The sequence below is a fragment of the Sciurus vulgaris genome, assembly GCF_902686455.1.
Source record: "Sciurus vulgaris genome assembly, chromosome: 4".
Lineage (NCBI taxonomy): Eukaryota > Metazoa > Chordata > Mammalia > Rodentia > Sciuridae > Sciurus > Sciurus vulgaris.
In genome coordinates, this window is record NC_136464.1 from 93,846,509 (window position 1) to 93,990,687 (window position 144,179).

Sequence of the window (144,179 nt, forward strand, 5' to 3'; positions counted from 1 at the left end):
AGTGACCTTTACAGGCAATATTCAAAAGACAGAAATGAGCTGAAATTCAGAGTAGTTTATCATGACCCACGTGATATTTACTCAGTTTCCCCAAACTAGGGTGGTGAATCAGATTAGAAATATTAAAGATATGAGAAATTTAAGAAATAAAGACAAAATAAGTGAAAAGTGGGGGCACAATGGGATGATCCAGCTCTGGCGGAGACTGGATCTAACAACAAAATGAAGCCCATGACCAAAGGGATTCAGAGTAAAAAACTTCCTGAGGGAAACAGGAAGAAGATGGCAAAGACAATTTGTTGGGGTTTAGCAGGTTACACCCACCTCCTCTACTTCCAGGCTGCTGTTTGAACCCAGCTGTCTGAGTCAATGGGCACCGTGTCAGCATAATCTGAGCAGTCTCCAGTCAATGGCATTTCACTGAGAGTTCTCAGAAAAGTCACCCTGCTGCCTTGCTCAAACAAACCCATGATTCATTCACAGCCCCCAACAGTAGTTCATGTTTTCCACACAAAACTTGATTCAAATTAGAATACACTTTCTAACAAGCAAACAAAAAATAAGCCCCTCTGCAATTAATTGAGTTGTTGAAAATATATTGGGAAGCATTTCTGTAGTGTCAGGATTAAAAACTGCATGTGACATTAACATATAATTCAAAATTTATTTTATTTTTCTCCCTTTCCTCTAAACACATGCATTACTTCAATTAATTAATCAATGAAGTACTTTTGAGTATATGATTGAAGGGAGACTTGGTCTGGGCTCCCTGAGCAAACACATCAAACCCTGCAGTTTGTCCTTTGACCTTTATAATTTTACTCCTTTGGACCCACAAGTTTTTTTTTTTTTCAAGTTTACTGTATTTTTCCAGATTTTTAAGTGTTTTTGGGAAACACTATGTTTGAACATCCATCATGAGTTATTATATAACTAATAGATGATTAATTGCTAAAGAACTGAAAACTAGACTACCAGGACCATATGCTGGCAGAAAAATGTAAATAGGAAAGATACAACATGTATATTCACATGACTTGAACCAAAATCTTGGCTATACTACTTTGAGCATTATTTTTTTAATCTTTGAGGGGGTGCTTATTATAATGTCAGCCTGATCTACTTCAGAAAAATGTGTAAAGTTTCACCGTAATTAATATATTCTCCCATTTCCTTAGTGAACTTCCCTGGGGGTCAAGAGGCAAGAAGATGAATAAAAAGTAAAGTGGGGGGGGTGGGGAGGAGCAGCAACAGGGAGTTTGGGAGTTTGAGGGGGATGAAACAGTGTTGTATCCTGATTGTGGTTGAATGCTTACATATGTTAAAAGACATAGAACTACACAGCCCCCCAAAAAGTCACAATTACTGTGTATTAATTTTTAAATGAAACTATTTTGAATCAAGTAACACCTACATCTTGTGGATGGAGTAAACATGCGAGCATGGAAGGAATTCTGAATAGGAGGTAGAGCAGTGTACAAAGGTGCTAGGGAAGAGTCTTCTATTCTGTATCGCTATAACAAAATGCCTGAGACTGAGTGATTTATGAAAAACAGAAACTTGTGTCTTTGTGGTTTTGAAGGCTGGGAAATCCAGGAGTGAGGCTGTGGTATCTGTTGAGTACTTTCTTGCTGAGTCATCTCATGGTGGAAGATGAAAGAACAAAAAAGGAAAGAGTGCAAGACTTGGGGAGGAAAAAGTTAAGAGGGAGCAAGGAGAAAGGGACAGAAGAGGGGTGACACTCGCCTCTTATAAGAAACCCACTTCCACAATAATGAACCTATATCCATAATGACAATATGAACCAGTTCATGAAGGCAAAGCCGCCATGACTAATCATCTCTAAAGTTCTCACTTCTTGAAACCCCATCCTGCGACGCCTGCTGGAGGCTTGAAGCTCATTCTCAGGTACCTCTCATACATCAGGCTACTGAACACTGGGAGGTTTCATTACAATATGACTATTATACAGTAGATTTTCTTTTTTCTCCTTTTTAAAAAAAATTTTAAGTTTTTATTACTTTACGTTTCTTGCTTTCTTTGCCTTCTGTTTACCTGTTTCCTCAGAGTCGCTTTCTCCCTTATTTACATGATGTTATTGTCCCCATAGGGGCTATTTGGTCTAGGAGTGCATAGTGTCTGGTTTGGGCACTGCTAATATTGATCTCCCCTTAAAGAATGGGTTTTGGAAACCTATAGGGCCACTATAAGCCTATAGGGGGAAATCTGCAATACTCCAGATCTGCAGTGCTAGAGGGGAAGATACATGAACAACATGAAAAAACAAGGGAAGAAAATGACCCAAACAAATCTAGATTCTATAGTAATAGAATCCAATGACAGTATGTTAGAAGAAATGTCAGAAAAGGACTTCAGATTATACATGATTAAGATGATTCGTGAAGCAAAGGATGAGATAAGAGAGCAAAAACAGGCAATGAATGATAATACCAATAAGCTGAAAGAACACCTGCAGGAAGCAAAAGATCATTTCAACAAAGAGATAGAGATTCTCAAAAAAAAAACAAACAGAAATCCTTGAAATGAAGGAGCCAATAAACCAAATAAAAAACTCAATGGAGAACATCACCAACAGACAAGACCACTTGGAAGACAGAACCTCAGACAATGAAGACAAAATATTTAATCTTGAAAATGAAGTCGCCCAAACAGAGAAGATGGTAAGAAATCATGAACAGAATCTCCAAGAACTATGGGACATCATGAAAAAACCAAATTTAAGAATTATTGGGATTGAAGAAGCACAGAGATACAAACCAAAGGAATGAACAACCTATTCAATGAAATAATATCAGAAAATTTCCCAAACCTGAAGAATAAAATGGAAAATCAAATACAAGAGGCTTACAGAACAACAAATGCACAGAATCGCAACAGATCCACACCAAGGCACATTATAATGAAAATGTTTAACATTCAAAATAAAGATAGGATTTTGAAGGCTGCGAGAGAAAAGCATCAGATTACATATAGGAGGAGACCAATACGGATAGCAGCAGACTTCTCAATCCAGACTCTAAAAGCTAGAAGGGCCTGGAACAACATATTTCAAGCTCTGAAAGAACATGGTTGCCAACCAAGAATCCTATACCCAGCAAAACTAACCTTCAGATTTGAAGATGAAATAAAATCCTTCCATGATAAACAAAAGTTAAAAGAATTTACAAATAGAAAGCCTGCACTACAGAATGTTCTCAACAAAATATTCCATGAGGAGGAAATGAAAAACAACAATGGAGGTCAGCAAAGGGAGGAACTACCTTAGAGAAAAACCACTCAAAGAAGAAACCAAGCCAACTTAAAAACCAAAAATAAGCCAAATGACTGGGAATGCAAATCATTTCTCAATAATAACCCTGAACGTTAATGGCTTAAACTCATCAATCAAAAGACATAGACTAGCAGAATGGATTAAAAAGAAAGACCCAACAATATGCTGCCTGCAAGAGACTCATCTCATAGAAAAGACATCCACAGACTAAAGGAGAAAGGATGGGAAAAAACCTACCACGCACATGGACCCAGTAAAAAAGTGGGGGTTTCCATCCTTAGATCAGATAAAGTGGACTTCAAGCTGAAGTTAGTCAGAAAGGATAAAGAAGGACATTTCATACTTCTTAAGGGAACTATACATCAGGAAGACATAACAATAGTAAATATTTATGCCCCAAACAATGGTGCATCCCTGTACATCAAACAAATCCTTCTCAATTTCAAGAATCACATAGACCACAACACAATAATTCTGGGCGACTTTAATGCACTGCTGTCACCACTTGATAGATCTTCCAAATAAAATCCAACCAAAGAAACCATAGAACTCAATAACACAATCAATAACCTAGACTTAATAGACATATATAGAATATTCCATCCATCAACGAGTGGATACACTTTCTTCTCAGCAGCACATGGAACCTTCTCAAAAATAGACCATATGTTATGCCACAAAGCAGCCCTTAGGAAATGCAAAAAAATAGAGATACTGCCTTGTGTTCTATCAGATCATAATGGACTGACAGTAGAAATCAATGACAAAGTAAAAAACAGAAATTACTCCAACACTTGGAGACTAAATAATATGCTATTGAATGAAACATGGATAACAAAAAACATCAGGGAGGAGATTAAAAAATTCTTAGCAGTCAATGAGAATGATGATACAACATATCAAAATCTCTGGGACACTATGAAAGCGGTACTAAGAGGAAAATTCATTGCATGGAGCACATTCCAGAAAAGAATGAAAAGTCAACAATTAAATGACCTAACATTACAGCTCAAAACCCTAGAAAGAAGAACAGAATAACAGCAAAAGTAGTAGAAGACAGGAAATAATTAAAATCAGAGCTGAAATCAATGAAATTGAAACAAAAGAAACTATTCAAAAAATTGACAAAACAAAAAGTTGGTTCTTTGAGAAAGTAAACAAAATAGATAAATCCTTAGCCACACTAACAAAAAGAAGGAGACAGAAGACTCAAATTACTAAAATACATGATGCAAAAGGAAATATCACAACAGACACCACTGAGATACAGAACATAATGAGAAGCTACTTTGAAAATCTGTATTCCAACAAAATAGAAAGTACCGAAGACATTGACAAATTTCTAGAGACATATGCTCCTCCCAAACTGAACCAGGAGGACATACACAATTTAAACAGATCAATATCAAGCAATAAAATAGAAGAAGCCATTAAAAATCTACCGTCCAAGAAAAGCCAGGACCAGACGGATTCTCAGCCAAGTTCTACAAGACCTTCAAAGAAGAACTCATTCCAATACTTCTCAAAGTATTCCAGGAAATAAAAAGGAGGGTACCCTACCGAACTCATTTTATGAAACTAATATCACCCTCATACCCAAACCAGGAAAAGACACATCAAGGAAAGAAAATTTTAGACCAATATCCTTGATGAATATAGATGCTAAGATCCTTAACAAAATATTGACAAACCGTATCCAAAAACATATTAAGAAAATTGTGCACCACGATCAAGTGGGGTTCATTCCTGGAATGCAAGGATGATTTAACATCCGTAAATCAATAAACGTAATCCATCATGTCAATACACTTAAGGATAAGAATCATATGTTATTTCAATTGATGCAGAAAAAGCATTTGACAATATACAACACCCCTTCATGCTCAAAACACTAGAAAAAATAGGGATAGTAGGAACATACCTGAACATTGTAAAGGCTATTTATGCTAAGCCCATGGCCAACATCATTCATAATGGAGAAAAACTGAAACCATTCCCTTTGAAAACAGGAACAAGACAGGGATGTCCTCTTTCACCATTTCTATTCAACATTGTCCTCGAAACTCTAGCCAGAGCAATTAGGCAAACTAAAGAAATTAAAGGGATACGAATAGGAAAAGAGGAACTTAAGCTGTCACTATTTGCGGATGACATCATTCTATATTTAGAGGATCCAAAAACCTCCTCCAGAAAACTTCTAGACCTCATCAATGAATTCAGCAAAATAGCAGGCTATAAAATCAACATGCATAAATCTACAGCATTTTTATACGCAAGCGATGAAACAGCTGAAAGGGAATTGAGGAAAACAACTCCATTTGCAATAGCCTCAAAAAAAAATAAAATACTTGGGTATCAATCTAACCAAAGAGGTAAAAGATCTCTACAATGAAAACTACAAAACACTGAAGAAAGAAATTAAGGAAGACCTTAGAAGATGGAAAGATCTCCCATGTTCTTGGATAGGCAGAATTAATATTGTCAAAATGGCAATCTTAGGATCAGACTACCAAAAGTGCTATACAGATTCAATGCAATTCCAATTAAAATCTCAATGATGTACCTCACAGAAATAGAGCAAGCAATCATGAAATTCATCTGGAAGAATAAGAAACCCAGAATAGCTAAAGCAATCCTTAGCAGGAAAAATGAAACAGGGGGTATCGCAATACCAGAACTTCAACTATACTACAAAGCAATAGTAACAAAAACGGCATGGTACTGGTACCAAAATAGACAGGTAGATCAATGGTACAGAATAGAGGACACAGACACAAACCCAAATAAATACAATTTTCTCATACTAGACAAAGGGGCCAAAAATATGCAATGGAGAAAAGATAGCCTCTTCAACAAATGGTGCTGGAAAAACTGGAAATCCATATGCAACAGAATGAAACTAAACCCATATCTCACCCTGCACAAAACTCAACTCACAATGGATCAAGGACCTTGAAATCAGACCAGAGACCCTGCATCTTATAGAAGAAAAAGTAGGTCCAAATCTTCAACTTGTTGGCTTAGGATCAGACTTCCTTAACAGGACTCCCATAGCACAAGAAATAAAAGCAAGAATCAATAACTGGGATAGATTCAAACTAAATAGCTTTCTCTCAGCAAAGGAAACTATCAGCAATGCGAAGAGAGAGCCTACAGAGTGGGAGAATATCTTTGCTACTCATACTTCAGAGCACTAATTTCCAGAATATATAAAGAACTCAAAAAACTCTACACCAAGAATACAAATAACCCAATCAACAAATGGGCTAAGGAAATGAACAGACACTTCACAGAAGATGTACAAGCAATCAACAGATATATGAAAAAATGTTCAACATCTTTAGTAATAAGAGAAATGCAAATCAAAACTACACTAAGATTCCATCTCACCCCAATTAGAATGGCGATTATCAAGAACACAAGAAACAATAGGTGTTGGAGAGGATGTGGGGGAAAAGGTACACTCATACATTGCTGGTAGGACTGCAAATTAGTGCAGCCACTCTGGAAAGCAGTGTGGAGATTCTTTAGAAAACTTGGAATGGACCTACCATTTGACCCAGCTATCCCACTCCTCGGCCTATACCCAAAGGACTTAAAATCAGCATACTACAGAGATACAGCCACATCAATGTTCATAGCTTCTCAATTCACAATAGCCAGACTATGGAACCAACCTGGATGCCCTTCAATTGATGACTGGATAAAGAAACTGAGGTATATATATACAATGGAATATTACTCAGCTATAAAGAATAATAAAATTATGGAATTTGCAGGCAAATGGATGAAATTGGAGAATATCATGTTAAGCGAGATAAGCCAATCTCAAAAATCCAAAAGAGGAATGATCTCACTGATAAGCGGATGATGACTCTTAATGGGGGGTGGGAGTGGGACAAGAATGGAGGAAGGAGGGACTGTATAGAGGGCAAAGCGAGGTGAGAGGGTTGGGGGGGAAGGAAAAAAATAATGGAATGAATCACACATCATTACTCTATGTAAATTTATGAATATCCAAATGATATGCTGTTACTCCATGTACAAACAGAAACTACATGTATCCCATTTGTTTACAATAAAAAAAAAATTAAAGTTCTCACTTCTTAATACTGTTTCAAAGGCAATTAAATCTCAACATGAGTTTTGAAAGGGAAAAACATTTTAAACCATAGCAGGAAGTGACAGAGGGAGCCCTCTCTCGTTCCTCACCCCCTCACCAAGGACTCAGTTCCATTCATCCCAACACAACTCTGAGAAGTTGAACACAGTGAGTCCTACCATGTCCCCACAAGCATGCAGATCAGAAGCACAGGAACACTGGGGAACCTGCAGGAGTCACCAACCAAGTCAGCCTGCTCTAATTGCCAGTGCCTCCTGGTTACAGAGCTCCCACAGCGTGCCAGCACTTAACAGCAAGCACGCAGATACCAGCCAAACGTCTCAAGACTACCTCCCCAAGTTTCATTTTTCAGCAACTAAAACATTTGCTAAAGAGAATTGAATCCCAGTGTTGTGAAGTGCTATGTCAAACAGTTTTGGCTCAACATTTTTTAAAGTTTTAAAAGGCTACTCTCAGCAGTGATTCACTTATGTTACTATGGCTTTAAACAAAACAGTGACTTTAAAAGATCATATTTTGATGTACCAGGAAAAATAATTTTGAACCAAAAAATCAGAAATACTGAAAAAAAAAAAAAAAAAAGGAAATTAAGTTCAATTGTAAGAGGGAGCCCTAACATGAAGTCTCAGAAAACTCATAAGCCAAAAAATGAACAAATACAAAGCAAAAGAGAGCAGTGGTCTTGTCAGCAACATGAAACTGTGGAAGAGTTGAACTGTGGAAGTTTTGAACAAATCTCTTCAAAAACATCATTTTACCTCCATTTCTACTCACCATTTCTGCTCTGACTGTTGCTTTAAATCAGAAGAAATCTGAAAAAGTGTGCTTATTGTGGATCTGAATTGTGGATCTGAATTGTAGACGGTCCCATGAGTCAAAATATATGGGTAAGTAGGATATGTTTGTGTAAAAAAGTGGCAGGTGGAGAAGAAGGTGGGCAAAGGGCGGACAGAGGTGTGGAGGACACCCGGGTGGGAATATGGAGCAAAGAAGGAACACGTTGTGGCAGGAAAGCTGGCGGAGGCACAGCTCGGCAGGTGAGGAACATGGCGCACCTGAACATGGCTGGAGAGCAGACAGCATTACAGGGATGGAGAGCATGGCAGATGGGCAACCAGGTGCACAGGGTGGGGGCAGGGGGATGAGGCCCCCAGGCAGGACCATGGCAGCAGGTGGTCACTGGTAGACAGAAACTGTGATAGGCAGAAAAGAGAGCATGGTAGATGGGAGGTACAGCCTGCAGCACCACAGTAACTCTGATGCCGAAGGAAGGCCCCTCTGGCAAAGCTCTCCAGGCCTCCACTGCACCCAGTCGAGCAGACGAACGTGTCATGCCAGCCACCCAAAGTGGACCACTCCACTTAGGTTCCCAGGGTCACTCAGTTGTCCTCTCTCCCTGCGAGCTCCTCCAGAGCAATCACATTTTAATTCCCTCTGCCGGTTCCTCAGGTTTTGCTCTCTCCCTTTGCTTCTGTTTGTTTGTTGCTGGCAAATAAGAAATAAATGAGGAATAAGCAATCTTTTAAGGAAGCCAAGTTGTGGGCTGGGGTTGTGGCTCAGTGGTAGAGCATGTACCTAGCATGTAGAGGCACTGGGTTCAATCCTCAGCACCACATATAAATAAATGAATAAAATGAAGATCCATCAACAACTAAAAAAAAATTTAAAAAGAAAAAAAAGAAGCCAAATTGTGCCTTTTGTTGATGGTCCCCAAGTAAGGTTAAGGAAAGTGTCTGGAAAGATACTATTAAGAATCTTTTCTCTGATATGTAGAAGCTAACCCACATTATGGGGGTGTGGGTGAGGGGAAGAATAGAAGTGCAGTAGATTAGACAATGGGGAATGGAGGGAAGGGAGGAGGATTAGCAAAGGAAAGACAGTGGAATGAATCTGGCATAGTTTTCCCATGTACATATATGAAAACAACACAGTGAATCCCACCACCATGCACATCCATAAGAAAGGGACTGTAGAATTAGAGTCCATGCTTGTATAATACCAAAATGGATTCTGCTGTCATATGTAACTAAAAAGAACCAGTAAATTTTAAAATAAAAAAGAATCTTCACTAGGTTTTTTTAATTCCTAATATACAATGTAGAAATCTGGAGGGAGAGAAGGAAAGATGTGCAAAGAGACAAAGATATTATGCTGACTGGAAGCACAAGCAAAGAAAATGCATTGCCCTATCATTTCAGGCCCAAATAATATCACAGGTCAACACATAAAATAACTCCTTTCAACCGGGCACAGGGGCACATGAATCCCAGTGGCTGGAGAGGTTGAGGCAAGAGGATCACGAGTTCAAAGCCAGTCTCAGCAAAACAAAGCAATAAATAACTCAGTGAGACTCTGTCTCTAAATAAAATACAAAATAGGGCTGGGGATGTTGCTCAGTGGTCAAGTGCCCCTGAGTTCAATCCCTAGTACCCACCCCCAAAATAAAACTCCTTTAGGAATCACAAGGACAAAATAGAATAAATGAGCACCCTTGGCTTTATGTACCCCCATTTTAATATACATTTTTAACAGACTAAGTACATAAAAATGAAGATATAAAAGATCTGAATAATATCAGCCCTCTATTCAGTCTGTCTCAGACTAGTACTCAAGGGGTACAGAAAGCAATTAATCATAAATAAATTATGAAGAAGAAATGAAATGTTAATTTCAAATCTTCCCCCATAAAACTTCCCTCTCTGCTTAGTCTGGAAAAGCCCACACAGGGAGACCATGAAGTGCACAGTTCCTGAGACCAGAGCAACCTAGGACTGCCTGGGTCCCATTGTGTCACTAATGGTGTATCCTGAGCACCTCACCCTACTTAGTGATCATCCTCTTTAAAGCTGGGCAACAGTCATGGCCTCAAAGTGTCACTACAGACATTACAAAATACACATAAAATGCTTAGGAGCCAAGCATCATGGCACACACCCATAATCCAAGTGACTCAGGAGGATGAGGAAGGAGGATCATAAGTTCAAGGCCAGCCTCAGCAACATAGAAATACCCTGTCTCAAAATAAAAAATAAAAAGGACTAGGGGTGTAGTTCAGTGGTAAAGCATCCCTGGGTTTAATCCCCAGTACCAAAATAAAAATTTTAAAAATATATTTTAAAGTTTTAAAAGAATGCTTAGGTGAGTGACCACAACATAGTAAATTTACAGTAAATATTAGCTATTATTATTACTACTATTATTACTAGTATGTAGTCCCAGGGCTTAGAAACAATATTAAAAAAGAAAGACTGTGATGGGTATATCTCAGAGCCAGAGCATGAACTTAACATATGGAAGGCCCTGGGTTCAAAAGAAGAAATAGTTTGAGAGATTTGTAAGTTCAAAGCCATAAGTGAGGGGCACCCGTGGAAAGGAAAGTAGAAGAAATCTTTACTCAGAAAATCATGAAGATTAATTCCCACTTCATACTATTCAGGATCTTTACAGTACATGTAAGAGAAAACCCAGCCCAGCCTGGCTTAAAAACAATGTGAATACTTAGCTGATTCCAAGAGTTAAGACCACTTTGGAAGCAGCTGACCAAGGGGGTCTTCCAATCATGCAGTTCTACATTTCCTTCCTTCTGCAGTGTTAGTTCCATCTCCTCATGACTGAAATTTTGTTTCCTTTTAGAATAGAAGTTCATTAGATTAGACAAAGGGAAGTGAATGAAAGAGGGGGGGATGGAAATAGGAAAGATTGTAGAATGAATGGGACATAACTTTCCTGTATTCATATATGAATACACAACCAGTGTAACTTCACAACATGTACAACCACAGGAATGGGAACTTATACTCCATGGATGTATAATATGTCAAAATACACTCTACTGTCATGTATATCTAAAAAGAACAAATGTTTTTTAAAAAGAATCAGATTTCATGCTTTCTCATTCTCACCCTACAAGAGGTTCCACTATTTCTATACCCCTTCCCAGGAAGACTGTGCTAATCCCAGGAAGCAGATCAGCTTCCACAGCAAAAACTGGGGTAGGTCCTCTGCTTCATCCCAAATAGTAGATGACAGAAAACAGGAGAAATTCAAGAAAATGTAGGTGAGAATAAATGCTAAATAATCAACCACTGGGTCTGCAGTCTCCCTGAGTGGGTTTTCCAGAATGTAATTGCTGCACAGTTAATCCACTCTGTCTGTTACACACATACTTTGAGATAAATTTGCCACATGTGTTCAAATGGGCCAGTTCTGCCCACAGGGTGATCACTGAGCTATTCTGTCAGAACCGTTTGCTGATCTAATTAAAAGTCTGAAGTGAATAACTGGCTTCTCATTTGATGCTTTTCAGCCAAGTGTTTCTGTGCGGGATGCCATGAAAATTCAGGTTAATTGTTCCAGCAGCCTCAAGATGGACATGTGGCCCAGAAGACCATGGACTTGCTGAGACAAAGATTGGGTCAAGAGCCCCAGTGCTGACCCAGGCTGGATCATGCTCCATCCATCCTACTTCCTCAAATCAACAGTCCTGATTTCATAAATTACAAAGCTTACTAAATTCATCCAAAATTCTGACAAAACATTTTTTCTAAGTCTGGTCTATTTCCAAAGGTGAAAAAGTCTAAATTATAAAATATTACAATGTCTCAATGAAAGTAAACAAAGGAGAATTAGGTAAAATATCATGGAAGTTTATAAAAACCCTTCACAGAATAAAGAATTCCCAAGGGCATTTTGTCTGGTTCAAATTAATAACTTATGCTATGATTAAAACACCATTTGTATGAATCCAGCAGTTACTCCACATCATGAGAAAGGTCAAGGCATGACCGCATGTGCTGTATGGTTTGGGGCCCTGCTCACATTCTTCCATTTGGAATGAGAGCTCTCCTAACTTTACCTGAGGCTCCGAGCAATCGGGAGCATGCACATGCCTCTTGGAATCTCAAGACCCTCCACTGCTACCCTGGAGTGAAAAGCTCTATAGACCCCAAACATTTATTTTTTTAAATTTTGTATATATTTTTACCATATATCTACACATACCCTCAAGACAAAAATAAACAAGAAGCTGATAGAGTCAGCTATTTCTCAACTGACTTAGGCACACTCTTTCAGAGAATCAGGACTTAGAGAAGACACTAATTTAAGACGCTAATTTAATCCTGTAAACCTTTACCCTCTTGAGAACAGTGAAGGGCCACTGTCACTTCCGTTTACCTTGCCAAGCACTGCCCTCAATGATGGCCTTGGAGAAGGGTTTTACAATTTCCCAAATGTGTTTCCTGGCATCCATTCAGCTCACTCATTTATTTACATGGTGGATAATGTTAACAGATTTTCTTTTGCTGAACTATCCTTGCATTGCTTGGATAAATGGTCTCTATAAAAATGCATTGCCCTTTAGGGTGTTGCATTTTTTTATTTGCTCACATTTTAACTGAGATCTTTGTATATTTTGTTTTGAGTGGAATTAACCTATATGTTTTTATCCTGATGGAATTTGGTCCAGTGTGGGATCTGGATTATGCAAAACATTAGAAAAATATAATAACTGTTTCTTTTTTATTCTATATTCTGAAACAGTTAAAATGACAGATATTGTCAGTTCCTTAAAAAGTGGTGACATTTTAGTAGTAATTGTGTTAGTCAGCTTTCTATTACTCCAACAAAATGCCTGAGAGAATCAATCTAAAAAGGAAGGAAGGTTTGTTGTTGTTGTTCTTTTTGTTTTTGTTTTTGTTTTTTGAGGGGCAGGGGAGTTTCCTTATTTGTTTTACTTTTCTTTCCACATTTTTTGGTGCATTATAGTTATACATAATGATGGGATTTGTTGTCATATATTTTTACATGTACACAATATAACAATATAATTTGGCCAATATCACTCCCCAGCACTTTCCCTCCTCCTCCCCTCTTCCTACTCCCTAGTTCCTTTCCTCTGCTGATCTCCCTTTCATTCTCATGAGACAGTCACCCACACCTTTCCTTTCCTTGTATATACCAATGGGATTTTTTGTTACATATTTGTACATGCACACAATACACAATATAATGATATAATTTGGCTAATATCACTCCCCAACATCTCCCACCTCCCCCTCTTTGGTCCCTTTCCTCTACTGATCTCCCTTTGATTCTCATGAGATCCCCAACCCCCACCTTTCTTTTTCTTCTTCCTGTCCCCCACATATGAGAGAAACATATGAATCTTGACCTTCTAAGTGGCTTATGCTACTTAACACAATGGTCTCTAGTTCCATTTTCCTGCAAATGACACAATTTCATTTGTCTTTATGACTGAATAAATTCCAATGTGTCTGTGTGTATATATATATGTATATATGTGTGTGTATATATATATATATATATATAGAGAGAGAGAGAGAGAGAGAGAGAGTTTTCTTTATCCATTCATCTGTTGATAAACTCCTTGGCTAGTTCCATAGTTTGGCTACTATGATTTGTTCTGCTGTAAAAATGGGTAGGCATGTATCTCTGTAGTATGATGACTTCAGTTCTTCAGGGTAAATATTAAGAAGTTGTACAGCTGGGTCATAAGGTGGTTCCATGCCTAGTCTTTTAAGGAAACTCCATACTAATTTTCACAGTGGTTGCACTAATTTACACTCATCACCAACATAAAAATGTTCATTTTCTCCACATCCTCTCCAGTATTTCTTTTCTATTATTATTATTTTTAGTTGTAGGTGGACACCATGCCTTTATTTTATTTATTTATTTTTATGTGGTGCTGAGGATGGAACCCAGTGTTTCACATGTGCTAGGCAAGCGCATACCACTGAGCTATAAACCGAGTCCCTCCATCATTTCTTATTATTTGTATTCTTGATAACTGCCATTTAACTGGAGATGAAATCTCAGTGTAGTTTCGATTTGCATTTCCCTAATTGCCAATGATGTTGAATATTTTTTCATATACTTGATGGATATTTGTATTTCCTCTCATGAAAAGGGCCTGTTTAGTTAATTTGCCCATTTATTAATTGGGTTATTTGATTTTTTTGGTGTTAACTTTTTTGAGTTCTTCATATATTCTAGATGTTAATCCTCTGTCAGAAGAGTAGCTAGCAAATATTTCTCCCTTTCTGTAGGTTCTCTCTTCACATTTCTGATTGTTTTCATTTCTATGCAGAAACTTTTAAATTTGATGCCATCCCATTTATAAACTCTTGGCATTATTTCCTGAGTTTTAGGGGTCCTTTTGAGAAAAATTTTTCCTGTAATTATATTTTGCAGTGTTGACCCTATATTTTCTTCTAGGCATTGCATAGTTTCTGGTCAAATTCTTAGGTGTTTGATCCATTTTGAGTTGCTTTTTGTGCAGGCTAAGAAATGTGTCTATTTTCATTCTTCTACATATGGATATCCAGTTTTCCCACTACCATTTGTTTAAAAAACTGTCTTTTTTCTAGTGTATGTTTTTGGCACCTTTGTCAAGAATCAGAAGGCTATAGATGTGTTTGTGTCCTTGTCTTCTATTCTGTACCAGTGGTCTATGTGTCTATTTTTATGCCAGTACCATGCAGTTGTTACTATAGCTCTATAGTATAATTTGATGTCAGGTACTGTGATACCTTCAGCCTTGCTTTTTGGGCTTAGAATTGCTTTGGTTATTCTGGGTCTTTTATTCTTCCAAATTAATTTTGGGACTTTTTTTTTTCTGGTTCTCTAGAATGCCATTGGTATTTTGATGGGGGTTGCGTTGAATCCGTATATTGCTTTTGATGTTATGCCTATTTTAACAATATTAATTCTGCCTATCCATGAACATGGAAGATTAAAGGAGAGCTGTATTTTGACTCACAGCTTCAGAGGTTGCAGTCCACCATTACTTGATGCTATTGCCCTTGGACCCATGGTGGCATAATACATTATGGCAGGAGCACTCATCTCATGACAACCAGGAAGTAAGAGAGGTGGCAGGGGAAGAAGCTATTCTCCCAATACCACCCCATCAAAGACACATGTCCAGTTATCTAAATTCCTTCCACTAGGCCCCACGTCTTAAAGGTTCTACCACCTCCTAATAGCACCACAGACTGGGGACCAAACCTTTATCATGTGGATCTTTGGGGGACATTTCAAATCCAAACCATAGCAATGACTATTGAGAACTCATGAGCTGTGTGTAGCTAGAAGGGCAATTATCATGAAGATGAAATAGACCAGCCCACTCAAGGTGGCTCCCACACTATAAAGAATTGTTCCAGCACGGAATCTTGCTGTTTACCATACACCGTTCTAATCTTGGCTGGGGATTTGGAGGTTCATGATAGTTTAATAACATTGACTTTCTCTCTCTTAAGTCTGAGAAGACTTAAGAGCAGAACCCCAGAGCTCTGAAGATAAGGCATTGCTGCCATAATGTCCCTGACCTTTTGGCCCTGGTGCCCCAAAATATAGTGGTCCCCCATCTCAGAAATCTGGGCTCACACTGAAGCCAAGACTGGAATAAAGCACATGTGAAAGGAAGTAACAGTCTTAAGTATGTTGGTGCCAGATTGTGAATTTCTTTGGCATCGATCCTAAAGGAAATGGGGAACCACTGAAGGTGCAGCAACGGGAGGCAAATTAACATCGGGTTGGCAAAGAGGGACGGCATCTTGGAATTTAATTGAAAAAGACTGAAAAGTTTGCTAGTTTTCCTAAAGTGGATGCCAAATGTGACAATTTAGCCAAATGGGAGACTGCTGCAGACCGCCAGAAAGGCTCTCCTCTGAGACATCTCAATCCTCCCTCTGGTTGCTGAATTTCTAACATCTTTGCCATTTATAAAATCCCTGACCCTGTGATGCCGTGGATGTTTTTTGTTCATCTTTCCACATGTTTCTGGAGAAGAAACATACATTGTCATTAAATCTATTACTTATAAATGATAGACTACTTACTGATTATATCTTAGCTTACAAAATATATACACACTGTGAGTATATTATAAAAACAACCATTCAAATGCACAATAGATGTTTCTGTTTCAATCATCCTAGCTATATATTCATGTGTTCTGTCATATAGAAAATAATATTATTTCCATTTGGTGTGCCAAATTAAATGAAATTTGCCAAAATATTGCACTTGTCTGGTTGTCAGGCTAAACTAAATTCATTGAAATAAAACAACTCAGAGGGGAATGATGGTGCATGTTCCCTAACCCAGTTCTTAAACCCTCCACATCAAGTCACCAAAGTCATTTTCCAGTCTTTCCGTCATAGTCTTTATCATGATTTAATCATGACCACATTCATTACGGGGAGTATGTACAGTGTTGCTGGGTGCTTTCATACATGACTTTCTAACACGACCTTGAGAAGTAGATGCTCATTGCTCTGATAGGAAAACTCAAGTTCAGAGAGCTCTGTCTCTCACTTAAAGAAGTCGACTCATAAATTCCAGCCAGGAGTCCTGTTAAAACAATACCCTTTTTTTTTTCTTATTGTTTTATTTTTGTTGTTGTTGTTCTGATTAGTTATATATGACAATAGAATGCATTTTGACACATCATATATAAATGGAGTATAACTCCTCATTCTTCTGGTTGCACATGATCTAGAGTTACACCAGTTATGTAATCATACATGCACATAGGGTAATAATGTCTGATTCATTCTAATATCAGTCCTACCCCAATACCTCCTCCCTTCCCTTCACTCCCATCTATCTAATTCAAAGTTCCTCTAATCTTCCCTAGCTACCACCCCCCCCACCTTATTGTGAATTAACATCTGCATATCATAGAAAATATTCAGCCTTTGGTTCTTTAGGATTGGCTTATTTCACTTAGCATGATATTCTCTAGTTCCAAACATTTATAGACAAATGCCACAATTTCATTCTTCTTTATGACTGAGTACTGTTCCATTGTGTATATATATATACCACATTTTCTTTATCCATTCATCTGTTGAAGGGCACCTATGTTGTTTCCATAGTTTAGCTATTGTGAACTGAGCTGCTATGAACATTGATGTGGCTACAGCACTGTATATGCTGATTTTAAGTCCTTTGAGTATAAACCAAGGAGTGGGATAACTGGGTCAAATGGTGGTTTCATTCCAGGTTTTCTGAGGAATCTCCATAGTGCTTTCCAGAGTGGTTGCACGAATTTGCAGTCCCACCAGCAATGTATGAATATATCCCACGTCCTCACCAACATTTTAAGTGTTTTTTAGTTGTTGATGAATCTTTATTTTATTTATTTATATGTGGAGCTAAGAATCTAACCCAGTGCCTCACAGATGCTAGGCAAATGTTCCCACTGAGCCACAACCACATTCCTAGCCAACATTTCAACATTTATTGTTGCTTGTATTCTTGGTAATTGCCATTCTGATTGAAGTGAGATGGAATTTCAGTGTAGTTTTAATTTGCATTTCTCTAATGCTAGAGATGGTCAACATTTTTTCATATATTTGGTGATCGATTGTATTTCTTCTGTGAAGTATCTGTTCAGTTCCTTTGTCCATTTTTTTTTTCTTTTTGGTGTTAAGCTTTTTGAGTTCTTTATATATTCTGGAGATTAATGCTCTATCTTAAGTGCATGTGGTAAAAATTTTCTTCCATTCTGTAGGCTCTCTCTTCACATTATTGATTGTTTCCTTTGCTGTGAATAAGTTGTTTTTTGTTTGTTTGTTTGGTTGGTTGGTTGGCTGGTTGGTTGGTTGGTTGGTTGATTTTTGTTTGTTTGTTTTTGTACTGGGGATTGAACCCAGGTGTACTTAACCACTGAGCCACATCCCAAGCCCTTTTTTATATTTCAGTTAGAGACAGGGTCTCGCTGAGTTGCTAAGTGCCTTGCTAAGTTGCTGAGACTGACAGAACTTGCAATCCTCCTGCCTCAGCCTCCCAAGTCACTGGGATTACTGGCACGTACCACTTCGCCCAGCTGTGAAGAAGCTTTTTAGTTTGATTCCATCCTATTTATTGATTCTTGATTTTACTTCTTGTACTTTAGGAGTCTTTTTAAGGAAGTCAGTTCCTAAGCCAAACAATATCCAATCTTCTTGAGCAAATGGGTTAGTAAAAGAAGTGCCTATCTTTCTAACAGAGTCTTTAGTATGTAGTCACATTTATGACTCAAGAATTCATTTCTGGGGCTGGGGATATAGCTCAGTTGGTAAAGTGCTTGCCTTACAAGCACAAGGCCCTGCGTTCAATCCCCAGCACCAAAAACAAAAAAAAAAAAGAATTCATTTCTGCTGAGCATGGAGGTGCACACCTGTAATTCCAGCAACCCAGGAAGCTAAAGCTGGAGGATCAGAAGTTCAAGGCCAGCCTCAGCAATGTAGTAAAGGATAAAACAAATTAGCAAGATCCTTTCTCAAAATAAAAAATAAAATAAAAAGGACTGGGGATGTAGCTCAGTGATTAAGTGCACTTGGATCAATCCCCAGTAGCCAGGAAAAAACAAAAAAATAATTCATTTCTTTCTGTATACATTCAACAGATAAGTACTGAGCACCTGCTATGTTGCAAATTCTAAGCACTTTGGGGCACATCCATGAGCAAAACATGTCTAACCTCCTAGAGCTCACGCTCTAGTAAGGGAAAGCAGTTGACAAGAATTATATGGTAAGTAAGCAAATCAAATCGTATGTCAGAGTAGATAAGTTCTGTAGTGTAAGAAACAGAGCAGCACATGGCAAGTGGGAAAATAGGCTACAATATCAAGAAGGATGGATATAGGCCTCATGAAGAGAATGATATTTGAGCAAAGGATTGAAGGAGAATATCCAGGGAGGAGTGTTCCAGAGAGTGGCAAGCAGCAGGGTGAATGTTTCCAACGTGGTGTGTGCCTGGTGCCCCAGAAGAATAACAAAGGAATGAGGCTGAAATGAGGAGGGGCACAAATTATGAGTTCAGAGAGATAAGAAGGGACTGTATACAAATGGAAGGATTTCAGCCTTAGCTCTCAGTGAAATGGGAGATGTTGCAAGATTTTGAGCAGAGGGGAGTTGCAAGCTTTCTGAAGTATTAGTGGTCACTCACGTTACTCCCTTGAGAGCAGACTGTAGTAGGGTAAAGGCAAAAGCAGGGGAAGCTGTTAAGGAACTTTTGCAATAACCCTCAGCAAAATGATGCAGTGTCTTGAACCAGGTGATGGCGGAGGAGGAGGCAGGTGGTTGGATTCTGGACGTCCTTCCAAAGGAGTCAGACTTCCTGATAAGTGGAGGATATTTTATCAGATATCATAAACAGGTCCTTTTTTACAGAATATAGTGAAGGAAATCAACCATTTTGCTGTGGAAATTACTTTCACTGAGTTGATCTCTTGAGATGCTTGTGTAGAGAACCCAAGACCACTGGACCAGAAGCTGCAAGTTTAGGTTTTATAAGTTTAGTAAGTTCTTGTCTGAGTATATGACCCCATTATATAGAAGGTCATAAAGGATTTCCTTACACACTGTTGGAAATCAGCTGAAATTTTTTCTAAATGAACACAGAAATGTTCTGTATTTATGAGGTCTCATGTGATGTTTCCATACATGTATACACTGTGCAATGTTCAAATCAGTGTAAGCTTAATAAACAAATTTAGTAAAGTAGCAGTTTTACAAAATCAGTATACAAAAGTTGGTGTCTTTCTTATACACCTACTGAGAACGAAATCAGGAAAGTAATCCCACACACAGGACCTCAAAAAAAAAAAAAAACCTAGGAATAAATCTAACCAAAGAGGTAAAAGACCACTACAATGAAAACTATAGAATGATGAAGAAAGAAATTGAAGAAGACACAAGAAAATGAAGAGGACTCCAATGTTCATAAGCATACAAAATTAATATTGTTAAAATGGCCCTACTAGCCAAGCACAGTAGCACATACCTGTATCCCAGTGGCTCTGGAGGCTAAGGCAGGAGGATCGAGAGTTTCAAAGCCAGTCTCAAGAAAAGTGAGGCACTAAGCAACTCAGTAAGACCCTGTCTCTAAATAAAATACAAAATAGGACTGGGAATGTGACTCAGTGGTTGAATGCCCCTGAGTTTAATCCCTGGTACCAAAAAAAAAATAATGGCTATACTACCAAAAGCAATATACAGTCTCAATGAAATCCCCATCAAAATACCAATGACATTCTTCACAGAACTAAAAAACACAGTCCTAAAATTTATTTAGAAGAATAAAAGGCCCAAAATAACCAAAGCAATTCTAAGTCAAAAAAGCAATGCTGGAGGCATCACTGACTTCAAATTATACTACAGAGTTTTAGTACATGGTACTGGGGGGGAAAAGAAAAAACAGGGGCATATACAAGTGGAGCAAAAAGAAGACACAGAGACAAACCCACACAGTTACAGACATCTGATCCTTGAAAAGGCACCAAAAGCATACATTGGAGAAAAGAGCCTTTTTAGGAAATGGTTCTGGGAATAGCTGGATATCCATATGTAAAAATGAAATTACATCCTTTTCTCTCACACTGCACAAAAAGTCAACTCAAAAATATCAAAGACCTAGGAATTCAACCAGAAACTTTGCAACTCCTAGAAAAAAACATAGGCTCAACACTTCAACATATAAGCGTAGGCAACAACTTCTTCAATAGGACCCCTAATGCTCAGGAAATAATACCAGGAATTAATAAATGGTATGGCATCAAATTAAAGTTTTTAAATAGCAAAAGAACACTCAGGAATGTGATGACAGAACCTACAGAATGGGAAAAAAATATTTGCTAGCTATTCTTCTGGCAGAGGATTAATATCTAGAATATATAAAGAATTAAAACACCACCAAAAAACCAAATAACTCAGTTAATAAAAGGGCAAATGAACTAAACAGACAATTTTCAAAAGAAGAAATATGAATGGCCAATAACTGTAAGAACAAGTGTTCAACATCTTTAGTAATTAGGGAAATGCAAATCAAAACTATACTGAGATTTCATCTCACTCAGGGTAGAATGACTCCATCAAGAACACAAATAATAAGAAATGCCAGAGAGGATGTGGAGAAAATGAAACACTTTTACACTGTTGCTGGGATTGTAAATTAGTACAACCACTGTGGAAATCAGTATGGAGTTTCCTCAAAAGACTAGGCATGGAACCAACAAAGAAAAGCCCAGGACCAGATGGATTCTCAACCAAGTTCTACAAGACCTTCAAAGAAGAACTTATACCTTATAAGGAGCATTATACAATGCTCCTCAAATTATTCCATGAAATAGAAAAGGAACAAACCCTTCCAAACTCATTCTATGAGGTTAATATCACCTGATACCAAAACCAGACAAAGACACATCAAGGAAAGACAACTTCAGACCACTACTCCTGAGGAACATAGATGCGAAAATCCTTAATAAAACACTGGCAAATTGCATACAAAAACATAGTCAAAAAACAGTGCACTATGAACTGGAGTTGTGCCTCAGTGGTAGAGCACTTGCCTCACATGTGTGAGGCACTGGGTTCAATTCTCAGCACCACATATAAATAAATGGATAAAATAAAGTCCATCAACAACTAAAAAAAAAAAAAAGATAGTGCACCATGATCATACATACCCATCCTGGGATACAAGGTGGGTTCAACATACAGAAGTCAATAAACATAATTAATCACATCAATAGGCTTAAAGACAAGAATCACATGATTATCTCATTAGATGCAGAAAAAGCATTTGACAAAATTCAGCATCCATTAATTGCTCAAAACACAAGAAAAACTAGGGATAGGAGGAACATACCTCAACATTGTAATTGTTACATATGCTGAACCCAAGGGCAACATCATTCTCCACAGAAAAAAAGTGGAAGCATTCCCTCTAAAAACAGGAACAAGACAGGGATGTTCTCTTTTACCACTTCTATTCAACATAGTCCCTGAAACCCTAGCCAGAGCAATTTGACAAAAGAAATTAAAGGATACAATTAGGAAAACAGGAGCTCAAACTATCCCTATTTGCCCATAACATTATTCTATATTTAGAAGACCAAAGAAACTCCACCACAAAGCTTCTAGAACTAATAAATGAATTCAGCAAAGTAGTAGAATAAAAATTAACACCCATAAATCAATTGCATTCCTAAATGTCAATGACAAGTCAGCTGAAAGAGAAATCAGGAAAGCTATCCCATTCACAATGGTCTCAAAAAAATATTAAATACTTGGGAATCAATCTAACAAAAGAGGTGGAAGACCTCTATGATAAAAACTACACCCTTCATGCTCAAAACACTAGAAAAAATAGGGATAGCGGGAACATTCCTTAACATTGTAAAGGCCATTTATGCTAAGCCCACGGCTAATATCATTCTAAATGGTGAAAAACTGAAAGCATTTCCCCTAAAACTGGAACAAGGCAGGGATGCCCTCTTTCACCACTTCTATTCAACATTGTTCTTGAGATTCTGGTCAGAGCAATTAGACAAACCAAAGAAATTAAAGGGATACGAATTGGAAAAGAAGAACTCAAACTATCCCTGTTCGCTGATGACATGATTATATATTTAGAGGAACCTGGAAATTCCACCAGAAAACTCTTAGAACTCATAAGTGAATTCAGTAAAGTAGCAGGTTACAAGATCAATGCCCATAAATCCAACGCATTTTTATACATAAGTGATGAATCTTCAGAAAGGGAAATTAGGAAAACTACCCCATTCACGATAGCCTCGAAAAAAATAAAATACTTGGGAATCAATCTCACAAAAGAGGTGAAAGACCTCTACAATGAGAACTATACAACACTAAAGAAAGAAATTAAAGAACACCTTAGAAGATGGAAAGATCTTCCATGTTCTTGGATAGGAAGAATTAATATTGTCAAAATGGCCATACTACCTAAAGTGCTATACAAATTCAATGCAATTCCAATTAAAATCCCAATGACGTACCTTACAGAAATAGAGCAGGCAATTATGAAATTCATCTGGAAGAATAAGAAACCCAGAATAGCTAAAGCAATCCTTAGCAGGAAGAGTGAAACAGGGGGTATTGCAATACCAGATCTTCAACTCTACTACAAAGCAATAGTAACAAAAACGGCATGGTATTGGTACCAAAATAGAAAGGTAGATCAATGGTACAGAATAGAGGACACGGACACAAACCCAAATAAATACAATTTTCTCATACTAGACAAAGGGGCCAAAAATATGCAATGGAGAAAAGATAGCCTCTTCAACAAATGGTGCTGGGAGAATTGGAAATCCATATGCAACAGAATGAAACTAAACCCATATCTCTCACCATGCACGAAACTAAACTCAAAATGGATTAAGGACCTCGGAATCAGACCAGAGACCCTGCAGATTATAGAAGAAAAAGTAGGTCCAAATCTTCATCTTGTTGGTCTAGGACCAGACTTCCTTAACAGGACTCCCATAGCACAAGAAATAAAAGCTAGAATCAACCACTGGGATAGATTCAAACTAAAAAGCTTTCTCTCAGCAAAGGAAACTATCAGCAATGCGAAGAAAGAGCCTACAGAGTGGGAGAATATCTTTGCCAATCATACTTCAGATAGAGCACTAATCTCCAGAATCTATAAAGAACTCAAAAAACTCTACTCCAAGAATTCAAACAGTCCAGTCAACAAATGGGCTAAGGAAATGAATAGACACTTCACAGAAGAAGATCTACAAGCAATCAACAAACATATGGAAAAATGTTCAACATCTCTAGTAATAAGAGAAATGCAAATCAAAACCACCCTAAGGTTCCATCTCACCCCAATTAGAATGGCGATTATCAAGAATACGAGCAACAACAGGTGTTGGCGAGGATGTGGGGAGAAAGGTACACTCATACACTGCTGGTGGGGCTGCAAATTAGTGCAGCCGCTATGGAAAGCAGTGTGGAGATTCCTTAGAAAACTTGGAATGGAACCACCATTTGACCCAGCTATCCCACTCCTTGGCCTATACCCAAAGGACTTAAAATCTGCATACTACAGAAATACAGCCACATCAATGTTCATAGCTGCTCAATTCACAATAGCCAGACTGTGGAACCAACCTAGATGCCCTTCAATTGATGAGTGGATAAAGAAACTGTGGTATATATATACTATGGAATATTACTCAGCCATAAAGAATGATAAAATTATGACATTTGCAGGCAAATGGATGAAATTGGAGAATATCATGCTAAGTGAGATAAGCCAATCTCAAAAAGCCAAAGGACGAATGATATCGCTAATAAGTGGAGGTTGACACATAATGGGGGGGAGGGAAGGGTTAGAGTTAGGGTTAGGGAGGGGGGCAAGTATAGAGGAAGGAACTACTGTATAGAGGGTAAAGAGGGGTGGGAGGGGTGGGGGGAAGGGAAAAAAATAACACAATGAATCAAACAACATTGCTCTATGTAAATTTATGATTACACAAATGGTATGCCTTTACGCCATGTACAAACAGAGAAACAACATGTATCCCATTTGTTTACAATAAAAAAAAAAAAAAAAAAAAAAAAAGAATACGAGCAACAACAGGTGTTGGCGAGGATGTGGGGAGAAAGGTACACTCATACATTGCTGGTGGGGCTGCAAATTAGTGCAGCCACTCTGGAAAGCAGTGTGGAGATTCCTTAGAAAACTTGGAATGGACCCTCCATTTGACCCAGCTATCCCACTCCTTGGCCTATACCCAAAGGACTTAAAATCAGCCTACTACAGAGATACAGCCACATCAATGTTCATAGTTGCTCAATTCACAATAGCCAGACTGTGGAACCAACCTAGATGCCCTTCAATTGATGAGTGGATAAAGAAACTATGGTCAAACAACATTACTCTATGTAAATTTATGATTACACAAATGGTATGCCTTTACGCCATGTACAAACAGAGAAACAACATGTATCCCATTTGTTTACAATAAAAAAAATAGAAAAAAAAAAGAAACTATGGTATATATATACAATGGAATATTACTCAGCCATAAAGAATGATAAAATTATGGCATTTGCAGGCAAATGGATGAAATTGGAGAATATCATGCTAAGTGAGATAAGCCAATCTCAAAAAGCCAAAGGACGAATGATATCGCTAATAAGTGGAGGATGACACATAATGGGGGGAGGGAAGGGTTAGTGTTAGGGTTAGAGTTAGGGTTAGGGAGGGAGGCAAGTATGGAGGAAGGAAGTACTGTATAGAGGGTAAAGAGGGGTGGGAGGGGTGGGAGGGGTGGGGGGAAGGGAAAAAATAACAGAATGAATCAAACAACATTACTCTATGTAAGTTTATGATTACACAAATGGTATGCCTTTACGCCATGTACAAACAGAGAAACAACATGTATCCCATTTGTTTACAATAAAAAAAAAAGTACAGCATGTTAAAAAAAAAAAAAAACTACAGAAGACTCAAGTAAGAAATTGAAGACCTTAGAAAATGGAAAGATCTCCCATGTTCTTGGATAGGAAGAATTAATATTGTCAAAATGGCCATACTACCAAAAGTGCTATACAGATTCAATGTAAATCCAATTAAAATCCCAATGACGTACCTCACAGAAATAGAGCAAGCAATCATGAAATTCATCTGGAAGAATAAGAAACCCAGAATAGCTAAAGCAATCCTTAGCAGGAAGAGTGAAGCGAGGGGTATCGCAATACCAGACTTCAACTCTACTACAAAGCAACAGTAACAAAAACGGCATGGTATTGGTACCAAAATAGACAATGGTACAGAATAGAGGACATGGACACAAACCCAAATAAATAAAATTTTCTCATACTAGTCAAAGGTGTCAAAAACATACAATGGAGAAAAGATAACCTCTTCAACAAATGGTGCTGAAAAAACTGGAAATCCATATGCAGCAGAATTAAACTAAACCCCTATCTCTCACCCTGCACAAAACTCAACTCAAAGAGGAGCAAAGTCCTAGGTATTAGACCAGACACTTGTACCCACTAGAAGAAAATACAAGCCCAACTTTCCATCATGTCAACTCAGGAATAAACTAAAGCACAAGAAGTAAATTCAAGAATCAATAAATGGGGGCTGGGATTGTGGCTCAGCAGCAGAGTGCTTGCCTAACATCTGTGAGGCACTGGGTTCGATTCTCAGCACCACATACAGATAAATAAACAAAGATTTATCAACAACTAATAAAAATGCTTTAAAAAATCAATAAATGGGTTGATATCAAACTAAAATCTTCTCAGTAAAGGAAACAATTAAGAATGTGATCAGAGAGCCTACAGAATAGAAGAAAATCTTTGCCACCTACACCTCAGATAGAGCATTAATCTCCAAGAAATACGAAGAACTCAAAAAATTTAACACCAGAAAAACAAATAATCCAATAAATAAATGGTCAAAGGATCTGAACAGATATTTCACAGAAAAACAAATATGATAGGTCAAAAAATATATGAAAAATGTTCAACATCTCTAGCATTAGAGAAATGCAAATTAAAACTACATTGAGATTTCATCTCACTCCAGTCAGAATGGCAATTAACAAGAATACAAGTAACAATAAATGTTGGTGAGGAAGTGGGGGAAAAACTATACTCATATGTCGCTGGTGGAACTGCAAATTCGTGCAACCACTCTGGAAAGCACTATGGAGATTCCTCAGAAAACTTGGAATGGAACCACCATTTGACCCAGTTATCCCACTCCTCAGTGTATACCCAAAGGACTTAAAGTCAGCATACTACAATGATGCAGCCACATCAATGTTTATAGCAGCTCAGTTCACAATAGCTAAACTATGGAACCAACATAAGTGCCCTTCAACAGATGAATGGACAAAGAAAATGTGGTATATAGACACCATAAAGAAGAATGAAATTGTGGCATTTGCCTGTAAATGTATGAAACTGGAGAATATTATGCTAAGTGAAATAAACCAATCCCAAAAAACCAAAAGTCAAATATTCTCCCTGATATGTGGATGCTAAACCACAACAAGGGAGGGTGAGGAGGGGAAAAATAGAAGCTCATTGGACAAAGGGGAATGAAGGGAAGAGAGGGAGAATGGGAACAGGAAAGACAATAGAATGAATTATACATAACTTTCCTTTGCTCATTTATGAATACCCAACCCGTGTAACTCCACATCATGTACAACCACAGGAATGGGATCCTAATTGGAATGGGTTGTACTCCAGGAATGTATAATATGTCAAAGTACCCTAAAAACATGTATATCTAAAAACAACAAATTAACAAAAAAAAAAAAACTAGACATGGAACCACAATGTGATGCAGCTATACCTCTCCTCAGTATTTATCCTAAAGAATTAAAATCAAGAAAATCTATAATGATACATGCATACTCATGTTTATTAATTTAGATGCCAAGGATTGAACCAAGGGTCAGTTTACCACTAAGCCACATCCCCAGCCCTTTATTATATTTTATGTAGAGACAGGGTCTCCCTGAATTGCTTAGGGCCTCAGTAAGTTGCTGAGACTGGTTTTGAAGTTACAATTCTCCTGCCTCGGCCTCCCAAGCCCCTGGGATTACAGGCATGCACCCTGATGTCCAATCTCATATCCATGTTTTTAGCATCACAATTCATAGTAGCCAAATTATAGAACCAGCCTAATGTCTGTCAGTAGATGAATGGATAAAGAAAATGTGGTATATATACACAATGGAGTTTTATTCAGTCACAAATAAGAATTAATTATGTCATGTGCAGGAAATGGATGGAACTTGAGAACATTGTGTTAAGTGAAATAATCCAAATTTAGAAAGTCAAGAAAATAAAAGAAAAGAATGATGGCAGCAGTGGGGTGGGGTCTTATGAGAAGCTAAGGGAGACCAGCAGAGTAGAAGAAAAGGGGAGAGAGGAAGGGAGAGGAGGGAAAGGGAGAAATACTGGGGAACAATATTGATCAAATTATATTGTTACATCTTGCACATGTATGAATATGTAACAACAAATCTCATTATTGAGATGATTAAAATGCACCACTTTTTTCTAAATGTGGGAATAAATCAGGTAAGCTTAGCTTATTTTCTAGACAGTTAATACTTTAATAAATGTTCAAATGGTCAACAAACAAGCTTGAAAAGTTGGAAGTATTCTTTTAGGCCCAGGAGTCAAAATCAGTATGTGGACCTGGGACACTCAGTCAAGCAGGAAATCTAAAGCAAGAATATATCCTTGAAAACCAGCCCTCAATGACTGGAACCAGTCCTGGGGCTGAGAGGAGATAGCTTCTTCCAAGGCATTGCACCCTGTGGATAGGGGCTAAGGCCTTGACCAGGAGGGCCCATCACCACCTTTTCCTAGGACCCACAGTGCAGGCAGACCATGATATTTCCCACCCATCCTGGCCCTATTCACCCTCTACTTATGTATGCACACCCAAAAATATCATGACAGTTTTGAGGTCAGGGAAATCCCTAAGGACTAATCCAGGAGTTGACAACATAATTCTGTCAGGGACCTGAGATAGTTTGGATAAGCATAGGAGGTAGTGTCTACCAAAAAGAAGTTAGGTCAATAGAGGCATGCCCCTTCTCTTCCTCTTGCTTTGCTTCCTGCCTGACATGAGGTAAACAGACATCCTCCACACTCCCACCATGTCGTACTGTGCCACCACAGACCAAAAACAACAGGACCAAATAACTATGAACTGAAAACTCTGAAATCATAAGTCAAAATAAGCCGTTCCTCCTTTTAAGTTGGTTCTCTCAGGTATGTTGTCACAGCGATATAAAACTAACACACACAGTGCCAGATAATAAATACAGTGTCTATCATGACTTCTCAATTCTGCTTTTGTAGGGCAGAAAAAGCCAGAGATGATATGAAAACAAATGAGAGCAGTGTGTTCCAATAAAAATTTATGAACACTGAGTTTTGATTTTCATTTCATTTTCACTCAAAAAAAAACTTTTCAACCATTTTTAAAAAGTAAAAACTATTCTGACTTTGCTAGCCAAACAAAAATCAGGCAATGGCTGTATTTGGTCCTCCTGCTATATAGACTGAGGATTCATGAAATAAACCATGTGTTTTGGGGCTCCAGGGACTGCGATAGAAGGGAGACTCGGGTACCCTATTCCATTGGGTGCAGTCAGGCCAAGCACAGAACTTGTAGGTGGTGTTAAATGCAACCATCTTTATGCTGTGCCCTCAGCTTTATAGTGACTATTGTAAATCAGATATGCCCAGTGAGGGCCCCAGCAAATGAATTGAGATGCTACACAAATCACAAGGCACCTCTGCTTCATGACACTTTACTGCCATCTGCTGGAATGTTCCTATACTAATATTCAGCAATGAATTTTTATCACACCTCTTGGAATTTTGCAAAGCATGGTCTGCTGACTTAAGCTGTGGCCCTGTGTTCAGGAAATACAGGCGAGAAATCACTAATTCATGGAAATTCCAGAAGTCATCAGGCAAATGGCAAAAATATCTCTATTCCATAACTTTCTAGAGTTTAGGGCAGAGGAAACAGAAAGGAAAAGGGAAGAGGAAAGGAAGTCATTTTTTCAAGCTTCTTATCTGGTCTCTGCAGGATTGGACTGGTGCTCTGCAGACATGGGAGGTCATCTGCAAATAAGAAGTCTTTCCCTACTCACTGAAGTTCCAACACACATGCCTCAATCAGATAGATGCTAGAGATGCAGAGAAAGGAAGAGTCCATCCACACCTCCTGCTGGGCATCACTTGGTGACCCTGCTCAGTTCAGTGGTCTGCATGGCACTGGGTTCTGTTAATTCCAACAGAACTCCAAGGAGAACCTGAGAGAGGCTAAGTGTCCCCTCCAACCCTGACCTTGGTCAGCACTTACACTACTCCTGCCTCAGATTTTGTCCCTTAGTGGGAATCATACTACTAGATGATGCCGTCTCATGAGGGTTGTGTGACAACATCATAATTATGATCAACAGTCCTTCACCTGAAAAGCTGGAGATAGAACGGGAGGTGAAAGGAAGAGGACCAGTTAAACTGCAATCGTGAAGGGTAACAGGAAAGCCAAGAAACACTGGGAGATAGTTGGTGACAGAGCCCAGACTTCTGAGAACTTACAACAAATCCCTGAATATCAAAATGAAGAGGGAAAAGGTGAGAGACTGAGACCAAGGGATATTTGTAAAGACTATAAGGCCTGCTGTCTCTGATTTAAGACCAAAGCATTTGCCATTTGCTCTAGGGAACAAGGGAAGACAGAAATGGGTGATTGTTTCTCCCTGCTCTCCCAGGCTTCTGGATGCTTCCAGCACTCATCAGTGAGGAAAGAGGCCAGATCAAGACCCTACAACAAAACAGGTATGCCCAGGGCCCTCAAAGTCTTGGGAAGCCTCTGTATATGCCCTGCCACATGAAGAGCCTCTGTTCAGATGGGGGTGGGGGCAAGGAAGGGCATCATGTGCAAGCAACAGATCCAGATCTGATAACACAAAATTGTCCCAAAGAAGAGCAGGCAGGTCCCAATGTTATGACAGCTGCATAAGGCAATGCAACACTGAAGTCATCTGCATGGGGACAAAGAGTCCTTTGTGGGTAAAAAGCTGATTTGGGGGCGGATAAGATAATACAAAGAGGCAGATTCCTCTTCAGATCTCTGGAGGACCCCCAGGAAGGAATCATTGCATGGGAAGGGCTAAATATTATGGTTCAACAAACACTTTTCTGCCATGGACTGACAAAGTCCTTGTTCAGATTTAAAAGAGAATTTCTATCACCTCATCCACTTATGATCAAATTTCAATGTTGGTGCCTCTTTCTATGAATGTGGGATTTCTACTTGCCCTGGCATGTTGTAGAGACACCCTTCTTAGAGCACGAAGAACAATCTGCATAACATACATGGCAGACAAATCCCAGGCCATTGTCTGATCCCACTCTGACCTGAAAGGAAGGCAGGAGCCTCCAGTGACTCACTGACCAGTGCTCTCTAGAATTATCTTAGGAGGCTTCAGAGCAGGACTCTTGGGCTCTCTTTTTCCCTTCCCTTCCTGCTGCTTTTACTTCCTGCCATGCCTTCACTGCAAGCAGTCCCCCAGGAATCAGGTTCACAGGGACCAGCCACCCTTGGCCACCAGTGCAAGCACAGCTCTGTCTCCAGGACACAGGTACTGTCCCCCACCCCCATGCTAACTGCCAAACTACAGGCATAAAATCCTCCACAGCCCCCAGCAGCCCACCACACCATGGAGCATAGATTGTCACATTTAGTGAGAATTTCCTGAAGACCCAGGAATAAGGCAAGGGAAGTTCAACAGAGAGCAACCTAGAAGTACGCTCTATGTTGAGCCTAGAGTCCCCTAACTGACCAACCACCTGCCTGGCTCAGAACTGCCCCCACATGATCCACCCACAGCACTACTAAGGCCGGACTTTGGCTCCTCCTCCCCTCTTGTAAAATAGTTCTCAACTTGTTCAGAATCTCAACATTTAGGGTACATTTACTGCATCAATTCCAAGTCCTGTCCTGGGATCCACCACTTCCCAGGATAAGTACCGCCACCTCCACTAACTTCAAGAGAAGTCCCTGAGCTCTAGACATGGTCAGAGTGCAGGGCCATCCCTGAGCATTCCCAAGAGACACAGAGGATGGCAATGCAACCTGGACCACCAGTGCTGGCCTGCCTGCTCCCTCCAAGCCCTGAAGCATTCCTTCCAGCCAAAGGACCTTCCCTTCCACAGATAGGGAGACCCGGATTTGCTGATGCCATGTGGAAAGGGAGTCACTGTATAACCAGAACGTAGAGAAGATACATGCCCAGCCTCTCATTCCACAAAGTGCCATCTAGGTCTGAACCTGAAGACTGAAAGGGGATGAAGCAGAGATATTCAGGACTCACTTGTTCATCAGCCACCACCCCCTGTTCTCATTCACAACACGTGCCTACCTGTGACATCAAAAGCTAAGGGCCTGTCTTCTTTGTATTTCTAATTGTGTCGGTCTGTGCTTTGGTCTTGTGTGTGTCTCTATGTGTCTCTCTGTATCTCTGTCTGTCTGTCTGTCTGTCTCTCTCTCTCTCTCTCTATATATATATATACACACACATATATGTATACTCATATATATGTATCATATATTATATGTATTATATATAATATATATACACACATAATCTGTGTGTCTTGTGGGTACCTGTGGGTGTCTCTATGTGTGTCTCCGTCTCTGCATGTCTGTGTGTATCTATGTGTTTCCATTTGTGTCTATGTGTCTCTATTTCTGTATGTATGTCTATGTGTCTCTGTGTGTATATCTGTCTCTGAGTGTGCCCCTTGCAGGGTGAACAGGGGAAGGAAAGGTTGGGAAAGGAAGCCTGAGACACTGAGATCTGCTCTCTCCTCTCCACTCCTTGCTGAGTACTGCAGGCCTGCAGGGTGGACACATTGGACTCCATCATGAAGTCTGAGTGTCTGTCTAGGACTGAGACTGGAAGACACAGCAATAAGCTCCCAAAAAGGATATGCCACCAGGCCTCAAGGGAGGAATGGGGGTATCAGATGACCCCTACCAGTCCCCTCTCCACCCAAAAGGCATAGAAGGGGAGCCCTATATTCTTTAGGCCGAGGGGACTGAGAATTTGGACATCCCAGATAGCTCTACAGTCTTAAAACTAGAATACAGGGAACTACATCAAAGGCATCCCAACAGATGGTTTTCATGAGGCCCAGGTGGGTAAAGATGCTGCCACTGCCTTGGTACATCTCTGTCCCAAGGAGCTCAGGGACCACAGACACCATTCGGGAGCCCTGCCCAGCCCTCGGCAAAGGCTCCAGAGAATGGAAAACACACATGGGAAACAGGTAAGGTCAGCAGAGACCTGGAAAGACCAAGGCCTTAGTAGGGAGCAGGCCACACCAGGGTTCCTCCAGGACTGTTGTGTCAAACTCTGAGCTTTACTAGGATGAGGGGAAGGGCAGCCAGAGAGTTTTAACCTAAAATAGCTGAGTCATCACTAACTTGCCAGAATTAACCAGGAAATGGTTGACGGCTCCTTCGGGCATAAAAAAGAAGCAAGAAAAGAATAATGAAAATAATGGGAGTTACTTTTACTTTTTTTTTTTACCCAAGTTCTCTTGGATCTTTGGACACTGGAAGGGCATTTCTCACACCCTAAGTAACTGACTCCCACTGGGATAGCACCAGGCAGAATCCACATCCTCTTTCCTTTCCCAAATGAACCCATCTGTGGTTAAGTTGTCCTACCAGTGTGACAGATGTCCAAAGCAAAGGGGAGAAATTTCCATCTCCACTCTGTTGTAATCTATGCTCCCAGCTAGAGTCAGAATCAATGAACTTCAGGTCCTGAAACCGATACCAAGCCTCTGCAAGTTTTTCTACAGTTTTGTCCTGTAAGGTATCCTTCAGTGGGACCACATCGCCCTCTGCTGGGCTTCAGAACCGCTAGCCCTGGCCTGCTCTACCACGGCTGCTTTCTCAGGCTCAGCATTATGCTGTCAGTGTTTTCACCCTTCCAGTGCACTTGCTGGGCTCTCTAAGTAGCATGGTTCTCAGCGTTTGGAAATCACCATGTGTCAGACACTGACTTGGGCGTGAGGACAACCAGATACCCAGAGCGCAGACCAGGCACTGAGCCTGGGCCAGCAGACAGCTCAAGTAGGTAACCTGTGTCTCCATGTGGAGACCTAGGGTCTGTTGTCACTGGGTCTCCCAGGCCTGTCTCCACCATCACCAGACACTATCCACTGGCAAGTCAGAAAAGGAGGCAGGGCAGGGCAGGAGGTCTGAGGTGACTTCCTTCTGAGCCGCAGGAAGCTGCTGGGACCAGTTTGGGGAGGGGACCCATAATCTCTAAGAGGGCAGAGATACCTCTGGGGAAGCTTCAGAGGGGAGGGCAGCAGCTCTTTGTGACTACACAAAGAGAAAGAGAGAGTAGTGTAACACTGTCATAATCAGCACCAAAACAGAAGGAGGAGGAGGAGGAGGAGAAGAAGGCAAACTTTATTAAATTGCACATTCAAAGCATCCTAAATGTTCCAACAGCATAGGGATGGATAAATAAAGTTTAATACACATACAGAATTTATACTATTTGCCTCTCAACAATGATGTTTTAGAGTTTGTTATAATTTTGGGAAATTATGTTATAGTTAATAATAAATGAGTTAACCTCATTTAACTGAGGTCAATTTTTTATTTACTAATATGACCACATGTATGTCTTTCAAATGCATTCAAAAGTAAACAGCAATTTTCAAGGTGGTTTTATTTTCTGTTTGATAAAATTTATGACACAATTTTTTCTCTTTTTAGTTTCCTGTATTTCTCATTCTTGTATTAAAAAGAGAAAAGAGGGGCTGGAATTGTAACTCAGTGGTAGAACGCTTGCCTAGCACATGTGAGGCACTGGGTTCAATACTCAGCACCACATAAAAAATAATTAATTAATTAATTAATAAAGGTATTGTGTTCATCTACAACTAAAAAAAAAATTGAAAGAGAGAAAAAAAAATTTGGAAAGGATATAGCAAAAGTACAAATTCCCCAAGAAGACGTGCAGGTTACACTGTACTGTCATGTATATCTAAAAAGAACACAAAAAAGAAAAGAAGGAGGAGGTGAAGAGGAAGGAAGAAGCCAGAAGGAGGAGGAGGAGGAGGAGGAGGAGATGACATGCAGGTTAGAATGTGACCGGTGCAAAAAGCAAATTCCATCTGCTTCTGAAAGAGGCACAGGGCATTCACATGATGCCTGTCTCAGCCAAAGGACCAGATGCAGAAGAGCTCAGGGCTGGTGTCTTACTATTCTCACTTCCTCTCAATCAAGCAGGATGCTGTCTGCAGAGGAAAGGGTGGCAGCATGAGAAGACCACAGATTCTGGGGAGTGGGAGAGGGACCTGAAGAGAGACACATAGGGGCAGGGAGTCAAGTGGTCAGAAGCATGAACACTGGTGCTGGGCCACCTGGACTAGAGGTGCCATCTCCTCGCTTTGAAGCAAAAGACAATCCCTTCCTTATGGCCCCCAGGAGTCCCTGTCCCCTCAAAAGGTACTAATGGCTACCTGCCTCCTAAACCTGTGGAGAGAAGTACACAAATCAACAACCACAGAGCACCTGGCAGGGGCTGGCACAAAGCACCCATGAAGAAAGCTGATTGGCAGATGCAGCTGATGAACTTTGGAACTGGGCAACCACACTGTCCTCTGCTGTCCATTGCTGGTCTAAGGAACTTTCAAGAATGACAAACGTACAGAGACTCCATTTGTGCAAAGTGTGGATCGAAACTGAAAATTCTCCCACTCTCCCTAGATCTCTTGCTCACGGTCTTTCTTCAGGATTTTTCACAATGTTCTGGATTTTTTCCTGCATAAAAACTATCTTAATAGTAAAGAGTATATTTTTAAGTTTAGTTTTTCCCTAATTCACACTACTCTAAAATCACCTTTTACTTTTTCATGTCTACCTCCTATCCTTCCTCATGTTCACATGTATTTTGACGGAGTGCTAGTTACAGCATTAACTCATATTTTTTGTGGAAAGGAGTTTGGGGGTAGGTTGGTAGGAAAGGTCAGATTAAATATATTTGAGGGTTGGTGATATAGCTCAATGGTAGAGCAATTGCTTAGCATGTGCAAGACCCTGGGTTTGATCCCATCATTCAAAAAATAAAAATAATAAAATAATAAATGCAATTAAATGAGGTAGCATCACATTGCTTCTTTGCAGGCACAAATACAAGAACTGAGGGAGGAATCATGGGTTGAGTATTCTTTTTCAGAAATGCTTGGGACCAGAAGTGTATTAGATTTTGAAGATTTTCAGATTCTGGAATATTTGCATAGAACTCTACCAGTTGAGCATCTCTAAAACAAAAATCTATCCAGGTATTTTCACATAGGGATTCACACTAAGAGTGCTCAACCTGTATTCTAAATAGCCAACCTTCAAGAGCAAAATCAAACTCACATAAATCATTTGAGAAAATATTCACCCAAATGCATTTTGTGTGAGTGTGAAAATTTCACAATGGATTTGCACAAATTACCAAATAATGAATGGGAACACAGCCATTCAAACAAAAATAAACAGATAAGGGCTGGGGATATAGCTCAGTTGGTAGAGTGCTTGCCTTGTAAGCACAAGGCCCTGGGTTCAAATCCCCAGCACTGCAAAAAATTTTAAAAAATTAAAAAATTAAAAAATAAACAGATAAAATCAGGTGGACCCTGAAACTACTTACTTGAAGGGATGGGAAATTAAAGAAAATGATTAAACCCCAGTAACAGAGGGTATGTTATTAAAAAATCTAATGGACCAAGAAAAATGAATACAAAGCACAGACACAAACACATTATGAGAGAAGATAGTATCATTTTAACACCACACTTTAGATCACAGAATAAATGATAAAGAATAGGAAAATCTGGGAAAGTGGACTGAGGGAAGCCAGAATCATTAAAGTCTTACCACTCACAGAAAGCACTAATAAAGTTTCATATGCTTATTGCCATTTTTGATACACTTACAATGAGACCAACAGTGTTTTAGGATAACAACCATATGATCAAAAGTGGGTTGATTTTCTGCCCAACCTTAGTAAATGATAGAAGCAAACAGGAATGTGGCTCATTCATCCAAAGGCCATGAAGTAGACAAAGAAGAGAAAAACTTGAGCGTGGTTGCATCCTCTGCTGGAGAAGAGGCTTCCCCACTTCAGTCCCACATTCCAGTCCACACTGTGTCCTTCCAGTTTGTCCCTGGCCATCTGCTGTGTCTGCTACCTGCATTCTTCCCTCTCCAAAACTGCTCTAGTTCATATCACTGTGAGCTTTTCTCTGGATTTCTACAGTAGATTCCTAAGTGTTGATTTGTCTAAAATACACAATTCATTGTGCATGTTAGGCACCAATAAATAGTAAATGCAGTATTTTGATATATTTGATTTGAATATGTTGTTTTTTTATCTATATAAAAATCTGCACATCAGATTTTACTGTCATAGTTTCAAGGGCTTCACTAAAGGAATTAGGAAGGCTTTCATTTTTCTGTCCCTGAGGCTGTTCTACAAATTGTACATGGGATATAAGTTGCCTATTCTTTAAAAACATGAAATAATTTGCCAGGTATTTCTGGTTTATTCTGTTTTCTTAATTTTTTACTCTTGCAACCTGTATTAGTCTGCTCTAACTACCATAACAAAATATCATTAACTGAGTGATAATAACAACAGAAAATTATTTCTCACAGTTCTGGAGGTTAGAAGTCCAAGGTCAAGGTGCCAGCTTATTTGGCTCCTGACAAGGGCTCTTCCTGGTTTATAGATGGATATTTACTCCATATGTCCTCACGTGGCCTTTTCTTTTGAGCATGCACCCCCACTGATATAATTTTAATGTTTTTATTCCCTCCAGAATACATATTAAAACTTAATACCAATGCAACAGTATTAAGAGTCTTTAGGAAGTTAGGCTATGAGTGAATAGGATTAGTAACCTTACAAAAGGGCTAGAAGGAAATTAGCCCTGTTTTGACCTTCTGCCATGTGAGGACATAGCATTCAAGGTACCATCTTGGAAGCAAACCCTGGACCCTCACCAGACTTGCAGTTAACTTGATCTTGGACTTCCCAGTCTCCAGAACTGAGAGAAATAAACTTGTGTTACTTATAAATTAGCCTATTTGTAGAATTTTGTTATAGCAGCACAAATGTACTGAGACACCTGATGTCTCTTCCTCTTATAAGAATCGGTACTCTTAGATTAGGATCTACCATAGTGACTTTATTTAACCTTAATTACTTGCTTAATGTCCCTGTCTCCAAATACAGTCACATTGTGGGGGGAGGGCTTCAATATATGGATTGTGAGGACTCATAAGTCAATCCATATCACCTTTCTGCCTGGCAAAAGGATAGGGATGCCTGGCACACTTTGGGTTTAGGGATGGGATGAATAGCTCTGGCCAAGAAACAAGCAATGATCTGTGTCACTTCTGAGCTATACATTTACTTGACAGTGTAAAATCTTCCAAAGCACTCTGATCTCTCCACCTTAGTAACTAGAAGCTCTCAAGACAGTGGCTGCTTTATCGACTCGAGATGCTAAATATCTACAATGAGCAGAGGCCCCTGTAGTTGGATGCATGAAAATGGAAGGGAGGAGAAATACACTTTTTTAAATTAATACACTAAGATTTGGAATTTTTATTAGCACATAACCTAATCTACCTTCCCTGATACAACTTCTTTGGAGATCATTTTAATAGCAGTATAATTTATATACAACAAAATGCAAATCATTCACTCTGATATACTTTAATGAGTATAGTACTTTTCCACAACTACTCCAAACAAAACATAGTATATGTCCATTGCCCCAAAAGTTTCTTCAAGCTCCTTCCAGTCAATCTCCCCATCCTCTCCCATTCCCAAGAAACTATTCTCTGATTTTTATCATTATGGATTAATTTCTCTCCTCTTCATATAAGTGGGATCATATTGTATGTATTTGTTTGTGTCTGGTTTGTCACTCATCATAATGTGTTTGAGATTGAGCCATATTGTTGTGTGTCAATTGAACATTCTCTTTGTTACTAACTGGTATTCCATTGTACTAATATACCACCACAAGTTATGTGTCCATTCTCCTGTTAATGGACATTCAGGCTGTTTTCCTTTTGGGTTATTACAAATAAGTCTGCAATGAACATTCTTGTGCAAGTATCTTGATAGACATGCTTTTATTTCTGTTAGTGTACACCTAGGAAAGGAATTTGTAGGTAGTTTGAAACTAACAAATATGTCTTTAAAGTTTTCAATCCATTTCCTACTCCTTTCAACAATATATGAGACTCCTATTTGCTTCATATCCTTGCCATATTTAGTTTTGTTTAAATAATTTTTATTTTAGCCATTCTAGTGGCTAATTGATTGTGATTTTTAACTTCATTTCCCATAAAACTAAATGCCATTGAATACCTTTCCAACTTGTTCTTGTTGTTTGGCCACTTTTCAATTGGATTGTCTTCTTACTATTTATTTGTAGATGTTTTTTATATATCCTATATTTAAGTCCCTTGTTGACAAGATTTATAAACATCTTCTCCCAGTTCTGTGGCTTACCTTTTCATTTTCTCACTGGTGGCTTTCAATAAGCAGAATTTTTACTCTAATCTTTTTATTATACTTGCAAAATAAACATAATAAAATTTTCTATTTTAACCATTTTAGATGTATAGTTCAGTGACATTAAATTTATTCACTTTTTGTGCATCCATCACTACTATACATTTCTAGAACTTTTCCATCTTCTCAAAGAGAAACTCAGTAACCATTAAGCAAAAGCTTCCAACTACTCTCTCCTCTCAGCATCTTGCAACCATCAACTAACTTTCACCTATTACTGTAGGTACCCTGTATAAGTGAAATCATAAAATATTTATCATTTTGTAACTGGCTTATTTAACTTTGTATAATATCTTTCAAGATTCATCTATGTTTAGCATGTTAGAATTTTATTCCTACCTAATTTCTGTTTAATTTTGTATGTCTATATCACATTTTGTTGATCCATTCATTCATATTTGGATTTACACCTTTTGGCTATTACAGAGCTTGTTGTGTAAATATCTGTTCAAGTCCACACTTTCAATTATTTTTTGTATGCAGGATTCTGCCCATATCTACAGTTACTTGAAAACTTCAATAGTGCCAACCTTATGTAAACAGTCCTTTGTATCCATAAGTTCTGAATCCTCAGTTCAACCAACCATTGGATTAAAAGTAATTGGGGGGAAAAAAAGTGTCTATACTGAACATTACAGACTTTTTTTTCTTGTCATTATTCACAGACAACACAGTATAAAAACTATACACATACCATTTATATTGTACTAAATACTATAAGGAATCCAGAGATGATCTAAATTATATGAGAATGTGTATAGGTTAAAAGCAAATACTGCACTATTTTATAAGAAATGTGAGCATCCAGGGATTTTTGTATTCTCAAGGAATCCTAAGAATCGATAACCCAAAGATATCAAACGATAACTATACTATGTTTTTTTCCTATAAATACAGACACAAATTTACTATCTTTTCCATTTTAGCTAAGCATCTATGATGTCCTGTAGCCATAACTTCTATAGTTTGAGGTATGACAGTAAAACTAGTATGAATTTCATTTTTTCTTCTTCATAATTTCCTACATACATGATTTGTTCTTACTGTTGATTTTTAACAACTTCAGCACATGATTTTTTTACTTTCCTTTTTAAGTAAAGTACTTTTACCTTTTCACTTAAAAGAAACACACCATGACTTCTCTTCAGTGTGTCTGAATAGCATCACTATTCTCGCACTTTGGGGTCATGAAGGAATAAAATAAGCGTTGCTTGAACAAAAGCATTGTTACCACAACAGTCAATCTGATAACCAAGACAGCTAAAAACAGGTAGTATACAGAGTGGATGTTCAAAACAGTGATTCTCATTCCAGTTGGTAGGAGTGGACAGCATGAAATGTCATCACACTACTCAGAATAGTGTGTAATTTTAAACTTCTAAATTACTTATTTCTGGGATTTTCCATTTAATATTTTAAGACCATGGCTTATCATGGGTAACTGAAATCTCAGAAAGTGAGACAACTGATAAGGGAGAGTACTGCAGAGTCAGAAATGGAATTGCAGGATCTTAGGTAATTTCACGTTTTTGAAGAACTGCCATACTGATTTCCACAGCAGCTATACCATATAACATTTCCATCAGCAGTGCACCAGGGTTCCAATTTCTCTACATCTTCACCAACCCTTGTTATTTTGGGGTCTTGTTTTGTTTTTATGTACTATCCATCCCACTGGATGTGAAGTGGTATCTAAATTTTTTATCTGAATTTTCCCAATGAAAAAGATGTGGAACATCTTTTCATGTGCTTGTTGCCATCTGTATATTATTTTCTTGAAGAAATATCTATTCAAGTCCTTTGTTCATTTTTAATGAAAATATTTTTATGAAGTTGTTTATTATTTTTTAATGATTAGTGGGTTTTTTGCCTAAAACCCCTTGCATACTCTAAAGTCAAAACAACAGTTTCCTAAGTTAACCTCTAAATGTTTTATGGTTCTAGTTTTATTTCTAGATCTATGACCCATCTTAATTTTTGTGAATATAATAAAGTAATGGTCAAAGTTCATGTTTTTCTATATGATCATTCAGTGTTTAAGCATCCTTTATTAAGAAAGGCTTTCCCCATTAGGTGAATTTATTGAAAGTCAACTGATTATGTATTGGTCTATTTCTTGATTCTCTATTCTGTTCTACTGATTTATGGATCTGTTATTATGCCATTATACACTGACTTTACTACTTAATTTCTAAAGACTCTTGAAATCAGATTAGATAAATCCTCTCCCTTTTTCCTCTTTTTACAAATTATTTTGGCTCTTCTATGAAATGTGAGAGGTAAGCCAGGAGCCTCTTCTCTATCAGAGAAAGCAACCAAGCTCAACTTTTTATATTCCCTGTCTACTTTGTTGTCTTTGGACAAGTGCATCACATTCAAATTTTCTTCCATTTTTGCTAAGGTTAAGCAGGAAATCAGTCCACCTTTGATTCTACGGTTATCTTAAAACATTAGCCTTATTTAAAATATATATCAAAAATTAGCAATAAATACATGAAATTTTATTTGCCCTTTATGGAAGTATAAGATTTTAATGATTTGGCCTTCTGTTGTTTCCCAGACTTTCCTATTCTTTATTATTTAATCTGCAATCTGAAATGTCATTCAGAAAATTTTAGGAAAATACTTTCTGAGAGCTCACTTTATGAGTTAAACACAACACAACTGGTGCAGTAGCCCACACATGTAATCCCAGTGGCTCAGGAGACTGAGGCAAAAGAATCAAGAATTCAAAGCCAGTCACAGGAACTTAGCAAGGCCCTAAGCAACTCAGAGAGACTCTGTCTCTGAATAAAATATAAAAAAGGGCTGGGGCTGTTGCTCAGGTGTTAAGTGTTCCTGGGTTTAATCCCCAGTACCAACACACACACACACACACACATTTCAACTCATATTGCAATAAATTATATTTTAAAAGCATTATAGTTAATAAGCTGGCATGTTCAAATGCTAGAAAAGTCTTAAGTAAATGTTTACCATCATTCAAAATACTAACAGACTACAGTGTTTTTTAATAGTTGGAACTTTTAGATAATAGGAAAGATTTCAAAAATATAAAAGACAAAAGCAAAAATGATGCATTCATATGTGAATAATGACATATTTGTCATATATTTCAACTTTTTAAATGAAAAAATATGTTCCAAAAATGCCAGATACTTTCACAGTTAAAAACTACTCTTGGAGCCCCCCCCCCCCCCGCCACACACAAGGTCAGACACTGTCCCTGAGCCCCCCCACACACACACTGAGGTCAGTCGCTGTCGCTGAGACCCCCAGCACGACCCCCACACCAAGGTTGGTCCCATGGCTTAGCCCGCCCCCCACACCAAGGTCAGAATCTGGTAGCTGAGCCTGCCCGCCTCCCCCCCTATTGCTGAGGGACACTGCACCTGCCTCTGTGCTGACTCAGTGCACCCTCACTGGGGCTCCCCAGCTTCTTTGGAGGCTGGTGCAGGCATTGTGAATTATTCCTGAGGACGTGACCCTCATCATTGGAAGGACACCTCCCTTCCTGAGATATCTACAGGAGACTGGAGGCCCTTTGACAGGTACCACTATTTACTCACTTACATCCTAAACCCTTCCCCATCCTCTGTTCACAACTAGAAATACTATACATAGTAATTGAACTGATCCTGTTTATTTTTAAAATGTTAAAGTCTTTATAGGGGCTATCTGGTTCAGGGCTACATTTTCTTTGTATTGGGTGCTATTTGTATTGATCTCCCCTTCAAAGGAGAGGCAGTGGAAAACTGAAGGGTCATAATAAGCCTGCAGTGGGGGGAACTTCAGTATCTATGATCTTCACTGCTAGAGGGGAATATATGGAAACAATATGAAAAAACAGGGGAAGAAGGTATCCCTAAGAAACCAAGATGCTATTGTGATCGACTCCAATGACAGCATGGCAGTAGAAATGACAGAAAAAGAATTTAGAATCTGCATGATTAAAATGATCCATGAAGCAAAAGACAAGATAAGAGCATTAGGGGCAGTAATGCAGCTCAATTTGGGCAGCTGCAGCGGTAGCCACCGCTGCGCGCTCCCAAGATGTAAGGGGCAGTTGTGGCTCGCCAATAGCTCCCAGAAAAAAAACGCTCCACAGAGAGGAGATCTCATGCAAGAGACTTTATTTATGTGAAGGATCAGCGTGTCTGCTCAGGACAAAAAGAAGGGGCAAAAGAGAGAGATGGCGTATGGCTTCTCCTAGATATTGGAATCTCGCGGGCTGGAAGGAACCAATCCCAGAGGAGAATTCTTGCAGGCTGACTGATGAACCAATAGCATATTAGGACGTAACGTGGGAGACAGGAAAATGGCCACAGCATAAGCCGGAAATTCCTGTAACGTAAGAGGCGGGCAGAGCGCAGATTGATAGGTGATGGGGAGGCCAGAAATTCCTGTAACAGAAGACATGAGCAGAGCGCAGATTGACAAGTGGTTGGGAGGCGGGCAAAATGGCTGTACCTGGTGGGCGGGAGAGCGGCTTTATAATTACAAAGAGAGCAAATGCAGGCAATGCATCACCATTCCAGTAGACAGTTAAAAGAGCAAATGCAAGAAGCAAAAGAGACCATTTGCCTGCCTCTCGCCTGTCCATCACCTGCCTTACACCTATCCATCACCCAACGCTCGAGGTTCACCTCCCAATCGTCTGACAAGAGTCAACAAACTGATCGCCAACTGCCAGTGGAGCACCAGCTGCCTGCTGCTGCCCGGAGGTTCACTGTTACAGTACCTGCAGGTTTGATTACAGGTGGCTGCCGCCATTTTCAGACAACAGCCAGGCCCCGTTGGACCCCTGGCCAGATTGACTGAGCCCCATTTCCAGGATCCCTCAGCCCGACCCATCACTCCCTGCCTCTGGGGCCCTCACATCAACTGACGGCTCCCTGCCACCAGGACCCCCAGACCAACTGACTGCGCCCTATCACCGGGACCCCAGACCAACTGATTGCACCTGGCCTCCAGGATCCCACAACTACACCAAACACACCGGACCTCCAGGACCCCTGCCGGACCAACCACAGCCCGTCTCCAGGAGCACCAGCTGACCACATACACCCCTGAGCTGCAGTTCCCCATTTGCCAACACATTTAGAAGCCAGATAGATAATCCTGGAAGCCGTAGCACCGATCTTTGGGTGGGGCAAATTCCATCCTGCAATGCCGGTTGGACGCTTGAAGCTCATTGTCAGGTACTCTCATGCATCAGGCTACTGAACACTGGGAGGTTTCATTAGTATATGACTGTTATACAGTAGATTTTCTTTTTTCTCCTTTCTAAAAAAAATTTAAGTTTTTATTTCTTTACTTTCTTGCTCTCTTTTCCTTTTGTTTACCTGTTCCCTCAGAGTCTCTTTCTCCCTTTTTTGCATGCTAACATCTGATTTCTTTTGATTACACTCTCACCCTTTCTATTATCTAGAACTTCTGTATATTCTTTTCTTACCCCATTAACAGCCACATTCTAAATCCCTCTGCATCCTCTTTGTCCTCCATTAGAAACTGCAGACCTTATTGCAAACCTGTGTGTTATAACGAAGATAATATTTGAACTCATTTTGTTTATTATGACAATTTTGTTATTGTCCCCATAGGGGCTATTTGGTCCAGGATTGCATAGTGTCTGATTTGGGCACTGCTAATATTGATCTCCCCTTAAAGAAAGGGTTTTGGAAACCTATAGGGCCACTATAAGCCTATAGGGGGAAATCTGCAATACCCCAGATCTGCACTGCTAGAGAGGAAGATACATGAACAACATGAAAAAACAAGGGAAGAAAATGATCCAAACAAATCTAGATTCTACAGTAATAGAATCCAATGACAGTATGTTAGAAGAAATGTCAGAAAAGGACTTCAGATTATACATGATTAAGATGATTCGCAAAGCAAAGGATGAGATAAGGGAGCAAATGCAGGCAAGGAGTGATAATACCAATAAGCTGAAAGAGCACCTGTAGGAAGCAAAAGGTCATTTCAACAAAGAGATAGAGATTCTCAAAAAAAAAAAAAAAAAAAAAAAAAAAAAAAACAAATGGAAATCCTTGAAATGAAGGAGACAATAAACCAAATAAAAAACTCGATGGAAAGCATCACCAACAGACTAGACCACTTGGAAGACAGAACCTCAGACAATGAAGACAAAATATTTAATCTTGAAAATAAAGTTGCCCAAACAGAGAAGATGGTAAGAAATCATGAACAGAATCTCCAAGAACTATGGGACATCATGAAAAGACCAAAGTTAAGAAATATTGGGATTGAGGAAGGCACAGAGATACAAACCAAAGGAATGAATAACCTATTCAATGAAATAATATCAGAAAATTTCCCAAACCTGAAGAATGAAATGGAAAATCAAATACAAGAGGCTTACAGAACACCAAATGCACAGAATCACAACAGATCCTCACCAAGGCACATTATAATGAAAATGCTTAACATTCAAAATAAAGATAGGATTTTGAAGGCCACGAGAGAAAAGCATGAGATTACATATAGGGGAAGACCAATACGGATAGCAGCTGACTTCTCAACACAGACTCTAAAAGCTAGAAGGGCCTGGAACAACATATTTCAAGCTCTGAAAGAACATGGATGCCAACCAAGAATCCTATACCCAGCAAAACTAACCTTCAGATTTGAAGATGAAATAAAATCCTTCCATGATAACAACCTTGAATGTCAATGGCCTAAATTCAATAATCAAAAGACATAAACTAGAAGATTGGATTAAAAAGAAAGACCCAACAATATGCTGCCTTCAAGAGATTCATCTCATAGAAGAAAACATCCACAGACTAAAGATGAAAGGATGAGGAAAACCATGCACATGGACCCAGTAAAAAAACAGGGGTCTCCATCCTTATATCAGATAAAGTGGACTAAGTTAGTCAGAAGGGATAAAGAAGGACATTTTATACTGCTTAAGGGAAGCATAAATCAGCAAAATATAATAATTTTAAATATTTATGACCCAAACAATGGAGCATCTATGTATATCAAACAAACCCTTCTCAATTTTAAGAATCAAATAGATAAAAACACATTAATATTGGGGGACTTTAACACACCACTCTCACCACTGGATAGATTCCCCAAACAACAACTGAACAAAGAAACTATAGAACTAAATAATACAATCAATGATATAGACTTAATGGATATTTACAGAGTATTTCATCCATCATCAAACGAATATACTTTCTTCTCATCAGCTCAGGAATCCTTCTCCAAAATAGACCGTATGCTATGCCACAAAAAAGCCATTAGTAAATACAAAAAAAAATAGAGATCCTACCCTGTATCCTATCAGACCATAATGGAATGCAATTAGAAATGAATGATAAAATAACAAACAAAAACTACTCATACACCTGGAGACTAAATAATATGCTATTGAATGATGCAATGATAACAGAAGACATCAGGGAAGCAATTTAAAAATTTCTTAGAAGTAAATGAGAACAATGACACAACATATCAAAATTTCTGTGACACTATGAAAGCAGTACTAAGAGGAAAGTTCATTGCATTGAGCTCATACATTAAAAAAATAAAAAGTCAACAACTAAATGACCTAAATTACACCTCAAAGCCCTAGAAAAAGAAGAACAGATCAACACCAAAAGTAGTAGAAGACAGGAAATAATTAAAATCAGAGCTGAAATCAATGAAATTGAAACAAGAGAAACAATTCAAAAATTGACAAAACAAAAAGTTGCTTCTTTGAAAAAGTAAACAAAATAGATAAACCCCTAGACACACTAACAAAGAGGAGAGAGAAAGCTCAAATTACTAGAATTTTTGATGAAAAAGGAAAGATCACGACAGACACCATTGAAATACATAACATAATTAGAAACTACTTTGAAAATCTATACTCCAGCAAAATAGAAAAGATCAAAGACATCAACACATTTTTAGAGGCATATGATCCTCCCAAATTGAATCAGGAAGACATACACAATCTAAACAGATCAACTTCAAGCACCGAAATAGAAGAAGCCATCAAAAGCCTACCAACCAAGAAAAACCCGGGACCAGATGGATTCTCAGCCGAATTCTACAAGACCTTTAAAGAAGAACTGATACCAATACTCCTCAAAGTATTTCAGGAAATAGAAAATGAGGAAACCCTTCCAAATTCATTCTATGAGGCTAGTATCACTCTGATACCAAAACCAGACAAAGATACATCAAGGAAAGAAAACTTCAGACCATATCCCTGATGAACATAGATGCAAAAATCCTTAACAAAATACTGGCAAATTGCATACAAAAATATATTTAAAAGATAGTGCACCATGATCAAGTGGGGTTTATCCCAGGGATGCAAGGTTGGTTCAACATCCAGAAATCAATTAATGTAATTCACCATATCAATAGACTTAAAGTTAAGAATCACGATTATTTTAATTGATGCTGAGAAAGCATTTGATAAAATACAGCAACCCTTCATGCTTAAAACACTAGAGAAAATAGGAATAGTAGGAACATACTTCAACATTGTAAAGGCTATCTGTGCTAAGCCCACAGCCAACATCATTCTTAATGGAGAAAAACTGAAAGCATTCCCTCTAAAAACTAGAACAAGACAGGGATGCCCTCTTTCACCACCTCTATTCAACATTATCCTTGAAACACTTGCCAGATCAATTAGACAGACCAAAGAAATTAAAGGGATACAAATAGGAAAAGAAGAACTAAAGCTGTCACTATTTGTTGATGACATGATCCTATATTTAGAAGATCCAAAAAGCTCCACTAGAAACTACTAGAAGTAATAAATGAATTCAGCAAAGTAGCAGGATATAAAATCAATATGCATAAGTCTAATGCATTTCTATTTATAAGTGATGAATCCTCTGAAAGAGAAATTAGGAAAACCACTCCATTCACAGTAGCCTCAAAAAAAGTAAAATACTTGAGAATTAATCTAACAAAAGAAGTGAAAGACCTCTACAATGAAAACTACAGAACATTAAAGAAAGAAATTGAGGAAAATCTTCGAAGATGGAAAGATCTCCCATGTTCTTGGATAGGCAGAATTAACATTGTCAAAATGGCCATTCTACCAAAGGCACTATACAGATTCAATGCAATTCTAATTAAAATCCCAATGACATTCCTCATCGAAATAGAAAAAGTAATCATGAACTTCATCTGGAAGAACAAGAGACCTCGAATAGCCAAAACAATCCTGAATAGAAAAAGTGAAACAGGAGGTATCACAATACCAGACACTAAACTATACTACAGAGTAATAGTAACAAAAACAGCATGGTATTGGCACCAAAATAGACAGGCAGACCAATGGTACAGCATAGAAGACACAGAGACAAAACCACATAAATACAGTCACCTCATACTAGACAAAGGAGCCAAAAACATACAATGGAAAAAGATATGGAAAAAGTAGGCCCAAATCTTCATCATGTTGGCTTAGGATCAGACTTCCTCAACAAGATTCCCAAAGCACAAGAAATCAAAAAAAGAATCAATAAATGGGATGGACTCAAACTAAAAAGCTTTTTCTCAGCAAAGGATACAATCAAGAATGTGAAGAGAGAGCCTACAGAATGGGAGAAAATCTTTTCCACATGCACTTCAGATAGAGCACTTATCTCCAAAATTTATAAAGAACTTATAAAACTTCACACCAAAAATACAAAGAATCCAATCAAAAATGAACCAAGGAACTGGACAGACACTTTACAGAAGAAGACACACAGGCAATTAGTAAATATATGAAAAAGTGTTCAACATCTCTCGTAATTAGAGAAATGCAAATTAAAACAACTCTAAGGGGCTGGGGATATAGCTCAGTTGGTAGAGTGCTTGCCTCACAAGCAAAAGGCCCTGGGTTCAAATCCCCAGCACCAAAAAAAAAAAAAAACTCTTACTCCAATTAGAATGGCTTTTTTTTTCAAGAACACAAACATAATAGATGTTGGCATGGATGCGGGGGAAAAGGCACACTTTTACATTGCTGGTGGAGTTGCAAATTGGTGCAGCCACTCTGGAAAACAGTGTGGAGAATCCTCAGAAAACTTGGAATGGACCCACATTTTGACCCAGTTATCCCACTCCTCTGTTTATACCCAAAGGATCTAAAATCAGCAAACTACAGTAACACAGCCACATCACTGTTTATAGCATCTCAGTTCACAATAGCTAGATTATGGAACTAACTTAGATGCCCTTCAACAGATGAATGGATAAAGAAATTCAGATATATATACACAATGGAATACTATTCAGTCATAAAGAAGAATAATATTATGGCATTTGCAAATAAATGGATGATGTTGGAGAATATCATGCTAAGTGAAATAAGCCAAGTCCAAAAAAACCAAAGGCCGAATGTTTTCCCTGGTAAGTGGAGAATGATATATAATGGGGGGGGGGGGGGGGAATGAGAGAATAATGGGGGAACTTTAGAATATGTAGAAGGAAATGAGAGGGAGGGGGTATGAAAAATGGTGGAATGAGACAGACATCATTACCCTATGTACATGTATGATTACACAAATGGTACGAATCTACATGTACAGCCATAGAAACAAAATGATGTACCCCATTTGTGTACAATGAATCAAAATGCAGTCTGTAAAAAATTAAAAGCTAAATTAAAAATTTTTTTTAATTTTTTTAAAAAACCACTCTCTGGGTGCTCAGAAAAGAGCAGTCCTTGATAATGTAAAGTATGGAACTAAACTTCACTCTATAACTTATCTTTCCTCTTTTTTGGGTTGGGGGGGTAGTATTGGGGATTGAACTCAGGGACACTTGACCACTGAGTCACATCCTGGCCCTATTTTGTATTTTATTTAGAGATAGGGTCTCACTGAGTTGCTTAGGGCCTCACTAAGTTCCTGAGGCTGGCTTTGAACCCTCTATCCTCCTGTCTCAGCCTCCCAAGCCTCTGGTATTACAGGTGTGCCCCACCATGACTGGCTATCTTTCCTTCTTTCTTTCTTTTCTTTTTTTTTTTTTTTTTTTTTTTTTTTTTTTTTTTTTTAAGAGTAGAAAGTAAGACGCTTTATTAAAGAAAAGTAAAAGCAGACTTCTCCTGGGGGGAAGAAGGGAACCCAAAAGTGGAATCCATCGGATTGAGCAAATCTTGTCCTTTTTATAGGTTTTATTCTTATCTTTCCTCTTTTTAAATGAGCAAAGAAACTTCTGTTTTCACAAATTTAATAGCCATCAAGGCAACTTCAAGTGCTTGGAAAATACTCTACATTTGATGTGCCTGGCTTCCATATTTAAAAGATGTACTCAATTCACAGCAAACTCATCAGATTTGGAACTTTGGAAAGACACCCCTACTGCCAAACTTTACATCCACACTCCCTCCCTCCCTCCTCTGGAATTATATAAATGTGTTTAGCACTAATAAAACTGTTCTTTAGTACTGAAGAGCTTAGGTCTTGACAAAATATTTCCCATTTATTTTAAAGCTCTGGGCTCTAGACAGATGCATATGTGATGTACAGTAATTAGTGAAGCCAGAATTAAGAACAGGGAGTTAGTGTAGAAATAGGGGATCGGGTCAAATCGAGGAAATGGAGGCCATAAAGCCATCTGCCTTTGGAAGTTGGAGACTGCCCCTGGAAGAATGGAATGTCACCAAATTTACCTGCCTTTATCAAGGACTGCAAGCAAAGAGCTGCTAATTGGTGCCCCCTGGGCCCTTATCTGCCTGAATCACCCTGGCCCTCCCCCTGCCCATGGTTTCTCACTTAATGAAAAACCATGCCTAGTCACTGTAGGCAGGAAGGAGAGATAAGGGGGGAGAGAACTGGAGAACAAAAGAGACTTTAACCTATAAAAGATGTAGGGTGTGCTCACTTCTTGGGACTTTTAGAACATCAGCCATGGCCTCCTTCTTCCTGCCAGGAGAAGTCTGTATTATTACCTTTAAATAAAACCTGCTTAATATGCTTGCCTTGGCGTGCTTCTCTAGTGTTCAGTCTTCAACATTAGAAGGAGCAGATCGTCACCGGTAAACGACGGTATCATTAGTCAACAAAATGCCTGACAGAGATTACTTATGGAGTAAAGAGCCACTTCCACAGTTCTACAGGTTCAAGTTCAATACCAAGTGGTCCTGTGATTCTGGATCTTTGGTGAGGACAAACAAAGGAAATGGTGGAAGCATGCGTTGGAAGGAGTGCTCACATCTCAAGCCAGGAAACAGAGAGAGAGAGAGAGACTGAGTTCCCACAGTCCCCTTTGAGGGCATTCCCTCAATGACCTAAGACCTCCCACTAGGCTCCACCTTTTAAAATGACCTAAGACCTCCCACTAGGCTCCACCTTTTAAAATTCGATAGCACCTCCCAATACTGCCACCCTGGGGCCAAATCTTAACAAATGGACATTTGGGGGATACTCATACAAACCAAAACACCTACCAATAAAGATTTCCAGAGGCCATAGTCAGGGTCTTCCAAGACTTGTTCTACAGTGAGTTTGACCTTCACTATACTTAGAAGAAATCTAATTCATGTTAAAAACCCTCAGGACACCTGAGAAAACTTCAAGTGTGAAACTCACCAAGTTCTGTTCTAAGATTTTCTTATAAATGAAACACAAATATAAAGAAGGAAACTGTCATTGAAATGCGCTTGCTAAATATTAAATGACAGTTTACTATTAACAATCTCTTATTTATCTTGGGAGAACAATAATTTTCTTCTTCTCCAGTAATCTGTGTTTCAGATTCATCATTTAAAGTCACGGTAAATTTCAAAGTCAGAGGGACAGTCCACAAGACTAACCTCATTTGAAAATGTAGAGGTACTTAAAAGCTTCAGTTTGATAATTTACTGGATAGATTCACAGAACGCACTGAAAGCCATTGTACTCATGGCTATGGTTTATTGCAGTAAAAAACTAGAGTAAAGTCAGCCAAGGCAAGAAGTTCACAGGACAGAGTCCAGGAAAAATGCCAAATGCACTTTCCACTATCCTTTCCTTGAAGTGTCAGGACAGCATTTCTTTCCCAGCATCCATGTGTGACCGTATGCATGGAGCACCACCAACCAGGAAATAGAACTCTGGGTGTTTATTGGAACTCCATCACATAAGTATGCTTGATTGTCTGCACAGATGACTTCAGTCTCTAGGCTCCCGGTCCTCTGGAAGTTGATAGATACCACACAGCCCAAAAGTGACCCTGCATCATGTTATTATAACCTGGAGTGTATAGATCCCATCCTAAGACAATCCAGTGTGGCAACCATCACCTCAAATCATATTTTAGATTATCCAGTGTGAACCAACACCTCCAGGCAAATGAATACAGTTCTTTCAGGCATAATATACTAAGGATTTAGTGATCACCTTCCAGTAGAGGAGGACAAAATTCATACCTTTTTTTGGGCAAAGTTAAATCCTTTACTCCACAGTTATGAAATCAGTTATGTAATTTCAGTAGTGTATTTTATATTTCAAGAAATATGTTAGACTATTCTGAAAAATGGTTATAAAGTCTTTGAAACTATTTTTCCTATTTTAAAGCAAAAAATCATTAATTGTTTTTTGCCTCAGTGATAACAAATGAAAACAAGCTAATTTTAAGTTATGCTTGAGAAAGAAAATGAATAAGGACAAAAGGATGAGAAGGAGGCAGATTATTTATGTGTCCTTATGGTTATCTTGCATTTTAACATGATCACTACCAACGGATTTTATTTTCTTTTTTAAAATGTTTAAGTGCTGGGGTAGGGATACAGCACAGTTGGTAGAGTGCTTGCCTTGCATGTACAAGGTCCTGGGTTCAATCCCTAGCACCACAAAAAAAAAAAAAAAAAAGTTTAAGTGCTCCAAATGGAAGACATTAAGGAGACACCACAACTATATGAAATGTGGGATTCTGGATTAGAATAGAAAATGAGAAATAGAGAGAAAACTGGTTAGATTCAAAAAAAGACAGTAGTTTACTATTTATTGTGTTCTATATCAGTGTTAATTTCTTCATAAGACAGCTGTTGTCTTAGACTGTTTTCTGATGTTGTAAAAAAAATATCTGAAACCAGGTAATTTATAAAAAGTAGAAATTTTTCTGGGTCACAGTTCTGGAGGCTGGAAAGTCCAAGAGCATGACATCAGTATCTGCTTAGCATCCAGTGGAGGCTTTCCTGCTGCACCATACCAAAACAGAGTGCCAGATCAGGTCACTCTTCCTCTTACAAAGCTACTGATACATCATGGGAGCCCCACGCTCTTGATCTCATCTAATCTCAATACCTCCCAAGGCCTCACTTCCAAATACTATTAACATAGGACTTTGAGGATTAAATTTCCAACACATAAATTTTGGAGGGACACATTCATACCAGAGCAATTATTTTTATTTTTTTGGCGATCAAGCAACTCTTTAATGAAAAGTCCATTTGCCCTAAAGGTCACTTAATCCACCTTTGCCACTTCCCATGCTCATAGAGCCTATCTGTGGAACTCAGTGAAGAACTCTGACTCCAAGGGCCACAGCTTGGTTCTCAGGTGTGGGAGGAACTGGAATCCAATAGAAGAGCTAAAGAGAAACAGCTTTTAGTTCCCACCTTCAGTTCACATTCATGTCTTTACCCTCTGACTGCTTATAAGAGGACTTCTTCCTATAAAATATATGAATAAATGCAGAACTTTGTGCTTCACCCTGACATGCTGAGGTTTGTTATAAAAGGGCAACAATCACTCATAAAACAAAAGGTACCTCCTCTTTGTGAGCCAAGCAGCACCATAAACTCATCCTAAAGGGGTTCTAAACTGCAGCCCCACTCAGTGATAATCAGCAATAGGCACTCGAACCTCAGTGGGAAATGATGGCCTGACCCACAGCCCTGGAAATAGATACAAATATATACTAAGTGTGGTCATCTGTCCACATCTTACATTTTTCTTGCAACTTCTAGTTTATAAGAAATTCTATCAAGAGTTTCAAAAAGAGCACAGCTAACTAAAAGGTAGAAATACATCTCTAATCCCAGCAGCTCAGGAGGCTGAGGCAGAAGGATCAAGAGTTCAAAGCCAGCCTCAGCAAAAGTGAGGCGCTAAGTAACTCAGTGAGACCCTGTCTCCAAATAAAATACAAAATAGGATTGGGGATGTGGCTCAGTGGTAGAGTGCCCCTGAGTTCAAGCCCCGGTACTCAAAAAATAAAAAAATAAAAAAATATGAGGAGCTAGGGATGTGGCTCGGTGGTTAAGTACCCCAGGTTCAATTCCCAGTACCAAAAATAAATAAATAAATAAATAAATAAATAAAATAAAAATATGTCTGAAGCATGCACAAATAGCTTTCATAAGGATGAATGATTTTGATTTAAACAGTTGTGAAAATTCTGAAGGGGCAAATCAATGATGTATATGACTCATGAAAACCAAATTCCTAGTATCCTAAATGTGTAAACCAGGTAACAAAGTAAACAGAAGACAAAGGGACAGAGGCAGCTTCAGGAAACAGGAATGTTTGTCCAAGGAGAGGCTAACATGACTTTGAGCCCTGAGAAATAACTGTCAAGTCAAGAGACATTTGGATTGCTCTATCACAGGGTTCAACCATCTTTTCAGAGAAATATACAAAGTACAGATTCCTTTATCCTGGTTGATCCAGCTTCTAAGGCCTGGCCACTAAGCAGAGAGCTGGGCGGGGGTTGGGGAAGTGCCTGAGAGTTGGTCAACTCTCTCCCAAGCACTGGCCTCCATGATAAACAGTGTAGGCTGAGAGTTTGGAAGCAATAAGAAGACTGGTTAGTTCAATGAATGTACACAGCAGTGGCAGGGTAGGGAGATAAGCAGTTGTTAACAGATATCTTAAGAAGCTTACATTTCTAACAGGGACTGGTATAAATACAAAAATTGTTCTGATAAACTCTTCTAGAAGGGTCAAATGTTCATTCTATCACTCTAGACCCCAATTCTTGGTTCAGGACTAATACAGCAAGTGAAGGCTTGAGTTCCCTTGAGTTTGGCCATCTCATGGAAGTTTCTGAGGCAGTTACTTCCTTCAAAGGATCCAAGAATCTTTCCAAAGCCAGTAATTCACTTCAGAAACCTGGACACTACAGCTTTCATTCTGCATTTAGGATACAATTATCCGATTTTCCCTGCCAAGGATAATATTTCTAATAGTAGTATGTACACATTTGAGACTTTCTATACATATGCCTAAATGTTTAATCAGAATGATTGCCTCAATTTTACACATGGATAAAAATGTCCATTTTCTAACTCCCCTTTGCAGTCTTCGTCATTCAGTAGTTAGAGGAAAAGTTTTGTTTCAATTTCAAAATGAATAGTCAATCTAAATCTGCGTGTTTTTCTTTTAATTGTGGTGGGGGGTTAGCGAAGAAGAGAGAGTTGCTGTGCTTGGCCATATTTCTATTGAAATGTTTTTTCTTACTGATTTGTATGACAATTGCTAATATTTTCCCAGATTTTCATGTGTTAACTTCATTTAGTGATATTTTAGCCACACAGAGTGCTAGATTTTAACCTTTTTATGCACTGTTTCTCCCTTTGTTACCATAGTTATGGAAGACTTTCTATGCCAAGATTATAAAACTATTAATCCATATGTTCTTCTGGGCCTTTTATGGATCTGTGTCTCACAATTTGCATTTAATCATCTGGAGGTTATCTTGGTGTAGTCATTAGGTAAACATTTAACTTCACTTTTCCCCCCAAATAGCTAGATTTTTGTCATAACACCATTTATTGAATTATCTTTCCTTCCCCTAACATTTTGAAATGTCTATGAAGTTGGGGAATTAATTTTGTGACAAGCTTTCAACCCTACACTGCTGATGGGGTTTTCCTTCAGCCCTCACTTACCACCCTCCTTTCTGCTGAATAATTGCCTTCAAATGTGCAATTGTGGCTGAGGAAATGGTCCCATTTAGGATCTTGCAAAGACTGGTGTCTGTCTAGGGAGACCTGGGTCTCATCTGAATCTCATCAACCCCAATCTTAACCACTCTCCCCCGGACTTTCCATTCAATGTATCTACTTTCCTGAGACCCCCTAAGAAATTTTCTGTAGATTTATGAGAGAAACATGACTATAGTTCCCCTTCATAGCCACCTCTTCCCACCAAATCTTTGGTATCTACCTTCATGCCAGGATCTGAAACTTGTCCTAGTCCGACAACTGCTTTTGGTCTCAGTGGGACCAATATACCTGGAGTGACTTCAAAGTACTTGGCCCTGAGGGAGGACACATGCATCTTCACCCACACAGAGCCCTGGAAAGTGGGGAGCTATCACACAGGACTACCTCAACAGACATAAGGACTGAGACTTAATGTGTGCCTCCTGAGCTTTGGAGAATAGTAATGTCTGCGGCTGGATTCTGGCACTCTAGGAAATGGTTTCCTCTCCGTAATCCTTGAGGTCATGTAGAAGTATATTTTCTGCATTCGCGAAGTACCACCACACTTTGCCCTCAAGATGGGAGGTCGCCGGCCGTGCCCAACTGCATTCTCCAGGCTCTGTGGTTGTCCCTGGGCTCCCACCCTGTCCAGCATCCCAAAACTTGTCAGTGGCCGCGTCTACATGGGAATTCAAGACAACTCCGCAGCCTCAGGATATCTCACTCTTTATTCCTGGTAAGAATTCTTATAAAATGGATCAGAGGTGTGTTCCAAATTCTACGTTTGAAACGTTGCTCCAAGTTTGCCCACGCAGTGACTCAACACATAACCTCTAAAGAACCAGAGGTTTTATCACCTGCTTGGCCCCAGAACTTTTACTGTACCACGAAACCTTGCCAGCATCAGGGCGCCAGACTTCCCAGCCTAGGGGTCCCACGCCGCGTTAGCCCCCGGGCGCCCTTTCACCCCACGCCGCCCCCTCACCCCAGGTTTCGCGCTTCACAGACTATGCTTCCCAGAGTGCCCCGGGCCGCGCGCGGGCTCCTGGGAGCTGTGGTCCGGCCGCCGCGCGGCGCTGCAGCTGCGGGCTCGGCGCCGGCCTTTGTCTATCTGCGGGCGCGCGCCGCTGCGGTGAGTGAGGCCGCGGCCGGGTCCGTGCGCCCGGGCAAGGCGGGGCCGCGCTGTCAGGCAGCCGCCTCTGGGCCCTCCGCGCGGCCGCGAGCAGGCCGGGCCCTGAGGGGAGCTGCCGGCGGCCCACAGAGAAGCGTCCACTGGGCTGGAAGCAGGACGCTAAGTCCAGGACGCAGGGCGGACCCTGGGGCCTGCGGCGGGTGGGGAGGGTCTGCAGCGCGTAGGTGGGCCCCTGGGACCCGGGTGTCGGCTGGGCAAGGCATTCGCGAAGGCCTCGAACTCCGCAGAGGCGGGAAGGGGACACAGACAGGTGCAACCCCGCCGTCAGGGTTCCAGAGAGGGACAGGAAGAAGACACGGGCCCCTAGGGAGGTGAGGAGACCATTCTGGGTGGAAAATAAGGAAAAGTAGAACTGGAGTTGGGTGTGTGCACCCCCAGCACCCCCGAAGCTGCTGATCCTGGAACTCTGCCCCAGGAGTTCCCCCAGATGACAGTTTATCCCTTCCTCTATTCTTCTCCTGATGAGAACTCTAGATTTTAGGCCTTAAATCTGTAGACCTAGTCGGAGATCTCTCACATTTAGATATTTTATTCTCCTCCTTAATAAGAATGATATTAATCTGTTCTGTGATTGAGGAAACAGGGCAGTTTGGTTACTTGCCCAGGTCAAACACTGGGGGAGCCAAGGCAAAAGTCCCAGTCTCTAGGGTCCTAATTCTGAGCTTTTTCCAAAGGCTACAATAGCATTTCTGGTAGGAAAAGCAGTATATTCTGTTATAAAACCAGTTTCTTCCAGAATTTGGCTCTTCAGACTTGTAATCAAGAGAGAGAACAATGACAACTTCCCCTTATTAATCAAGAAGGTTCTGGAGACACACCTGAATTGTTACTTGTTGAAGACTTCACAGCAGGTGAAGATGGAGAGCTGTAGGTTCTACCCACTTGATCTGACTAAAGCCTATTTTCTGAAGTCCCCAATGACGGGAGTCCAACCCCATGCAGCAGGTACCATGTACTTTTCCACTGATTCTTGGTGGATGTGCAGTTTTTCATCCGTAATACCTTGACTCCCAAATGAATGTGCTGGCACTCTTACAGGGAAGTTCCTTCATAGCTTTTGTTCCAGATTGGAAGTGTATCCTCCAACTTCCTGGTCATCACAACATATAGCTAAATATGCAGTTGTCAAGAATGGCCAGGTACTTGGTTAACAAGACAAAGAATTGTAGCATAATAATGCTAATTCCTTAAATCAGGAGTCCAGCATTTTGAGAGGACATATTAAAGAGGAACAAAGATTATACATTAAATCACTGCATAAGTAAAGTGTAACAATTCAGTAATTAGGGTCCTGAAGTTAGAAGGAATATTCCAAAAGGGGAAAAAGTAGAGGAGAGAGGGGTGAACCTGGGTCTGAACCGTCTTAAGAATTGTTCAAAGGTAACATGAAATCCCTTGTTTGGTTCTTATAAGAGAAAGCAGAAAGGAGCCAGTCATGAAAGCGAAAATGTTGGTTTTTAGGATTCTGAATTCTTGGGGCTTAGAAAATAACAGGCAGCAGTTAGGAAGTGGAAGAACCCAGTCTCATGCCAAGATCAAAATACAAATAGGAGTGACCATTAAGTGGGGATTGGCAGAAAAAGTACATATTTGTGTTCTTTGCTTTCCTGCTTCCCGTTTCCTTCTGGACTCATTTCTGTGTGGTCCTGCTACCTTTGAGTGTATTTTATAGCAACATTATATGTGATTGTGGTTATATCAAGCAATCAAAATGTCCTGTTTCTGCTCATACCCCCAACAGTTCCTGTTTATCCTTCACACTTAAAAATTCTGCCTTTTTCTGTTTGTTGTTTTATTTTTGTTTTTCCCTCCTTAGGTGCTTAAAAACAGCCTATGGAAGAATTACATGAAGAGGTGGTGATTAAGATCATAGAGCAGGAGTGGACATGTTTGGATTTCCAACAGCTACCCTGCTGGACTGTCATGGAAGATATGCCCAGAATGTAGCATTTTTCAGTGAGTGAGTCAGCTGGTGGCTGGAATGTCTTCAGCACAAATACTCAGAGTCCATGTCCTCAGCACTGATCCTCAATCTGAGGAAGCAGAGGAGACATTCCTTTGATGGAGCTCACTGTTCCTAGGGTTTACAGAAAAGCCTGCGAGCTAGAGTTAGAAATAGTCCAAACAGAGCAAGAGAGTAGTCTGGACATGGTGGTAGACTTGAAGTAGTCTCAGAATGAATGAGTACCTTTAACTGTTAGCACTATCACTGAATAAGAATAAGGCAGGAAACAAGGAGAAAATTTCCATAGGATGACACCAAGAAAACAGTGATAAATGGACCCATATTTAAAGCACAAAAGCGACTCAGATACAGCCGAGTATTGGAAAATACTAGCTATACCTGTATATAAAGTTTGAGAATAACTTCCAAACTAAAATTTATTTTAGTTCTACCATAGCTTGAATAAACTGAAAATAGTATAGATTTTAAAAGAAGGAATGTCAGATTCTATAATTGGCCAGGCTAGATTTTAATATCAGATAAGTTACTTAACTTCCTTAAGCTCCAGGCTTTTCATCTGTAAAATGGAACAATGAGCTCTGACTTGTAGGGTTGCAGGTATTAGAGACAATAGATGTATAATGCCTAGGATTATATATTTTCTGAGGTCATAAAGCTTATTCCACTGTTAACAGCAGATTGTGGAACAGGGTGGACTTTTCATGAAACTAAAGCAGTTTGTACCTCACATGCTTTGGTCTCTTCAGAACCCTTTGCCTGATTTTATATATATATATATTTTTTTAAGTGGTGCCTATAAAGTTTAAAAAAAAAAAAAAAAAAAAAAACCTGTACAAGCTGGATCCACACCTGTTTAGAAATCAGATAAACTGGGGCTGGGGAGATAGCTCAGTCAGTAGAGTGCTTGCTTTGTAAGCACAAGGCCCTGGGTTCAATCCCCAGCACCCAAAAAAAAAAAAAAAGAAATCAGATAAACTTGAGTACAGGCCTCTTGTGTGATGATCCTGCATTTGTTCCTTGATTTTCAGAGCCTATCTTCTTACCTATAAAATAGAGGTAATTTTGTCTACCTCACAAGATTATTTGGAAGGCTAAATTAAATGTAGAGGCAGTACACAGCTATGAGTGTTCCAGAGATTAGAACCCACCTCTAACTTATTTAGCTCCATGACCTTGATAATCTCCCTATGCTCTCTTTTCCTGATCTGTAGCAATCTCATAGGATTAAATTATTTCAGGATTAAATTATCTATGCAAAGTTCATAGTATAATGCCTGGCATATAATAAGCACTCAAACAATTGTTTCTTTTTTCCATATTCTTCTCACTCAGCATATTGGTGCGTTTTACATAACTTCCCTCTCATTTTATCAGATGTGATGACAGAAGCTCACCACAAATATGATCACTCTGAGGCCACAGGATCCTCAAGCTGGGATTTCCAGAATTCTTTCAGAAGAGAGAAGCTGGAACAAAAATCCCCAGATTCTAAGACACTACAGGAAGATTCACCTGGAGTGAGACAGAAGGTCTATGAGTGCCAGGAATGTGGAAAATCCTTCAGGCAAAAAGGTAGTCTGACATTACATGAGAGAATCCACACTGGTCAGAAGCCCTTTGAGTGTACCCATTGTGGAAAAAGCTTCAGGGCCAAAGGCAATCTTGTTACACATCAGCGAATACACACCGGAGAGAAGCCCTATCAGTGCAAGGAGTGTGGGAAAAGCTTTAGTCAGCGAGGTAGTCTGGCTGTCCATGAGAGACTCCACACTGGACAGAAGCCCTATGAGTGTGCCATTTGTCAGAGAAGCTTCAGGAATCAAAGTAACCTTGCTGTTCACCGAAGAGTTCACAGCGGTGAGAAACCCTATAGGTGTGATCAGTGTGGAAAAGCTTTCAGTCAGAAAGGAAGCTTAATTGTTCATATTAGAGTCCACACAGGCCTAAAGCCCTATGCCTGTACCCAATGCAGGAAGAGTTTCCACACCAGGGGTAATTGTATTCTGCATGGCAAAATCCACACAGGAGAGACGCCCTATCTGTGTGGTCAATGTGGAAAAAGCTTCACTCAGAGAGGAAGTCTGGCTGTGCACCAGAGAAGCTGCTCACAAAGGCTCACCCTTTGAACATTCTATTTAAAGGAAGTTCTCTTTATGAATTAAGAGTATAAAACCCTCTGTGATTGAGCACCTATCCAATTCTATGGAATGAATGGAGAATATTCCAAGAAGACCAGCATTGGATAGGGCAAACAGACTTTTTTCCTTATGCTCAGATGAGAATAAAAAATAAATGTCTTGTTTATCATTATCATGTATTTTTCATAATTTGTTATTTTTTTTTCATATTTTGACCTAATTACCCAGGGTACCCTCATTAATCTAGTGTCCCACTAGAGATTGAGTATAGCAGATACAGATTTTAAATTTGTATTTGATATCATCAGCCCTTAAAAATATCAGTCTCTTATCAACCTCAAGGTGGCTTTCTTCTCTACATATTCAAGTTAATAATTGTTTTGCATTCAAGACCAGTAGGTGGAACACAAGGGGAAAATTTAATTAATAATTCTCTCTGAACATTTCATTACCTGGATAATGAATAATTACCCCAATAACCTATTCTAAAAAAAACACTCCTGTCCATAGCAGAGGCCTTAGCCTTTTCTTACAAAAGAAGTTTCCTTTCCAAGACTACAAAGATAGGGAGTTTGTACATTGAGACTTCTTTTAGTCCTCCACTCCTGACAGTGATAATTTGCCTGTACCTAAAGAGCAGACAAGTACAATCTGTGCTATTTTTTAGGAATCCGGAACTGATTATTATGCCCTCTTAAAGAGCTTTCTGTTCTCTGAAAAACATAATGACCTTCCCTCCCTCTCTAGCAACAATACCAATATCTTGGGGTTAGGGTCACCTAGAAAGGACATAAGTGTCCTTATTACTAAGCCTAGACTTTCAGTTTGTAATCAGTTATGATATTCCACTCTCCTAACAATACTCTCCTCTTCCTTTTAAACACAAATAAATTTGGAAGGATAACTTGCTCTTAATTTTATTTTTTACCTCTAGGGTATGAGATTTGAAGAAGGTTGTAGAGAAGTTGGTTTTGTGGGAAATATTTAGCCTTCTAAATGCCAAAATACTCATGATTGCAAATCTTTATGAGGTAGAGAAGTAAATGAAATTCAAAGGGCATTAAAACATTATGAATTTGATTCTTTTTAAAAAGTACTACTCCCAGAGATACTCTGATAAAATTTGAAAATGTATACAAGTATGTCATAACATCCTCATTCATAATAGCCACACACTGGAAATAACTCAAATGTCTGACAACAGTGGGGAATAAACTGTTTAATATTCATACAATAAAAAAGCAATAAAAAAACAACATATTGGCAACATTATGATTAAATCTCTTATGTAGAGTGAAAGAACCTAAATACATATACATGCAAATATAATATATAATTCTATTTATATATCTTCATATGAAAAAACTGGGGAATGATTTAGAACAAACACAAGAACTTTTAAAAGTGTTCTATACCTTACTTCAGGTGGTATATAGAAGAGTTAAAATTCATTGAAAAAAACACTTGAGAACTATGTGTTTTATTATATATAAAGTACACATTCATAACAATGAGTCAATTCTTAAATATTGCCCACAAGTTCTTTGCCACTCATCCATGAAGAGTTGGGGTCTATATCACCTTTCTTTTATCTGGACAGGCTTGTAACTGCTTCAAACAATATAAATAACTGATTACTTCCAAAGACAGGTCTGAAAAGCCCTTAAAAGTTCTGAAAAATTTTTTTAAATTTTTTTGCAGTTATAGATGGACAGCATGCCTTTATTTGTTTATTTTTATGTGGTGCTAAGGATCAAACCCAGTACCTCATATGTGCTAGGCAAGCACTCTGCCACTGAGCCACAACCCCAGCCCAAAAGTTCTGAAAAATTTTGCCAGATTCTCTTGGGACATTTGCTCTAGGGGAAATCAGCCACCTTGTAAAACCAGTCCAAAACCCCCTATAATATGCAAGCTGCATGTAAGTGCTACAGTCAACAGATTCATCTGAGCTCCAAACAGATAGCCAACATCAACTCCCAGCCACAGGATTAAGTCACTGAAGATGTCCAGCCCAGAAGAATCATCACATTACTGTAGCTCCAGCTGAGAGCTAATCAAAACTGCATGAGAGATCACACAGTGTCAGCCCAGTCCTGTCATATCTGGACCATTGACTGGAGAATATCCCTTCCTATGCCCATTCATGTAGTAGCAGAATGCATTTTTTTTTTTTTTTTTTTTTTTTTTTTTTTTTTTTTTGTGGTTATAGGATTGAGGATCCCTCAATCTTACTGGCTATTGGCTGAAATTTGTCCTAGGACTATCTGATGTTCTCAGCTACCACATAGCAGTTTGCTTCCTTAAGTTCAACAGAAGAAAATTTCTCTTTCCTGTTTCCTGTCTGACATAGCTTAATCATTAGCGGTGGCATTCAATCACATTGAACTTTCAGTTCAAAGTGTCGGGTTCCACTCATATTCTGGATTATACAAGGGTATGACTCATTGGGGGTAACTTTAGTGTAATCATTTTCAAGGGCTGCTAGAACAAAGTACTATAAACTGGGTACCTTAAAAACAGCAAAAACCTATTATCTGACAGTTCTGGAGGCTAGAAATACAAAATCAAGAATGTCTTCAGAGTCATGCACCTTCTGAAGCTTGTAGGGCAGAATCCTTCCATGCCTCTTCTTAACTTTGGTTGATTTGCTGGAAATCTTTGGTGTTCCTTAGCCAGCTGCCAAGTCTTCACTTTCTTTTTGCCTGTGTAGTCACATGTTATTCTCCCTGTGCCTGTGTCTGTATCTCTTCTTTTGTATGGACACCAATCATACTGGATTATGGTCCCATCCTATTCCACTCTGACCTCATTTTAACTAATTACATATGCAAAGACTGTTAACAAATAGATAACATTCTGAGGTACTGGCAGATAGGACTTTATGAAGAACACAACTGAACCCATTACACTTACAGTGTGTCTGCCACAGTATCAAAAACATACTCTGAAGAAACATATAAATGTAACCTAATGATACTCCAACTACAGTTCAAAGATATCAACATCACCTGGAAACTTGGTAGAAATGCCAAATAGACCTACTGAATCAGAAATTGCATGGAGACAGAAAAAAGGGAGGGACAGCAATCTTTTATAACAAGTCCACATAATTTGACTCCAACCCAATTAGATTCTCTAGACAGCCCAAAACTCCTTTTAGGGCAATGAAAAGAACAGGAAGAAAATCTCAAGCATCAAGAAACCTGGAATCTTCTACTTCTTACTAAGAGCATCAAGAGAGTACATACATACTTCTTGATTTTCCATTCAAGAGTCAATGCCACCATAGGTGATAAAAGTCAACATGAGGGGCTGGCTGTAAGTCAGTTGTAGAGCACTTGCCTAGCACATGTGAGGTACTGGGTTCGATCCTTAGCACCACATAAAAAATAAACAAACAACATAATGGCATGATGTCCATCTACAACTACCAAAAAAAGAGAGAGATTTACTTTAAAAAAAAAAAAAAGTCAACGTGAATAAATAAGTACAAGATTTCTGACCTAATTTTGACTTCAAGTCAGAGGGAGGAGCACAGATCAGCCAGGGCTGGTGGTGCATGTCTATAATCCCAGTGGCTCGGGTAACTAAGACAAGAGGATTATAAATTCAAAGCCAGCCTCAAGAATTTATCAAGGCCCTAAGCAACTTAGCGAGACCCAGTCTCAAAAAATAAAAAGGGCTGGGGCCAGACTCAGTGGCACACGCCTGTAATCCCAGCAGCTCAGTAGGCTGAGACAGGAGGATTGTGAGTTCAAAGCTTGCCTCAGCAAAAGCGAGATGCTAAGCAACTTAGTGAGACCCTGTCTCTAAATAAAATACAAAAAAAATAGGGCTGGGGATGTGGCTTAGTGGCCCAGTGCCCCTGAGATCAATCCCTAGTACCACCCGCCCCCCAAAAAAGGGGGTTGGGGATGTGGCTCAGTGCTTAAGCATCCCTGGGTTCAATCCCTGGTACTTTTAGGGAACAGACAGATGTGAATGGGGGAATAAGAGGTTAAGAGAATGATTCTATAAAATATTTCCACTGTGATGAGCCCCACATGCTTTCCTGTCCACGAAGCAATTTACCTTCAGCCCCTGGCTGGCTTAAGTGGACAGGCTATATAATAACATTCCTCAGCAAACTGCCTGTTATCTTCAGGAGAAATGCAGGCACAAAATAATGTCAATAAGAGGAAACCAACTTACCCTAAAGGGGGAGATTTTTATGTGCCTTTTCACAGACCCAGATCCTGAAACTCAGGGAGATAAAGATAATTCCTCCAATTGGATGATTAAAAATCCAATTAGACCTGTTAGCATGGGTCAAAGTTACCTAGAATTGTCATGGCACTGGATTTTTGAAAGTCTGAGGTCAAGAGGCAAACCTGTGCAGGACTCTCTGGAAACTTCTCTGAGATCCCCAATAAAACTGGAGTGCAGGAGAGGCACACTGTCCCTCTTCCTCTCTGAGAGGATCCACTCTCTCCCTTCAGAATGTCCCTCACCCTTTTCCTATCATTTCAATAAACTCATTCCTGTTACTCTGAGTAACATGTCTGAAATCTTTCTGACTTGATGGCGATAAGAGCAATCTGTCTTTGAACACACATCCATGACAGAAAACAAGTATTTCAGACTTCAGGGATGGCATCAGAAGATCTAAGGAATGGCTAGCTCACAAATTAACAAATGAATCACAACCCCCTCCCCCGACAGGGAACACCTGGAATTAATCACTTCTTTAAAAACCCTCTGTTCTCCAGGATGGGCAGAATCACAGCCTCTGGGACAGAAGCCCCCTGTCTTTCTCCTTTGCTAGCAAAGCAATAAAACTTCTTTTTCCTTTGTCTCAAAGCCATGACCTCCTTTTTGAGTTGGCATCTGGGACAAGGACTGAGTTGCCTCAATTTCTCAGAAGGCCCCCAGCTCTGTGACAAACCCAGAGCTTTGTACATGATAGGCAAGCACTTTACCATTGAGTTGTGACCCCAATTCCTATCTTTTTTTTTTTTTTTTTTTTTTTTTTTTTAATCTTCTGTTCATCCTTTACCACCTTTTCTTGCATTAAGGAAATATTTTTCAACACATCATTTCAATTCCTTTGTTAATATTTTTATTGTTCTGTGTTGCCCAAGCTGGTCTTGAACTCCTGGACTCAAGTGATCTTCTCCATTCAGCCTCCTGAGTTGCTGACACTTGCTACCCAGTTGGTTCTTTTGTTAATACTTGGTTTTTCATGATATTCCTAGGACACTCTACTGATTACAGTATGCTTCTTGCCATAATCTATGTCAGATTAATACTTTCATAATTCAAGTAAAATGCAGAAACTTCTCTTCAACAAAGCTCCCTGCACCCTACTTGGTGGTATCATTGTCATATATGAAGTAAATGGGGAATAAAATGAAAAACCCCAGAATCAGTATGACCTGGGAGGAGGGAGGAAAACTAAAGAAACAGAAACTTTGAAGATGGCAGTCCCTGTGAAATGAGATCTCTTGTCTAATCAAATCCTTTCCCAGTGATAGCAAACTGCCCATCCATCTTGCCTCCTTAACAATATGAAGACCCCTGGAGGTCAGGATGAGCACTGGACTCTGCACTATGAACCCTTTTCCTGCCCAGTAAAAACACTGCCTAATACAAACCGTGCCCAGTAAGAACAAATTCCAGATGTTTGCAACCTTTTCCCCACAACCTGTTAAAGTCTTCAAGGGCTAAGCTTCCCCAGCATAACCTATATAAACCCAGATTTCTCCTGTAACCACGGCCATTTTCTAACCAGAAAGTGTGTTCATCTGATGCACAACTTCGATTCTGAATAAAAGCTTGGTTGATCCCTGAAGTCTGCACCTGGCTCCATCATTTTGTGTTAACAATGTGTATTATATATATTTCTGTTATAACTCTAACAATAATGTTACAATTATTGTTTCCTACAGTCTTTTGTGTTTTTAGAAAACCAAGAGGAGAAAGCAAAACTATACAAAGGACTCTTTCATAGATAACCTACATATTTACCATTTTTGGAACTCCTCATTGTTTCCCTTGGATTTGATTACTGTCTGAGGTCATTCTCTTGGTCCATATACTTCTCACCTTATTTTATTATAATTACACCTTTATATGTAAGAAGTTCATTAAAGCAAAGTTACTATTTTATATAATTAGCTTTTAAACAAAAGAAGACAAATGTATATTTATACTGTGTTTTAAACTTACCTTAATTATCTTAACTGGTGCTTTTTGGTGTTCCATGTAGATTCGGGTTACTCTCTGTTATAACTCTCTTTCAGCCTGAAGAATTTTCTTTTTTTGTTTTTTTTTTGTTTTTTTTTAATTTGTTCTAGTGCTCGCTTCAGCAGCACATATACTAAAATTGGAACACTACAGAGAAGATTAGCATGGCCCCTGTGTAAGGATGACACCCAAATTCGTGAAGCATTCCATATTTTTGAGGGAAAGAAGAGTATGAAGGACCAAACAAAAAACCCCAATTTTAGATGTGATATCTAGGCTTTCATTTCAGTTCGTTTTTGTCTTTTCTTTTTTAGATACCACTTTTAAATTCTTGCCTTTTAGTCAGAAAGCTACCTTTTTATAGATGTTAGCAGTTTATTGACCTAATATTTGTAAAGGGTCTGTTTGGGCAGGTAAAATTATATAATGCACTGTTTGAAACAGGAGAAAAATTATTTTCATGTTATTTTTTCTTTTCTCTCTCCTTTTTTCTTTTTTTTTTTTTTCTTTTTTTTTTTTTTCTTTTTTTTTTTTTACCGTATAATGTCCCTCAAGTTAATGGCAGTGTACCTTGTGCCACTGAATTTCCAAAGTGTACCATTTTTTTTTTACTGTGCTTCAAATAAATAGAAAAATAGTTATAATACTGATATTCAACTTTGCCATTCATGCTTCTATGCACAATAGGCTAGGTATTCCATTTTGAAAGCATGAGAGTAACGAGGCCTTTAAATGGCAGGCATAAGCAATTCCTGGGAAATGTACATGGAGGCTAAGTATTGCTTTCTGCAAGTAATTGCCCCCTTGTTTTATTTATTTTTTAAATTTATTTTTATTGTAAACAAATGGGATACATGTTGTATCTGTTTGTACATAAAGTAAAGGCATACCATTTGTGTAATCATACATTTACATAGGGTAATGATGTTTGATTCATTCTGTTATTTTTTTCCTTCCCCTCCACCCCTCCCGCCCCTCTTTTCCCTCTATACAGTTCCTCCTTCCTCCATTCTTGCCCCCCTCCCACCCACCCCCTTGTTTTAAAAATAAGAAATGCAGATTGAAGTAGTTCATGATTTGTTTGGCATTATAGGAAGCAAGTTGGTGCTAAGTATTTTAAAATGGTTTTGTAAGCTAAGCGAAGCTGAACTGTAAATCTTCATTCAGGAATATGCATTAAGATTATGGAATGGGTGTAAGACTTGGTAGCAGGAGAAAATGGGTTTGGTTAATGGATATTTAATGGCCCTATAATCTATCCTTTCCTTGAAAGTTTTTGAAAAAAGTGGAAAGATCATTTTGTTGCATTTCCCCTATTCTTGTTCTTAAAAGAACAACAAATCACAAGCCCTACAAATGGCTTGTACTGAACTTTTACATTTGAATTAAAGATTGTTAAACATGGGAAAAAAAATTTGTTCTGATTAGTTAGCCTGAAGAACTTTCATTAACATTTTTGTAACAAGCCTGGAGGAAACAATTTCTCTCAGTCTTCATTTATCTTGAAATGCTTTTACTTCTTCATTTCCGAAGGACAATTTACTACACGCGAGACTCCTTGTTGTCATCTTTTTTTAGGACTTTGAATTCATCATCCCACCATATATGGCCTCCATTGCATCTAAGAAGTCCACTGTAACTTCATCAAGGTTGCTTTTCTTCTGCTGTTGTTAAATTTTCCCTTGTCTCTCATTTTCAATCATTTAACTATGATATGTCTTCTTATGAGTCATTTTGTGCTTATTTTAGTTGGAGTTTATTGAGTTCCTTCTGTGTGACTATCAATGTCAAAAGTTTTCAGTCATTATTTCTTCAAATATTTTTCTATCCTATTCTCTTTTCATTTTTCTTTTGGTATTCCCCATATATGTATGTTGGTGTGCAGTTCATGGTTGTCTGAAAATCGATTCTATTCATTTTCTTTCCACTTTCCAAGTGTGTAATCTCTATTGCTTTATCTTCAGTATAAGGAATTGTTTCCTCCTTAGTGAATCATTTCCGTTAGCATATAAGCATTGTATACATTTTTTTTTTTTTTTTTTTTTTTTTTTTTTTTTTTGAGGAATACCAGGGATTGAACCCTGGAGGGTGCTTACCCAATGAGCCACATCCCCTTCCTCTTTCTATTTTTTGAGACAGGGGTCTTGCTAAATTGCTGAGGCTGGCTTTGAACTTGTGATCCTCCTGCCTCAGCCTCCTGAGTCGCTAGGATTATCAATATGCACCACCATACCAAGTGCATTGTGCAAATTCTGCCATCTTTAAAAAATTACTTTCTAACACCATAGCCCCTCCAACTATTACCTCATATCTCTGCTCTACACTTTACACCAAAACTCTTCAAAAGACATTTACTTCTTCTACTCAATCCCACTTTAATTAAAATTTCATCTCCACTGTTTTATCAAAATTGCATTCGTTATATATATTTGATATATTGCCAAATTAGATTTCACAATATTCTATTGAGGATCTTTGTTTCTATGCTTATGAGGGATATGGTCAATTTTCTTTTATTATCCTGTCTTGTCACAACTCTTTTAAAATGGAAACTAGATTTTGTTGTTGCCGTAGTTATTTGAGGGTTTGTTTGTTTGTTTGGTTGGTTGGTTGGTTGGTTTTGTCTTGTTTCATTTTGGAACCAGGGATTGAACCCAGGGATGCTTAACCACCAAATCACATCCCCAGCCTTCCTTATTTTTTATTTTTGAGACAGGGTCTTACTAAGTTGGTTACAGCCTTACTAAATTGCTGAGGTAGGCTTTGAACCTGTGATCCTCCTGCCACAGCCTCCCAAGCCCCTGGGATTATAGTCATGCACCATGATGCCCAGTTTGGGGTTTTGTTTGTTTTGTTTTGGTTTGGTTTGGCTTTTTATTTTTTAATATGTAACCACTGCTAAGCACAGTGGTGCACAACTGTAATACCATCTACTCGGGAGGCTGAGGCAGGATGATTGCAAGTTTGAGACCAGCATGGATAACTTAGACTGGTCTAAAATTTTTAAAAAACTGAAGATATAGCTCAGTGGTAGAGCACCTCTAGATTCAATCATTCCTGTGAGTGTGTGTCTGTGTGTGTGTGTGATCAAATATTCTGTAATTACAATGAAGGATTTTATTCTTCATATTAAAGTAGGTTTCCTCAATGAGACAAGTCAGTAGTCAGGCTATGTGATGCTTGACTGTGGATAAAACCACTGGCCCCTCCTGAGCCTATATATATCATGTATATAGGGATGATGGTGGAGTATGTTCTTTTGAGACCTTTAATAAATTTAGTCAGAGACTTCATATATTCATATATGTAGTAACATGTCACTTAACAAGGAGGATACATTCTGCAAAATGCTTTGTTAGGCAATTTCATCTTTGCACATGACTGAGTGTACCTACACAAACCTAGATGGCATAGGTCAATCAAGAGATGTGACTGTTGCAGGGTAACATAAAACTTTTAATTTTTTTTTTTTTTTTAAAGTGGCACATACCTATGGTCCAAGCTACTAGGGAAGCTGAAGCAGGAAGACCCCCTAAATCCAGAAGTTGAAGGCCATCCTGGGCAACAGGTGGGACTCTGCCTCAAAAAAATAAAATAAAAAAGTTCAGGGCGGCAAGTTCCCAGTTGTGTTCTTAAGTCTTTTCTGGAACGTGAAGGAGCCATGCCCTCACAGAGGGGACCACTGACTGGGATTCTGGGGTCTTTGGTGATACCTGCCTTCTTTCTTCAGCACTGTCCCCAACCTCCAGCTATATTTGGGGACAGTGACTCACAGGACACCAATTCGCCCTTTATCTCCTGTTGAATGCAGGTTTCTCCACTCGGAGAGGAAGTAACTCTGCTTCTGCTTGACTTCTGGTTTTGTTTTGTTTTTTGCTTCTGGTAATTGGAATTTTGTATTGAAGAGGTTCGATTTTGTCTGCTTACAATTGGGCCACTTTTCTCCTTGCCTGAGTTTACTCATCAGCGTCCGTTTGTCCGTCTGTTGTTTGCTTGTTTAATACATATTTTGATCCCAGGTTTTGAGACAATTGCTAGGTAAAATAAGGAGAAACAATCCTAATGATGTTATTTGTGGGGTTAGCGTTAGGGTTAGGTTTAGGGTGAGGGTTAAGGAGGGTGGTAAGAATGGAGGAAGGAAGGACTGTATAGAGGGAAAAGAGGGGTGGGAGGGGTGGGAGGGTAAGGAAAAAAAATAACAGAATGAATCAAACAACATTACCCTATGTAAATTTATGATTACACAAATGGTATGCCTTGACTCCATGTACAAATAGAGAAACAACATGTATCCCATTTGTTTACAATAAAAAAAAATCTAAAAAAAAAAAAAAGTGTCTATGGACAAAAAAAAAAAAAAAAAAAAAAAGATGTTATTTGTGAAAGGATCTCGTGAGTGCGTTCACCAGAAGCTGTGAAGCCTGCAGTTCAATCGTTCTCACTGGTGAACTGGTGAATGCAGTTTTGCACTGCAAAGGTGTTATGTTAGTTGTTTCCCACACAATTAAGTGATTCCTCAAACACGTCACTGAACTCCAAAATGAATTATGTCTCTATTTGGATTTAATGAAATTTCTGATGTTACTGAAATTTCCATATTAACATGTTTTCCTTTTCCAAAACAAGATCTGCTGGTGAGAGGAAATGACTGTCTGGTTTTATTATAGTTTATAAATTAATAAACAGGATATTTAATTCTGTTACAAAAAGGGGGGGTTGGGGACATAGCTCAGTGGGTAAGCACTGCTGGGTTCAATTCCTGGTACCAGATATAATAATAACAAAATAAAACGATAAATAGTAAATACATAAACCTGTAACATGATACTTTATTAAGTATCATGTACTATACATAATTTCAAGGGTTGGAGATGTAGCCGAATTGCTAGAGCTCTTGCCTAGCATGTACAAAGCCCTGAGTTCAATCCCCAAGCCCGCCAAAAACAAAAAGAACAACAATTTCATTTGCTGTGCTTTTATGACTAGCACCACAGATCTGCTTATGCAAGCATCACCACAAATACAAGAGTAATGTGTTATGCTATGCCACTGTGATGGTTAAAATGTCAATGGGAGAGTTATTTGCAGCTTCATAATGACCTTATGGAACCACCTTGTATATGTGGTCCATTGTTGACTGAGACATTATGCAATGCATGACCATGGGTGTGCATGTACATATGAATGACAGGGATTATCACTAACATGACACCAGCTAACATTTATGTGCTTTATATTAAGCATCTAGCAGTCCCCTAAGCACTTTATAACAGTATCTCCTTTAAACAAAAAACAACAAAAAAATTTTTTTGCACAAGGTAGATGCTTTGACAGGCTATATAACTTGCAAATAATTTTACAAAATATTTAAAGAAAGCTATATCTTGCTCTATAACTTCAAAGCTTATGTTCTTAATAGCTGACATACAGCTTTTAGACATTACTCAATAACCTATTTTTTCACTCAACATGGCTACTCCATTCTATTTACAAGTTGTATCATATTTCAGTAGTAGATGGTATTTTCAAGAGTTGCAATATCTCCCATTCAATATGCTCTTTTTGAAATGTGCCTCTGATACTCCTCCCAAGAAGTGTGGTCCATGCTTTCTCCCCCAAGAAATTAAGTTGATTTGACTATGGAGGAAGTGACACTAATTTCTGATGCTAGGTCTCAACAGGCATCACTGGCCAGGCATGGTGGTGCACACATTTAATCCCAATGGCTCAGAAGGTTGAATCACAATTAAAAGTTCAAAGACAGCCTTGGCAATATAGTAAGGCCCTAACCAACTTAGGCCCTGTGTCAAAATAAAATTAAAAATAGGGCTGGGGATGCAGCTTAGTGGTTAAACGCCCCTGGGTTCAATTCTCAGTAACAAAAAAAAAAAAAAAAAAAAAAACAGGCAACACTTTCTCTTGTCAATTCCTGGAACCCAATTGCCATAACATGAGAAAGCCCAAGTAGCCACACTGAAAAGTCATTTGTAAAGCTGGGCATGGATGACCATGCTTATAGTATCAGCAAAATTCAGGAAGCTGAAGCAGAAGAATCACTTGGGTCCAAGAGTTCAAGTACAACATGAGCAACATAGTGAGATCCAGGCACTCAAAAAAAAAAAAAAGGCCACGTATGAGGTGTTCCTACTCATCAGAACTAGCTGAGGTTCTGGCCAATAGTATCGACTACCAAATTTGTCTTCGGATCAGTGTTCTCTAATAGAAACATGTAAATTAGAAACATGTAAATAATATACATATGTGGTTACATACATAATTTGAAGTGTTGTAGTAGCCTCATTTAAAAATCAATTTTAATGTATTTAATTTAGTCAGGCATAGTGGCATATACCTTAATCCCAGGGGCTCAGGAAGATGAAGCAGGAGGATTACAAATTCAAAACTAGCCTCAGCAACTTAACAAGACTGTCACAAAATTAAAAATAAATAAATGAATAAAGAAAGAAAAGAAAAAAATTAAGGGATGGGGATGCGACTCAGTGGCTAACTGTCCCAGGTTCAATTCCTGGTATTAGAAAAAAAAATTATTTATTTACATATATTTTTTTAATTAAACATATCCAAAATATCATTGCAACATGTAATTAACATTTTAAAAGTTAAGACTTTAGTTTCCTTTTTTATAGTCTTCAAAATCTGATACACATAATTAAGACTCATCTCATCTTGATTCAGACTAGCCTTTTTGAATTGCTTAACAACCACTTATGACTACTGAATTGTGGCATTTGAGATAATCCAACAGTCAACTCCAGCCTTGTATTAAACCAGGCATAGTTGCACATGCCTATAATCCCAGCACCTCCTGAGCCTCAGGCATGGAAGTCTGCAAGTTTGAGGCCAGTCTCAGCAATTCAGTGCAGCCCTAAGCAACTCAGTAAGATCCCGTCTCAAAATAAACATAAAAAGGGATAGGAATGTGGCTCAGTGGATAAGCACCCATGGGTTCAATTCCCTGTACCAAGAAAAAACCATATTATAGAAGATAAATGAACATATGCTTGATTAAATGTTTCAAAGACTAAAACCAAAGTAAAATAAAATTTCACTTCATCACACTAATACATCCTTCTCAAAGGTAACTACTATCAAAGTTTGGCTTTTGAGTCATGCTGGGACGGCGAGCCTGCTCGCTAGCGCGGTCGCTGCTGAGTCTGCGGCAGCAAGACTGGAAAGAGAAGGGTGGGAGTGTGGGGGGCATCCGCAGTTTGATCAGCACCGCTGCTGCCATGGCCCCAATCAAGACCCACCTGCCTCGGTTTGTGAAGCAGGTTGAGGGCTAAAGGACAAGGGGGGTGCAGATGGTGGCATGTCTGAGTGTGAATGATGTCTTTGTGACTGGAGGGTGGGGCCGCGCCCTCAAAAGGCAAGGTTCGCCTCCTGGCTGACCCCACTGGTGCCTTTGGGAAGGAGACAAGACTTATTACTAGATGATTCGTTGGGAATCGCTGGCTCAAGAGGTTCTCCATGGTGAGAGGATGGCAGAGTGAAGGCCCTTAACATAGAACCCCACCACACAGGCCTAACCTGTAGCTTGGCCCCCAACATCCTCTCGCAGCTTTGAGGAGCTAGCCTGGACATACTCCCTCTAACCTCCTGTCTCACCTGTGATTAAACACTTCTGGCTCAGGGATGGGGCTGTGGTTCAGTGGTAGGGCGCTCGCCTAGCACATATGAGGTACTCGGTTTGATCTTCACGCCACATAAAAATAAAGAGGTATTGAGTCCACCTACAACTAAAATAATTTTTAAAAAACACTTCTGGCTCAAAAAAAAGAAGCTTGGCTTTTGATAGGTCTTTCTGAATATATATAATGTATATGTATAGGTAGTTAAAAAAAAAAGTCTCATTTTTAAAATGTAAATACCATAATATAGTGGGGATCAAACTCAAGGCTCACTTGCAAGGCAAGAACTGGTCTACAACTGAGCTACACCTCCAGTCCCAACAACTTGCTTTGCTAACCAAATTTATGAGAAAACTGCTCACCGGTCTAAGTCCAAAGAATGGACTAAGAGACACAAGGCACATCAAAAAGGGAAGCTTTACTTTAATGACCATGTTGCAAAATCAGGTGCCTGGTGGTCAGAGACCCCAAGATTGGGTACAACCAGTGTTTCATCCCTAGATTCCTCCCCCATTGGCTAAGCACTGTGGGGTGCACAATCTTCCCAAACATTACTGAATTTTTACTGTCTCCTACTGGGTAGTTTAAAGAAATATACCTTGGTTGTCCCCAACTTCTTTTGTTCTCTTGTGAAAGGAAAGTTCCCTTGGATTGAGTGCCTTTTTGGTATGCAGAGTTTATCTCTGTTGGCTAGGTTCAGGGGGAGGGTCCTCCTCTTCTGTTTGTCAGGGGACTGTGAATTTTTACTCTGGTGTTAACTACTTGTAATTTTTTATACTGCTCAGCCTTCTAGTTACCTTTCTTATATCCCAAGACATTTTACATTTAAAGCTAAATACTATACTTTGAAAATGGACCAATGGGATTTTCTATTTCTCACAAAGGTATCACAGGGGTTGTCTATTACTATATTCAGAGTTCTACCCCATTCTTTTCAATTGGTACATAGTATTCTTTTGTAACTTCCCATGTTGATAGACACTGAGATTCTTTAAATACTTCACTCCTACAAACCACACTACAATGAACATCCTCACAAGTGACTTCTCCCAGAGGTACAGAATATTTTTGTCAAATGTATAATTTATTGAATGTCTCCTCTAATGATCAGAAGGAATAAACCACTCCTGTGAGTTACCACACTAACTTTAGATGGCTCTTTCTTATGAATTTTCTTATGTTGTTTAAGGGCTGAACTCTGGGGAAAGGCTTTCTTTCACACATTCATTACATTTAGGTTTTTCTCCAGTATGGAGTCTCTGATGCTCAACAAAGCCTACGTTGTGCCAAAACACCTTCCCACATTTCTTACAGTGATAGGGGTTTTCTCCAGTATGAATTCTCTGATGTCCAGTAAGGGTTGAGGTCTTCATGAAAACTTTCCCAGTCATTACACTGATAGGGTTTATTTCCACTGAGTCTTTTGATGGCGAGCAAAAGATAAGCTGTACCTGAGTTTCCCACATTTACTATAATGATAGGGCTTCTCTCCTGTATGCATTCTTTGATGTCTAATAGTAGTTGAGTTCGTCCTAAAGGCTTTTCAACATTCATTACACCTATATGGTTTCTTACTGGTATGGATTTTTTGGTGTTCCAACACAGTTGAGTAATGCCTGAAAGCTTTCCCACATGAATTACATTTAAAAGGTTTCTCTCCAGTATGTATTCTTTTATGCTGAGTAAGGTATGAAGTCTGAGCAAAGGCTTTCCCACAGATGTTACATTTGTAGGGTTTCTGGCCACTGTGAATTACCTGATGTCTTAAAAGGATAGAATTCTTTCTGAAAGCTTTTCCACATTCATTGCATTTATGGGATTTTTCTTTAGATTCATTCTTCTGATGGTTAATAAATGTTGATTGCTTCTTGAAGAATTTCCCACATTCAAGACATCTATAAGGTTGACTGCCTACATGAATTTGATTATGATTTAAAAGAGATGAACTGCTCATAAAAGCTATCCCACATTCTTTACACTTATATGGTTTCTCACTAGTATGGTTTCTCTGGTGGCTAATAAAGGAAGTGTTATATTTGAAGACTTTCCCACATTCCTTGCATTTATAGGGTTTCTTCTCCCTGGAGTTTCTGCCCTCCCAATCCAGGCCTCTTTCCATCATGAGAGTTTCTGCTTGCTCTCTCAGAACAGAACCTTCAGAAGGATTTTGCCTTAGGGCTGACATCTTTGTTTCAAAGCGGTACTCTTGAACTGAAAGAAAAATTTAAGAATGCAATAAGCACCTAAGAAAATAACACAGGAAATGGCTAAAAACAAAACAAAAACAAAAAAGAATGTGAGGATAAATACAAATTTGGGAGGAAAACAAAGTATCACAAAGCAAGCCGTGATAACTAAACTCTTGTCAGTAGGACGCTCTGAGAACTTGAGAATTACATTTCTCTGAGAATTCAACAATAAGCCAAATTTACTGTCTCAGAGGACAAAAAAAATTGAACCAAAACAGGTCTCAGGCCAATAATTTATTATAACAATCTAAATTTCTAACAAGGTGAACTATGTGGTTTTCCTCTAGTTGCTTACAAAGTATAGTTAAAAGACCCAACAGAAACTATGCAAAATGATTTTGACAAGAATGTTTTAAGAAAATAAATGTAGTCAAACTTGTGAAAACAACAATCATTGACCAATTCTTTTACTGAATGCATTTGGGGGAGGGAGTGGGGATACTGGGGACTGAACGGAGGGGATTCATTGAACTACATCCCAGTTCTTTTTATTTTTTATTTTGAGAGAGCATCTCCCTAAATTGCTGAGGCTGGCCTCAAACTTATATCTCCTGCCTCAGTCTCACAAGTCACTGGGATTACAGGTGTGTGCCACTGCACCTGGCATGAAAACATTTTTTCCTTACAAAAATAATGTAGTTATCAGTAGATATTATACCTGCACATATTATATCTATAGATATTATGCCCACAATGTATCCTCACTTGTATTTATATATTTACATTTATTAGTCTGGAGAAAAAGTATATACATCAGATACTAAAGCTTAAGACTTATTTTTCAAGGAAATGTAAATTAAAGGTAAAGCTTGGTAACATAAAACCCAGATCTTCCAATGACCTTTGATTGTATATACATTTAACATGTAATGATTAGGCTGGGGATGCAGCTTAGTTGGTAGAGTGCTTGCCTCACAAACACAAGGCCCTGGGTTCAATTCCCAGCACAAAAAAAAAAAAAAAAAAAAAACATGTAATGATTAAACGAGAGAAATATCCAAGGTACTGACTGCAAAGTAGGTGAAGTTAAATTAGTTATACGAGCCAGGCATGATGGGGCATGCCAGTATTTCCAGCAGCTCAGGAGGCTGACACAGGAGGATGGAGAGTTCAAAGCCAGTCTCAGCAAAAGCAAGGCACTTAGCAACTCAGTGAGAACCTGTCACTAAATAAAATATAAAATAGGGCTGGAGATGTGGCCCAGTGCAAGTGAGTTCAATCCCTAGTATCAGAAAAAAAAAAAAAAAAAATTAGTTATATTAAGAGAAAGGCAACATATGGACATTTGTTTTGTGACAAAGGTAGCCACACAAATTGGTGAGGAAAAGGAAACTTCATTAGCACACTTTTTGGGAGAAATACTACACTTGAACTCTACCTCATACCATGCAAAAAAATCCTTTCTAAAAGAATGGTATATCTAAATGTAAAAGACAAACAATAAAGCTTCTAGAAATCAACAAAGGATAATACTTTATAAACACGGGGAAAGGAAATAAATATAAAAAATAAATATAAATATGAAAATAAATATAGGAAGGACACAAAAATCAATGACAAAAAAGGGAAATGAATGTTAAATTGGGAAAAACTCCTATTCATCATAAATCCATTAACAGTGAAAGTGCAAACCACAGAGAGAAATGATACCACACATGTAATCAAGAATGGGCATTTTGACAGAATAATACAGTGATACAGCCACATCAATGTTTATAACAGCTCAATTCACAATAACTAAGCTATGGAACCAAATTTCAACAGATGAATGGATAAGGAAAATGTGGTACGCATACACAATGGAATATTCTCAGCCACAAAGAATGAAATTTTGGCATTTGCCAGTAAATGGATGGAACTGGAGAATTACCCACTGGTATATTAGAATAATGTAATACACCATGACCACGTGGAGTTCTATAAAAATGCAAAGTCACTGAGAATGAAATTTACCATATTAACAGATCAAAAAGGAAAAAACACATCATTTCTGTAAATGCTGAAAAAGCACTTAATAAAAATCAGCAATCATGCTTGATTTAAAAATATAAAAATTTCTTGGGAGGATAGGGCACACACCTATAATTGCAGGAATCTGGGAGACCCAAGCAGGAGGATGTCAAGTTTAGGGCCAGCCTAAGCAACTTAGTAAGGCTCTAAGCAATTTAGTGAGACCTTGTCTCAAAATAAAAAATAAAAAGGGATGGGATAAGCAACCCTGGGTTCAATCCCCAGTACCAAAAAAATTAAATAAAGATTAAAAAATAAAACTAAAATTTTTTAATAAAAGTTGTGAGTTAAATGTCCTTTACATACCATATATGTATCCAAACCTAACAGCCAACTCAACTAAAAAACCCTAGACACAATCCACTAAAGATGCAAAAAGACCAGCATAACCATCATTACCATTCTTGTTGACAATACAAAGTAAAAGAAAATATTAAGTAAACCTTTTTTAAAGATTTACAATATGGCCAGGCATGGTGGCTCACACCTGCAATCCCAGCAGCTCAGGAGGCTAAGGCAGGAGAATCATGAGCTGAGCCAGACTCAGCACTTGGTGAGACACTACCTCAAAATAAAATATAAAAAGGGTTGGGGATGTGGCTCAGTTGAGACCCATGGTTTCAATTCCCAGTACCAAAATTTAAAAAAATAAAAAGTCTACTAGAAAATGGATTACAATTGAATGATACAAGGACGTGCCTTAGTACACTGCTTGGCATATTGTAAACAATAGATTAGCTAGCACTATTATTACTATTGTTATTCACTCATTATCTCAAATAAATCTTTGCCCTTGAGTAGATCCTGTATTTCCACATTCAACATTTTCCTTTAATTCTCTTAGGTAGTACTGGTAACAAGTTTCCAATTTTGGTTTTTGATTCGGATTGAATTCCCAATCTGCTACCTTGCACATAGTAAGTAGGTGCTCAGTAAATACACATCAACTGAATGATACTCGTGTTTTCAATTATAACCCCAAGTAGATATTTTTTAAAACACCAAAAAAAAAAAAGAAAATGGATTACATAGGTTACACATCTGTAAATTCAACCATAGGTTACACATCTGTAAATTCAACCAATTATGAATAGAAAATAATATTTGCATCTGTACTGAACACATATAAACTTTTTTCCTTATTATTATTCCCTAAAACAATATAGTATAAAAACTGTTTACATAACATTATATTGTGTATTATAAAAAATATAGAAAAGATTTAAATTATATAGAAGGATGTGCACAGTTTATATGCAAATATCATATTATTTTATGTATGGGACTTGAGCTTCAAAGGATTTTGGTATCTGTGTGTGGATGGGGCAGGTTGTCCTGTGCCCAATGCCTTGCTGATACCAAGTGATCACTGTACATATATTATGGTACATCCATAAGATGGAACACCACACAGTATTACAAAGAAAATGAGCTGGGCGAGGCCTATAACCCCAACAACTCAGGAAGCTGAGGCAGGAGGATTACAAGTTCAAGCACATCCTTAGCAACTTAGTGAGGCCCTAAGCAACTCAGCAAGACCCTGTCTCTAACAAAATATAAAAAAAAAAAGGCTGGGGATGTGGTGGGCACACTGCTTAAGCACCCCTGGTTTCAATCACTTGTACCAAAAAAACAAACACATATTCACACAGAGCATACATCGTATCTAGAAATTTCCACATGAAGTTTATACAGGATGCCTCTGGAGAGGGAAACTGTGTGATTAGAAAGGTATGTGAAGGATACTGCACAGCATTTAAACCATCTGAATGTTATACCATAAGCATTTCTAAAATCAAACAAATAGAGGGGAATCTGTGAAAAAGAAAAAATATCACAAACCGCCAAACAGTTCAGTCTTTGCATAAACATTTATTAGTCCTCTGAATGGATAAAAGAAATATCAGAGGTATCAAATAAATAAAGATAATATGTACTATAAAAAATATTAAAAAAAGAAATAGGGGCTGGGGCTATAGCTCAGAGGTAGAGCACTTGCCTGGCACGTGTGGGGCACTGGGTTTGATCCTCAGCACCACATAAAAATAAACATATTGCATCCATCTACAACTAAAAAGTACAAAAAAGAAAAAGAAAAAAGAAATATCAGGGTTTCCGGCTGCGCGCGGCGGGTTTGGACTTTTTGACTCCGGAGACGCGCTCTGCACATGGAGAGGAGGGTGGGCTGTGTGACCCTGCCCTTGAAACCCCCATGTTCGAGGAGCCTGAATGGACCGAGGCGGCCCCAGTAGCCGCGGGCCTTTGGCAGGTAACGCCACAGCCTCGGCCAGCTGCAACCTCACAAATCAAGGGCTCCAAGCGCCGCCAGCTTTTGGCCACATTACGGACCCTGGAAGCAGCATCTCTTTCCCAGCAACCCCCTGATAGCCTACCTGGCAGTGACTATGAAGAGGAGGAGGTGGTGGTAGAAAGGAAGAAGAAACACCCAAAGACCTTATTTGCCAGTTCCTCTACTAAAGTAGGGGGAAAAAGGAAGAAAAAATGTCAAAAACAGGGCCCACCTTGCAGTGACTCTGAGGACAAGGAAGTAGAAAGGAAGAAGTGCTGCAAACAAACTTTTGACAGTGATTCTGCTGAAAAAGAGAAGAGAAAGAGGAAATGCCAAAAACAGTCTCCTTCAAACCTAACCCAACACCTGGATAGTGTTGACCAAACAGATCACAAAACCTGGAAGAGTAGTGCTACAGATAACGTACCCAAACTGAGCCCTGGTTCTACTTCCCCTAAACAACCGCATACTTTGAGCCATAAGCAGTGGCGGAATCGGCAGAACAAGCGAAGACACAAAAACAAATTTCGTCCACCTCCAGCACCAGATGAGCTTCCTGCTAAAGCCTCTACAGAGGAGACAGAGGTGGCTCCTGCCCCTAGGCCAAACAGCCAAGAGACTCGGGCAGAAGCCCTATGAGCCCGCATGGCCCAACGGCTGGATGGGGCCCGATTTCGCTACCTCAATGAACAGCTATACTCAGAGCCCAGCAGTGCTGCACAGCATCTTTCAGGAAGACCCTGAGGCTTTTCTTCTCTATCATCGTGGCTTCCAGAGCCAAGTGACGAAGTGGCCACTGCAGCCAGTAGACCGCATTGCCAGGGATCTTCGCCAGCGGCCTGCATCCCTGGTAGTGGCTGACTTTGGCTGCGGGGATTGCCGTCTGGCTTCAAGTGTCCGCAACCCTGTGCACTGCTTTGACTTGGCCTCTCTGGACACCAGGGTCACTGTGTGTGACATGGCCCAGGTACCTCTGGAGGATGAATCTGTGGATGTGGCTGTAATTTGCCTTTCTCTGATGGGAACCAACATCAGGGACTTCCTGGAGGAAGCAAATCGAGTGCTGAAGCCAGGTGGTGTTCTGAAAGTGGCTGAGGTCAGCAGCCGCTTTGAGGATGTTCGGGCTTTTCTGGGGGCTGTGACCAAACTGGGCTTCAAGGTCATCTCCAAGGACCTGACGAACAGCCACTTCTTCTTGTTTGATTTTGAAAAGACTGGGCCCCCTCGTGTAGGGCCCAAGGCTCAACTCTCAGGCCTGAAACTTCAACCATGCCTGTACAAGCGCAGGTGACCTCTGGACATCCCTAAAACAGGAGGCAGGTTCAGAATTCTCAAGACTGTATCCAACTAGGTTGTGAGCCAAGACCTACTATTGCCTTCCCTCTGTCCCAAGAACAAACTGTGATAAAACCTGTGGCCCAACTCTACTCTAGTGAAATCTTCTCAGTTACAAGAAGCATAACATCCCTTGGACAAGCTAAGGAATAAGGAGTTTGCTGTGAGAAAAGGAAGATATCTGAAAAACAAAGATCTTTAGGCATCATGAAAACTAGTTGGTTTGGAATTGTAGGATCTCTGGATTTGGTTCTTCTTTCCATCTCTCAGAAGGCACATGGGCTTTTTGTCCTGATCTCTCCACTGTGCTCTCTCCTGATCTGTACTGACCAGTCCCTGCTTACCTTCTGGTTGTACAACTTCAGTCTACCCAGACCTTCAAGACTGCAGACAGGCAGCTCTTATATCACGGCAATTACAATCTTGGCCTACCATTTAGAGCTGGAAGTCATTTAATCTCTCAATATCACATTTCTTTCTTGGAAAATGGTAAAATTTCTGTCTTATAGCACAGTTGTCTGGGTTAACTGAGGAGGTCTATAGCCAGAACTGGAAACATAGGTGGTGCTCAATAAACTAACTTTGTCTATTGAAAAAAAAAAAAAAAAGAAAAAGAAATATCAGAGGAAATAGCTAGCTTTCATTACATCTAAATTATAAACATTCCACTTCAAATAACAACCAAAATTAAATCAGAAAGACAGAATAAGGAATACTGAGTTATTACTGTCAATGTATAAAGAATCTACACAAGAATCTGGGGGGAGAGGAAATTAAACTCAGCCAAAAAAAAAAAAGCATTCAAAACACTCCATCTCCTATAAATACTATTTGTTACTGTTTTTTTTCCCCATTAAGTACAGTTATAAAAGTTCCCCTGAAAATAATATAGGCAAAAGAATAATTTGAGGGCCAGGCACAGTGGTTCATACCTATAATCCCAGCACCTAGGGAGGCTGAGGCAAGAGAACCTCAAGTTCAAAGCCACCCTTAGCAACTTAACAAGGTCCTAAGCAACTTAGCAAGACCCTGACTCTAAATAAAAAATAAAAAGGGCAAGGTATGGAGACAACAGCCAGGCCCCGTAGGACCCCTGGCTGGACTGATTGAGCCCCGTCTCCAGGATCCCTCAGCCTGACTGATCACTCCCTCCCTGCCTCTGGGGCCCTCACATCGACTGACAGCTCCGTGCCGCCAGGACCCCCAGACCAACTGACTGCGCCCTATCACCAGGACCCCAGACCGTCTGATTGCACCTGGCCTCCAGATTCCCACAACTACACCAAACACACCAGACCTCCAGGACCCCTGTCGGAACAACTGCATCCCAACTCCAGGACCTCCAGCTGACCACGTCCAACCCTGAGCTGCAGCACCCCATTTGCCAACACATTTAGAAGCCAGAGCGGCCATCTTGGATAATCCTGGAAGCCATAGCTCCGATCTTTGGGTGGGGCAAATCCCATCCTGCAATGCCTGCTGGACGCTTGAAGCTCATTGTCAGATACCTTTCATGCATCAGGCTACTGAACACTGGGAGGTTTCATTAGTATATGACTGTTATACAGTAGATTTTCTTTTTTCTCCTTTTAAAAAAAATTTGTTTTTATTTCTTTACTTTTCTTGCTCTCTTTTCCTTTTGTTTACCTGTTCCCTCAGAGTCTCTTTCTCCCTTTTTTGCATGCTAACATCCAATTGCTTTTGATTACACTCTCACCCTTTCTATTTTCTAGAACTTCTGTATATTCCTTTCTTATCCCATTAACAGCCACATTCTACATCCCTCTGCATCCTTTTTGTCCTCCATTAGAAACTGCAGACATTATTGCAAACCTGTTTGTTATAACGAAGATAATATTTGAACTCATTTTGTTTATTATGACAATTTTGTTATTGTCCCCATAGGGGCTATTGGTCTAGGGTTGCATAGTGTCTGATTTGGGCACTGCTAATATTGATCTCCCCTTAAAGAAAGGGTTTTGGAAACCTATAGGGCCACTATAAGCCTATAGGGGGAAATCTGCAACTGCACTGCTAGAGAAGAAGATACATGAACGACATGAAAAAACAAGGGAAGAAAATGATCCAAACAAATCTAGATTCTATAGTAATAGAATCCAATGACAGTATGTTAGAAGAAATGCCAGAAAAGGACTTCAGATTATACATGATTAAGATGATTCGCGAAGCAAAGGATGAGATAACAGAGCAAATGCAGGCAATGAATGATAATACCAATAAGCTGAAAGAGCACCTGTAGGAAGCAAAAGATCATTTCAACAAAGAGATAGAGATTCTCAAAAAAAAAAACAAACGGAAATCCTTGAAATGAAGGAGACAATAAACCAAATAAAAAAACTCAATGGAAAGCATCACCAACAGACTAGACCACTTGGAAGACAGAACCTCAGACAATGAAGACAAAATATTTAATCTTGAAAATAAAGTCACCCAAACAGAGAAGATGGTAAGAAATCATGAACAGAATCTCCACTAACTATGGGACATTATGAAAAGACCAAATTTAAGAATTATTGGGATTGAGGAAGGCACAGAGATACAAACCAAAGGAATGAACAACCTATTCAATGAAATAATATCAGAAAATTTCCCAAACCTGAAGAATGAAATGGGAAATCAAATACAAGAGGCTTACAGAACACCAAATGCACAGAATCACAACAGATCCTCACCAGGGCACATTATAATGAAAATGCCTAACATTCAAAATAAAGATAGAAAAGCATCAGATTACATATAGGGGGAAACCAATATGGATAGCAGCAGACTTCTCAACCCAGACTCTAAAAGCTAGAAGGGCCTGAAACAACATATTTCAAGCTCTGAAAGAACATGGTTGCCAACCAAGAATCCTATACCCAGCAAAACTAACCTTCAGATTTGAAGATGAAATAAAATCCTTCCATGGTAAACAAAAGTTAAAAGAATTTACAAATAGAAATTCTGCACTACAGAATGTTCTCAACAAAATATTCCATGAGGAGGAAATGAAAAACAACAATAGAGATCAGCAAAGGGAGGAACTACCTTAGAGAAAAACCACTCAAAGGAGAAACCAAGCCAACTTAAAAACCAAAAACAAGCCAAATGACTGGGAATACAAATCATTTCTCAATAATAACCCTGAACGTTAATGGCCTAAACTCATCAATCAAAAGACATAGACTGGCAGAATGGATTAAAAAGAAAGACCCAACAATATGCTGCCTGCAAGAGACTCATCTCATAGAAAAAGACATCCACAGACTAAAGGTGAAAGGATGGGAAAAAAACCTACCACGCACATGGACTCAGTAAAAAAGCGGGGGTTTCCATCCTTATTATCAGATAAAGTGAACTTCAAGCCAAAGTTAGTCAGAAGGGATAAAGAAGGACATTTCATACTGCTTAAGGGAACCATAAATCGGAAGACCTTACGATGGTAAATATTTATGCCCCAAACAATGGTGCATCCCTGTACATCAAACAAATCCTTCTCAATTTCAAGAATCACATAGACCACAACACAATAATTCTGGGCGACGTTAACGCACCGCTGTCACCACTAGATAGATCTTCCAAACAAAATCCAACCAAAGAAACCATAGAACTCAATAACACAATCAATAACCTAGACTTAATAGACATATATAGAATATTCCATCCATCAATGTGGACACACTTTCTTCTCAGCAGCACATGGAACCTTCTCGAAAACAGACCATGTGTTATGCCACAAAGCACCCCTTATGAAACAAAAAAAATAGAGATACTGCCTTGTGATCTATCAGATCATAATGGACTGAGAGTAGAAATCAGTGACAAAATAAAAAAGGGAAATTACTCCAACACTTGGAGACTAAATAATATGCTATTGAATGAAACATGGATAACAAAAAACATCATGGAGGAGATTAAAAAATTCTTAGAGGTCAATGAGAACGATGATACAACATATCAAAATCTCTGGGACACTATGAAAGCGGTACTAAGAGGAAAATTCATTGCATGGAGTGCATTCCAGAAAAGAATGAAAAGTCAACAACTAAATGACCTAACATTACAGCTCAAAGCCCTAGAAAAAGAAGAACAGCTACTTTTGTAGTAGAAGACAGGAAATAATTAAAATCAGAGCTGAAACCAATGAAATTGAAACAAAAGAAACTGTTCAAAAAATTGACAAAACAAAAAGTTGGTTCTTTGAGAAAGTAAACAGAATAGATAAACCCTTAGCCACACTAACAAAGAGAAGGAGAGAGAAGACTCAAATTACTAAAATACATGATGCAAAAGGAAGTATCACGACAGACACCACTGAGATACAGAACACAAAGAGAAGCTACTTTCAAAATCTGTATTCCAACAAAATAGAAACTATCGAAGACATTGACAAATTTCTAGAGACTTATGCTCCTCCCAAACTGAACCAGGAGGACGTACACGATTTAAACAGATCAGTATCAAGCAATGAAATAGAAGAAGCCATTAAAAATCTACCATCCAAGAAAAGCCCAGGACCAGACAGATTCTCAGCCGAGTTCTTCAAAGAAGAACTCATTCCAATACTTCTCAGAGTATTCCAGAAAATAGAAAAGGAGGGTACCCTACCAAACTCATTCTATGAAGCTAATATCATCCTCATACCCAAACCAGGAAAAGACACATCAAGGAAAGAAAATTTTAGACCAGTATCCCTGATGAATATAGATGCAAAGATCCTTAACAAAATATCGACAAACCGTATCCAAAAACATATTAAGAAAATTGTGCACCACGATCAAGTGGAGTTCATTCCTGGAATGCAAGGATGGTTCAACATTTGTAAATCAATAAACGTAATCCATCATGTCAATACACTTAAGGATAAGAATCATATGTTATTTCAATTGACGCAGAAAAAGCGTTTGACAATATACAACACCCCTTCATGCTCAAAACACTAGAAAAAACAGGGATAGTAGGAACATACCTCAACGTTGTAAAGGCTATTTATGCTAAGCCCATGGCCAACATCATTCAAAATGGAGAAAAACTGAAACCATTCCCTTTAAAAATGGGAACAAGACAGGGATGTCCTCTTTCCCCACTTCTATACAACATTGTCCTCGAAACTCTAGCCAGAGCAATTAGGCAGACTAAAGAAATTAAAGGGATACGAATAGGAAAAGAGGAACTTAAGCTGTCACTATTTGCGGATGACATGATTCTATATTTAGAGGATCCAAAAACCTCCTCCAGAAAACTTCTAGACCTTATCAATGAATTCAGCAAAATAGCAGGCTATAAAATCAACACACATAAATCTAAAGCATTTTTATATGCAAGCAACGAAACAGCTGAAAGGGAAATGAGGAAAACAACTCCATTTGCAATAGCCTCAAAAAAAATAAAATACTTGGGCATCCATCTAAGCAAAGAGGTAAAAGATCTCTACAATGAAAACTACAAAACATTGAAGAAAGAAATTAAGGAAGACCTTAGAAGATGGAAAGATCTCCCATGTTCTTGGATAGGCAGAATTAATATTGTCAGAATGGCCATACTACCAAAAGTGCTATACAGATTCAATGCAATTCCAACTAAAATCCCAATGACGGACCTCACAGAAATACAGCAAGCAATCATGAAATTCATCTGGAAGAATAAGAAACCCAGATAGCTAAAGCAATCCTTAGTAGGAAAAATGAAACAGAGGGTATCACAATACCAGAACTTCAACTACACTACAAAGCAATAGTAACAAAAACAGCATGGTGTTGGCACCAAAATAGACAGGTAGATCAATGGTACAGAATAGAGGACACGGACACAAACCCAAATAAATACAATTTTCTCATACTAGACAAAGGTGCCAAAAATATGCAATGGAGAAAAGATAGCCTCTTCAACAAATGGTGCTGGGAAAACTGGAAATCCATATGCAACAAAATGGAACTAAACCCCTATCTCTCACCCTGCACAAAACTCAACTCACAATGGATCAAGGACCTTGGAATCAGACCAGAGACCCTGCATCTTATAGAAGAAAAAGTAGGTCCAAATCTTCACCTTGTTGGTCTAGGATCAGACTTCCTTAACAGGACTCCCATAGCACAAGAAATAAAAGCAAGAATCAACCACTGGGATAGATTCAAACTAAAAAGCTTTCTCTCAGCAAAGGAAACTATCAGCAATGCGAAGAAAGAGCCTACAGAGTGGGAGAATCTCTTTGCCACTCATACTTCAGATACAGCACTCATTTCCAGAATCTATAAAGAACTCAAAAAACTCTACACCAAGAATACAAATAATCCAATCAACAAATGAGCTAAGGATATGAACAGACACTTCACAGAAGAAGATCTACAAGCAATCAACAAACATATTAAGAAATGTTCACCATCTTTAGTAATAAGAGAAATGCAGCTGGGGAGATAGCTCAGCTGGTAGAGTGCTCGCCTCGCAAGCACAAGGCCCTGAGTTCGATCCCCAGTACTGCAAAAAAAAAAAAAAAATAAGAGACATGCAAACCAAAACTACACTAAGATTCCATCTCACCCCAATTAGAATGGCGATTATCAAGAATACAAGCAACAATAGGTGTTGGAGAGGATGTGGGGAAAAAGGTACACTCATACATTGCTGGTGGGGCTGCAAATTAGTGCAGCCACTCTGGAAAGCAGTGTGGAGATTCCTTAGAAAACTTGGAATGAACCTACCATTTGACCCAGCTATCCCACTCCTCCGCCTATACCCAAAGGACTTAAAATCAGCATACTACAGAGATACAGCCACACCAATGTTCATAGCTGCTCAATTCACAATAGCCAGACTGTGGAACCAACCTAGATGCCCTTCAATTGATGAATGGATAAAGAAATTGTGATATATGTATATGTGATATATGTATATATATGTATACATATATATACACACAATGGAATATTACTCAGCTATAAAGAATAATAAAATTATGGCATTTGCAGGCAAATGGATGAAATTGGGGAATATCATGTTAAGTGAGATAAACAAATCTAAGAAATCCAAAAGGTGAATAATCTCACTGATAAGTGGATGATGACACGTAATGGGGGGTGGGAGGGGACCAAGAATTAAGGAGGAACTGTAAAGAGGGAAAAGAGAGGTGGGAGGGCTGGGGGGGAAGGAAAAAAATAACAGAATGAATCAAACATCATTACCCTATGTAAATGTATGAATTTGCAAATGGTATGCTGTTACTCCATGTACAAACAGAAACAACATGTATCCCATTTGTTTACAATAAAAATTTTTTAAAAAAATGGAAATCAAATACAGAATAAAAATTTAAAAATGTAAAAAAAAAAAAAAGAAAACAAAAAAATTAGTATCTTCAATGGGTTCATTTAGGTATAGAATTCTACGCCTTTTAAACACAAATTAAGATCTGTATACCCACTAGAATGGTCAAAACTGAAAAGGCGGAGAACACATTATCATGTGTAATGATAATTCACCAATAAAAATGGTTTTAAAAAAAGACACACACACAAAAAAAAGGGCAAGGTATGTGGCTCAGTAATTAAGTGTCCCTGAGTACATCCCTGGTGCACCTCCCCCTAAAAAAATAAAGAATAATTTGAGATTTAGAGGAAGGAATACTGGCAGGATAAATATTTTAGGTGAGAAACACATTAATGTTTAAAGATTGAGAAATGAACTAAGACAAAGAGAAAGTGGTATACAGAAATATATGCAAAGTATACAGAGGAAAAAAATGAAAATACTTCCCCAAAAGTTTGCTTGCCAAAACCAGCAATTACCTGAGAATAAGGAAACTATTCTTATATTTGGAATCTCTCACTGCCACTAGAAAGTGGTATATAGTCATTTAACAAGCTAACCATGAGAAATTTTGTAATGGATCGAGAATGGACAGAAGGTAGAAAGAAACAATAGATATAATATTATAGATACAATAAGATGCCTGAAACAGGTTAGCTGGGCTTTAGCTCTGTGGTGGAACAAATGCTTACTATGTACAAAGCCCAGGGTTCAGCCCCGCAGCACCAAAACAACCAAAAAAGAAAACTAAAGAAATTGAGAATCTGGGGCTGGTTTATAGCTAGCTCAGATGGTAGAGTGCCTGCCTCGCAAGCACAAAGTCCTGGGTTCAATCCCCAGCACACTGAGAAAAAAAAAAAAAAAAGAAATTGAGAATTTCAGGGCAGAAGTAATGGGACTGAGGCCCTCATGAAAGAACAGCTCTCCACAGAAGAATGGGAAGGGAAATGGCAAGTTGCTTGACATAAGGATGACATTAAAAGAGAAAACAACTAGCAAGTGCAAGGCCTGGCATCAATCTTCAGCACCACAAACAAACAAAAACTCAAAAACAAAACAAACAAAAGAGAACCCTCAAAAAAAGGAAACTAGTACTAAGTGGCCTGGTCCTTGTGTACAACAATGGGCACTCGGAAATGAACTTTCTGCCCAAATACCCACTCCTTGCTGTTCCGTATAAACTGCTACTGGAAATGGTTTCTGCCTTACTCACCTGCATGAATACCTGAGAGAACCGCTTGCACCTCCATCCAAGGCTCCACTCCTTGCTCCAATTGAGTAATTAGTTTGGGTTTGGAAGAGAGAAGACCTATTTGTAGAGAAAGAAAAAGAAAATGACCATGGTTATGAGCCCAAGGAATCATCCCAGATCTCAATGTCAACTGGAAGGTCTATAGAAAACACAATGGGTCAGGGAGGCCTAGAAGATAGTTTTAAGCATACCCAAATCATATAGTAACACAACTGTAGGAAAGAAAGTCAATTAGAAAACTGGATCCTCCTTGTAGATAAGAAACTCCTATATTTGGAGGCAGATAAGTTTTGTTTTGTTTTTTTATGAATTCAAATAATTTATTCTTGCTGATTACTCATCATACCATAGAGAATAATACAATATTAAAATATATCATCCTCAGTAAATTAATCTTCACCTAGAAAATGTAACTTTTAATAGGGAAAATACAGCATTTAGAAATTGAATTGAAAAATACAAATTTTATGAAAAATGTAAGCATTTTTAGAATGGGAATTATAAAAGTCAATGCTGAAGAAAATTATTTCATATAATATGTATCTTAAAATATTGTGAAAAATATCCTTTAATGTCATGAAAGAATACCTGAATTTTTTTTTTTTTTTTTTCTTTTTGGGGTAGGGAATGAATCCAGGACCTTACGTGTGTTGGACCAGCACTCTACCACTGGGCTATATCCCCAGCCCACCTGCACTCCTTTAAAACTACTAGTTGGTAACATCAACAAGAGAACACATTTACAATTTAACACTGCAATTATCTGCCAAATAATTAGGATAGAACAAATGTTGTATATTCCTTAGGTTGAATATTATATACTTTTTAAAACACAGGTTTTTTCATTTGATCTTGTAAACTGGACTACACATGTAAATTAAACCCACTTGGAAACATTTTTCTTCCAGCCCTGAAAATCCATTCAAATGCCTTTATCCATAGTCACCTGTAACCAAAGGAAATTAGTGTTTGTGGCCTTAATAGCTTGTACAACTTAATATATTTGAAGGTGTGATGAAGTGGCTCCATCATTCCATTTGTTTACACGGTCTGAAATCACAGTTCGGCAAAGTGGACATGTTTTCTCTCAGTAGAACCATAAGGTAATGCACTCTTCACAAAATATATGCTGACAGATAAGAAGAATTGGCTTCTGAAATTCAGCTTGACATATTGAACAAATATCATCCACATCTGAACACTGTCTCTTGCTGGCAGCCACGCCGTAACTTGGTCGTGTAAAAAATATTTGCAAAACCTGCCTGAAAGTTTTCAGATGTCCAAAGAAGTCCAGAAGTTTTAGTATGAGGTAGAGTAAAGCCAGCAATATCCCAAGACTCCATCTAGTTGCATTACCGAATTCCCCATAGCTTATAAGGTAACGAAACCAAATTGGTATGGGAACAAAAGTTCGGTAATACTGACACAGTTCTTCTAAAAGCATATACCAGTAACCCTTTGATTTAAAAGGCATGATGAAAGGAGGCACCAATAAAACAAGGCATTTTAAACCCATGAAGAGGAATTTCAGAACGAAGTCTGTAATTCCAACAATCCAAAGTACTTTCCAGAAGCTCAAGTGATCCAGTGTAGGATTTAAGAAAATTAAGCTGTAATAAAGTGACTGAGAATGAAAGGTATAATACAAAAGAACAGATGATCCTGCTAAGAATACCAATAACCAAGCACATTGAATCTTTGAGGATCTTTCTCTTAGAAAAACCTGATTTACAATGCTTTTGTTTGCACACATAAAAGTTGTTAGCAGCCCAATTCCAAGAGAAATGCCTGTTATATGCTGCATAACAAGTTTGACACCCAGAATCAAAATATATGGAAGACTTTTCTGCAGCCACTTGAAAAGATAGCGGAATTCTGAGAAGGAGCTACTTCCATGTTCCCCAGACTCTGTGGTAGTATCCTCAGGCTGCCTTGCTTCACTGTGGGAGTGACTCCGGAAACGACTATGTGCACACCCATGGGTACAGCTATGGACACTTGACCTTATATTTCTGGAGCTTGGATTTTCAGCATATTCTTTAGGTATGGGGTTAATCTGGATATGAACATCTCCAGAATGAAGACAAGAACCTTCTCCTGTCAGTCTTGTATGGGTACACTGGAAGGCTGAGACATCCTCACCACTTGCAGTTCCTGGAGGACTGTGTAGCTGGTTACGGTTGGTTTACATGGCCCTTAGATACTTTTTCTCTAATCCAGATTTCTTTGCTTCAAGGCTCTGTCTCCTCTCAAGACCGGGAGCGGACGGAGGCCTCGGCAGCGACAGCAGGAACAGCAGCCCCCGCCGCCCCCAGCCCTCCAGTCAGAGCCATCACGCTCAGACCCCACCACCAGCAACTCGGCCCAGCTCGGCGGCGGCGCCCGCGCCGGCAGATAAATTTTAACATGGAAAAGTCAGAGAACCAGAGAACTGACCTAGCCTGAACAACATTATCCACCTTAAATTCTATGACTCTGACCTTCCTGAGGAGTGGAAGGAAGACAGACTCCAAGATCTAAGCCTATATTTTGTTTTGTTTTATTCTGTTTAAGTCATTTAAGATTTTTTAATATCCCAAACTATGTACCCTATGAAAACAAAGTTGTCCAATAAACCAATTCTGAGTTAAGAAGAAAGCTATCCTTACCCACAGACACCATATTCTCATAGTTCTCCATCATCACATCCCTGTACAAGGCCTGCTGAACAGCATCCAGGTGTCTCCACTCCAGCTGAGTAAAGGCCACAATGATATCCTCAAATGTCAATGATTCCTGCAAAACAAAAACTAGTTCTGGGGCTGGGGATATAGCTCATTTGGTAGAGTGCTTGCCTAGCATGCATAAGGCCCTGGGTTCAATCCCCAGCACCACCAAAAAAAAAAAAAAAAGAGAAAAAGAAAAAAACTAGTTCTGCTCATCTAGGAACCACTTTTTACATCCACACCCCTGAGGCCTAAATCAAGATGACTTCACTAGAAAAGGAAAGCAAAAGGTTCAAGGCCAGCTTCTGGTAGTTCGGATTATGTTCCCAGCAATCAGGAAGCTAGAAAACTGGGTGGGGTGGCTATACCACCCACCATGGGATCTTCCAACATAGCAGTCATGCTTTTGGGGCCTGGTCTTTACTCATTCGACCCTTCACTGATGCTTGTTTTTATTGCCTCTTCTCTTTTCTCCATCACATTCTTACTATTCTACCCAGAGCCCTGCTTCATTTTTTATCCTGTAATTTCTTATTACCTAACAGGAGAGGCTTGTATTTACTGTCAGTATCCTGTCCAATGTGAGCTCCAGGAGGGTGAAGACTTCCTAAGTCACTGCTGGCTCCCTAGCCTAAAACACTGCCCAACACACAGAAGTGTTCAAGATTTGTTCAATCAACAAATGAATAGAAAGTAAAAGATATGGAAAGTGATACTGGCTTTCTCTCCAAAATTTTTAGGGAGTATGGTCTGACTCTGAAGAATTTTTTAAAAAGGAAGAAAAAGTTATTTTCCATAACAGCAACTCAAAATACACTAGATACAGTGCCAAGTTCTAAGACATATATCATAAGTCTGAATTTTCACAATTGTACTGAGTACTACTATAAATATTTTGTTTTGGAGTTTTGCTGTTGTTTTGCGGGGCTGAGAATTAAACCCATGACTTCGTATAGGAAAGTCAAGAGAGGCCTTCCCCTTCATGTATCATTCACCAATACTTTAGCCTCGGTGCTAAATGTGTCTACTTTCCATCTTCGATAAGTGTGTAAAATTCTTTTCCATTTCCAGCACGGTAGAAGTCAAGGGCAGCGAAAATCTATTTGGTGACTATGTAACGGTGGAGAAGAAAATGAAGGGATGAGAAAGAGAGATTGGACTGCCTCAGGTAGCTTGGTCCATACACAGAGCAGCGGACTTTCAGGTCAATGGGCATAAACCTCACCTCGCGGTGAAAAGCACTGAGATCTCCTAGGAAAAGGAAAGTGCAACTTGCCTGGATCTGGGGTCTTGGAAGTCTTGGGGCCATGTGTCCCCTGAACTAGTCTTCCAGGTAATGACAGAGAATCCTCCGTTAGCTAATCTGGGAAAGAAGAAAGTATAAAAAAGTCATTCCAAGTCCTACAGAAGAAAGGAAGCATGGGACAAGACCAGTCCACAACCCGCCCTACAAAAACAGGTGAACAAGTGAGTGAGGTTAAGTAAGAAAAAACACGACAGAGCTTCAAGCCAAGCACTTTTGCCAGTATACGTGGGAGGTCTGGCCAGAAACTCAATCTCCAGGCGGACTCAAGCCTCACGCTGCACAACTCCTGCCGTAGGGCCCTGCCCACACCCGCCGCCCCTTCCCAACCAGCCTGTCTCCTCTACCTGCCCCGAGAAAAGGAAGGGCTTACCCACCAACGCCTGGAGTTCTCAGGACCCGGGCTCCTCTGGACGGTCTGGCCGCGGAACTGGAAGGTGAGCTACCACCACCCGCGCGGTGCAGTTCGGTGAGAGGGGCGGCGGTCAGCCCCAGGCACGCAGGGCGGGAATAGGGGGAGCGGAAATGGCCGTAGAGGCCTCTGGGAAATGTAGTCTAAGTCAGAAGTCTTAGGTTCCCCATCCCAAACTGCAGATTGGCATCAACCCCTGGAGCTTTGAAAAATAAAGGAGGACTGGGAATGTAGCTCAGTGGGTGAAGCATTTACCTAGCATGGGTAAGGCTCTGGGTTTGGTCCTCAGGCCACAAAGAAAGTTAAACTATAAAAAATAGATAAAGGTCCCAGCTGGAGATTTAAAACTAATTGATATGGGTGTTGGATTAGGATTGTTAGCATAAAAAGACAGGACGGATGCAGACTTCATGAATCATTTCAGCTGTTTATTCAGGAACAAAGTTTCACACTTGGAACAGGGAATGCGGGAATGAAATGGCCCTGGTGAACCCACTTTCCTGATGGAAAAGAGCCACTGAAACACGAAAGAGAATGGGTTTATATAAATTATTTTGAGGGGTGGTTTAATGAAGTTATCAGTTTTCCCGGGCACTCAGGAATTTGAAATTTTGGGGTTGGGGGTCTGTGGGCAGCATCTGAAGAGGGCTTACTTTGAAGGAGATTAATGCCTCCTAAAGACCCTTACTTTAGGGGTGATAAAACATCTCCTCCCTGTCTGCACCCATCCCTTGGAAAACATTTGTCTTGGGAGATGAAGGCTGTCAGTGCAAGGCCTTCTTTTTCACTCCCTTTCCCAGGCCTCATTATCTTGGGGATTTTTTCATTTTCCATATCTATTATTCCAGACTCTGAAAGGAAAGAGGAAATCTGGCAATGATATCTCTAACTTCTTCTAGCTGAGAGGGGGCAATGTTGGGGAAGGGGCCTTCCTTTCAGAGTTCTGGAAGTGAATATGGGGGCTTGCAGAGGGGGATGTGTGAGGGGAAGTCCTGAGGTCATCCCAAGGATGTTAACTCTTTTTATGCTGCTCCAGGAGTTCAGGTGGTGAGCTGTGGGAGGAGGGATGTTCTGGGATGTTTCCCAGCAGTTGCAACTAAGGTGCCCACTTTGTTAAAAAAAAAAAAAAAAAAAAAACTGTAAAACTAAAATAGGGAGAAGAAAAACAGTAATACGTGAAGATTAACTAGTTTGTTAGGTTAGAGGCAAAAAAATGTAGCATATAGAATGAAGACTACTTACTAATGTTAAGGGTATTATTCTAATGTGGAAGATTTATTTGTCAGTGTTAAGAAAATGATTTCAGCATGTAACATAATTGAGGGCTCTGTTATTTTTAGTCAAGACCCAATCAGATTGGGTATTCTTCCCATGAGTTAATGGGTTCGGTTCCTTTGGAGCATAGCAAGCATGATTAATCTTGGAACCATATTTTCCTGGTGATTTAGTCACTTCCATCCTGCTCAACAAATTACATAAAATAAGACCAAGGATACAATTAACAGTATATTCAAGGCTAGCAACTCAGTTACATGTAGGAAAGTACTTAAAAGGGTCAAGGGAAGATATTCCTTCAGCTAAACTGCTCCAAATTTCTTCGTTGTCAGAAGTAGGTGTTTGGCCATTAGCCATGGCCAGGACCTGGGAGTATAATGTTAATACATCCAAAGAAGCATCATGAAAAGGATCAAGTCTCATTAAAAGATTGTGTACACTCAGCCTTGAAACTCAGTGTCCTTGTGTGAAACTGTAGTAACACAAAAGTGAATAATATTATAATTGCATTGAAGTCTCTGATTCCACTGTAAATCTTTTAATGGCCCAGATAAAATGTTTAGTATTTCCACAGGGAGCCAGGGGCTAATGGCTTTATCACTTATTCTACGATAATTGCCAGTCTTCAATTCTGACTTCATATGTGCAGGCATGTATGCACAATAAGGAGTCTGAACAATCTAAAACTAAGTTGAGGGTACAAAAAGGTGATGGCTGCCTCTAATATTTGAGAACAGCAGGACACCAATTAATTTCTTTGATTCTTTCAATCAAGTGCTGACAGTACTGCTTCTCAGTCTGGCCTGAGGCAGTTACAAATCATACGGCTGTCAGGAACACCTATTCTGGGATAAAGGAAAAGAAAAAAAAAAAAATCCTAGGAAGGCTGCCTGGTCTTTAGAGAAATGGGCAAAGAGGACCTGGTCTCCACCCTGGCTTCCAGCCACTCTTTTGCCCATGGGAATAAAATTGGAGTTTGAGAAAGGAGCTCAGTTTCTGCCATTGTTTCCCAGCTGTTTCTGCTCACAACTGAAATCTACATGGGTTGTAGGTGAAGGATATGGAAAATCACAACCCCAGGACAGAGAAATGACAACCCCCCAAAACTTTCTGACTGGAAGAAGAGGGAGGAGGAAGGCAATCATTAATCCTCTCCCAGTAAATCCTTTCCCAGTAACAAGGGACCCTGAAAGAAAGTAAACTGTCATCCCTTCCCAGGTTCATCCCCAGCCTCTCCACCCAAAACAAACATTCATAAGACGTCCTGAGTGGAGGAGGCAAATACTGAAATGCTGGCCCTGGACTTTTACCCTTTCCCATTGCCCATGAGTCCTGGAAGGAGAAGAGCAAATAGTAAAGCTCTGGGTAACAATGGGTCCCAAAGGAAGTAGATAAACAGTGAACTCCAGCCTAGTTCTGAACTTTTCCAAGTGACAATGAGTATTAGGCATTTACAACTTCTTTCCTGACTGTCCAAACAATAATTAAACCACCTCATTGTAAACTATAAAACTCCAACTCCTTCTGTAACCAGTAGCCATTTTTCTACCCAGAAAATGAGCCTGATTGATTGACTTCCCTGTAAAATAAAGGAAAGCTTGCTGATCTATTTGAGGTCTGTTTCCATCCTGGTTATTTGTGTTTTCAATAACTGTGTTGGTTATTTTTGCTTACAGTAGGCCTCACTGATTTCTTTCTGGGTTCTTATTGTAAGCTCATGGCCTACAAATGACAAAAGCAGGAGACAGGCAGCAAACCTTGGATCAGCAAGTTTTCCTTTATTCTGCAGTGAGGTCCATCAACTGGCATGAGAGGGCCCATTTTCTGGGTATGGAGCTGCCCCCGAGTTACAGAAGGAATCTGGGTTTTATAGTTTCGTTGGAGACAGCAGACGTGAAGTTTTCAGTCAGGAACTTGTTGTACAGGTTAGAACTTTAACTCAGGAGGGTAATTGAAAAAAGGTTGAAACTCATTATTATCTGGGGAGATAGGAGTCCAGATCCCAAGGGATGAGTATTCAAATCTTGCCCATTGCTTTTCTTTCTCTGGGATCCATTGTTTCCCAGAGTTTCAATATCTGCTGTACCTCCATGTAGGACCAATTTGCCATGGGAGAAGGTCAAAGTTCAGGGCCCAGCATTCAGGATTTGCCTCCTTCCTTCAAGATGCTCCAGGATTGGGAAGGGGTAAATGTTTGCTTTTGGTGGAGATGCTGGGGATGAACCTGGGAAGGGATGAAAGTTTGTTTTATCCCCTCAGGGCCCATTGTTATTGGGAAAGGGTACACTGGGAGAGGTTTATTGTTTGGCCAGTTTCCCCTCCCTCCTCCCAAGCCACACTGTCCCTCCATTTTTCTTGGGGAACTGTCTTGTAGGAATATTATTTCCATAACCCTCACTTGTCTTATGGGTTCAAAGAATGAAATCCACAGACGGTGGCAGAAGACAAAAATTAAAGAAAGAAACTTTGTTTTGAATGAAAGGAGAAAAGATGGGACTCCCCTTGATGCTAGGAGGAAACAGGTGGAAAGCTTTTCCGCTTGAGTACATTAGTCTGAGGACTTAAAACTTTTGGATCAGAGTTCCTGCTAAAACAGACTTTAAAAAGCATTGGGGCTGGCGTTGGAGTTGTGGCTCAGTGGTAGTATAACCAAAAGCTTGGTCCTTGTCCCCAGTGCCAATTCAATAATGAGGACACAGTTTTGAGAAGAAGTTTTATTTCTTTGCTAGCAAAAGAGAAGCACAGGGGACTCCTGTCCCAGAGACTATGATTCTGCCCATCAGGAGGACCAGGGGCTTTTAAAGAAGCTCTTCAAAGACTACATTCCAGGTGTACCCTGACAGAGGGTCCTGGGGCTCCCTGGTGGTATGTTAACATTCACTTGTTGGGGCTGGGATCGTGGCTCAGTGGTAGAGCACTTGCCTAGCATGTGTGAGGCACTGGGTGCGATTCTCGATGCCACATACAAATAAATAAATAAAGGTTCATCAACAACTAATAAAAGAAAATATTTAAAAAATTCACTTGTTAATTTGGGAGATATGCACTTCCTAGATCCTCTGACAAATATTTCCTTCCCGTGGAGCATAGATAATTCAAGGTAATCTGGTTCCCTACCCCCATGTTAGGGAGGGGGAGGGGGAGAAGAGGAAAAGGAAAATATGTCCCTTTTAAAAATAAGCCTCAGAACCATATTCAGAAGGTGAAGTGGACCATTGTTACAGCAGAGCACTTGTCTGGCATGTGTGAGGCCCTGGGATGCCTTTCCGTTGCATCACAACCTAGCTTGTCAGTATGAAAGCTGTTCTCCCCCGCCCTTTCTGCTGCAGTCATTTCCCCGCCTCCCAACTACTTGTCAGTCTGTGAACATCCTAGCTAGCTATTGGTTCATCCGTCAGCTTGCAAGTATCTTCTCTGTTATTGGTCCCCTGTTAGCCTGGCGGAATTCAACTGCTTAGGGATAGCACTCCCGCCATCTTTTCTCTTGCTTTCTCTCTCCTCCTTGCTTTTCCACTTTCTCTAAAGTGCGCCCTTTCTCTTTTCCTCTCATTTTCTCGCTTACCCTGCAGGGAGACACTTTGTTTGCTTAATAAATCCTCTTATGTGATTTCCCATGTCTGGCGTGGTTTCCTGGGTTCTTACAAGTAGCACATGTAAATAAATAAAAGACCCATTGACAACTAATTTATATTTTAAAAAAAGCATTGGGGCAATTACTGTAATCTATGCTGTATAGATGTTGGGAAGGTACCAAGGCCCTTGGCTTGGCCCCTGAGTTTCTATTTGACTGTGTACTTTTAGTCCTTAAGTCTGAATTTTTTTGTAACCTGTTAGCAAAAATAACCAACATGGTTTCAGTACCTTAATGAAAATTTAAATAACCAGATGGAAGCAAACCTAAAACCAATCAGCAAGCTTTCCTTTATTCTGCAACAATCAATCAGACATGGGAGGGCTCATTTTTTGGGTACAGAAATGGCTCCTGGGTTACAGAAGGAGTTTGAGTTTCATAGTTTAAAATGAGGGTGAATTAATCACTGGAGACTGTGGACATGCTGTTCAGACAGTGAGGGACCTAGTTGTGCAGTTTAAAATTTTTACTCAGGAAGGCAGCTATAAAAAGTTTGAAACTCATTGTCACTGGAAAAAGCCCAGAGCTAGGTGTTCATTGCTTATCTTCCTTCCTCTGGGACCCTCTGTTACCCAAGAGCTTCTTCTCCTTCCAGGACTCCTGGGCAATGGGAAAGAGTAAAAGTCCAGGTTTCAGCATTTCAGATTTGCCTCCTCCCTTCAGGACGCATTGTGGTTGGGAAGGGATGAATGAAGTGTTATGGAAAATAACATTCCTATAAGACAGCTCCCCAAGAAAAATGGAGAGACAGTGTGGCTTGGGAGGAGGGAGGGGAAATTGGCCAAACATTAAACCTCTCCTAGTGCATTAATCCTCTCCTATCTTTCCTGATAACAATGGGCCCTAAAGGAAAGGGGTGGATATGGAATGCTGGGCCCTAAACCTTGAACTTCCCCCCCTGGAAAATTAGTCCTAAATGACAATGGGCAAGATTTGAGTACTCATCCCTCAGGGTCTGGTTTTTAACCTGTACAACTAGCCCCTGATGGTTAAAACTGCACGGTCAAAACTGCACATACTAGGCTTCCAATGATTACATCATCTTCATTGTACCCTATAAAACCAAAATTCCCTCTGTAGCTGAGGGCCATTTTCCCATCCAGAAAATGGGCCCCAATAGCACCCAAGTTCTCAAAGGAATAAAATCTTCTCTGAATTCGTTGAGGTCTGCTTCCCATCCTTTTGGGCTTAAAATGAATGTTTCCTTTTTCCCTCAGGGCTCTCCAGTAGGAATATTATTCTCCATAACGCTTCATAACCTCCATTTGGGTCCACCCCCATTTCCATTTTCCCACTACTCTCCAACAAAGGAGTGGACTAGAATGCATAACTTCACAAGATTGCCTTTACATTTGGGGGAAAAAAAAAAAAAAAAACCTTAATTGAGACCCATTTCCTCATTATCTGACAATTAACTAGCCTATCTTATGGGGTGAAGAGTGAAAGCTGCCAGTCACAAAGAATGTGGCAATGGGTACCAGTACTATTAAATTACAACCTGGGGACAAAATAATCTCCCCTTTTTAAGATCTGAGAGGATGCCCCATTTGGCCGGGGGACACTTACTAGGTATAGCCCTACCTGTTGCCCACAGAGATAAAATATAAGAGCCTTCCAGAGTCCCCATGTATGCAAACACCTTTGTCTTGGCCCTGCTGATTTCTGCCGAAGGAGGCCCCTAACAGTCTCCCTGTGCTCAATGTGACTTTCATTGTGTAATGGCAAAACTAGACCTGGTTGTGAAATGAAATCACGAAAATGTTATGGGAAGAGTCCAATGTCTGGGGAAGGGGTCAGTTCCTCTCCGGTCTCCCAGCCTTTCTCCAGGAAGCCTGGTTAACCATGGGTCCCTACCTTTTCCATTGCCCTATGAGTCTGACTACTCCCTCCTGAAATGTAATAGATGTCTGTGAAAAGAGCTGTTTCTTCTTATCTGTTCTGTGAGCATGCTTTATGTTAGAGACCCTGCACAGGCCTTCAGTCACATAGATCAGGATTTTTTTTTTTTTTTTTGAAAGAAGAAAAAACCCAATGATAGGATGGGTGTAAGATGACATTAAATAACCTGTAAATATTGTGAGAGACCATGGATCAGGGCTCAGAATTTTGGAGTGTTGATCTCCTATGGGCCCGCTGGCATAAAGTAAAGCTTAGTTTCTCCTACTTTCCAGAGTGCCATTTGTCCTTTCCACAACCATTGCACAGAGTGCCCTGGAGAGAGGAACGGTGGGGGTGGGGAGTGTTTCTGGATACAATTGACAGTGGAGAACCCCCTTAAAGCTTAAAGTTGATGGCATTTTGATGATGATAAGGGAGACTAGTCAAACAACAATATCTTGTGGGGGGGAAAAAGAAAAAGGAAAAAAAACAAAAACAAAAAAGAAGTAAGTCTTTTTTTTTTTTTTTTTTTTGTAGAAGCCAGACCGTCAGGATCCCTCTTCTGGGATAAATTTTGTTGTGTAAATTAATGTACAGAAAACATTCTCACCTCAAAAGCAACAACTTCATTCGCAAGTGCCTCCCAGGTAAAAGGAAACAGAGCCTGCTCTGCTGGAGGCCTACTAAATATGAATGAGATCTTTTAGGCAAAAGGGACCCTGAGAAAGGTATCAGTGTTATCTTAGCCAAGATTTTGTTTTATGAAGAAATGACTTGCCCCAAGGGAAAAACAATAACCTAAAAGTGAGGCATTAATGGAGATCCATTCTTTTCTGGACAATGTTTAAAACATGAGTTGAGTCAGTTTTGCCAGATGCCCTACAATATGCCTATTTCACAGGAAAAAAAAAAAAAACCTCACACTGATGAGTACCAGTTTACACAAGGTGTGAGAGCTATAAATTTTTAAAGTGTAGTGTTCATTAGGATTTATCATTGTTAACAGAAACTGATGACTTAAAATTTTGACCAGAACTATTTTTGTGAAAAACCTAAATATATGTGACTAGAGATATGTATACATCTGGAACTAAATGTGTGCTTGAGCCCTATCAAAATGTTCTGTAAAACTTTATAAAATGAAAGTTCATGTAGGTTTGACCAATAAGTATTCTCTTTTATATATTGTATCTCATAAAAGGGTCACACTACCATTAAAAAAAAAAAAAAGAACAGCTTTTATTTGTCTGCTTTGACCAAGTCTATTTCTGATCATTAACACTAAAACTACAAGAGATTTAAGGATATCCTTGAATTTTGCTAGTACTGCTAAACTTCGCAAGACTGTGTGTAAGGTCAGATGTGGGTGACCAGAAAGGAGACAGACCAAAGTGACTGAATAAGGCTTTACTGGGGTTTGGCCCTTGGGCAAGATTCACCAGTCCTCCAGGTGAAAGGCCAGGGTGGAGGGCTGGGGAATCCATGCATGGCTCTGGCTGATTGGGCCTTTATAGTCTGGAATTGGCTGGGGGTCCTGCTGAGTGACATGTGGGTGCAGGCACAATTAGAGTTCATCTGCCAGCATGACTGGTTGTTCTTTGATGCGCGCAGGCTGCCTGATGTTCCACATGCACGGGCCTGCCCACTGCCCTGCTCCCCTCTCATCCATCAGCCTGAATCCAACCTAACACTGTGATTATCTGCAGATTCTGAATTTTACTTTGAAAATTAAACCTAATTAATATGAGGACATCTGTGTAATTGTGATGCTATTAGTTCTTCTTTGTACATTATGTATATTCGTGTTCTAGTAAACAAGGTTTTTTGGGAGGGGTGTTGTTTTGTTTTGTTTAGAAAATGGAAGGGCTGGGGAGATAGCTCGGTCAGTAAAGTGCTTGCCTTGTAAGCACAAGGCCCTGGGTTTGATCACCAGCACCGCCCCCCCCCCCAAAAAAAAAGAAAATGGAAAAATAAGTTTTATTGCTTTGCTAAGCAAAGGAGAAATGCAGGATACTGCTCTCTCAGAGGCTGTGTTTCTGCCCATCAGCAGAAACAGGGGGTTTTTAAAGAGGTGATTCAAAGGCTACATTTCACATTCTAAGTTGGAGTTGTAATTCACATATTAATTTGGGAGATCGTCATTTCTGAGATCTGCTGGTGCCATCCCCAAAGTCTGGATTACTACATTCTTATGGTGGGTGTGTACTCAAGGACAGAAAAGTCTGCCTAGGATGGGGGAAAAAAAGGTCCTGATTCTCCTGAGATTAGGGATGGGAGGAGTAGGGAGAGAGGAAGAGAAAGAAACATGTCCATTTTAAAAATAAGTTGCAGGTGATATTGAAGCCAGAATTGGGGATAGGAAGTTAGTGTAGAAATAGGGGATCAGATCAAATTGAGGAACTGACTGGCCATGAAAACCACCTGCCACTGGAAGTTGGAGACTGCCCCTGGGAGAATGGAATGTCAAGGTCAAGGATCTCTGGAGCCCATGGAGCCCACTGATTATCAAATTTACCTGTGCTTGTCAGGGGCTACAGGCAAGGAGTTGCTAATTAATGCCCCCTGGGCCCTTACCTGCCTGCATCACTTTCACACTCCCTCTGCCATCTGCTTCTCACTTTTTGCATCTCACTGATACCAGTGACGAGTTCCGCTCCCTCTAATGTTGAAGTTTGAACACTAAAGAAGCATGCTAAAGCAAGCATATTAAGCAGGTTTTATTTAAAGGTAATAATACAGACTTCTGCCAGGAGGGAGAAGGGGGCCATGGCTGATGTTCTAAAGTCCCAAGAATTGAGCGCACCCTACATCTTTTATAGGTTAAGGTCGCTTTTGTTCTCCAGTTCTCTCCCCCCTTATCTCTCCTTCCTGCCTATGTGACTAGGCCTGGTTTTGCAGGTGAGATGTAAAAAGTGAGAAGTGATGGGTAGGGGGAGGGCCAAAGTGATTCAGACAGGCAAGGACCCAGGGGGCATTAATTAGCAGCTCCTTGCTTGCAGTTCTTGATAAGGGCAGGTAAATTTGGTAATCAATGGGCTCTGGAGATCCTTGACATCCCATTCTCCCAGGGGCAGTCTCCAACTTCCAGATGCAGATGACTTTTATGGTATCCATTTTCTCAATTTGACCGGATTTCCTATTTCTGTTCCCAATTCTGGCTTCACAGGTACTACAGTGAGCAGTCACATCAATGTTTATAGCAGCTCAATTCACAATAGCAAAACTATGGAACCAACCTTGATGCCCTCCAACAGATGAATGGATAAAGAAAATGTGGTACATATACACAATGGAATGTTGGTACTGCCGTAACGGTGATGAGTTCTGCTCCTTCTAATGTTGAAGATTGAGCACTAGAGAAGCACACTAAGGCAAGCTCCAGAGATCCTTGACATTCCATTCTTCCAGGGGCAGTCTCCAACTTCCAGAGGCAGATGACTTCATGGCTTCATTTCCTCGATTTGACCCGATCCCCTATTTCTACACTAACTACCTGTCTTTAATTCTGGCTTCAGTGTTACTCAGCCTTAAAGAAAAATGAAATTATGGCATTTGCAGGTAAGTGGATGGAACTGAGAATATTATGCTAAGTGAAATAAACCAATCCCAAAAAAACAAAGACTGAATATTTTCTCTGATAAGCAGATGCTGATCCATAGTGGGGGGTGGTTAAGGAAGAATGAAGGAACTTTGGATTGTGCAGAAGGGAGTGAGGGGAGGGGTGAGGCTGCGGGGGATGGGAAGAATGGTAGACTAAGACAGGCATAATTACCCTATATACATGTATAAAAAAATTTTATAAAAAAATCACTGTCGGGGGCTGGGGAGATAGCTCAGTCGGTAGAGTGCTTGCCTGGGTTCGATCCCTGGCACCCCAAATAAATAAATAAATAAATAAATCACTGTCAAAACAAAGATAATGAAAAAAATAAAAGTAAAGAAAAAAAGTTGCAGGGTCTGGGGTTGTGGCTCAGTGGTAGAGCACTTACCTAGAATGTGTGAGGTACTGGGTTTGATTCTTAGCACCACATATGAGTAAATCAATAAATAAAGGTCCATCAACAACTGAAAAAAGATTCAAAAAAAATAATAAAACTGAGCATGGTGGTACATGCCTGTAATTCTTAATAGTGGTCACCTCATCTTCTGAATATAACCCTCATTGCTCTGAGGCTTGTTTTTTTAGAACATTTTTTTTTTTCCCTCTCTTCTTCCCTCTACCTAATAAGATTGGGAAGGCAAGGTTATCTTTTTCTTTCCCTGGTAAACTGCCTTTGAACACACCCACCACAGGCAGGAGATGCCTGCTGAAGATCTGGGAGGTGGATATCTCCTAAATTAATGAGTGAATCCTAACACATCATCTGGGTACCCTGGAATCCACTACCAGAGCACATCTGGAGTGGGGAACTTGAAGGGTTATGGAAAATAATATTCCTGGCGCGCGAGGAGCTGCTGCCACTGCCACCAGCGCAGCTGTACTGGACCACGGGCACCCGGCCACCCCCCCAACCCATCCTGTCAGCTGCATCCTTGGACTTGTTCCAACAATCTGTTAAAACATGGTGGATTACTATGAAGTTCTAGGTGTGCAGAGACATGCCTCTCCCAAGGATAACAAAAAGACATATCAGAAACTGGCACTAATGTGGCATCTAGATAAAAATCCTAAGAATAAAGAAGAAGCAGAGAGAAAATTCAAACAAATAGCTGAGGCATATGAGGTGTTATCAGATGCTAAAAAACGGGACATTTATGACAAGTATGGCAAAGAAGGCTTAAATGGTGGAGGTGGAGGTGGAAGTCATTTTGATAGTCCTTGAGTTTGGCTTCACGTTCCGGAACCTATTGGGGTTCAATATTGACTGATCCCCAGAGTCAAAGTGCACACACGGCAATGCAAATCACACAATGAGGTTTTATTGCAAGCTCGAGCCTGGACCACAACCAGCCTCTCAAACCACTACCACGGCTGAGTGGGGAGCGGCCCTGAGGGATGAGAAAGCACTATACTTAAGAAATTTCCAATCATTCACATACAAAGACCTGTACATTATTGGTTAACACTGGAACAGCTAAACATTTGTTCTCTTTTGGTTGGGTCCTGCCAATTTATTTGAATCTCATTGGGTCCCACCAAAACTGAATGGTCCTGGAGGAAGAAGGGAGGAGAGAGGGGGTGAACTATGCAGTAGATGAGTCAGGGCTAGGCCTCCTCCCCTGTCCTTGATAGATAAGGTTTCTGGGCAGCTGCCCATTTCTCAGACAGATATCTCTTAACAGCCTTGATAAACCCCGGGGGTCCGGTATGTCCTGTTTGTCCTGTATTGGCTCTTGAGGGTAGTACCTGTGCGCCCTTTCCTGGGGGGACGTTTTATGGGCCAGTTCCTGAAATGGCTTATTCATTCAGCATGGCTGCACAGATGTCACCTTGTTCTCAACAAACCCAGGTGATGTCTTCAGGAAAATTTTTGGTGGAAGGGACCCATTTTCGTTTGACTTCTTCGAAGACCCATTTGAAGACTTTTTTGGGAACTGAAGGGGTCCCCAAGGAAGCAGAAACTGAGGTGCAGGCTCATTTTTCTCTTCTTTCAGTGGATTTTCATCATTTGGAAGTGGATTTTCTTCATTTGATACAGGATTTACTTCATGTGGGTCACTAGGTCACAGTGGCCTTACTTCATTCTCTTCTACATCATTTGGTGAAAGCGGGATGGGTAACTTCAAATCTATATCAACTTCTACCAAAATAGTAAATGTAATGTATAAAGCTGCTCCCCTGCCCATTCCGTTGCAGTCATTTTCCCCACCTCCCAACCACTTGTCAATCTGTGAACATCCTAGCTAGCTATTTGTTCATCAGTCAGCTTGCAAGTATCCTTCTCCGATATTGGTCCCCTGTTAGCCCGGTGGAATTCAACTGTTTACTAAAGCTTCCCCACCATCTTTTTCCCATCCTTCGGTCTGCCCTCCTCACTTTCTCTATCCTCCTGGCTTTCACACTCTCTCTAGAGCACGCCCTTTCTCTTTCCTTTCTCTTTTCCTCTCATTTTCTCTCTTACCCTGCAGGGAGACACTGTTTGCTTAATAAACTCCTTTATGTGATTTCCTGTGTCCGGCGTGGTTCCGTGGGATTTCCTTACAGTAAATGGCAGAAAAAATCACTACAAAAAGAATTGTTGAGAATGGTCAAGAAAGAGTAGAAGTTGAAGAAGACGGCCGGTTAAAGTCCTTAATGATAAATGGTAAGGAGCAGCTGCTATGCTTGGATAACAAGTAATTCAACGCACACATTTAACAGGAATGTTAAACTATAACAAGCACCATTTGAGGATTAACAGGAACTTTTTTTTTTTTTTTTAAGATTTCAGATGAATGCTGGCAACTTAGTAAAGTTTTGACAATTGTTTAAATATGTAATGTTAAGCTTAGGTTTAAAAAAGCTGGTAAACTGGGTCTTTGTCATTTGCTCAAAAAAAAAAAGAAAATAAATATGAATGTGTTTGGTGCATTAAAAAAAAAGAAAGAAAGAAAATAATATTTTAAAAGACAGTTCCCCAAGAAAAAAGGAAGGGACAGTGTGGCTCAGCAGGAGGGATGAGAAACTGGCAAAACATTAAACCTCTTCTAGCGCACCCTTTCCTAATAACATTGGACCCTAAACTTAAACCTTCCCCCATCACAAATTAGCCCTAAATGGAGGCACAGCAAATATTGAAACAGGGAAACAATGGATCCCAGATTAAAAACAATGAGTCTCAACCTTTTTACAACCGCCCTCCTAAGGATTTAACCTGTACACTTAGCTCCTGATGGTCAAAACTGCCCGTACATGGCTTTCAATGATTACATCATTGCACCCTATAAAACCAAAATGCCCTCTGTAACTGAGGGCCATTTTCCTCATCTGGAAAATTGGTCCCATTGGCGCCCAAATCTGGGAAGGAATAAAGGCTTCTCTGAATCCATGGATGTCTGCTTCCCATCCTTTTGTACTTACAGAACTGTCTTGTAGGAATATTATTTTCAATAACCCTTCAATAGTAATAATAATAAGTTGCAGTGGCAGAGCAGCAAGGGCTATCTTCAAAGCATAAAGTGGACCAACCTCTGTTATATTTCCCCACTGTCAATTTCTGCATTCCATTTCTATTGATAAATGGGGACAACATCTCCAAGTGGCTTCCTGCTAAAGAGGACAAAGATGGGGCAAGTAACCCAAAGTTCTTGTTCTCTGTCAGGTGAACAGTTAAGGGTATTGAGGATCGGAGCAGTTCAGAGGTTCACAGTGGAAGATGGCAGGTGACTGGACAAGGCAAACTTAGGGCAGAGATCATGTCCTTCCATTTAATTGGGGTCAATATTAGTTCTGGAAGTCAACTTTATATCCCTTTGTCCTATAGGCGATGGCTCATTATCTCAAATTAACTCAGTTGTATTAGAAGCACAATAGCAGGCAACAGTTATACAGTTTACATGGAAAATACAAAATGAAATTAACAGGGCAAATATATATTCAGTTTCTATAATAGCTATGAACCAAGTAAAATGATTTTTATAATCTTAAACCTTTACTTAGTTATGTATTATATCCCATTTATTTTGAGATCACAATACTCTTCAGAACAAAATTCAATCTTTTGGAAAATACTCTAAATGAGCTCAAAGGTAGACAATTTTGAAGCCATTCTAACATGGGAGTAAGGTGAGAGACAGTTTTTTTTTTTTTTCCTTATCTCTGATAAGGTGGAACTCATAACAAATAACACAATACACCATTATATCTAAAACATGAATCAAACAAAGGCTAAGAGAGCTTTTAACTTTCTTTTGTGTGGAAAAAGTAGCAAAATGCTTCCATGTTTTACAATATCACCTTTAAACAAATCAGGATGTCCTTATTACCTTCAATATGTACATTTAAGTTCCTACACCATTGTGAAGAGTAACACAAAATTGTATAAATACCATATTGACAACAGGTTACTTTATCCAGCTATAAAACATTAAATGACATGATTAAACACCAACCAAATTTGTTATTTCTATACAAAACCAAGACTATTGCTACAAATGATTTTATTTTTTATGAGATCCATATTTTTTAAAAAAATTTTAACGGACTGCATTTTTATTCATTGTATACAATTGGGGTAAAACTTTTTATTTCTATACTTGTATACAATGTAGATTCACACCATTCATGTAATTATACATATACATGGTGTAATACTGTCTCATTCTACTATCTTCCCTTCCCCCACCCCCTCCTGCCCCATTTTTGTCTACACCATCCAAAGTTCCTCCATTCTTCTCCTCCCTCCCACCCTCCCCCTCATTATGTATTGTCATCCACTTATCAGAGAAAACATTCAACCTTTGGTTTTCTGGGCTTGTTCTATTTCACTTAGCATGATATTTTCCAACTCCATCCATTTACCAGCAAATGCCATATTTTATTTTTCTTTATGGCTGAGTAATATTCCATTGTATATATATATACCACAGTTTCTTTATCCATTCATCAATTGAAGGGCATCTAGGTTGGTTCCACAATCTGGCTATTGTGAATTGAGCAGCTATGAACATTGATGTGGCTGTATCTCTGTAGTATGCTGATTTTAAGTCCTTTGGGTATAGGCCAAGGAGTGGGATAGCTGGGTCAAATGGTGGGTCCATTCCAAGTTTTTTGAGGAATCTCCATACTGCTTTCCAGAGTGGCTGTACCAATTTTCAACTCCACCAGCAATGTATGTATGTGCCTTTTTCCCCACATCCTCACCAACACTTATTATTGCTTGTGTTCTTCATAATAGCCCTTCTAATTAGAGTTAGATGAAATCTTAAGGTGGTTGCTACAGATAATTTTAGTTTAGAGAACAGCAACTTGATCAAGTGCTCTTCTAAGCTTTACACCGAACTAAGTTTAACTTTTAAAGTACAATTTAGAATCCAGAGTGTATGGGAACAATTACCACAGGTCTTCATGGGTTATCAGTACTAGCAAAAATCAAAGGATACCTTAAATCTCTTACATATTTAGGAAACAGATAATTAATAGAAAAAGACTTAGTCAAAGCAAACAGATGTAAGATAGGTCTTCAAATGGCAGAGTACCCCTTCTATGTCAGACACAATGTATAAAAGAGCATTTATTGGTTACCTTGCTAGTAAGCCTATATAAACTTACATTTTATAAACTTTCACATAACACTTAGACAAGGCATAGACATAGTTCCCAGATGTATACATATATCAAGTCACATATATTTAGTGTGTGAACTATTTTGTTATAACTTAAAATAATTGTTGTTGTTTAACCAATACAAAGTAATCATTGAAGACTTTAAAACAGACCAGCGCCATTGCTGCGGGGGATTGTGGGAGCCTCCGCGTCCCGCTCGCTGGGAGAGAGGTACCTCTCCTTTTCCCTCTCCCTTTCCCTAAGGAGTGGAGTCAACATATCAATGGAGCAAGTCACAGTCGCCGATGCCAGCTTCTTCTTGAAATCTACCCAGAATGGAATCCTGACAATGATACAGGACACACAATGGGTGATCCATCATGCTCCAGCAGTCTACAAATCCAGCACCAGGAATTCTGGGACCTCCACCCCCCTCCTTTCATCTTGGGGGACCAGCAGTTGGACCAAGAGGAAATCTGGGTGCTGGAAATGGGAATCTTCAAGGACCAAGACACATGCAAAAAGGCCTAGTGGAAACTAGCCGGGTTGTTCACATCATGGATTTTCAGCGTGGCAAAAACTTGAGATATCAACTGTTGCAGCTGGTGGAACCTTTCAGAGTCATTTCAAATCATCTGATTCTAAATAAAATTAATGAGGCATTCATTGAAATGGCAACAACAGAAGATGCTCAGACTGCAGTGGATTATTATACAACCACACCAGCATTAGTATTTGGCAAACCAGTGAGAGTTCATTTATCCCAGAAGTATAAAAGAATAAAGAAACCTGAAGGGAAGCCAGATCAGAAGTTTGATCAAAAGCAAGAGCTTGGACGTGTGATACATCTCAGCAATTTGCCCCATTCTGGCTATTCTGACAGTGCAGTCCTTAAACTTGCTGAACCTTATGGGAAAATAATTACATATTGATGAGGATGAAAAGTCAGGCCTTCATTGAGATGGAGACCAGAGAAGATGCAATGGCAATGGTTGACCATTGTCTGAAAAAAGCCCTTTGGTTTCAGGGGAGATGTGTTAAGGTTGACCTCTCTGAGAAATATAAAAAACTGGTACTGAGGATTCCCAACAGAGGCATTGACTTACTGAAAAAAGACAAATCCTGAAAAAGATCTTATTCTCCAGATGGCAAAGAATCTCCAAGTGATAAGAAATCTAAAACTGATGGTTCTCAGAAGACTGAAAGTACAACCGAAGGTAAAGAACAAGAAGAGAAGTCAGGTGAAGACGGTGAGAAAGATACAAAGGATGACCAGACAGAACAGGAACCTAATATGCTTCTGGAATCTGAAGATGAGCTACTTGTAGATGAAGAAGAAGCAGCACTTCTAGAAAGTGGCAGTTCTGTGGGAGATGAGACTGATCTTGCTAATTTAGGTGATGTGACTTCTGACGGGAAAAAGGAGCCTTCAGATAAAGCTGTAAAAAAAGATGCAAATGCCAGTGCTTCAGCAGCAGCAAAGAAAAAGCTTAAAAAGGTGGACAAGATCGAGGAACTTGATCAAGAAAATGAAGCAGCGTTGGAAAATGGAATAAAAAATGAGGAAAATACAGAACCAGGTGCTGAATCTGCTGAGACTGCTGATGACCCCAACAAAGATACAAGTGAAAATGTAGATGGCCAAAGTGATGAAAACAAGGAAGACTATACAATCCCAGATGAGTATAGAATTGGACCATATCAGCCCAATGTTCCTGTTGGTATAGACTATGTGATACCTAAAACAGGGTTTTACTGTAAGCTGTGTTCACTCTTTTATACAAATGAAGAAGTTGCAAAGAATACTCTTTGCAGCAGCCTTCCTCATTATCAGAAATTAAAGAAATTTCTGAATAAATTGGCAGAAGAACGCAGACAGAAGAAGGAGGCTTAATATGTTCAAGAAGCTTAATTTCAAAGAAAACAATGGTTCTTTGTTTTTAATGTTAACCTTTTTTAAATACAATACTGATAGTTAGAAGAAAACTATTGTACTCTTTTGTTTTAGTGGAAAAATATTAGATGTCTGTTCATGTGTTAAGTGTTATAGCAAAAAAAATACACATAACTGTTAAGTTAATGAAGAATAGTTTTTGTTTCATCAGAATGGCAACAGACAGAAGAAGTACTTTGTAGAGACTGACTCCGTAAGCTACATTAAGACAACTTGCACCACTAAGTAAAAGATAACATAGAACCGTTCAGAGAAATGAAATTTAGTTCCAAGCTTCAAAGAAATGTCAATTTTTGATTCCATTCAATAAAGAACAAAACCAATTGTATTTTTATTACTTTCATCTGAAACATTCCACATTTTAATCTGAGCCTTGCAGACTTTTCATTTGGAGTTTGAAGCTGTTTTGGTTGCATTTCATTTTTAGAGAACTCATGTGAAATTGGCAATTCAGATGCAGGTGCAGTTTTCTTTTAATGTCATGCTGTTGTTTAGGTAATAAGCAATATTAAGTAATTGGCTTTAGATTTTGTAATTTTTTTCCTGAGTTCCTGCTAGGTTTTGTATTCTAGTAGTCGATGTATTTTCAGTGAAATGTAAAAATATTCCCGTTCTCTTTGACCAGTATTAATTTCTTGAGATCTACTGCTTGTCACTTGAATCCTATAGCTGTCATACATCTCTGGTATAAGCAATATTTTGATTTTCGAAGTGTGTGGACCGTCTCTTCATATTTTCAAGATGTAATTTTTACATTTCTGCATTTTAAAAGTTTGGCCATAATTCTAGACGCACGCTTCTAATTCATGTACCTGCACATGTGACCTTTGTGAACAGAAATTTGCATGTATAATCTGTGTTTACTTGTAACTCTCTGGTTATTTACTGCTTATATCTGTGGATTCAAGTTACTGAAGTGAATACCAATAAAAAAAAAAAAAACCTAGGCCATGTTCATTGATTATACATGTTTGCAATGTTAACCAATATATTTGTCAGTTGTGATTTTTATTCACTGTTACACTTTTGTGCATGCTTTAACAAATTATTACTTTTTAAATCTAGAGTGAGTGTTCTAAAGACTGCTACTAAAGATCTGAATTTAAAAAAAAAAAAAAGACTTTAAAACAGGTATAAATCCTAATTCCTTTAAGACTTAATTTGCCTAAATAATAAGCCTAACAGATATAAGAAAATTATCTTGAGAGATAAGAGCAGATCAGTGTTTCAATTTTGCTTCATATCAGTACATTAAAGTTCAAATAATTTTGACCATGCTAATTATACCCAATTTAATCACAAATACAAACTTTTGGGGATTTATCTTCTGCAAACCCTCTGCAACTTACTTAAACATTCACAACTTGTTTACATTCTTAGTTTTGTCCTCTTTCATCTTGGACTTTAGAACAAGAACATTACTTTACGGGACAAAACCCTTTCTCATCTAGAAACATTTCTTTTACCTTCTAATTTTCCATTCTAAAATATATTTCCATACCTATAATGTCCTTTTATCTTTTCTAGTTTCAGATCCTTTCTTAAATTCATATTCTGAAATAATCCTTATGAATATTATCTGTGCATTTAATTTATACAACAAATTTCATTCCAGGAGAAGGTTACACAATCCAGCATATACAAAAACTGTGCCTTAATCTTTTTTCTCCCAGGTTGCATTCAAGGGGTTTGAGTATCACAGGAAAGCAGGGAGCTGAAACTCCAAACCTTGGTTCTTATGTTGTGATGAAAGAAAATTTAAAGTCAGACACCAAAAGTCATGCAAAAAAACTATTAAAGTAATTCAAAGTGAGTTTCAAGCAGAGAGCACTCTCAAGAAAAAGAGTAGGCCATTTCTAAGCAGAGAACAACATAGGAGACAATGTTGTCTCCAAATTTATTACTGTTAAATGTTTACCAGGAGAGCTGGGGACCACTTCCTGTACTCTTTGTCAAGTGATGTTTAGCTCCTTCACAACAGGCAATGGAGTTTTTTACCTTTGTTGGTCCTCTCCAGAACTGTCATGATGGCCATCCTATTTAGGAGGGCTTCATCTATAAGTCAATCCCATGTTAATGTGGACACTGGGGTCTATTGGCATCAGATCTGCTATTTTGCTGCCATCATTATTCTCCCCCCCCCACACACACCATTTTACAATCTAGATTACTAGCCTGGTGAACTTCTGAGTCAAGTCATTGGTCCATTGCTCTTAGCCCATGAAATTCCACTACTTAAGAATAGCTCCCCTGCCATTTTCTCTCTCCCTCACTCTTGCTCTTGCAGGGTCTCTCTCTCTCTCTCCTCCTCACTCTCACTTGCTTTCTCTCTCACTCACTCTCACTCTCACTCTTGCTCTCTCTCTCATTTTCTCTCTCTCTTACCCTGCGGGCAGATACTCTGCCTGTCCACTTAATAAAATATCTTTTATGTGAGTTCCCACATCCAGAGTGGTTTTTGGGTGCTTTCATTGGTGCCACAACTTGCATGGGCTCTTCTACCACCACTTAGGTGAGTGGAATCCCATCTGTTGCTCCAGATTGGCACCCCCCAATGCTGGTCTCACCTTCCACATCCAGACACAGGCTTCAGATTGGTGAGTTTTCCCCTAAGTCAACTTAAACATTCATCTGCTGACCTGAGATGTGACTGTTGATCATCCAGCACCCTTGAGGCAGATGAGGAGTGGGGGTCCCGCCCATCATGACTTTTATAGTTACAGCTGGTCCCCTTAGTTGAGTTTATCTGAGAGGTGGGTCCCTGATCTTTATGGTGGAGATTCTTTCTAAGAATTGAGGTTCCTCTTCACCCTCACTCCCAAAAATCCTGACAACAGGTCCTCAACTCTCTTGGGTTTTGCCCGGCACACACTGATGGTCAGGTGACAACCCTCATCACTTTGCTGCCTTCTCATCTCCAGCCAACTAGTCTGTGACCTTGGCACACCTTGGACACTAACTTGGCTGTATCAGTCTCCACCATGGGATCTGGGTCCTCCATTCTGGCAGATTCACCCCTGGGTTATGTACTAGACAATCTTAAACTCCTTTATCTGACCCACAGCCTAACACCACCAAAACTTATCCTTTAGATAATCAATCCAAACTAATCACGTAATGGCATACAACTTCTGTGAGCGAGCGGGCAGATGGAAAGGGATCCCTTATCTTCAAGTTTTCTCTTTCTTGCGAACTAAACCTTATCTCTTCCTGCAAACCTGAAATTTCTCTCTCTCTCTCTCTCTCTCTCTCTCTCTCTCTCTCTCTCTCTCTCTCTCTCACTTTCTCTCTCTCTCCCTCTCCCTCTTCATCTCCCTCTCCCTCCCTCTCTCTGCCTTTCTCTTTCTCACTCCCTCATGCTATTTTATTAAAATAATTAACGGCCATTATCATTTTTTCTTCTAGGACTCTTGTTTTGCTTTGTTTTTCTTAAATGCTATATTTTTCAAGCTCACAATTTTGATCCACATACCTAGGTTAATGTTTTCCTGATTGGTTCTATTTTTTATTCAACTCTAAAGTTTGTTTTTTTAAAACATCTATAACATTATAATGAAGATTCACCTACAAAAAGCTACAAGCCTTTGCTTTTGTGTTATGTGTATATCATGTTTTCAAATGTCGTGTTGTCTATGTATGTACATGATAACAAAATTGACATAAATAACAAGCGCTAATAAAATTAAAATTTAAAAAAATGGAACCTTTAATTCACATGATTTAAAAAGGTTCAATTTAACCATTTTACCTTTAGGTAAAATCTCTTTAAAATTACTTACCTCTCAAGTCTCTAGGTGGTCAAATTAATAAAATGTTGATGTTTATAAAATGTCTAATATCAATTATTTCTAGGGCTTTTCTTCAACAGGAAAGATGGCAAATACTGTTCAATACACTTGTCTGATATGTTGGTTTTTACAGTAAAATCAGTAGATTTGGCATGTATGAGATTACTCAAATGCATTTGTGAGAGAAATCTGATTAATATACAAAGTTAAAATGCTAACTCCTTCAAAAATTGCTTTGCGTCATCACTAAAAACAAGGTTACTAAGACTTAAGAACAAACGGATATAATTCTACATAACAAAATAATTCATCTTATTAAAATGGAGTAATTTATCTAAATTCAGAAATTTCATAAGAGTTGCTTCAGAATGTGAACAAAGAGGGGTCAAAATATAGAAAAGAAAAATAAAAGGTTCTAGGTATAAAAATATATTTAGTAGAAGGGAGAAGAAAATGTTTCTGGGTAAGACTGTCTTTCTGTGATGAAACCCAGGATGGGATCCACAGTCATTGCCTGCTGGCTCTCCCCTCATGGGGACCCAAGCTGCCTTCACCATGGCCCCTCCTCGCTGGCCAATATCCAACATAGGGTGTTTCTGCCTTTTGCCATTGCCAACCTCCTTGCCCAACACAGATTTATACAACTTCTGTCACTTGGCAGAAAGCTGGTAGAGATTCACTATGTTCAAACCTTCTCTCCTCTTCACTTTCTCTCCTCTTTGTGTCACCGGTGCCTGCCCTGAGGACAAGGAGGAGGAAGAGGAGCGCGGCCGCTTGGATTCAGAGTGAATACACCAGAGCTACAGGTGGTTGCCAGAGGAGGGGCTGCGTGGCGAGCTGTTTGGACTCAGACCACTTCTGAACCCCGGGGCCTGCCCAGAGGAGGAGGAGGAGGAGGAGGAGGAGCGCGGCGGGTCGTTTGGACTCGCAGTGACTGCATTAGCGCTCCAGGCGGCTGCTCAGAGGAGAAGGCGAGTGGTGAGTTGTTTGGACTTAAAGTGACAACGTCTGAACACAGGGGGGCTGCCTGGAGGAGAAGCGTGGTGGGTCGCTTGGTCTTGAGTGGTCGCACCAGAGCTCCGGGCGGTTGCCCAGAGGACCCGTGCTGCAGGTCACGTGGATTCAGAGTCACTCAGAGCGACCGCTCCTGAACACTCGGGGGGTTATCTGGAGAAGGAGGAGGAACGGGGAGAGTCACTTCGACTCGAGTGATTGATTGCCCAGGGCTACGGGTGGTTGGTGGGAGGTGGAGGCACGCAGTGAGTTTCTTCGACTCCTAGTGACCTCACTGGAATACTGGGTGGCTGTCTGGAGGAAGAGGCGTGTGGCGGGTCTCTGGGTCTCAGAGCAATTGTACGGGGCCCCAGGTGGCTGCTCAGAGGAGGGGCCGCATAGCCAGGTGATTAGGTGCAGAGCAGGGTCCCAGGATCTAGGAGGCTTTTGGGTGGAAGAGCTGCACAGAGACAGGCTTAGGGCAGAGCAAAGGTTCCAGGCCTGCGGGCAGATTCTCTGAGGAGGGGCAGCCTAAGGAGATTCATCGGCGAAGGGTGAGGCTCCCAGGCCCAGGAGGTAGGGCCGGGCCCCTGGGAACTTTGCAGAGGTAGGCAGCCCAGCCCAGGCGGTAGCTCTAAATTGAGGGGAACCTCTAGGAGGGTACTGACCAGCAAGACCTCCCCACCGGGTGAGTCTTCCCTGCCGGGAGAGGTTTCCCCACAAGGACGGTAAAACCAGAGACTCAGGCCCAAACAGGCCTTGCCTCAGCCCGCAGCCTAGGTCCCCTTTGGATGACCATTGGTCAACAAGTGGAGGCACCTCTGCCCACTAGCAGGGATTATACCCCACCTGAAGGCCACCACTCCTAGAGAGGCAGCTTCCTTGTGGAGCACCGCATTATCAACTTCCTCCAAGACTTCAGGCTACTGAAGGCTAAGGGGGGATATATATAGAAACCTTCAGGGACATTGTAAGTCAATAGAGGAAATCTGCAATATCTCAGCGGTCCACTGATACCTGAACAATATGAGAAAACAAGGAAAGAAAATGCTGCAAACAAATCTAGATGTTACATCAATAAAACCCAATGACAGCATGGCAGAAGAAATGACAGAAAAGGAGTTCAGGATGTACATAATTAAAATGATCAGAGAAGCAAACGATGAGATGAAAGAGCAAATGTAAGCATTGAATGATCGCACCAATCGAAGTTAAAAGAGCAAATACAGGGAGCAAAAGATCATTTCAATAAAGAGTTAGAGATATTGAAAAAAAAAACCAAACAGAAATCCTTGACATGAAGGAAACAATAAACCAAATTAAGAACTCCATAGAAAGCATATCCAATAGGATAGAACACCTGGAAGACAGAACCTCAGATATTGAAGACAAAATATTTAACCTTGAAAACAAAGTTGAACAAACAGAGAAGATGGTAAGAAATCATGAACAGAATCTACAAGAACTATGGGATATCATGAAAAGGCCAAATTTAAGAATTATCGGGATTGAGGAAGGCCTAGAGAAACAAGCCAAAGGAATGAACAATTTATTCAATGAAATAATATCAGAAAATTTCCCAAATCTGAAGAATGAAATGGAAAATCAAGTTCAAGAGGCTTATAAGACTCCAAATACACAAAATTACAACAGACCCATACCAAGGCACATTATAATGAAAATACCTAACATACAAAATAAAGACAGAATTTTAAAGGCTGTGAGAGAAAAGAACCAAATTACATTCAGGGGAAAACCAATACGGATATCAGCAGACTTTTCAATCCAGACCCTAAAAGCTAGCAGGGCCTGGAACAACATTTTTCAAGCCCTGAAAGAAAATGGATGCCAACCAAGAATCTTATACCCAGCAAAACTTACCTTCAAATTTGACTATGAAATAAAATCCTTCCATGATAAACAAAAGCTAAAACAATTTACAAAAAGAAAGCCAGCATTACAGAACATTCTCAGCAAAATATTCCATGAGGAAGAGATGAAAAACAAAGAAGCAAATCAGCAAAGGGAGGAATTATCCTAAAGGAATTGTCAAATAAAGGAGGAAACAAGTTGTGTCAAACAAATAAATAAATAAAATTTAAAAAATGAACCAAAACACCGGGAAACCAAATCATATCTCTATAATAACCCTGAATGTCAATGGCCTGAATTCATCAATCAAAAGACATAGACTGGCAGATTGGATTAAAAAGAAAGATCCAACAATATGTTCCCTGCAAGAGACTCACCTCATAGAAAAAGATACCCATAGACTAAAGGTGAAAGGATGGGCAAAACATACCATGCACATGGACTCAGCAAAAAAGCTGGAGTATCCATCCTCATTTCTGATAATGTGGACTTCAAGCCAAAGTTAGTCAGAAGGGATAAAGAAGGTCATTTCATACTGCTTAAGGGAAGCATAAATCAGCAAGATATAACAATCATAAACATCTATGCCCCAAACAGTGGCTCATCCATGTATGTCAAACAAATCCTTCTCAATTTCAGAAACCAAATAGACCATAACACAATAATACTAGGTGATTTTAACACGCCTCTCTCACCACTGGACAGATCTTCCAGACAAAAATTGAACAAAGAAACCATAGATCTCAATAATACAATCAATAATTTAGACTTAACGGACATTTATAGAATATACCATCCAACCAAGTGCGAATACACTTTCTTCTCAGCAGCACATGGATCCTTCTCTAAAATAGACCATATATTATGCCACAAAGCTAATGTTAGCAAATACAAGAAGATAGAGACACTGCCTTGTATTCTATCAGATCATAATGGATTGAAGTTAGAAATAAATGAAAGAGTAAAACACAGAAACTATTCCAACATCTGGAGATTAAACAATATGCTATTATATGATGAATGGATAACAGAAGATATTAGGAAGGAAATTAAGAAATTCTTAGAGGTAAATGAGAACAAAGAAACATCATATCAAAATCTCTGGGACACTATGAAAGCAGTACTTAGAGGGAAATTTATTTCATGGAGCTCATTTAATAAAAGAAGTAAAACTCAACAAATAAACGACCTAACTCTACAGCTCAAAGCCCTTGAAAAAGAAGAACAGAACAGCACCAAAAGTAGTAGAAGACAGGAAATAGTTAAACTCAGAGCTGAAATCAATGAAATTGAAACAAAAGAAACAGTACAAAAAAATTGACAAAATAAATAGTTGGTTCTTCGAAAAAATAAACAAAATTGATAAACCTTTAGCCACACTAACAAAGAGCAGATGAGAGAAAACCCAAATCACTAAAATTCGGAATGAACAAGGAAATATCACAACAGACAGATTGAAATACAAAACATAATTAGAAGCTATTTTGAAAATCTATACTCCAACAAAATAGAAAATTTCGAAGACATCAACAGGTTTCTAGAGACATACGAATTGCCTAAACTGAATGAGGAGGACATACACAATTTAAATAGACCAATTTCAAGTACTAAAATAGAAGAAGTCATCAAAAGCCTACCAACAAAGAAAAGTCCGGGACCAGATGGGTTCTCAGCCGAGTTCTACAAAACCTTTAAAGAAGAGCTCATTCCAATACTTCTCAAAGTATTCCATAAAATAGAAGAGGAGGGAACCCTCCCAAACTCATTCTATGAAGCCAATATCACACTGATACCTAAACCAGACAGAGACTCATCAAGGAAAGAAAATTTCAGACCAATATCCTTAATGAACATCGACGCAAAAATTTTCAACAAAATTTTAGCAAATCGCATACAAAAACATATTAAAAAGATAGTGCACCATGATCAAGTGGGTTTCATCCCAGGGATGCAAGGTTGGTTCAACATCAGGAAATCAATAAACGTAATTCACCATATTAATAGACTTAGTCAAGAATCACATGATTATTTCAAGAGATGCAGAAAAAGCATTTGATAAAATACAGCACCCCTTCATGCTCAAAACACTAGAAAAAATAGGGATAGTGGGAACATTCCTTAACATTGTAAAGGCCATTTATGCTAAGCCCATGGCTAATATCATTCTAAATGGAGAAAAACTGAAAGCATTCCCCCTAAAAACTGGAACAAGGCAGGGATGTCCTCTTTCACCACTTCTATTCAACATCGTTCTTGAGATTCTAGCCAGAGCAATTAGACAAACCAAAGAAATTAAAGGGATACGAATTGGAAAAGAAGAACTCAAACTATCCCTGTTCGCTGATGACATGATTATATATTTAGAGGAACCTGGAAATTCCACCAGAAAACTCTTAGAACTCATAAGTGAATTCAGTAAAATAGCAGGTTACAAGATCAATGCCCATAAATCCAACGCATTTTTATACATAAGTGATGAATCTTCAGAAAGAGAAATTAGGAAAACTACCCCATTCACAATAGCCTCGAAAAAAATAAAATACTTGGGAATCAATCTCACAAAAGAGGTGAAAGACCTCTACAATGAGATCTATACAACACTAAAGAAAGAAATTAAAGAACACCTTAGAAGATGGAAAGATCTTCCATGTTCTTGGATAGGAAGAATTAATATTGTCAAAATGGCCATATTACCTAAAGTGTTATACAGATTCAATGCAATTCCAATTAAAATCCCAATGACGTACCTTACAGAAATAGAGCAAGCAATTATGAAATTCATCTGGAAGAATAAGAAACCCAGAATAGCTAAAGCAATCCTTAGCAGGAAGAGTGAAACAGGGGGTATTGCAATACCAGATCTTCAACTCTACTACAAAGCAATAGTAACAAAAACGGCATGGTATTGGTACCAAAATAGAAAGGTAGATCAATGGTACAGAATAGAGGACACGGACACAAACCCAAATAAATACAATTTTCTCATACTAGACAAAGGTGCCAAAAATATGCAATGGAGAAAAGATAGCCTCTTCAACAAATGGTGCTGGGAGAATTGGAAATCCATATGCAACAGAATGAAACTAAACCCATATCTCTCACCATGCACGAAACTAAACTCAAAATGGATTAAGGACCTCGGAATCAGACCAGAGACCCTGCAGATTATAGAAGAAAAAGTAGGTCCAAATCTTCACCTTGTTGGTCTAGGATCAGACTTCCTTAACAGGACTCCCATAGCACAAGAAATAAAAGCTAGAATCAACCACTGGGATAGATTCAAACTAAAAAGCTTTCTCTCAGCAAAGGAAACTATCAGCAATGCGAAGAAAGAGCCTACAGAGTGGGAGAATATCTTTGCCAATCATACTTCAGGTACAGTGCTAATCTCCAGAATCTATAAAGAACTCAACTCTACTCCAAGAATTCAAATAATCCAGTCGACAAATGGGCTAAGGAAATGAATAGACACTTCACAGAAGAAGATCTACAAGCAATCAACAAACATATGGAAAAATGTTCAACATCTCTAGTAATAAGAGAAATGCAAATCAAAACCACCCTAAGATTCCATCTCACCCCAATTAGAATGGCGATTATCAAGAATACGAGCAACAACAGGTGTTGGCGAGGATGTGGGGAGAAAGGTACACTCATACATTGCTGGTGGGGCTGCAAATTAGTGCAGCCACTCTGGAAAGCAGTGTGGAGATTCCTTAGAAAACTTGGAATGGACCCTCCATTTGACCCAGCTATCCCACTCCTTGGCCTATACCCAAAGGTCTTAAAATCAGCATACTACAGAGATACAGCCACATCAATGTTCATAGCTGCTCAATTCACAATAGCCAGACTGTGGAACCAACCTAGATGCCCTTCAATTGATGAGTGGATAAAGAAACTATGGTATATATATACAATGGAATATTACTCAGCCATAAAGAATGATAAAATTATGGCATTTGTAGGCAAATGGATGAAATTGGAGAATATCATGCTAAGTGAGATAAGCCAATCTCAAAAAGCCAAAGGATGAATGATATCGCTAATAAGTGGAGGATGACACATAATGCGGGGGAGGGAAGGGTTAGTGTTAGGGTTAGAGTTAGGGTTAGGGAAGGGGGCAAGTATGGAGGAAGGAAGTACTGTATAGAGGGTAAAGAGGGGTGGGAGGGGTGGGGGGAAGGGAAAAAATAACAGAATGAATCGAACAACATTACTCTATGTAAATTTATGATTACACAAATGGTATGCCTTTACGCCATGTACAGAGAAACAACATGTATCCCATTTGTTTACAATAAAAAAAAATAAAAAAATAAAAAAAGAACATAATAAAAAAAAGAACTACCTATATAAATTTGAGATAATAAGCCATCACTTACACGACAGATAATATAGACCCCAATTAAACAAATGTACCCCAAGAAAATAACTCCAAAGTCATAAACATTAAAGTTAAAACCCATTATTCTTACTTTATGACTGGTGAGACTGACTTGTTGGATGTTTAATATCAAATTTAGAGACTGAGATTCAAATACCAGGGCCAAGAAAACCAATATTTGGCTCTTGCCCTCTAAGTCAGCCTGAATCCAGGGAATAGGAGAGCTTCTCTAAGGAGCTTTGCAAATGTGGGCCACATGATCTCCTGATCAGGGAGATTTATGAGACCACTAGAGGATGAAAAGTCAATCAGTGCACCTGCTGCAAAGTGGAGGATTATTGCAAAAGGGAGACATCCCTTGTTGAGGGCCATCTTGGACACGATGCCGCCTGGCAGTGAGCCAAAGAGCACTGGCTACCAAAATAAGAAAGTGCCCAAAAAGGCTGCTTGCTTACTAGTTCCTTGGAGACTTATGATGTATTAATGCCAAGCTCAAGGATTGGCTGTCTAATATCATGCTGCGTGTGGACAGCTCATGATTTATATAGTGTTATGCTGCCATTCCTCTGCATGCTCTCCTGCATGAGAGAAAGCTTTGCTATAATTGGCTGATAAGCTAAGAGCCTGGGGGAGGAGAGAGGGAGAGGGAAGGAGAAGGAAGATAGAGGGAGAACAAAGGAGACAGAGAAACAGGGAGGATGCAATAAATCTCGTCAAACTAAAGATTAGTGGTGTCTCCTTTCTCTGCACTGGTTCCGCTGGATGGAACGATCCCTGATGCTTCCAAAGGAAGCCACCTCATCAAGGAGACCCTGCCTAACAACTGTCTCTAAAGGACCTAAGAAGCTGGACCTAAGTAACCCCTGTGGGAACTCAGTTGACCCTTTTTTTTTTTTCAAAAGCAAAAAGGTCTTTATTGCAACCTCAAGCTCAGACTCACAGCATTCACTGACACAGCACGTACTGGCTGAGAGTCCCAAGTCTCGATTCAGTGGGATTTTTATGAGCTCCACAGTAGAGCGGGAAATTTGAACAAAGCAGAATACACAATTGGCTAATCTTTCAGCATGTGTGGTTTGGCATGTTTCCATTGGCTTAGGGTACCCAGGTCTTATCATTTTGATGTATATGGTTTGGAATGCTAGGCATTGGCTTGTTAGCTCCTGACTGGTTGTTTGCCAAAGGCCAGTCCTAATCTAGTAGCCTTTCTGGAATCAGCTATCTAAGCCTGAAATCTTTCATGCCCTAAATGGAGCCTGTCATGGCCACAGTTTAGCTCCCTTTTCATTTCCCCCTTTCTCTTGTACCTAGGGGAGCCAATCATGGATCCTGGGTTGAAAATTCAGTTTCTGTCTCCTGTATTGGTGTATATTGAGTTATTGACCAATCTATTAAAGACACAGGGACTGAAGGTGAGCAACATTAGTAAAATAATAAAGGGTTCCAGAGGCAGATTGTCGGGGTCTTAAGCCCCCCTGCTCTTCTCGACTAGCGACAAGGGAAGGGGACACTCCCCAACAAGGGCAGACTGGGATAGGTAAGGCCAACTGACTGCCCGCTCCCAGCCCTCTGGGTGGAGGACAATCAGACATGTTAGGGAGACCCGTCACAGCAGGAACTCGTTTATTGAGGAAATCGCACAGCTTTTATGTAGGGTGGGGGCTAGGCGGGAACCAATCAGCTTAAAGGTCAGCAAGGCAGGGGGGTTCACGCAGGCGAGATCCCATTGGACTATATGGCAAGCACAAGCTGATCATGTTTGCGGAACTGTTATTAACCAATCCCTGACGGTGGTCCAATTCATCGTCATTAACTTTTTTTTTTTTTTTTTTTTTACAGGTCTCATACAAGGAACCATTTATTTTGTGCAGACAAATTCACATCTGCAAGGGAGAAGAGGGAAAAGCAAAGAGAGAAAATGGCGCATGGTTCATCTCAGACATAGGAATTTCGTGGGCTGAGAGGAACCAATCGTGGAGGAGAATTCTTACAGACTGACTAATGGGCCAATGACATATTGGGACATAATGTTGGAGGCAGGAAGCAACATAAGCCGGAAATTCCTGTAACGTGAGAGGCGGGCTAACGCAGATTGACAAGTCATTGGGAGGTGGGAAATTCCTATCACGGGGGAGAAAGATGCCTTTATATCTTACATTCCCCCATTTCATTTTACATAAAAAATAAAAAAATCTTGTTTGGGTACATGGATGAAGGTCAATCTTCTGTAATTACTTCCTGCTGGGTGTGGACGTAGAGCTGTTATCATTGTGGTAGGAAGAACTGGGGACTTGATAGTTTCTCTGGACCACATCTGCCGCCAGGCTCTGATTTTTTTTTTTTTTTTTTTTTTTTTTGTGAGATCCTGATATTTCTGCAATACAAGTTGATTAGTTGACATGGAAGTAAAAGACAGGGATGGAAGAACTGAGAAGTTGTTCCCATAACAAGACCTAACAAAGGTTGGAGAGGACAGGCCTTTATTTGGGAGCTTTAACACTGTCTAGGTTATCAGAAATGTGAACAAAACATTTAGTAGAGATCTCTATACTTCTGTTACTAGCAAAAATAGATTAAAGCCTACCTGCGTCTGTAGGCCTTAAACTGACTAAAAACTTCTGACTCTGGCAGTTTCTCTTGATAGTTACTATTATTTTTAAATGCCCAAGAATGGCTATGCTTTGGTTTTAACTGATTTGCTAGGTGTTTAAGATCAAGCTGGTCAAAATGACCTGTTCCTGTCTGTTAAGAGTCAGCTGAGTTTCCACAGGGGTAACTCATAGAGAACTTAAGAGCAGCTTTTTAGCTCCATTAGTGCCATTTGGTTAGGCAGGGTCTTTTCCATGACGTGGCTTTCTTTGAAAGCATCAGGGATGTTTCCCTTTTTTCCATGACCCTCCTCTGCAGCAGGTGCACTGAGTGATTTTTCATCCACTAGGCCCAACAGTCTCCTTGATCAGGAGGTTGTGTGACCCAGAGTTGCAACACTCCTTAGAGAAGTTCTCTTATTCCCTGGGTTCAGGCTGACGTTGAGGGCAAGACCCAAATATGGATTTTTCTTGACCTCTGTATTTAAAATCTCTATTTTTAAGTTTGGTCTTAACCACCAAGCAAGTAGTCTCACCAGTCATAAAGTAAGAGTACTGGGCTTTGGCTTTAATGTCTATAACTTTACAGTTATTTATGCCCTTTTATCTAATTGGGGTTTACATTATCTGTTCTATAGGTGATGGCTTACTATTCCAAGTTAATTTATGATGTTTCCTCTTGAAGCAGTACATCGATTCTGGAGTCCAGTGTTGTATGCAGAGAAGTAAGCATCCTGGTAAATGGAAGATGAGCCTGTATAAGGGGGCGCACGTGGGAGCTTGCGGATGGGGTACCGCCTGCTTAGGCAGCAAAAAAAAAAAACCATCTCCGAGTCTTCGGCACCAGATGTTAGGTTGGAAAAAAGAGGTGCGCAGTTATGGTTCGTCGCTAGCTCCCAGAAACACTCCACAGATACAGGTCTCATACAAGGAACCATTTATTTTGTGCAGACGAATTCACATCTGCACGGGGGAAGGGGGAAAAGCACAGAGAGAAAATGGCACACGGTTCGTCTCAGACATAGGAATTTCTCGTCATTAACCATTGAAACCGCCTTTGAGGCCTTGATCTTGCTCACTCGCCAGGGAGTAAGGATTAGTCCCAACAGCAGATGGCTTTCATGGCCTTCATTTCCTCGATTTGACCTTATCCCCTATGTCTACACTAACTTCCTGTCCCCAGGGGAATTCTGGCTGCATTCCCCTCCTCTAATTTTAGGAACTCCTTGCTGCTGTAGGGAAAAGGGGTGACGACCATTCTGGCTGCTTCAAGCTGGAAGGGGGCAGCATGGGGCAAGCAGTTTGGAGTTCCCTTTTTAAAATCAGGTCAATCAAGGGGTCCAAGGTAGAAGTCTGGTTGGGGAAGATCAGGTGGTAAAGTCATCTGGGGGTGGGTGCTTCTATGAAAGAAGAACAAAAAGACATGAGTATTGAAATGAGATTAGTACAACATAAATGTTGCAGCATTCTGGAACATGCCAATGAATATTGTGAAAATGACAGAAGTCAATCTCTCACCAGGATCAGTTGACCCTTAAAAGCAGATAGGAACAAGGTCAATTTGAATAACTTGGTCTTAAACACATAGGAAAAAAGGTATAACCAAAATACAGCCAAAACTGGGTTTAAAAGGAAAGACAATAGTTCCTTTACTGTAAAGACCTACACTTGTGTTAGCCCAAAGAATAAATAAGATTGGAGGCTACAAAGAGATTCTTAGGCAGGAGTGCCTGACAACTATCAAGAGAAACTGCTAGAGTCAGAAATTTTTGGTCATTTTAAGGTCTACAGATCTTCCCAAACAGGACCATGCCTGCTAAAGTGCCTAGAGAAGTTCCTACAAGATCAGATACACAAGTTCACCAACCAATGGATCAATCAACCACTTCTCCTTCAAGACCACTAGCCCAACACCCAAAGCTGAGACCTGTGATTCACTATTGACACTTCTAGCTACAAATACTCTGCTCCCACCTAGAGCCCTCACTAATTCCCTTTTTTTACAGGAATGAAACTCTTCACCCCTAACCAGCAGGAAGGAGCCACAGAAGACCATAATCCCACCCCTGGTATCTATAAAAACAAAAAGGGAGGAATATTGGCATCAGATCTTCTAGTTTGCTGCCACCATTATTATCCCTCTTCCACACCATTTTACAACCTAGATTGCTAGCCTGTGAACTTCCTAGTCAAGTCATTGGTCTGTTGCTATTAGTCCATGAAATTCCACTATTTAAGAATAGCTCCAGAGAGACTCAAGATGGCAGACTATAGGGAGGCTGCATTCCTTATCACTCTGTAACTCAGGTTTCAAGCAGAGGGTATCTGTTTCTCAGTGAGGCAGTCTTTGCTGCTTATTCATCCCCTGCTATTTACCCCATTTGTCCATTGTGATCACCTGCAGTCTGCCAACATATCAACTACTTTTTGAGTGCAGATTGCTCATTTACTGGCACCTATCATCCACCATTTTCCTGCCTCTTGCCTGCCCATCACCTGCCTTTCACTTACTCATCACCCACGACTGATGATCCACCTGCAGATTGTCCACTGGTGTCCTGCAGACCAACTGCAGATCACCAGCAGATCACCAGCAGATCACCAGCTGCCTACTGTTGCCTGGAAGTCCACTGTCACAGTACTCACAGATTTGGTTACACATGGCTATTGTCATTTTGAGACAACAGACAGGACATGCAGAACTCCTGACTGGACTGACTGAGCCCCATTCTCTCCAGGACTCCTCAGCCCGACCAACTTCACTCTGCCTCCAGGAACTCCACCCCACCTCCAAGACCCCTCAAACCAGACTGACCACACCTTGCCTCTAGGACCCCTGGCCAATTCTGCCCACACCCTGCGCTACAGCTCCCCATTTGCCAAAATAGTTGGAAGCCAGTGTGGCCAACTTGGATTGTTCTGGAAATGGAAACTCCCATCCTTAGGTGAGGCAAATCCCATCCTAAGATGCCTGCTGGAGATTGGAAGCTCATTGTCAGGTACCTTGCATGCATCAGGCTACTGAAGATTGAGAGGTTTGAATACTACATGACTATTATAGTGTAGATTTTTTTTTCTCCTTTTTGAAAATTTTTATTTCTTTACTTTTCTTGCTCTATTTTCCTTTTGTTTACCTGTTTCCTCAGAATCTCTTTCTCCATTTTCTCATGCTAGCAGTCAACTGCTTTTGATTACACTTTCACTCTTTCTCTGATCTAGAACTTCTATGTACTCTTTTCTTATCCCATTAACAGTTACATCTTACACCACTCCCCATCCTCTTTGTTCTCCATTAGAAACTGCAGACCTTATTGCAAATCAATTTGTTATACCGAAGATAATAATTGAACTCATTCTGTTTATTATGACAATATTATTAACATCCTCATAGGGACTATTTGGTTTCTGGTTGCATACTGTCTGAACTGGACACTGCTAATATTGATCTCCCCCTTAAAGAAAAGGTTTTGGAAACCTATAGGGTCACTATAAGCCTGTAGAGGGGAAACTGCAATACCCCAGATCTGTACTGCTAAAGGGGAAGATATGTGAACAAAATGAAAAAACAAGGGAAGAAAATGATCCAAACAAACCTAGATTCTATATTAATAGAATTCTATATTAATAGAATCTAGTGACAGCATGGTAGAAGAAATGTCAGAAAAGAATTTCAGAATATACATAATTAAAGTGATTTGAGAAGCAAAGGATAAGATAAGAGAGCAAATGCAGGCAATGAATGATCATACCAATAAGGAGTTGAAAGGGCAACTGCAGGAAGCAAAAGATCATTTCAACAAAGAGACAGAGATTCTCAAAAAAAGAACCAAACAGAAATCCTTGAAAGGAAGGAAACAATAAACCAAATTAAAAAATTCAATGGAAAGCATCACCAACAGACTAGATCACTTGGAAGACAGAACTTCAGACAATGAAGACAAGATATTTAATCTTGAAAATAAAGTTGACCAAACAGAGAAGATATTAAAAAAAATCAAGAACAAAACCTCCAAAAACTATGGGACATCATGAAAAGAACTAATTTAAGAATTATTGGGATTGAGGAAAGCACAGAGATACAAAACAAAGGAATGAACAACCTATTCAGTGAAATAGTATCAGAAAATTTCTCAAACCTGAAGAATGAAATGGAAAATCAAATATAAGAGGCTTACAGAACACCAAATTCACAAAGTTACAACAGATTCACACCAAGGCACATTATAAATAAAATGCCTAACATAGAAAATAAAGATAGGATTTTGAAGACTGCAAGAGAAAAGTGCCAGATTACATATAGGGGAAAACCAGTATGGATATCAGCAGATTTCTCAGCCCAGACTCTAAAAGCTAGAAGGGCCTGGAACAACATATTTCAAACTCTGAGAGAACATGGTTGCCAACCAAGAATTCTATATCCAGCAAAACTAACCTTCAGATTTGAAAATGAAATAAAATCCTTCCATGATAAACAAAAGTTAAAAGAATTTACAAAGACAAAGCCTGCACTACAGAATATTCTCAACAGAATATTCTCGACAAAATATTCCATGAGGAGGAAATAAAAAACAACAATGTAGCTCTCAGCAAAGGGAGGAGCTACCTTAAAGGAAACACCAATCAAAGGAGAAACCAAGTCAAGTGAAAAACCACAAATAAGCCCAAATTACTGGTAATACAAATGATATCTCAATAGTCACTCTGAATGTTAGTGGTCTAAACTCATCTATCAAAACATATACACTTGTAGATTAGATTAAAAAGGACTTGCTGCCTTCAAATGACATCCACAGACTAAAGGTGAAAGGATGGGAAAAAACCTGCCACACACACAGACTCAGTGAAAATGCAGGGGTTTCCATTTTTAAATCAGATAAAATGGACTTCAAGCCAAAGTTACTCAGAAGGGATAAAGAAGGATATTTCATACTGCTTAAGAAACCAGAAATCAGCAAAACATAATGATTGTAAATATTTATGCCCCAAACAATGGCACATCCATGTACATCAAACAAATCTTTCTCAATTCCAGGAATCAAATAGACCACAACACAATAATTCTGGGTGACTTGAACACACCGCTGTCAACACCGGATAGATCTTCCAAACAAAAACTAAACAAAGAAACCATATAACTCAATAACACAATCAATAAATTACTTAACAGATATATATAAAATATGCCATCCATCAATGATTGAATATGCTTTCTTCTCAGCAGCACATGGATCCTTCTCTAAAACAGACCATATGTTATGCCACAAAATAGCCCTTAGTAAATGCAAAAAAAATAGAGATACTACCTTGTGTTCTATCAGATCATAATGGAATGAAATTAGAAATCAATGACAAAATATAAAACAGAAATTACTCCAACACCTGGAGACTAAATAATATGCTATTGAATGAAGCATGGATAACAGAAAACATCAGGGAGGAGATAAAAAAAAAAATTCTTAGCAGTAAATGAGAACGATGATATAACATCAAAATCTCTGGGACACTATGAAAGCAGTACTAAGAAGAAAATTCATTGCATGGAGTGCAATCAAGAAAAGAATAAAAAGTCAACAACTGAATGATCTAACATTACATCTCAAAGCCCTAGAAAAAGAACAGAACAACACCAAAAGTAGTAGAAGACAAGAAATAATTAGAATCAGAGCTGAAATCAATGAATTGAAACAAAAGAATCAATTCAAAAAATTGACAAAACAAAAATTTGTTCTTTGAAATAGTAAAGAAAATAGATAAACCCTTAGCCAAAGAGAAGGAGAGAGAAAATTCAAAGTACTAAAATTCATGATGAAAAATTAAATATCATGACAGACACCACTGAAATACATGTTTGAAAAATAACTGTAAATATCCATGAAGCATTATCCACAGATGTGACCCCTAGGTCTTCTTAATGATTTTTTTTTCCCCAATGAAGAATTAAATGGTCACTTAAAGTAAAAAAAATAAAAATTAAAAATTAAAAATAAGTGTCAGTGGCAGAGCAGCAAGGGGTATATTTAAGGCATAAAGAGGACCACTGTTACTGACCCACCCTCATAGATGACACTACTGGTAGAGGAAGCTAAAGAAGCCAGGAGGCTTATCTAAGGAATCTCAGCTGACTCTAACAGTAGATAGGAACAAGGTCAGTTTTAACCAATTTGGCAGGAGGGTATAACAAAAGCATAGCCCCAAGAATTCTTATATAATGTAATATTCTTTTTGGTTACTATTTTTCTTGGACAATGTACCCTGTCAGCAACAATTGTCTAGATGTTAGTAACCATTCTTTAACTTGTACCCAACTAAGGTTGTTTTGACCCACTTCCCCTTCTGCTTATGATTTTAGATCTCAAGATGTTAGTTTATAGTTTTAAAGCATAGCAACAGACACTTGTGATTGATGTACTGACTCATGGTATAAAAACCCCTGCAACCTACACTCAGGGCTGTTTTCCAATAGCCCTTTGGGCATTGTGTGAGACAGTCAGTCAGCTGACAAATAAAGACTCAACTTTGGACTTCTCAGTGGTGATTGGTCTGTTCTTAAGTTGGACTGCACAACACAGCACCCAATAATAACTATCACAAAGGACTCTATGGTTGCAAGTTTCTCCTGAGTCAATTTGAACCTGATCTCTTAGGCCTACAAATCTTCCTATCTCATACATAGGTAAACTTGGTCTATTTTTCATTGATATAATTATGAGTTACTCTCTTCATGTTTTTCAGAGACTGGCTCAAATATTAATTGCTTTTGCATTAATTCTTTACAAAAAAGTAATGTTTTGCTTTTTATTGTTGTCTTTGCAAGATCCCTGCCCTATATATGCTTTGTCCATTCACCTGCCATTTGCCACTGTGGATCTCTGGATAGCCCTGATTCTGAATACCCTTAACTGTCCATGCCCCACCTGACAGAGAGAGGGACTTTGGATCACTTCTCCCCAACTTCACCGTCTTTCAGTAGGAAGCAGCTTGGAGATGTTGTTGCCCATTTTTCCATAGAAATCGAATATAGAAATTGATAGTAGAAGAATGTAACAGTGGTCCACTTTGTGATGGGCTGACATATTTGACTCCATGGAAATGTTATAGGCCAGGCTATATGGGCAATGACTAAACAGATTCCATTTTACCTTGAGACTCCATGTCATGTAGGAAATGCTTCTCCCATGGGAACACACCGCCTCTGTACCCATCATCAGTTACTTAGCATGACATGTTTGGCAATATAAAATGACAAAATGACAATTCTTATATAATGAAAAAATGTTCTTTTTGATTCCTCTTTTTCCTAAACAATGTACCATGTTAATGGTGATGTCAACAGTGATTGTTTAAATGATCTTGAGGTTTTATAGAAAGGGGAATGAAGGCAAAAGTTGCAGTGGGTGTTGCACAGTTGTAGGCTTTGTATAACTGCCAAAGGAGGTGAACTTCATCAGGCACCGTCTGGCCATGTTAATTTCAGGATTGATTAGGTGGAGCCTTGTCCCAGATAAGAATGCTGCTTGTTTCCTCTGGGGTAGCTTCCACTAATCACAAAATGTTTATCAGAACTGACTATATTCCTGGAATCCAAGGTGACTTAGAGAAAAAGAGATGGGTGCAAAACGAAAGTAGAGATGACAAGTCTTTAATCCTCCTTTTAGCCACCCTTCAGACATTTGCAGGCAAAAGTGGACAATCTGTCTTTGTTACAGCACCACATCCCACAGGTTGAGGATTTAGACCCCAGAACTACCCATACTCCCCATTTCAGATGCCAATCTTAAACCCCATTTTATTTTATCTGTGTTCTGACCAACAAGCTATCGATTATTCCTGTTGCTGAAAGCTCAGCCTGTGATTCTGCCCATCAGCAGGAATAAGGGGCTTTTAAGGAGGTGCCTCAAAGGCTACATTCCACGTGTTCTCTGTTGGAAGTTGTAATTCACTTGTTAATTTGGTAGTCAATTCTGAGATCTTCTGGTGCCAACCCCAAAGTCTGGATTACTTCGTTTCTATGATGGGTGGGTGCTCAAGGACAGATAACTGTCTTGCATGGGGAAGAAAGGTAATCCTGTTTCCCCTAAGATTTAGGGAGGGGCAGAGATTGGGTAGAAGTAGGAAAAGAGTAAGAAAAAGAAACATGTCTATTTTAAAAATAAGTTGCAGTAACAGAGCAGCAAGGGCTATATTCAAAGCATAAAGTGGACAACTCTTACATTTCTACCATCTTCTCTTTAGGTTAGATTAATTTTTTGGAGTGACTCACAGGACTCAGGGAAACATGTTTAATGAAGGACTATGGAAAATAAGATTCCTACAAGACAGCTCCCCAAGAAAAATGGAGGGACAGTGTAGTTGAGGAGGAGGGAGGGGAAATTGGCCAAACATTAAACCTCTCCCAATGCACCCTTTTCCAATAACAAATGGGACCTAAGGAGATAAAGAAAACTTTCGTCCCTTCCCAGGTTCATCCCCAGCATCTCCACCAAAAGCAAGCATTTATCCCTTCCCAACCCCAGTGCATTTTGAAGGAAGAAGGAAAATACTGATATTCTGGGCCCTGAACTTTGATCTTCCCCCATTGCAAATGAATCCTAATGGTGGTACAGCAAATATTGAAACTCTGGGATCCACTGTTTCCCAGAGTTTCAATATTTGCTGTATCTCCAAACAATGAATCCCAGAGAAAGAAAAGCAATGGGCAAGATTTGAATACTCATCTCTTGGGATCTGAACTCCTATCTCCCTGGATAATATTGAATTTCAACATTTTAATAACTACCTTCCTAAATTAAAGTTCTAACTGCACAACTAGCCCCTGACTGTCAAAACTATACATTCGCTATCTCCAATGAAACTATAAAACCCAGACTGAAACCTGGGGATCAGCTCCATACCCAGAAAATGGGCCCTTCATGTCTGATCAATGGACTTCACTGCAGAATAAAGGAAACTTGCTGATCTGAGGTTTGTTTCCCATCTCCTGCCTCTACCATTTGTGGGCCATGAGCTTACATTTACCAATTTATTACAAAGGATATTTCAAAGGATGAAAAAAAAAAAAAAACAGCCATATGAACAGGTACATAGGTCAAGATCTGGAAGGGCCTCAAATTCAGGAGCTTCTGTCCCCAAGTAGTTTGGATATACCATCCTCCTGGCATATGTGCCTGCCTTCACATGTTTGGTTAATCATTAGCTCTCTGATATCAGTTTTTTTATAACAGGGTCACTCCTTTTGGAAGTTGTCCTTGACAGTTGCTTTTGCCTACCACCCCTCTCTAGTCCTTTTGCAAGATTTAGATCCCCTACCTCCCCTGATGCCTGGGTGCTAAGGATCAAACCCAGGGGCTCTTGCATGCTAGGCAAGTGCTCTACCACTGAGTTATTCCCCAGCCCAGTCCCCTGACTTTGCCCAACATTTTAAATTCTAAAGGAAGACCCACCTACAGCATCAAATTAAAATGCTTGTGAATAGAAGAAAACACACACACACACAATTAGAAATGTGAAGACAGAATTTACAGAATGGGAGAAAATATTTGCAAGCTACTCTTCTGACAGAGAATTAATATCTAGAATACATGAAGAGCTCAAAAAACTCTACACCAAAACAAACAAACAAACAAATAACCCAATTAATGAACAGGCAAATAAACAGATCCTTCTCAAAATAAATACAAATGGTCAAAAATATATTTTTTAAAAAAGTTCAACATCATTAGCAATTAGGGAGATGCAAATCAAAACTACACTTAGATTTCATCTCACTCTAGTCAGAATGGCAATTATCAATAATACAAATAACAATTAAATGTTGATGAAGATGTGGGGGAAAAGGTACACTCATACATTGCTGGTGGGACTGCAAATTGGGGCAACCACTCTGGAAAGCACTGTGGAGATTCCTCAGAAAACTTGGAATAGGGGCTGGGGAGATAGTTCAGTTGGTAGAGTGCTTACCTCACAAGCACAAGGCCCTGGGTTCAATCCTCAGCACCCCACCCCCCCCCCAAAAAAAAAAAACAACTTGGAATAGAACCACCATTTGACTCAGTTATCCCACTCCTCAGTATACCCAAAGGACTTAAAATCAGCATAACTACAGGGATGCAGCTCAATGCACAATAGCCAAGCTATGGAACCAAGATAGGTGCCCTTCAACAGATGAATGGATTAAAAAATGTGGTATATACACACAATGGACTGCTAGTCATAAAAAAGAATGAAATTGTGTGCTGCTAAATGGATGGAACTGGAGACTATCATGCTAAGTGAAGTAAGCCAATCCCTAAAAACCAAAGGCATTTGTTCTCTCTGACATGCAGATGCTAACACACAATAAGGGTGGTGAGGAAAGCATAGAAGTCCTTTGGATTAGATAAGGGGGAATGAAGGGAAAGGAGTGGGTATGAGAGTAGCAGATACAGTAGAATGAATGAACATAACTTTCCTATATTTGTATATGAATACACAACCAGTGTAACTCCACATCATATACAACCACAAGAATGGGAAATTATACTCCATGTATGTACAATATGTCAAAATACACTCTACTGTCATGGATATCTAAAATAAAAAATAATAATAATTAAAAACCACACAGAGATTTCATCTCACACCAGTCAGAATGGCAATCATCAAGAATATAAATAATAAAACATACTGGAGAGGATATAGAGAAAAAGGAATATTTTTACACTGCTGTTGGGATTGTAAGTTAATTCAACCACTATGGAAATCAGTATGGAGGTTCAAGACTAAGCATGGAACCACCATATGACCCAGCTACACCACTGCTTGGTATTTATCCTGAAGAATTAAATTCATCTTACTATAGTGATACTGTTATGGGCCAGGATATCTTTTATACTGGGATATAAAAAATTCAAATATATTTTTTAAAGATAATAAGAGCGCAATCTATTTAAAGGTTAATAATGTAAAACATAAAAAAACATTTTGCCACTTTTTAAAATTTTATAAAATGATACTTTTAAAAAAGACAAAGATAAGCTTCAAAACTAAAATGTTTTACCTAAGATTTGTAAAGAACCCCACCTTACCTGAGATAAGGCTCTGCCTCCCACTGTACCACATGTTCAAATGGCCCCAAAATATTCCAGACTTCAGTTCTTATAATGTTATATTCAAAAGATTGATTTTTATTGTAAAGATTACTGTAATTTCAAACAGGAAATATAATGTGTAATTCAGCCAAGGTTCAAAATTATGTAGCTTTCCTTGTAAATTTTAATTACTATCTCTTAGTGCCTTACAAAAGTACAACTTTCAGTGTAATAGCCTAAGTTAATTTGAGTTATTAAGCCATCATCTATAGACAGAAAGTAAATAAAAGAGTAATAAATAACTATGAAGTTAAAAACATTAAAGCCCAGTACTCTTACTTTAAGACTGATAAGACTGACTTGCTGGATGTTTAAGACCAAAGCTTAAAATTAAGCTTAAAATAAAAGGAGCTAAGAAAATCAATATTTGGCTGTTGCCCTCGGAGTCAACTTAAACCCAGGGAACAAGGGGAAGAGCTTTGCTATTCTGGGTCACATGAACTCCTGCTAGGAAGATTATTGGGACCCTAAAAAGAAAGTCAATCCATGCACATACTGCAAAAGAGGAGAGTCATTGGAAAGGGGAGACATCTCTGATGCTTCCAAAGAATGCCACATAATCAGTGAGGCCTTGCCCATCCTAGCACAGATGGGACTAGTGAAGCTAAGAGGCTGCTCACAAGTTCCCCAAGAGTGAACCCCAAGCAAACTCAGCAGACTCTTAACAAGAGATAGGAACAAGGTCAATTTGACCAGCTTGATCTTAAACACCTAGCAAAAACAGTAATACCAAAACAGTCATTCCTGAACATTTTTTTTAAAGTTATTTTAATGTAACTTAAGATGAACACTGTGTTAGCCCCCAAAATATAAGTAAGACTGGAGGTGACAAAAGAGATTCTTAGGCAAGAATGCCTGATGACTATCAAGAAAAACTGCCAGAGTCAAAAGTTTTTAGCCAATTTAAGGCCTACAGATCTTCCTAACCTCCAACAGGTAGGCTTCATTAATAATGGTATGATTATCTAGCACTAAGTAACAAAGATAAAGGGATGCCTACTAAACACAGAGGTTATGCCAATAAAAAGATATTTTACAAAAATCAGATGACATTAGGTAACAACTAATTATTGTGTTTACATTTCTGATAACTCTGGCAATGTTAAAGATTTACATTCCCCAAAAAGGCCTTGTTAGGCTTTCTTAGACCTTGTTATAAGGACAACTTCTCAGCTCTTCCACCTCCTGGTAAGAGATTATTGATTTTTATCATCTTCATGGTATTCACTGATATGTTCCAGATGCTGCAATATTTATTTTGTATTAATCTCATTTCAGTACTCATGTCTTTTTGTTTCTTTCATAAAACCAGACTTTCATACCTTGACTGACCCAATTTCTAAAAGAGACTCCAAACTGCTTGCTCCACCCCAGGCCAAATCCTCTCAACTGGAAGCAGCAAGAGTGGTCATTGCCCTTTCCCTACATCAGTAAGAAGCCCCTAAAATTAGAGGGGAAAATAAGGCAAAAACTGGAGTCAGTGTAGATAGGTAATTGTGTCAGATCACAAAATGGAGGCAAGTTTGGGTCCAAAAAGTTGGAGATCACCTCTGGGAAATTAAACCTACTCCTGCTCCAACCTGTTGCTAAGTCTGTCCAACAGGTTCAACTTGAAGCTCATAAATTCCTTCAAGAACCAGCCCCAAGAGACCACAGATTTACAACACCCATTCCAGCTGGGAGACTATTAAATGGTTCCAGAGAGAAGGACTAACATCCAGCTCAAGGGAACATTACTCACAATATGACATTATCACATATGAGTCAAGACAACAGAAATGTCTCCTACAGAAAAATGGACAACCCTCAGAGACCCCCAACCATCCTCTAAAAAATATTAATAGTGTTTTTTCTCTTGCTTGGACTATATTATAAGGCTCAAGAGCTGCTAAAACAATATATTTCATTTGTCAAGTTAACGTGTATGTATGACCATTACAACCCCATATCTAATTTAGAGGATAAATCAAAGGTTTGACTATTTATAGAAAAGGGAGAAAATGTTATGGGCCAGGCTATATGGGCAATGACAAAACAGACTACATTTTACCCTGAGACTCTTGTCATGCAACTTCCATGAGAAAATTCCAACTCTGCTATCCTGATCCTGCTTAGCAAACCTTGCTTAGAAATACAAATGTTTCTGGTCTTCTTATTTAATGTAAAATTGTTCTCTTTTTGGTTCCTATTTTTCTTCGACAATGTACCCTGTCACAGAGTGATTGTCTAGACATTAGTAACCATTCTTTAATTTGTACTCAACTAGGGTCATTTTGACCCACTTCCCCTTCTGCTTATGATTTTAGATTTCATGATGTTTGTTTGTAGTTCTAAATTATAGCAACAGCAACTTATGATTAATGTACTGACATGCTTCATTATGGTATAAAAGGTGTACTCTACCCCTTGGAGGGGGTCAAAGAGTGTAGACTTTTAGCCTATCCCTTTGTCCTGCCAGCTGGTGAATCCATACCACCAGCTAATGAATAAAGATGGTTCCGTCTCCTGATTTAAGATTGATTCGGTGATTTATTGCAATCTCAGCCATAACAATACATGCAGACCCACGTTTATAGCAGTATAATTTACAATAGTCAAACTATGGAACCAACCTAGGTGTCCATCAATGGAAGGATACGTAAAGAAAATGTGGTATTATGTAGAACAGAGAGTGGGATTGGGTTCTTAAGAATTCAAAGAAAGAAATCCACAGACACAAGGGTGAGAGCAAAGTAACAATTTATAAGAGTAACAGAAAGTAAGAGAGCAGGGCTCCCAAAGGGGAGGGGTCCTAAGAGAGGTATACTGAGAGTGGCTATTGTCTAGGGGTTTATATAGATCTCCAGGGTTAAAGGAGGTAGCCCCTTACCCAAACCTGTGTAAGGCACTCAGTGTTCACAAGCTCTTCATGCGTTCTTTGGTCCAATCAGTTTACCCTGTCTTTTTTGGTGGGGGCACCAAGCAACAGATGTCTCATATCAGTGAGTTCTTTTTTTTGTTTTCCTCTGCTTACACAGGAGTTGACCTGACATTGATGAGACTTGGCTTATAGCTGTAGTTTCTCAGCCCTATTACAAAGAGACCAGAAATCAAAGGAGCCCAAGTTTCCTGCCATCTATTTAACCCTTTCTCCTGCCTCATATACACAATGAAGTTTTATTCAGCCATAAAGAAAAATTAAATTATGTCATCTGCAGGAAAATGGATGGAAATAGAGTCCATCATGTTAAGCAAAATTTATCAAACTCAGAAGGTTAAGGGTTGTATATTTTCTCTCCTATGCAGAAGTTATAGTGGAAAAAGGGAAAGAAAGGTGGAAGCATGGGGATCTCATGAAAATCAGTAGAGGAAAAGGCCCAAGAGGTGGGAGGTGGGAGGGAGCAGGGATATACTCTGAAGTGATATTGGCCAAATTGTATTGTCATATTGTATATTGCATGTACAAATATGCAACAACAAATCCCATTGATATGTACAACTATAAAGAACCAATTCAAAAAATGGGGGGAACTGCACACCTGTAATCCCAGTGACTCAGGAGGCTGAGGCAGGAGGATCGAGAGTTCAAAGCCAGCCTCAGCAACTTAGTGAAGCACTTAGCAACTCAGCAAGAACTATTCTCTAAATAAAATACAAAAACAGCTGGGGATTTTGCCAGTGGTCAAGCACCCCTGGGTTCAATCCCCGGTACTAAATAAATAAATAAAGAAGCCCCACCTAAATGATGAAGATGTTAACTGCTAAATAATCTTTCCCAAATGAGGAATTTGACCCACCTTTCTTTTGTTTTTTGTGAATAAATAGGTTTTGTTCTCATTTGATTGGTCTTCCTGTATTTCCACAAATTCTTTAGTATATAACATCCGGTCCATATTCAAACCTCCTGAAATGCCTAAAATATTTCATTTATAGGTGTTTGTTTTAATCAAATAGGGGAGACATTCCTGTTGGTCCTGGATCCTTATTGATAGGGAGAACTTGACCTAGGCAACACCATTTTGAAACATATCCTCCTTCTTAGAACAAGTCACCCCACCTTCTCTCTGAATCAGCCTGATCTAAACCCCAGACAATACTCCATCATTACACAAAGAAAGTGAATTATTATCTGCGTTTGAAATCTGGAGAAACACTTGTTCAACATGATGTAACAGTGGTCAACTTCATGCTTTGAATATAGCCCTTGATACTCTGCCACTGCAACTTATTTTTAAAATGTACATGTTTCTCTTTCTCTTCCCCATCCTTAATCTCTTCTTCCTAATCTCAGGGAGAATTAGTGATCTCCCATCCTCAACAGATTCCTGTCCTTAAGCACACACCTGCCACAGGAAAAATTTAGACTTTAGGGATGGTGGGATGGCCAGATCTAAGAAATTACTCCCTCCCAACTTAACAAGTGAATTACAACCCCGGACAGGGAACACCTGGAATATAGCCTCTGACTCACCTCTTTAAAAGCCCTCTGTTCCCCCTGATGGGCAGAATCACAGTCCCTGGGACAGGTGTTCCTGTGTTTCTCCTTTGCTAGCAAAGCAATACATTTTTTTCTTTTTCCTCAAAACCATATCCTCATTATTGGATTGGCATCGGGGGGAGCAAAGACCAAGCTTTTGGTAGCTATGGAATAGTAACCACCACAAAGAATGAAGTGATGACCACAAGAACCCTTTCCTGATAACCCCCTAGCAAACGTCTAACCACAAAAAGTCCCCCACTCCCTCATTTCCCTCTAACTTCCCTAGGCTATAGGCATAAGAGGAATTCTAGTCCCCACTGGGTCCTCCTCCTTGGGTTTTTCCTGATAAAAATTTGCATTACTTTTGAGTTGCCTCTCATATTTCTCTCTTTGTTTCCTTCATTCAGTTCTTCCTTACATGTTGGTGCTGAAACCCAATCTAGGTGTTTGAGGTTTCCACTCTGAGCGGCCCTTCCCTTGAGCTCCACCCAGTCTCTTTCTTTCCCTCTTATTGTCCCTTCTCTGCTTCCTGTGTCTCTAGGACCACTCACATTGCTTTATTTTTCATCCACCATCAACCGTTACCTATTGGGTAAGTGACCCCCTCCAACTCCCTTGGATTCCTGGAATCCCTGCCTCAGTTTCTTTCTCCATGGATATTGCTTTTCTGACAAATCCCAGGGCTGGGTGAGAGAAAACCTCACCACA

At 39.4% G+C, this 144,179-nt stretch overlaps 3 protein-coding genes and 3 pseudogenes across 14 annotated transcripts; 4 read left to right on the forward strand and 2 right to left on the reverse strand.

Annotated features, from left to right (window-relative positions):
* The first annotated feature begins 57,331 nt into the window (after positions 1-57,331).
* ZNF32 (zinc finger protein 32) lies at positions 57,332-61,773 on the forward strand. 8 transcript variants are annotated; one of them, XM_079137615.1, is made up of 4 exons: positions 57,365-57,437; positions 58,224-58,348; positions 59,314-59,453; positions 60,838-61,773. In XM_079137615.1, exons 3-4 carry the CDS (start codon positions 59,384-59,386, stop codon positions 61,587-61,589), a joined length of 822 nt encoding a protein of 273 aa, XP_078993741.1. In that variant the 5' UTR covers positions 57,365-57,437; positions 58,224-58,348; positions 59,314-59,383; the 3' UTR covers positions 61,590-61,773. The 8 variants fall into 8 exon arrangements, 7 of the variants coding, with proteins under 7 accessions (XP_078993742.1, XP_078993741.1, XP_078993738.1 ...); XM_079137612.1 differs by having other exon boundaries at positions 57,366-57,437; positions 58,224-58,442; XM_079137611.1 differs by lacking the exon at positions 57,365-57,437 and adding an exon at positions 57,445-57,808 and having other exon boundaries at positions 58,224-58,442.
* A 13,107-nt stretch (positions 61,774-74,880) lies between these two features.
* Positions 74,881-96,076, reverse strand: ZNF485 (zinc finger protein 485). Of its 2 annotated transcripts, none has more exons than XM_079137607.1 (4): positions 95,898-96,076; positions 94,565-94,691; positions 91,878-91,973; positions 74,881-77,689 (listed from the first exon to the last, which is right to left on the reverse strand). In XM_079137607.1, exons 1-4 carry the CDS (start codon positions 95,928-95,930, stop codon positions 77,022-77,024), a joined length of 924 nt encoding a protein of 307 aa, XP_078993733.1. In that variant the 5' UTR covers positions 95,931-96,076; the 3' UTR covers positions 74,881-77,021. The 2 variants fall into 2 exon arrangements, with proteins under 2 accessions (XP_078993733.1, XP_078993734.1); XM_079137608.1 differs by lacking the exon at positions 74,881-77,689 and adding an exon at positions 81,590-81,807 and having other exon boundaries at positions 95,898-96,056.
* LOC306659233 (ribosomal RNA-processing protein 8-like) lies at positions 81,873-83,962 on the forward strand. The gene is given in 3 exon segments (XM_079136649.1): positions 81,873-82,663; positions 82,667-82,749; positions 82,751-83,962. Coding segments are annotated over 3 exon segments (1,365 nt in total). The 5' UTR covers positions 81,873-81,949; the 3' UTR covers positions 83,319-83,962.
* On the reverse strand, positions 92,637-94,324 carry LOC306660264 (E3 ubiquitin-protein ligase RNFT1-like; annotated as a pseudogene). The gene is made up of 2 exons: positions 94,286-94,324; positions 92,637-94,233 (listed from the first exon to the last, which is right to left on the reverse strand). The product of its transcript is annotated as an E3 ubiquitin-protein ligase RNFT1-like (transcript).
* An 11,606-nt stretch (positions 96,077-107,682) lies between the features above and the next one.
* LOC306659234 (dnaJ homolog subfamily B member 6-like) lies at positions 107,683-109,400 on the forward strand (annotated as a pseudogene). The gene is made up of 3 exons: positions 107,683-107,969; positions 108,571-108,883; positions 109,276-109,400. The product of its transcript is annotated as a dnaJ homolog subfamily B member 6-like (transcript).
* A 3,090-nt stretch (positions 109,401-112,490) lies between these two features.
* On the forward strand, positions 112,491-115,226 carry LOC306659807 (matrin-3-like; annotated as a pseudogene). Its single transcript has one exon. The product of its transcript is annotated as a matrin-3-like (transcript).
* The last annotated feature ends 28,953 nt before the right edge of the window (positions 115,227-144,179 follow it).

What these genes read in the sequence shown, in the direction of transcription:
- ZNF485 (XM_079137607.1), bottom strand. Translation starts at nt 95,930, where the DNA reads ATGGCCCCAAGACTTCCAAGACCCCAGATCCAG. An exon ending in TTCCAAGACCCCAGATCCAG is followed by an intron (nt 94,692 to 95,897) that starts GCAAGTTGCACT and finishes TTTGTTTTGCAG; the next exon opens with GAATCATTGACATTTGAGGA. An exon ending in TGAGAATATGGTGTCTGTGG is followed by an intron (nt 91,974 to 94,564) that starts GTAAGGATAGCT and finishes CTCTACAAATAG; the next exon opens with GTCTTCTCTCTTCCAAACCC.
- ZNF32 (XM_079137616.1), top strand. Translation starts at nt 59,384, where the DNA reads ATGTTTGGATTTCCAACAGCTACCCTGCTGGACTGTCATGGAAGATAT. An exon ending in CCAGAATGTAGCATTTTTCA is followed by an intron (nt 59,454 to 60,837) that starts GTGAGTGAGTCA and finishes TCATTTTATCAG; the next exon opens with ATGTGATGACAGAAGCTCAC.